Here is a 144179-nt window from a genome sequence, read left to right on the forward strand (position 1 = left end):
TGCATTGTGTGCCCCTCCAACCCCTCTATTATGCTGCTGCTACTCTCTGTTCATCATATATGCATAGTCACTTTAACTATACATTCATGTACATACTCCCTCAATCAGCCTGTCTAACTGGTGTCTGTATATAGCCTCGCTACTTTTATAGCCTCCCTACTGTATATAGCCTGTCTTTTTACTGTTGTTTTATTTCTTTACTTACCTATTGTTCACCTAATACCTTTTTGCACTATTGGTTAGAGCCTGTAAGTAAGCATTTCACTATATTTGGCACATGTGACAAATAAACGTTGATTTGATCTGTGATTGAAATTCACTGTATACCACAAACAAAAAAACAGTTTTTTTGTGTGCCTGTCACGAATTTCCTATAATTTCACAGTAATCTGTGATACTGGGTTGATAGTGTCATGTTTTGTCATTTATTATCTTGTCTTGTCCCTGTGCTTCCCATTCTATTCGTTTCCCTCTGCTGGTCTTATTAGGTTCTTTCCCTCTTTCTATCCCTCTCTCTCCCCCTCCCTCTCTCACTCTCTCGCTCTCTCTTCTCTCTATCGTTCCGTTCCTGCTCCCAGCTGTTCCTATTCCCCTAATCAATCATTTAGTCTTCCCACACCTGTTCCCGATCCTTTCCCCTGATTAGAGTCCCTATTTCTTCCTTTGTGTTCCGTTCCTGTCCTGTCGGTTCCTTGTTTAGAATTCACCGTGCTGTGATTGTGTATCGCCCTGTCGTGTCGTGTTTTCCTCAGATGCTGCGTGGTGAGCAGGTGTCTGAGTCTGTCTGGTTCGAGTGCCTTCCCGAGGCAACCTGCTGTTCACCTGCTGTTCAAGATCGAGTCTCCAGTTAGTCCTCGTCATTTCGAGTGAAAGTTGTGTTTTTTTGTTTGTATTCACTTTACTGGATTAAAGACTCTGTTTTCGCCAAGTCGCTTTTGGGTCCTCTTTCACCTGCATGACAGAAGGAACCGACCAAGGAATGGACCCAGCGACTTCAGACGCTCGTTACACTGCCGTCGAGATCCAAGGAGCCATGCTCGGCAGACACGAGCAGGAATTGTCTGCTGCTCGCCATGCCGTGGAGAACCTGGCCGCTCAGGTTTCCGACCTCTCTGGACAGTTCCAGAGTCTACGTCTCGTGCCACCTGTTACTTCCTGGCCTGTCGAGCCTCCAGAACCTAGGGTTAATAACCCACCTTGCTACTCCGGGCAGCCCACTGAGTGCCGCTCCTTTCTCACGCAGTGTGAGATTGTGTTCTCTCTCCAACCCAACACATACTCTAGAGAGAGAGCTCGGGTTGCTTACGTCATTTCACTCCTTACTGGCCGGGCTCGAGAATGGGGCACAGCTATCTGGGAGGCAAGGGCTGATTGCTCTAACAAGTTCCAGAACTTTAAAGAGGAGATGATTCGGGTTTTTGACCGTTCAGTTTTTGGTAGGGAGGCTTCTAGGGCCCTGGCTTCCTTATGCCAAGGTGAACGGTCCACAACGGATTATTCTATTGAGTTTCGCACTCTTGCTGCCTCTAGTGAGTGGAACGAGCCGGCGCTGCTCGCTCGTTTTCTGGAGGGACTCCACGCAGTGGTTAAGGATGAGATTCTCTCCCGGGAGGTTCCTTCAGATGTGGACTCTTTGATTGCTCTCGCCATCCGCATAGAACGACGGGTAGATCTTCGTCACCGGGCTCGTGGAAGAGAGCTCGCATCAACGGTGTTTCCCTGCTCCGCATCGCAACCATCTCCCTCCTCTGGCTCAGAGTCTGAGCCCATGCAGCTGGGAGGGATTCGCATCTCGACTAAGGAGAGGGAACGGAGGATCACCAACCGCCTGTGCCTCTATTGCGGAGTTGCTGGACATTTTGTTAATTCATGTCCAGTAAAAGGCCAGAGCTCATCTGTAAGCGGAGGGCTACAGGTGAGCGCAACTACTCAAGTCTCTCCATCAAAATCCTGTACTACTTTGTCGGTCCATCTACGCTGGACCGGTTCGGGTGCTACATGTAGTGCCTTGATAGACTCTGGGGCTGAGGGTTGTTTCATGGACGAAGCATGGGTTCGGAAACATGACATTCCTTTCAGAGAGTTAGATAAGCCTACGCCCATGTTCGCCTTAGATGGTAGTCATCTTCCCAGTATCAGATTTGAGACACTACCTTTAACCCTCACAGTATCTGGTAACCACAGTGAGACTATTTCTTTTTTGATTTTTCGTTCACCGTTTACACCTGTTGTTTTGGGTCATCCCTGGCTAGTATGTCATAATCCTTCTATTAATTGGTCTAGTAATTCTATCCTATCCTGGAACGTTTCTTGTCATGTGAAGTGTTTAATGTCTGCCATCCCTCCCGTTTCTTCTGTCCCTACTTCTCAGGAGGAACCTGGCGATTTGACAGGAGTGCCGGAGGAATATCATGATCTGCGCACGGTCTTCAGTCGGTCCCGAGCCAACTCCCTTCCTCCTCACCGGTCGTATGATTGTAGTATTGATCTCCTTCCGGGGACCACTCCTTCTCGGGGTAGACTATACTCTCTGTCGGCTCCCGAACGTAAGGCTCTCGAGGATTATTTGTCTGTGTCTCTTGACGCCGGTACCATAGTGCCTTCTTCCTCTCCGGCCGGGGCGGGGTTCTTTTTGTTAAGAAGAAGGACGGTACTCTGCGCCCCTGCGTGGATTATCGAGGGCTGAATGACATAACGGTTAAGAATCGTTATCCGCTTCCCCTTATGTCATCAGCCTTCGAGATTCTGCAGGGAGCCAGGTGCTTTACTAAGTTGGACCTTCGTAACGCTTACCATCTCGTGCGCATCAGAGAGGGGGACGAGTGGAAAACGGCGTTTAACACTCCGTTAGGGCATTTTGAGTACCGGGTTCTGCCGTTTGGTCTCGCCAATGCGCCAGCTGTTTTTCAGGCATTAGTTAATGATGTTCTGAGAGACATGCTGAACATCTTTGTTTTTGTCTATCTTGACGATATCCTGATTTTTTCTCCGTCACTCGAGATTCATGTTCAGCACGTTCGACGTGTCCTACAGCGCCTTTTAGAGAATTGTCTCTACGTAAAGTCTGAGAAGTGCTCTTTTCATGTCTCCTCCGTTACTTTTCTCGGTTCCGTTATTTCCGCTGAAGGCATTCAGATGGATTCCGCTAAGGTCCAAGCTGTCAGTGATTGGCCCGTTCCAAGGTCACGTGTCGAGTTGCAGCGCTTTTTAGGTTTCGCTAATTTCTATCGGCGTTTCATTCGTAATTTCGGTCAAGTTGCTGCCCCTCTCACAGCTCTTACTTCTGTCAAGACGTGTTTTAAGTGGTCCGGTTCCGCCCAGGGAGCTTTTGATCTTCTAAAAGAACGTTTTACGTCCGCTCCTATCCTCGTTACTCCTGACGTCACTAGACAATTCATTGTCGAAGTTGACGCTTCAGAGGTAGGCGTGGGAGCCATTCTATCCCAGCGCTTCCAGTCTGACGATAAGGTTCATCCTTGCGCTTATTTTTCTCATCGCCTGTCGCCATCTGAGCGCAACTATGATGTGGGTAACCGTGAACTGCTCGCCATCCGCTTAGCCCTAGGCGAATGGCGACAGTGGTTGGAGGGGCGACCGTTCCTTTGTCGTTTGGACAGACCATAAGAACCTTGAGTACATCCGTTCTGCCAAACGACTTAATGCCCGTCAAGCTCGTTGGGCGTTGTTTTTCGCTCGTTTCGAGTTTGTGATTTCTTACCGTCCGGGTAGCAAGAACACCAAGCCTGATGCCTTATCCCGTCTGTTTAGTTCTTCTGTGGCTTCTACTGATCCCGAGGGGATTCTTCCTTATGGGCGTGTTGTCGGGTTAACAGTCTGGGGAATTGAAAGACAGGTTAAGCAAGCACTCACGCACACTGCGTCGCGCGCGCTTGTCCTAGTAACCTCCTTTTCGTTCCTGTTTCCACTCGTCTGGCTGTTCTTCAGTGGGCTCACTCTGCCAAGTTAGCTGGTCATCCCGGTGTTCGAGGCACTCTTGCGTCTATTCGCCAGCGCTTTTGGTGGCCGACTCAGGAGCGTGACACGCGCCGTTTCGTGGCTGCTTGTTCGGACTGCGCGCAGACTAAGTCGGGTAACTCTCCTCCTGCCGGTCGTCTCAGACCGCTCCCCATTCCTTCTCGACCATGGTCTCACATCGCCCTAGACTTCATTACCGGTCTGCCTTTGTCTGCGGGGAAGACTGTGATTCTTACGGTTGTCGATAGGTTCTCTAAGGCGGCACATTTCATTCCCCTCGCTAAACTTCCTTCCGCTAAGGAGACGGCACAAATCATTATCGAGAATGTATTCAGAATTCATGGCCTCCCGTTAGACGCCGTTTCAGACAGAGGCCCGCAATTCACGTCACAGTTTTGGAGGGAGTTCTGTCGTTTGATTGGTGCGTCCGTCAGTCTCTCTTCCGGGTTTCATCCCCAGTCTAACGGTCAAGCAGAGAGGGCCAATCAGACGATTGGTCGCATACTACGCAGCCTTTCTTTCAGAAACCCTGCGTCTTGGGCAGAACAGCTCCCCTGGGCAGAATACGCTCACAATTCGCTTCCTTCGTCTGCTACCGGGTTATCTCCGTTTCAGAGTAGTCTGGGTTACCAGCCTCGTAAGTTGACTCCGCGGTTCATTGGTCCGTTCCGTGTCTCCCAGGTCGTCAATCCTGTCGCTGTGCGACTGCTTCTTCCGCGACATCTTCGTCGCGTCCATCCTGTCTTCCATGTCTCCTGTGTCAAGCCCTTTCTTCGCACCCCCGTTCGTCTTCCCTCCCCCCCTCCCGTCCTTGTCGAGAGCGCACCTATTTACAAGGTACATAAGATCATGGACATGCGTTCTCGGGGACGGGGTCACCAATACTTAGTGGATTGGGAGGGTTACGGTCCTGAGGAGAGGAGTTGGGTTCCGTCTCGGGACGTGCTGGACCGTTCACTCATCGATGATTTCCTCCGTTGCCGCCAGGATTCCTCCTCGAGTGCGCCAGGAGGCGCTCGGTGAGTGGGGGTACTGTCATGTTTTGTCATTTATTATCTTGTCTTGTCCCTGTGCTTCCCATTCTATTCGTTTCCCTCTGCTGGTCTTATTAGGTTCTTTCCCTCTTTCTATCCCTCTCTCTCCCCCTCCCTCTCTCACTCTCTCGCTCTCTCTTCTCTCTATCGTTCCGTTCCTGCTCCCAGCTGTTCCTATTCCCCTAATCAATCATTTAGTCTTCCCACACCTGTTCCCGATCCTTTCCCCTGATTAGAGTCCCTATTTCTTCCTTTGTGTTCCGTTCCTGTCCTGTCGGTTCCTTGTTTAGAATTCACCGTGCTGTGATTGTGTATCGCCCTGTCGTGTCGTGTTTTCCTCAGATGCTGCGTGGTGAGCAGGTGTCTGAGTCTGTCTGGTTCGAGTGCCTTCCCGAGGCAACCTGCTGTTCACCTGCTGTTCAAGATCGAGTCTCCAGTTAGTCCTCGTCATTTCGAGTGAAAGTTGTGTTTTTTTGTTTGTATTCACTTTACTGGATTAAAGACTCTGTTTTCGCCAAGTCGCTTTTGGGTCCTCTTTCACCTGCATGACAGATAGTCTACCCACTGGGCACACACTGGTTGAATCAACATTGTTCCCACATAGAAATTATGTTGAACCAACGTGAAATAGAAGTTGATATGATGTCTTGTGCCCAGTTGATAGGCCTACTGGCTACCGCTGGTCAATGAGGAGAGTTTGCGCTGCCGGAAACACAAGGTGCACAGTGTGTCCTTATGCCCGAGCTTGCTGAGCACTGCTGTCCTGTAATAACCCACTGGGCAAAAACTGGTTCAATCAACGTTGTTTGCACGTAATTTCAACAACCCCAAAATATGTGATCACCTTGAACCAACGTGGAAAATTGAATGGATTTGAAAAAAGGGAATTTCGTCTAATTTCACCCAATTTTTGACCTACATCCAATGACATGGTGATTTTTAAAATTGGTTTTATGTTGAATTCACGTTAGTTGACAACTCAACCAAATGTAAATCAAAACTAGACATTGATATGAAGTCTGTGCCCTGTGGGTAGCTAGATAGATAATACAAAGCCAGTGTGACAGCTAAAGCACATTTGTTGCTTTTGAAGTCTTATAAAATCTACATGATTCTGAACACTCTCAAGTCCTGACTTCGGCAGACAAGTTTCAAATTCTAGGCTCAAGCATAAACTAGTATAACTACCTAGCTGTGGATGGCTCATTAGGACGTCTGACTAAACTGACTAAACCGAATCCGTTCGTCCCCACTCAACTCGTATAGACCAGGCGTGTCCGTATATGCTCCCCGGAGATAGAGAGCCTGCCTGCATCCAGATGTTTCGTGTTTCTGTGACGCGCATCGCTCGTTGACATCGGGGAAGAAGAGCTGAAGTCCGGGTGGACGCAGTTCAGATAGACCGTGTTGGAAATAAGGACATAACTTGTTGGCGCTTCTTTGTTTGTCAAATTAACGTTTCAAATGAATCGATTTGAATGTCAAATTATCGCATTTAACTAGGCTATTTAAATTCCTTGTCACTACTATGGAGTAACTTTTCATGCGGATTTGAGGCGCGCAAAGTGTGAACCGAAGGGGAACTTTCTTTCTGCGGAGGTGTTCACACACTCACAACCAGCCGTGTGGGAATGGAGGTCCGCTGGCTGAAGACCCTGCTGTGTGTGTGGTTGAGTGTGTGTTCGTCCCTTCGAGCACACCCTATAGATAAAAACCATGAGAACGGTATGTGTTTAAGATATTGACTCCCGCAAAACTGTTTTTCAGAACAATGGTTAGGTTGCACGGTGTATGTGTGTGCGTGTGTGTGCGTATGTGTGTAACATGATTTGATGATAATATTAAAAGTATGTCTGCCAGGATCTGTTAGTCATTGTATCTAATCAATCAGTGACTGTGTTGAAATGTTAGACTACATTTTGCATTAATTTAGGGTCGGTTACATCATTGGAACATTGACACTGTGTGTAGACCGCACAGTAGACCGCACAGTCTCTCTCTCTCTCTCTCTCTCTCTCTCTCTCTCTCTCTCTCTCTCTCTCTCTCTCTCTCTCTCTCTCTCTCTCTCTCTCTCTCTCTCTCTCTCTCTCTCTCTCTCTCTCATGACTTAGTGAGGTAAAACTATGGGTCCTATGAAAAACAAGTATTATTTTAGATAGCGTCCATTTTCATCTGTGCTATGACTATAGGACAGGGGGTTTTCTTGTTGGGTTCTGTGAATTGGAAACACTCCTGGCCTCAGGTGGATGAAACCCTTTCAAACTACCAGAAACCTTGTTATTATTCATTCTGAATCTGAAATCAAATGAGCCAGAGACAACCACTTCAATAGACAACAAACAGTACTCTGTAGTTTAGTGAACTACTTAGCAGGGTTGAATCTTATGCAAAGAATGGTTATAATGTCACATTAACTCTATACACTGTGCTTTTCTGCAATTATTCATTATGTAAGCTTTATGTGAGAAAGGGTTACATGTAACACTACACACAGTGGACTCTGTAACAAGGCAGGGTTACATGTAACACTTTTCACAGTGGACTCTGTAACAAGGCAGGGTTACATGTAACACTTTACACAGTGGACTCTGTAACAAGGCAGGGTTACATGTAACACTTTACACAGTGGACTCTGTAACAAGGCAGGGTTACATGTAACACGTGACACAGTGGACTCTATAACAAGGCAGGGTTACATGTAACACTTTACACAGTGGACTCTATAACAAGGCAGGGTTACATGAAACACTTTACACAGTGGACTCTGTAACAAGGCAGGGTTACATGTAACACTTTACACAGTGGACTCTATAACAAGGCAGGGTTACATGTAACACTTTACACAGTGGACTCTGTAACAAGGCAGGGTTACATGTAACACTTTACACAGTGGACTCTGTAACAAGGCAGGGTTACATGTAACACTTTACACAGTGGACTCTATAACAAGGCAGGGTTACATGTAACACTTTTCACAGTGGACTCTGTAACAAGGCAGGGTTACATGTAACACTTTTCACAGTGGACTCTGTAACAAGGCAGGGTTACATGTAACACTACACACAGTATGTGCAAGTCATAAAACCACTAACCTTGTGTTGTTGTCCTGGTCTCCATTTGGCCGCAGATTATCCATTATATTGACCAGATACTCTAGTGGCCACTCTAACAATGAAAATACATTTCTTAATAAATGAAAGGCAGTCAGGAGGAGGCTAGATCAGGTGGGACCATTTTAGCCAATGTGTCCTATTTATATTAGTATACTCGTAACAATCTAAACATTTCAAAACTTACATTCGATCAAATAAGGCACGCATAGCAATAAGGCACACATTTACAAATGCTGTTTTGAATTAAAATACAATTTTACCTAAACACTGAAGAAGGCTGTAAAGCCGTAAAGTCTGAGAATGCTATCCCTGATGCGGGGAAAATAGTTAAAAACATTGAATAATGACGTAAGCTTTATGCAACATCTTTTTGATTGCGAACCCATTAAGTGGTTAGAGTGTTGGGCCAGCAACCGATCGAATCCCTGAGCTGACAAGGTAAGTAAGTATCTGTCGTTCTGCACCTGAGCAAGGCAGTTAACCCACTGTTCCCCGGGCGCCGAAGACGTGGATGTGGATTATGGCAGCCCCCCGCACCTCTCTGCTTCAGAGGGGTTGGGTTAAATTCAGGAGACACATTTCAGTTGAAGGCATTCAGTTGTACAACTGACTAGGTATCCCCAGTTCATTACACCACTTCCTTTGTCTGAATTTGCAGTATTTACACACAGAGCGCAATGGTTCTCTTGATTACATATAGCAAATAAGCCATTCCATATTTTGTTAACCAAATTCGACACTCATTGACCATCACAAAAAAACTCCTCGCTTGGTGAAAGAAAAAAATGAATAAAATGCCAACAGCTGGAGTAGACAGATTTTGGGCCCAGTTATCTCTCTCGCTTCATCTCTTCCTCTCTGATTTGGCTCAACAGATTCCCTGGCGCTCACTGTAGGAACTGATTGCCTGTCAAATCCATATATTTAATCAGTCTGTTGTCCCCACTTCCTTCAAGATGTCCTACATGGTTCCTGTACACAAAAAAGCTAAGGTAACTGAACTAAATGACTATCACCCCGTAGGAGCTCATGTAACAGTATAACTTTAGACCGTCCCCTCGTCCATACCCGGGCATGAACCAGGGACCCTCTGCACACATCAACAACAGTCACCCACAAAGCATCGTTATCCATCGCTCCTCAAAAGCCACGGCCCTTGCAGAGCAAGGGGAACCACTACTTCAAGGTCTCAGAGCAAGTGACGTCACAGATTGAAACACAATTTCGTGCGAACCACCGCTAACTAAGCTAGCGTTTCACATCCGTTACACTCACATCTGTCATCATGATGTGCGTTGAGAGGATATTTAAGGACCATATCACCTCCACCTTAGCCAACAACCTAGACTCACTACAATTCGCATACCATCCCAACAGATCCAAGGATGAAGCAATCGTCATTGCACTGCACACTGCCCTATCCCACCTGGACAAGACAAATACCTATGTAATGTTCATCACTAAGCTCAGGTCCTAGGTCATAACCCCTCCCTGTGCAACTAGGCCCTGAACATCCTGATGGGCTGACCCCAAGTGATGAAGGTGGTCAACAACACCTGCACCACGCTGATGCTCAACGCGGCTGCCCCACAGGGGTGCGTACTCAGCCCACTCCTGTGCTCCTTGTTCATCCATAAGTGTGTGGCCACGCACGTCTCAAACTCAATCATCAAGTTTGCAGATGACACAGCAGTAGTAGGCCTGATTATCAACAATGACGAGACAGCCTACAGGGAGGAGGTGAGAGCCATGGTGGAGTGGTGCCAGGAAAATAACCTCTACCTCAACCTCAACGTCAACAAAATAAAGGAGCTGATCGTGGACATCAGGAAACAGCAGAGAGAGAGAGAGCACCCCTGCATCCACAACGACGTGCCACAGTGGAAACGGTCAAAAGCTTTATGTTCCTCCGCGTGCACATAACTGATGACCTAATGGTCCCTTCACATAGACAACTACAGGGCACTCCAGAGGGTGGTGTGGTCAGCCCACAACATCATTAGGGGCACACTGCTTGCCCTCCATGACATCTACAACACCTGGTGTCACAGGAAGGCCAAGAAGTTCAAAGACTGACACCATTATGGCTGTCTCTCTATATATGGGAAAGTTATGGTGGTGCTAGAAAATAAATGATCTCTTTCTGCATTAGCCATCAATCTGTTATAGTTGGACAAATGCGTTTATATTGTCTGTGTAGACTGCTCTGTGGCGGAAGTTTTACGTTTTTTACTTTTAAGACAGTGAAATGTGCACCACAAACATTTGTAAAAAAAAAAAAAAAAAAAAAAAAGACAAGTATTGGAAATAAAATAATATACCAACAAATATTACTGGACTAACAAACTGGCTGACTAACCTTTTCAGGAACTTCAGTATCCCTTGGCCTTGGGTAGCATCTTCTTTATCCTGGGCCAAATACATTTATTCAGTGAGTCTAAATGATTAACATTAGCAGCTGGCTGCATGATTGTTTCAATCTAGCTGCTAATGTTAGTTAGCTATCTATCTAGGCTACTCTAAAGCTAACATTAGAAGTTGTGTTAGCTAGCTATATGGGGCGGCGGGGTAGCCTAGTGGTTAGAGCGTTGGACTAGTAACCGGAAGGTTGCATGTTCAAACCCCTGAGCTGACAAGGTACAAATCTGTTGTTCTGACCCTGAACAGGCACTTAACCCACTGTCATTGAAAATAAGAATTTGTTCTTAACTGACTTGCCTAGTTAAATAAAATAGACTGGACTATTCTAGCTAGTTTTAGAGGATGATTAAAATGCTTTTATTAACTGCAATTTTCCATGAAAATTTGTGTTTGCTCTCTCATAAGGCAGGCAACCAGGCATGCAAGATAGGAGGGTTTCTTCCACTAGATAACACACAGCTGATTCCACAGACCGGAGAGGAGCGTGATCGAAGAAAGAAACCAAGTGCAGTTAAAGAGTTAAACAACGAGGTGCTGGTGCAACCAAACAGCTGTTTAAAGGCGTAGTTGATGAGGCTCTGTATAGGGTGTAGCTAGGAGACCATTGTGAATCCACCTGTCGCAACAAGCGTGGGGGTTAACTGCTTTCTTTTCTATTGCAAAACGTTTTTCTATGATGTGAACTCATTAATGTCTGATAACCACATTCGGGGATGCTGCTTTGAAATTGGTGTGGAGGTGCCCCACCAGATTGAAAAGTACAAGGGCAAAATCTGTCTCGCCACATGTTTTCTGGTGGCTCTGTCTCTTTCAGACCCAGAAATCTGTTTATCATGTCGTATCAGACATGGTCTGAAGCATGAGTGTGTATTAGCCAACCTGACAGTGTGTGTGTGTGTGTATATATGTTTGTGTATATTTTGATTGGCTTGCTTGTTGATCTTTCTGTCAATTCTCATTCATTGTCTTGTCTGTCCCTCAGTGATCAACCTACTGGAGGCTCTCAACATGTCCCGCCCCTTAAAGGGTATATCCAAAGTCCAGGGGGAGTGGGCTGGAACCCAGGCCTACAAACTCCGCCCCCGTTCACCTCACCTGACCCTTCCCGAACAATACTCCCACTACCTTGTTTCCTCACTGCAAGGCAGTCTGGGAATTCACCTGATGGCACGTCAGGGTGCAGACTCCAGTGGCACTCTGCTCTCTTTCTCCTCCTCCTCCTCTTCCTCGCCCCTCCTCCAACTCTACTCCTCTACCCGCTCCAAATCTTTGCGTCTGGACCACCAGGCTGGCTTGGAAGGCCAGGGACTTGCCAGTGTCCTGTTCCCAGGAGGAAGTCCCTTCTCTGGGGGAGGCTGGGTGCGGTTGGCCTTGGCCCTGGAGGCTGGCCGTGTGTCTCTGTTTGTGGACTGTAGAGAGGCAGTGGTTATACAGAGAGAGAAAGAGGAGAGAGTCAAACTACAGCTGCCCCCAGACCTAGTCATCACACTGGCCAGCACACAGGGTGACATGGAGAGCAAGTTCACTGTGAGTAAACACACTCGCACACATATATTCACATGTACACACATGCAAGTATGCACTCGATAACTGTTTCTCTTTCTCTCTCTCCCTATCTCTCCCCCCTTCTATTGCTCCATCACTGTCTCTCTGTAGGGTTATGTGCAGACAGCTGAGATCTCTACCAGAGCGTATCAGAGGCGTCCGTGGCAATGTGACAACATTACAGGTACAGGTTTTTTAACCTGGCTATTGGTTTTATGGCTACTTTGCCATTAAGACAAGTCCATGTCATTCTCTACGAATGAGGAACTGAGTGTACTAATCTATTACTGTAGTATTAGCCCACCTTCAGCTTCTCACACTCCCTGTCATATAATAATCCAACCATTATGATTGGCTGGAACAGGGTCATGAATTTTGACCTCTCTGACCTCACTCTGACAGGACCACCCTGAGGCCAGACCACCCAATCACAGAAAGATGTGGGTGTGTGTGTGTGTGTAGGGGGGGGCTTGTAATACTATCCTCGTGGAAATCCCCAAAAGTCAATAGTAAAACAAGGAAAATTCTCTCTCGTGGGACATTTACCAGGTTCCCACAAGGACAAAGGATATTTTAGGCTGAGGGGTTAGGTTTAGGGTTACAATTAGAGTTAGGGTTAGAATTAGCGTTAGGAGTTAGGGTTATGGAAAATAGTGTTTTGAATGGAAATAAATATTAGGTCTCCACAAGGATAGTAAAACATATGCTGTGTGTGTGTGGGCATGTGTGCTCGTGTGTGTGTCCTCTTGTACATGCTCGTGCGTGTGTGTGCACTGTGGGCTCTGGGGACTAGTGTAGATATTATCCGTGGTCCCCCGGCTACTTCCTATAGGTTGTATATTTATGAGTTCTAAGTTTAGAGTCTAACTGTTAATTCACATTTTCAGACGGATTAACTACTGTTTTTGTATTATATCAACTGATTACTGGCTTCCTCCTCTCCCTCCCTCTTTCACTCTCGCTCCCCTTTCCCCTCATCCCCCCTCACTCACTCTCTTTCTCTGTTCTTCTCCCCTCACCCTTCCCCTCTTTCTCAGATTCTCTGCGTGGCCCTCCCCATGCCCAGCTCAATAACTCTGCTCCAGTAAACAGGGTTGACAGTGGACCTGGGCTGGAACCTCAGCATGATATAGCCAACTACCAGCCACATAACCCCTCTCTCCACCCCCATCATCCCCAGGGCGACCAGCCCCAGAGGGGTGGGGTGCTTCTGGGTCCTCCAGCACCCCATGGGGTGAAACCTGTGTCTCAGTCCCAGGGCGAGGACTGGCTGAGGGGGTTGGAGGAGAGGCTAGAGGCCCTGGAGCGCATGCTGGACATGGTCAAGGCCCAGGTAGCCACAGCAAAGTCATGTATTATAATGTGATGTTTTTTTAAAGATTTCAATGGGCAATTGAGGTATACTCATCCTTATTCACGCAAGACTGACTATTGGCTATTTATTTCTGTGTGTGTGTGTCTCTGTGTGTGTGTGTAGAATGTGGACCTGCAGGCGCGTGTGCAGTATCTGGAGGGGTGTGAGTGTGTGAGGCGTGGGTGTGTGTGGGAGGGGAGACAGGTGGAGGAGGGGCATCGCTGGGAGACGCACCGGAACACATTCTGTACCTGCACCTCTGGACAGGTCACCTGCTCTGCTCCTACTGATGGTCGGTACCGTACTGCACACACACAAACACAGGCATACCAGTGTTTCCCACTAAGATTTGTTTCAGCAGCAGTGGCAAAGTAAGTGCGGGTGGTGGGGAATATACACATTTAGCCATGGGGCAGAGATACATTTTCACAGTGTTAATGCTAGTTTCTTGCAATTCCACACATTTTGCCATGGTTTCACACTGGGCACAGACATCAATTCAATGTATTTCCACATTGGTTCAATGTCATTTCATTAAAATGATGTGGAATCAACGTTGATTCAACCACCGTGAGGATTTTGCCGTGTTCTTATGTTATCTGAGTCACTCAAACACATAACAAAATCAATGGGGGCCCCATGCCAGGACATTTTTGGTTTGTTTTTATTTTGGTGATTGTTAGGTCTCAAAGATGATCCTATTTAAAATATGTAGCTCGATTATATACTTAACAGTTCCTTCAGAAAGTATTCAGACCCATTGACTTTTTCCACACTTTGTTACGTGTCAGCCTTATTCTAAAATGGATAGAAAATAAAATGGTCCTCAGCAATCTACATACAATACCCCATAATGACAAAGGCAAAAACATAAAAACTGAAATAGCTTATTTACATAAGTATTCAGACCCTTTGCTATGAGACACGAAATTGAGCGCAGGTGCATTCTGTTTCCATTGATCATTCTTGAAATGTTGATGCAGTCCACCTGTTGTAAAATTCAATTGATTAGAGATAACTTGGAAAGTGCATGTCAGAGCAAAAACCAAGCTATGAAGTCAAAGGAACGGTCCGTAGAGCTCAGAGACAGTATTGTGTCGAGGCGCAGATTTGGGGAAGTGTACCAAAAAATGTTCCAAGGTTCCCAAGAACACAGTGGCCTCCATCATTCTTAAATCGAAGAAGTTTGGAACCATCAACACTCTTCCTAAAGCTAGAGCAATCGGGGGAGAAGGGACTTGGTCAGGGAGGTGACCAAGAACCCAATGGTCACTCTGTCAGAGCTTTAGAGTTCCTCTGTGGAGATGGGAGAACATTCCAGAAGGACAAACACCAATCAGGCCTTTATGTTAGAGTGGCGAGACAGAAGCCACTCCTCAGTAAAAGGCCCAAAAGGCACATAAAGAGTTTGCCAAAAGGCACCTAAATACTCTCAAACCATAAGAAACCAAATTATCTGGTCTGATGAAACCAATATAGGACTCTGTGGCCTGAATGCCAAGCGTCATGTCTGGAGGAAACCTGGCACCATCCCTACTGGGAAGCATGGTGGTGTCAGCATCACTTTGTGGAGATGTTTTTCAGTGGCAGGGACTGGTACTAGTCAGAGGCAAACATTAAAGGAGAAAAGTACAGAGAGATCCTTGATGAAAACCTGCACCAGAGCGCTCAGAACCTCAGACTGGGGTGAAGGTTCACTTTCCAACAGGACAATGACCCTAAGCACACAGCCAAGACAACGCAGGAGTGGCTTCGGAACAAGTCTCTGAATGTCCTTGAGTATCCCAGCGAGAGCTCGGACTTGAACCCGATCAAACATCTCTGGAGAGACCTGAAAATAGCTGTGCAGCAATGCTCCCCATCCAACCTGACAGAGCTTGAGAGGATCTACAGAGAAGAATGGGAGAAACTCTCCAAATACAGGTGTGCCAAGCTTGTAAAAACATCCTATCCAAGAATACTCTAGGCTGTAATCACTGCCAAAGGTGCTTAAGCAAAGTACTGAGTAAAAGGTCTGAATACTTATGTAAATGGTGATATTTCAGTTTTATTTTTATTTATAAATTAACAAAAATGTATAAAAAAAAAACGTTTTTCTTTGTCATTATGGGGTATTGTGTTTGGATTGAAGAGGGGGAAAAATGATTTAATCAATTTTAGAATAAGGCTGTAACCTAACATAATGTGGAAAAGGTCAAGCGGTCTGAATACTTTCCTAAGGCACTGTACCGTATATCTGGTTTAAGTATCAGATTTTTTGGGAGTGGCGGCAACGATTTATGAATATGGGTAAACACTGCACACACACACAAACAACACTCACCCACACAAGCATCCAATGTGTGAAACAAACAGAGGCATACATTGCTGCCCCCCCAGAATCCCGCCCCTGTCGTAATGGGGGTGTGTGTGTCTCTTTGACCTCTGACCTTGCTGGGTTCCGCTGCCTCTGCCCCCCCTATACCACCGGGACATACTGTGAAACACAGCTAACACAGGTACTACCACATAGAATAGACATTTAAACTATTCTAGATTAGTGCATTAGACTAGACAAAACTTGACCATACTAGTGGAGTGTGTTGGTGTGATCCTTGTGGCTGCTTGGTTTATCTGACAGGTCAGCAGAACATTTGACAGGCTTGAGGTGGGTCAGAACTCTGACAGGTTTGGACACCACTTTATAGAGTTTTGTGTTTTCTAGAGTTGTGTGTGTCGTAGAGTTTTCTTGTGTCCTGCAGAGCTGTGTGTTTTCTAGAGTTGTGTGTGTCGTAGAGTTTTCTTGTGTCCTGCAGAGCTGTGTGTTTTCTAGAGATGTGTGTGAGTACTGTAGAGCAGCGATTCACAACTTTTTCCTTTCCGGGGAAAGCACTGTCAAAGGACCACCATTAACAGTCGCGATTTTTTAAAATAAAATATCTTAGCGGTCAAATTTGGAGTACATTTTTACAGCGAATGTAACAGATTAAACATGACCCCGCTAAGCCACCCTGCTTCTTGACAGACTGCTTGCTTAACCCGGAAGCCAGCCGCACCAATCTGTCGTACAGCTGGCGACCGAAGTCAGCGTGCATTCGCCCAGCCGGCCGAACCCTCCCCTAACCCAGACGATGCTGGGCCAATTGTGCGCCACCTCATGGGTCTCCCGGTCACGGCCGGCTGCGACACAGCCCGGGACACAAACCCGGATCTGTAGCGACGCCTCTAGCACTGCGAAGCAGTGCCTTAGACCGCTGTGCTACTCTGGAGGCCCCAAGATGGATGTTTGTTAAACAATTTGTGAAATTGTTTATAACATCATTATGTTATTATTTTTGGAAGAAAAACAAATTAAAACAATTGAGGCCCACCTGCAGTACCTCCGCATACCACAAGTTAAAAACCACTGCTGTAGAGTTGTGTTGTAGAGTTGTGTTGTAGAGTTGTGTGTGAGCTGCAGAGCTGTGTTTTCTAGAGTTTTGCTTTGCTGTAGAATTGCATGCTGAGTAGTTTGTTTTGTAGATTTTCCTGAGACGTAAATAGCGTGTAGTGATCTGCTGTGGGGTAGTGCTGTGTTGGTAAACAATCTGGGTTGGGTTTCCCAAAGCCTTCATAGCTAAAGTTGTACTTTTCTCTCAAGGACTGAGACCCAAATTACTCTGAAAGTCAGTTTATGGTCAATCCGAGATCTGCAGTGGCCATATAGCATTTACAGCAATGCGGCCTCTGCAGAAGTCAGAACATTCATACTTCTTGCGCTTCGGGGAGCTGTCATATGCATTCAATAAATTGGTCTGCACCACACCACTCGTAGTGATTCAGATATAATCTCTTTAGCCATCCAGCTAATTACGAGCAACTGCCTAAATGAAAAGACAAAACATGACCTCTTCTGAGATGTTGGAGTCTGTTTCCCAGCACTTGACATAGGAGCTCAGCCAAGATAGCATGAGGGTAAAAGGCTGCACAGTTTTCCCACCTGCATCTCCATCCCAAATCTCACAATTGCCCCCCAGCAAAAAATAGCATAGATTTAGGCTATTGTTTACATGTGTATTTCACACTATGTTGAGGTAACAATCAGAGTATAATGCTTGAGTGTATGTCAACCCCAACACATGTTCATGTCATCGTTATCAATCAACTGCATTACTGTTAAAACCGACTTTGACTGCCACCACCACTTTTTACAAGCCTGAAAAGGGACAACTTCTAAATGTTATGCAGTGAAAACAGCCAGATATATCCAAATGGGATTTTGGTAACCATATACTGGGCCTGTTACAATATATCAATCATGACGGATTTGACAAATATCCACTTTGTTAGATCGGATTTGTTGAATGTGTGCCAATCCAGCATCCTTCTATACCCACTATCTGCTCTCCATTGACCACTTTACCGCATCTATACCCATTATCTCCCCGATCTCTTTCCAGGCGTTCAAACTCATGTTTGTGTTTTTTAAATCCCTACACGAGGTATCATAAAGATGTATTTTATTTGTGAACTTGTTCTTAACAGTGGTGAGAGGAGGACGGCTCATAATAGTGTATGGAACAGTGTGAATGGAATGGCATTAAAGACATGGATACCATGTGTTTGATACAATTCCACTGATTCCACTCCAGCCATTACCAGGGGCCTGTTCTCCCAATTAAGGTGCCACTAACCTCTTGTGGTTCTGATAGCCTTTCATAAAAGTTCTCCATGTTTGTTGTCAAGGAAGTTGTCAAGGAAGTGAGTTTGTGTTTATACAGGATGTACCACCCCCACCAACCATCAACCGATCATTTCAATGCGGCGCTACACGGAGCTATGCAGGGCCCTCCGCATTGTTGCTACATTTGGGAGGTGCACGGTGTCACCGTATGGAGCTCGATTTGGCCTCTGTAATCCTCTGGAAGCTAAGCAATTGCAATCACACCCGCCGTACGGAAACCTCCTGACTGCATTGCTGGATCAAGTACAAATTGTCTTTTAAACAAAGTGCTTCATTCGTTGTCAAAAATACATTTCTCAATTGTTACTCTCTCAGGCCTGGTGCGGCTAGGTTGTTGAGAGAAAAACTCCACTTTATCTAGGTTTTATCGAGGTTTTCTGGAAACTTGCACTGCTTTGTAGTACTTAATGCCTAACATTAGACTAGCATTGTCCTGATGTTTGATGTAGAATGCTGCACTGAGTTAGGGAGGGTTAAAGGCCCTGTGTGTGTGTGTGTGTGTGTGTGTGTGTGTGTGTGTGTGTGTGTGTGTGTGTGTGTGTGTGTGTGTGTGTGTGTGTGTGTGTGTGTGTGTGTGTGTGTGTGTGTGTGTGTGTGTGTGTGTGTGTGTGTGTGTGTGTGTGTGTGTGTAGGCATGCTGGCAGCCCCGTCCAGAGGGCAGCTGTAAAGGTCAGAGTTTGCCTCAGCGTCGCTGGTCCTTCAGCCCCGCCCATGGCCGCTGTGACCACTTCCTGTTCTGCACAGGAAACAGCAACAACAACTTCCTCTCCCTCGAGGCCTGCCAGGAGCAGTGCATGATGGGAGCCTGCTGCTTCCGCCTGCCCAAATGGAGCCCTCTCATTGGCTACGACAGCCAGGGCAATGGTCGCCATGGATACAACACAACCTCCAACCAGGAGCAGAGTGGAAGGGGCCAAAAGGAGGAAGAGGCATGGTTTGGAGAAATAACTGACAAGAGGACATTGGAGGAGGACGGATCTGATCACTTTGGTTACCAGTGGTTCAACCTGACCAGGCCAGACCAGCAGAGAGAAAGAAAGGAGGAGAGAGGGAGAGAGAAAAATGCTAGTGGGTTTGACGGGACAGATGCTGATTTCATCTACAGCTGTGAGTACCTGTCTGTGTCAGCCTGTCAGGCCAGGGTCAGGGACCTGCAGGGAGAGGGAGAGGCTGTGAGTTTCTCCCCCGGCCAGCGCTGCTCTGAGGTGGGTTGCGTCCACGCCTGTGGCTGCCTCTACCATAGCCTGCCACGGAGCTACGGGGAGAGGTTCAGGCATGGCTGTGAAGAGTGTTTGTGTGATCAAAGCGGAGCGGTGCAGTGTGGGTGTAGTCAACTGACACAGCGGAAGGAGATACGAGACCTGACCCTGAAAGAGAGGCGCCAGTACCAACGAGCCATCAGGAGGCTCTATGCACAGCCAGGTACACCTGTGTGCAGCTAAATCCCAACTAGCTAGGTACACCTGTGTACAACTAACTCCCAACCAGCTAGGTACACCTGTGTACAACTAACTCCCAACCAGCTAGGTACACCTATATACAGCTAACTCCCAACTAGCTAGGTACACCTGTGTACAGCTAACTCCCAACTAGCTAGGTACACCTGTGTACAACTAACTCCCAACTAGCTAGGTACACCTGTGTACAGCTAACTCCCAACCAGCTAGGTACACCTGTGTACAACTAACTCCCAACTAGCTATGTACACAATTGTTGCTGTTTTGGCTCTGTACTCCATCACTTTGGATTTGAAGTGATACAATGACTGAGGTTAAAGTGCAGACTGTCAGTTTTAATTTGAGGTTATTTTCATCCATATCTGTACACCGTGTAGAAATTACTGCACTTTTTGTGTCATGATGAGTGATCATGTAACAGGGGAGGTTAGCATATTTGTGGGAGTATGATATTCGTGTGTCTAACTTCGTCACTCATCATTATCCACAATTATTGTAGGATTATTCGTAATCATGGTAGCATCCACATTAATGTAGAAGTGTTTAGAAACATGTTCTATTGTTATTTATAATAAAAGTTACTCCAAAATGACACAATACCATTTATCATTCACTTCTATAGGGCACAAAATAATCTGAAACATGACCAAAACAAAAAGCAAATGGATCCAACAAATTTGTAGAGTTACAAGCTTGATGTGGCTTTGCGTGCTATGAAAATGGGACCAAATACTTAACTTTTTACTTCATTAATACACATGTAAATGAATTTGTGCTAATACTTTTGGTCTAAAAGTAGTTTTTTCTAAACGGTTCAACCGATATGGTTGAAAATACCTTCAAACTAAAGCTGTCAGTCTGCACTTTAACCTCTTAGTCGTGGTATAATTTCAAATCCAAAGTGCCGGAGTACAGAACCAACTACAAAAATTCACTGTCCCAATACCTCAGGATTTCCGTTAACTAGTAATAGCCGGCTTTTGGCCCCCCCAAAAAGAATGAAAAGCCGATTAAACAAAACTGCCGCCAGTCAATTGGCTGGGAGAAAAAACATGTTGCGTTACTAAATAATAATTTTTAGCCTAATCATTGATGGAAATACCAGTCGATGGAAATACATTTAACTGGTCATGTGTAATGCTCCGGGTGTCGTGGGTGTGAAGTCAAATGCAGGAGACAGAGTTCAATGCTGTGCGTCTTTTAATAGCACCAACGCACCACAGGGTGTTCACAAACGTTACGTTCCCAAAACACAGGGAATCGAAAAATACACGACCAGGCACTAACACGTACCTTTACAACAGAGCCGAAGGTTACAATGAAATAATCACGCACAACAACCAGGCGGGCCGGTTGACTAATAAAGACAAACTAATTAACATAAACAGGTGCTACCACTAAACATACAAGGAGGGGGAGGAAAACCAATCAGTGGCAGCTAATAGGCCGGTGACGACGACCGCGGAGCTCCACCCGCCCGGGAAAGGGAAACACCCTCGGTCGAACTCGTGACATCATGCTTATCAGTCTATAGGTTCACTTACATAATTTAGTGGAATTAAATTGGTGCTTGTGTATTTTTGTTAGTCGTTATGTTTTTTATTTATTTTTTATTTCACCTTTATTTAACCAGGTAGGCTAGTTGAGAACAAGTTCTCATTTGCAACTGCGACCTGGCCAAAATAAAGCATAGCAGTGTGAACAGACAACACAGAGTTACACATGGAGTAAACAATTAACAAGTCAATAACACAGTAGAAAAAAATGGGCAGTCTATATACAATGTGTGCAGAAGGCATGAGGAGGTAGGCGAATAATACAAATTTTGCAGATTAACACTGGAGTGATAAATGATCAGATGGTCATGTACAGGTAGAGATATTGGTGTGCAAAAGAGCAGAAAAGTAAATAAATAAAAAACAGTATAAAAACAGTATGGGAATGAGGTAGGTGAAAATGGGTGGGCTATTTACCAATAGACTATGTACAGCTGCAGCGATCGGTTAGCTGCTCGGATAGCTGATGTTTGAAGTTGGTGAGGGAGATAAAAGTCTCCAACTTCAGCGATTTTTGCAGTTCGTTCCAGTCACAGGCAGCAGAGTACTGGAACGAAAGGCGGCCAAATGAGGTGTTGGCTTTAGGGATGATCAGTGAGATACACCTGCTGGAGCGCGTGCTACGGATGGGTGTTGCCATCGTGACCAGTGAACTGAGATAAGGCGGAGCTTTACCTAGCATGGACTTGTAGATGACCTGGAGCCAGTGGGTCTGGCGACGAATATGTAGTGAGGGCCAGCCGACTAGAGCATACAAGTCGCAGTGGTGGGTGGTATAAGGTGCTTTAGTGACAAAACGGATGGCACTGTGATAGACTGCATCCAGTTTGCTGAGTAGAGTGTTGGAAGCTATTTTGTAGATGACGTCGCCGAAGTCGAGGATCGGTAGGATAGTCAGTTTTACTAGGGTAAGCTTGGCGGCGTGAGTGAAGGAGGCTTTGTTGCGGAATAGAAAGCCGACTCTTGATTTGATTTTCGATTGGAGATGTTTGATGTGAGTCTGGAAGGAGAGTTTGCAGTCTAGCCAGACACCTAGGTACTTATAGATGTCCACATATTCAAGGTCGGAACCATCCAGGGTAGTGATGCTAGTCGGGCATGCGGGTGCAGGCAGCGATCGGTTGAAAAGCATGCATTTGGTTTTACTCGCGTTTAAGAGCAGTTGGAGGCCACGGAAGGAGTGCTGTATGGCATTGAAGCTCGTTTGGAGGTTAGATAGCACAATGTCCAATGACGGGCCAAAAGTATATAGAATGGTGTCGTCTGCGTAGAGGTGGATCAGGGAATCGCCCGCAGCAAGAGCAACATCATTAATATATACAGAGAAAAGAGTCGGCCCGAGAATTGAACCCTGTGGCACCCCCATAGAGACTGCCAGAGGACCGGACAGCATGCCCTCCGATTTGACACACTGATGTGTATCACACATGCACAGCATACAGCTACAGAGCCTATTCTGTCAGACAGTGCGAGCTGCTGCTACAGCTCCTCAAAAAGCTAATTTGTTACTGCAAGAGTGAAACATTGTTTTATAAGCCCAATCATTGCGCAACTATTATAAATTCAATCGTATGTTAAAAACTGCTTTGATGGCCACGATTAAAAAGTGCTGCTATTTAAATTTCTCAACTGATAATTGAAGCGCATTTCCAATTCGCTATTCAAGTGCATCGGCAATGGTAGGCAGGCCTCATCACGTCACACACCAACTTACAATGAGCTGGAGGCAGTATGCATTTTGAACACATATACTTCATTGTTTGAAACCTGAACATTTTAATGAATTTAATGAGGCACGTCTTGCTTTGCTTCAAAGTAAAATCTGACCTTAAAAAAATACTTCCATATGCTATTGACACCAGAGCTTATTTGTCTCATGTTCTATTGGTTTTCAAATCAACTTTCTTTCATTGTCCAGTAGCCATAGTCACGATCTTAGCCTTGCTAGTTGTTGCATCTTTAGATCTCCCCTCTTTCTAAATTTCGAACAAATTTTTTCATCTCTCTCACATAAAACCTCTCGCATGTGCAGTGAGATTTTGACGACAGTGTGTTCCCGCTAATTGCATTATGCAAAGAACTTTTGCAACTAAAAACAACAAGGTAACTAATGTAAAATATACTGTGTCTGTAAAATGTATATACTGTAGGTTCAGAACTTTTGTGAAACAACAGAGATAGATGGGAGGGGTTGAGGGTAGCTGAAGAATGAGATTCAAAACAAACAAAATATAAATATTGTAAATACTACTACTAATGTAACGGATGTGAAACGGCTAGCTTAGTTAGCCGTGCGCGCTAAATAGCGTTTCAATCGGTGACGTCACTTGCTCTGAGACCTTGAAGTAGTAGTTCCCCTTGCTCTGCAAGGGCCGCGGCTTTTGTGGAGCGATGGGTAACGATGCTTCGTGGCTGACTGTTGTTGATGTGTGCAGAGGGTCCCTGGTTCGCGCCCAGGTATGGGCGAGGGGACGGTCTAAAGTTATACTGTTACACTAAGATAAATACTGTAAAATGTATATAGTAGGTACAGTAAAAGCCTAAGTGTTGTTGTCCATTAGTTAACTCCAATTAGGGGAGGGGTATATATAATAATATATATATATACAGTTGAAGTCGGAAGTTTACATACACCTTAGCCAAACACATTTCAATTTCACAATTCCTGACATTTAGGTCAGTTAGGATCACCACTTTATTTTAAGAATGTGAAATGTCAGAATAATAGAAGAGAGAATTACTTATTTCAGATTTGATTTATTTCATCACATTCCCAGTGGTTCAGAAGTTTACATACACTCAATTAGTATTTGGTAGCTTTGCCTTTAAATTGTTTAACTTGGTCAAACGTTTCGGGTAGCCTTCCACAAGCTTCCCACAATACGTTGGGTGAATTTTGTCCCATTCCTCCTGACAGAGCTGGTGTAACTGAGTCAGGTGTGTAGGCCTCCTTGCTCGCACAGGCTTTTTCAGTTCTGCCCACAAATTTTCTATAGGATTGAGGTCAGGGCTTTGTGATGGCCACTCCAATACCTTGACTTTGTTGTCCTTACGCCATTTTGCCACAACTTTGGAAGAATGCTTGGGGTCATTATCTATTTGGAAGACCCATTTGTGACCAAGCTTTAAAACCTGTTGGGGATAGGGCTGTCTACTGCCCCCGCTGGAGTAATTGCGTGCCCATAGTAAACATAATTTTTTGCTGTCAAAAGTTGCTAATATATGCAAATAAAAAATATTATTGAATAGAAAACACTCTAAAGCTTCTAAAACCGTTTAAATTATGTCTGTATGTAAAGCAGAACTCTCAGGGCAGTCATTCTCCCAAACTCTCTCTTGTCATCAGAAAAGTTGGCCCAACTTTGACGTCATCGCTCCCACCCTTCCCAAGCACTTACAGGTCTGGGAACAGTCTCTCTGTCTTCAGCGCGATCTCAGCTTTCAATGGGGCTTCTCATTGTGAGAATTGCGTGCTCACGAGAGTTTTGGCGGGCCGAAGGTCACTTTTATGCGCGCTCTGCTCCGGTCCTGTCTTTTTTCCAAGATCGATTATACAATGCATGCGTTTCTGTTCGTCCTCACGATTGCTGTACACCTTTATAACATGTTAAAGCTTGATTATGAAGTTAGTTTGACAGGTTTAATCGACATATAATATGTAAGTTTGACGTTTTGGTGCGCATCCACTTGACTTTTGGCTGTGTTTGAGAACCGAAAGACACAGACTGCAAAACTAAACGCTGTTTTTGGTAAGTATAATTCCTTCCAGGTCTTCTGTGGTAAATTTGGGTTTATGTGGACTCCAAGATAGAGGAGCCATAATGCTACTTTTTGAGCGCCGACTCATAGTATAGCCTAGTGAATGAAACCTGTAACGTTAAAAATAAATGTAACACAGCGATTGCATTCAGAAGAAGTGTATCTAACTATATATATGTAGAACATGCATATTTAGTCAAAGTTTATGATGTGTATTCCTTGTTAGCTGACGTTATCTGCCGGAGCTATCGTCATTTCTCAGGACATTTGAGTAGCATTTTTTGAACGATGCATCATTGTAAACAGAGATTTATGGATATATATATATATATATATATAGCATATTATTGAAAAAAACATAAATGTACTGTGTAACATGTTATATTACTGTCATCTGATGAAGATTTCAAAAGGTTAGTGCATTATTTTTCTTTTAATCCTGCGTTTGTTGATTGCATATTTTTTTTCAACTTGGCTATGCAAATTAGCCGTGTCTTCGGTGGTGGTTTGACATAAATATGTGCTATGTTTTCGCCGTAAAACATTGTAGAAATCTGACTTGCTGGGTAGATAAACAAGGTGTTTATCTTTCATTTGAGCCATTGGACTTGTTAACGTGTGGAGGTTAAATATTTTTAGGAATATTTTTGCGTTCCATGCGCCACCTTCCAGCTGAACGTGTGGGGGGGGGGGGTGTTCCAAAATTGGAACCCTAGTCCCCTTCTGGTTAACTTCCTTACTGATGTCCTAAGATGTTGCTTCAATATATCCACATACTTTTCCTCCCTCGTGATCCCATCTATTTTGTGAAGTGCACCAATCCCTCCTGCAGCAAAGCACCCCCACAACATGATGCTGCCACCCCAGTGCTTCATGGTTGGGATGGTGTTCCACAGCTTGCAGGCCTCCCCTTTTTTCCTCCAAACACAACGATGGTCATTATGGCCAAACAGTTCTATTTTTGTTTCATCAGACAAGAGGACATTTCTCCAAAAAGTACGATCTTTGTCCCCATGTCCAGTTGCAAACCGTAGTCTGGCTTTTTATGGCAGTTTTGGAGCAGTGGCTTCTTCCTTGCTTTCAGGTGATGTTGATATAGGACTCGTTTTACTGTGGGTATAGATACTTTTGTACCTGTTTCCTCCAGAATCTTCACATGGTCCTTTGTTGTTTTTCTGGTATTGATTTGCACTTTTTGCACCAAAGTACGTTCATCTCTGGGAGACAGAACGTGTCTCCTTCCTGAGCAGTATGACGGCTGCGTGGTCCCATGGTGATTATACTTGTGTACTATTGTTTGTACAGATGAACGTGGTACCTTCATGCGTTTGGAAATTGCTCCCAAGGATGAACCAGACTTTGGAGGTCTACAATTTTTTTTCTGAGGTCTTGGCTGATTTCTATTTAATTTTCCCATGATGTCAAGCAAAGAGGCACTGAGTTTGAAGGTAGGCCTTGAAATACATCCACACCTCCAATTGACTCAAATTATGTCAATTAGCCTATCAGAAGCTTCTAAAGCCATGACATAATTTTCTGGAATTTTCCAAGCTGTTTAAAGGCACAGTCAATTTAGTGTATGACCCACTGGCATTGTGATACAGTGAAATAATCTGTCTGTAAACAATTGTTGGAAAATGTGCATGTGTCATGCACAAAGTAGATGTCCTAACCGACTTGCCAGAACTGTAGTTTGTTAACAAGAAATTTGTGGAGTGGTTGAAAAGTGAGTTTTAATGACTCCAACCTAAGTGAATGTAAACTTCCGACTTCAACTGTATATACAATACCAGTCAAAAGTTTGGACACACCTACTCATTCCAGGGTTTTTCTTTATTTTTACTATGTTCTACATTGTAGAATAATGCATGTAACGTACTGCTTTGTGTGCGTTGCTGCACTTAAAATATGAAGAAATAATAGTTTGTCAACATTTTAAGCTAAACGATCTGATCTGTTGCATCAGCCTCATTTCTTTTCATGTAGCCTAGGCCTACTGGTTGCATAATTTTGGGATCTATCGTCCCACAACTGTCCCAGAGTCTGTTTGGAATAGGCTAAACTTTTCTCCTATGGGGGATATTAGATTGACATAGGCTAATGATTTTGCTGATCGTTACCCATCTTGTTGGCTGAGGAAAAGTAAATGTGGCAGTTATTCTAACATCTTCAAAGTGCGCATGCGAATTCGGACACCGCCGTTGCATCTTCTAGCTGCATATTCTGTTAAGATGAATAAACATAAATGTGATTTCTGTCATTCTAAGTATTGTGGGTGGACGCCCTAATCAGGTTAATGTATCAAATGTCCGTTAAATTAAAAGACTGACGGTCAAATGTCCGGCGCCACATCGTCCTAAAGGAAACCCTGGATACCTGTACAGCTAACTCCCTAGCAAGCTAGATACACCTGTACAGCTAACTCCCTAGCTAGCTAGATACACCTGTATAGCTAACTCCCTAGCTAGCTAGATACACCTGTACAGCTAACTACCTAGCTAGCGAGATACACCTGTACAGCTAACTCCCTAGCTAGCTAGATACACCTGTACAGCTAACTACCTAGCTAGTGAGATACACCTGTACAGCTAACTCCCTAGCTAGCGAGATACACCTGTACAGCTAACTCCCTAGCTAGCTAGATACACCTGTACAGCTAACTCCCTAGCAAGCTAGATACACATGTACAGCTAACTCCCTAGCTAGCTAGATACACCTGTATAGCTAACTCCCTAGCTAGCTAGATACACCTGTACAGCTAACTCCCTAGCTAGCTAGGTACACATGTATAGCTAACTCCCTACTAGCTAGGTACACCTGTATAGCGAACTCCCTACTGGTGAGGTACACCTTATATATCTAACTCCCTACTACTCTATTATCCGTTTACAGCTTTAACTTAAAATGCTGGCAGTGAAATGTCCCTAACGGAATCCCTGGTACACCTGTATAGCTAACTCCCTACTAGCCTGGTATACCTTTACAGCTAATGCTAACTCTAAGAACCAGGTACACCTGTACAGCTTACTCTAGTAGCTAGATACACATGTATAGCTAACTCTACTAGCTAGGTACACTTGTACAGCTAACTCTACTAGCTAGGTACTCTGTACAGCTTACTCTACTAGCTAGGTACTCATGTACAGCTAACTATTTACTACCCAAGTGTATAGCTAACTGACATTTGTTCTCTATTATACCTTGGATCAGTCTTGTTTTCATGTTGGATTTTGTGTAGGTGTATGGGATGGTTTCACCAAGCTGAGAGCTGAGTTCTCCCCTCAGGCTGGTGGCCACACCTACTTCCTGCCCTGGCAGCGCTACTTCCTGCGGGTGGTGGAGCAGGAGCTCCAGACTGTGTCATCATGCCAACTGGGTATTCCGTACTTCGAGTGGACGGTCGACTCTGGTGATCTTTTGACCTCAGCTGTCTGGCAGCCCGAGATGTTTGGAGGGGACGGAGAGAGAGAGAGGAATGGCGAGAGGAAAAGGGATGAAGAGAGGGATAGAGCGAGTGAGGGGGATGGAGAGCAAGAGAGCAACTATGTCTCAGGCTGTGTCCCCCACCACTCCTTCCAGGGCTTGTCTGCACGGTTCCACTGGTCCCCCTGTCTACGACGGAGCTTCAACACCTCGGTTAGCCTCATGATTTTACAATTTTCCTCATGTTTTGAAGCTGTATACACTATGAAATGATTACTGTATGTCATTGCTAAAGGTCAATAAAGTGATCTTTATTTGTCTGTCATGTTTTCCTCTGACGTTGTCCCTTGGTCTCAGCAGGTGTCTGTGCCTGACGCGGTGAGCGTCCAGAAGCTACTGTCCCAGGGAAACTTCCTGTTGTTCTCCCAGGCTCTGCAGGGGCTGTCTGGGCTATTTAGGCTCTGGGTGGGGGGCCACATGGCTTCTCCTCTGGCCGCCTATGACCCCCTCTACCTCTCACACGCCGCTTTCATCGACAAGCTCTGGACACACTGGCAGGACAGGCACAGAGACGTGCACACTCATGAAGAAGCGCATGGGCACACTCACCTACACACCAAGTACCCTGTGAAGCAGCGTCTCGTCAAGATGAAGCCGTTCGGCATTGCTCCTGATGATGTGATGTCTTCACGGGAACAGCTGTGTGTGGTGTATGTACCCATAACCCTCGGAGCTCCCTGCAATGTGACATCATCACTCCTTGCCGAAAGAGGGAAGGGCCGCCACAGAGGAGCGAAAGACACTGCCAGCTATCACAGAAGGAGACAAGATGCACAAAACAACCATAAACACAGCACCTATGATTACAATGCACAAGGCTATGATGGCTTTGACCACAGTGGTTACAATCGCAATGGATATGACAGACAAGGTTTCAACCGCATGGGCTGGGACCTGCTTGGTTACAGTAAGGATGGTTTGGACCGTGACCACATCGACAGAGAGGGCTATGACATTTCTGGATACAACCGCTATGGGTTTAACCGCCACAATGTTACATGGTTCGGGATGCGCTGGGATGGATTGTTTATGAGGGAGGAGGAGAGAGAAGAGGAGACTCAGGGGGAGAAAGAGAAGGAGAGTGAGGTGAGAGAGGAGAGTAGAGAGGAGGAGGAGAGAGAAAGAAAGAAGGTTATGTCAGAGCTCTTTAGCGACAGTGGCTACAGTGTTTATGGTTTCGACCCCTTTGGTTTGGACCGGGGTGGTTTTGATGCATTTGGATTTCGACCAGACGGATACGATAAGGACAGCTGTAACTGGTTCTACAACGGACCGCACTACCTACGGTTCTACTACCACACCCAACAGCAGCTAATTTCAACCAATCAACACACTCTGAACCACATTACAAGAACCTGCTCTCCAATCACAGCCCTGCCTCAGCACTGGCCTTTGCAGGATTGGATGGCTCTGGATCAAGAGGAGAGCCAAGCCCTGATTGCTCAGCTGGAGCGGGAGTGGGCGGGACAGAAGCATTCTGATGACTACTACACCCACAAGGTGATGTCACAGAGGGGACGGGGCATTTGGCTGCCAATCACCCCAGACAGCAGGTAACCATCAGTCAATTAGAGAGGGGGTGTAAACAGTAGCCAGTGAGTCGTGAATATATCTCTTTAGAGTAGAAGTTGTTATTGTATCTTCTCATTGGTTTGTGTGTGTGTTGTAGGTTTTGTTTTGAACTACACTGGTTTTCCGGTTGTCCTCTTGGCTCTGCCCCCATGACATGCCCTGACCTCTGCCGTGAAGCACGTTGTCTTGGTAACCCGATGGCTGAGTGTCGTTTGCGGAACTGTGGCTCCTGCTTTACTGAGTGGCTTGACGCAACCACCGGAGCGTACGTCATCTGCCAGGGCTGGTAACCAGTGCTGACCGGCGCCCATGTCATTCAGCGTAGTGGAAGATGACTAGAAAATGCTTTTTTATCATGAAAAACGAATGCATTTCGACTTCAGAGCTTTCATTACCAACGCTGGTTACCAAGTCTGGAGATAGGACACTTTTCTCTTTCTGGAATACACTTTGATGATGGGTTGGAATGAAAGTCTGCACACCCTGTAGCACTTCCTTTGAATATTTAACTGAAGTAGGAGATATTTAGACATTATGAGGTGTAATCAATGTACCACACTGTATTAGATAAAGGGAGTGAATGTTTCTAGTGTTCTTTGTTGCTGCTTTTACTCTTCACATGATATTCACCACACACACACACACACACACACCCTGGCATTTGTAAAATGTGTCTTTGTTCTGTCATGTTCCCTATAGAAATGAAAAGGTTACTTACTTTTAAAGCAAGTTCCATCTCCACACACACATATACACACAGTAGGCCGGTATATGTCGAATGGGTCTCTGTTCTGTCATGTTCCCTATAGAAACGACCCTGTTGGAATGTACTGTAAACATGATATTAAGCATTCAATCTCTCTCTCTCTTTCTCTCTCTCTCTCTCTCTCTCTCTCTCTCTCTCTCTCTCTCTCTCTCTCTCTCTCTCTCTCTCTCTCTCTCTCTCTCTCTCTCTCTCTCTCTCCCCCTCTATCTCTCTCCCCCTCTATCTCTCTCCGTCTTCTCTTCATTTCTCTCTCCATCCCTCACACTCTCTCATTCCTACTTATCTTCTGTCTTAATCAGTTTTTCTTTCTCTTTCCCCATTCTCTCTGTCTACTGTCTTTGTCTCCTCTTGTTTTTTATGTCCATCTTTCTTTTCTGTCCGTCTTTTCTCTCTGAATTGTTTCTGATGGCATCCAGCCAACACTCACTCACTCACACACACACACACACACACACACACACACACACACACACACACACACACACACACACACACACACACACACACACACACACACACACACACACACACACACACACACACACACACACACACACACACACACACACACACACACACACACACACACACACAGTCAGTCACTCTTATGCAGACACAAACACGCACTCATACACTCTTTGATCTTTCTGCATTGGCCTGCATGCTCGGATGAGTGGCGGAAATGCTTCCTGGCATTGGTGGGCAGCCTCACACACAGACACACACACACACACACACACACACACACACACACACACACACACACACACACACACACACACACACACACACACACACACAAACAAACTGTTGCTCTGACAAGTAAATTGTGTGTTAATGTACTCACCGGGGCAGTCTCTAACTCTGTACCACCGCAGGCACCTCTGTTTATGGTTACAGCTATAAAACATCTCTCTCTGTGGGTGTGGGTGTGTGTTTGTGCGCATGTGCGCGTGCGCAAGTGTGTGCGTGTGTGTGTGTTTGTGCGCATGTGTGTATGTGTGTGTGTTATATGAGCAGCATGCTGTTGTGTCATTACTAAAGAGGAAAGCCAGATGTTCTGTAGAGAGACAGAGAGAGAGTTAGAGGGAGAGAGAGGGAGAGAGACGGAGAGAGAGAGGGAGAGTGAGTTGGAGGGAGGGAGGGATATAGCACACAGAAACACACATTCCAATTACCAGGGTATTATTTATTCTTAGGTCTGATTGTTTGTCAGATGAGTACATACTACTGACAACTAGACACTCACACCCCCCCCCCCTCCTCAGCCCACTACCCCAGTATACCTTAAACACATCCAACATATACACACACATACTTGCTAGCATGCGGACATGGACAGATACGAGTACACAAAACAAACATACACACCTCCCTAACCTCTCTCTCATCCTGTCTGTAGGGTGTAAGTTGGACGGTCGTCCCTATAATTCCTCTGTCAACACCATCGACGGCTGCCAGACCTGCACCTGCAAGGTGAATATGCCATACACTGACACATACACTACGTACCAACATACACTTCAACACTTACATACATTTACTAAATGATGATTCTTTGCTCTTTCTTTCTGTGGGTTGTGCTAGGAGGGTAGTATGGTGTGTTCCCCACCTTCCTGCCTCCCCCTCGACTGCTCTGAACAGGAGACACGTCATGGAGAGTGCTGCCCTCGCTGTAGAGGTTTGTATAATTCATACTCTGACAGAAGCAATCATGTGTTCTTATTACTGACATATGCATTTATTTGTGATGGGTGTCTGTAGGTTGTATCCATACAGACATCCATTACCACCACAGAGCTAAATGGAGACCATCAGAAAACCCCTGTAGTCTCTGTTACTGTCTGGTGAGTCTCTCTCACTTGCTTCCTTTCTTTCTCCTTTTTTCTCTCTCTCTTTTGTTCTTTCTATTTCTCATAATCCACTAGAGATGGCTTCATGTGCTGACAGGAATTTACTTTTACTGTAGATTAATTTCCTGACCTTTAACTTTTGCCAGGAGGGTGTTGTTAAATGTGAGACAGAGAGGTGTAGCCCTCCATGTCGGAACCCTTCCTCCCCACCACCCAATACCTGCTGCCCAGTCTGCCACGGTGAGACACCCTAAATCAAATCAAATCAAATTTTATTTGTCACATACACATGGTTAGCAGATGTTAATGCGAGTGTAGCAAAATACTTGTGCTTCTAGTTCCGACAATGCAGTAATAACCAACAAGTAATCTAACTAACAATTCCAAAACTACTGTCTTATACACAGTGTAAGGGGATAAAGAATATGTACATAAAGATATATGAATGAGTGATGGTACAGAGCAGCATAGGCAAGATACAGTAGATGGTATTGAGTACAGTATATACATATGAGATGAGTATGTAAACAAAGTGGCATAGTTAAAGTGGCTAGTGATACATGTATTACATAAGGATGCAGTAGATGATATGGAGTACAGTATATACGTATACATATGAGATGAATAATGTAGGGTATGTAAACATTATATTAGGTAGCATTGTTTAAAGTGGCTAGTGATATATTTTACATCATTTCCCATCAGTTCCCATTATTAAAGTGGCTGGAGTTGAGTCAGTGTGTTGGCAGCGGCCACTCAATATTAGTGGTTGCTGTTTAACAGTCTGATGGCCTTGAGATAGAAGCTGTTTTTCAGTCTCTCGGTCCCAGCTTTGATGCACCTGTACTGACCTCGCCTTCTGGATGATAGCGGGGTGAACAGGCAGTGGCTCGGGTGGTTGTTGTCCTTGATGATCTTTATGGCCTTCCTGTAACATCGGGTGGGTTAGGTGTCCTGGAGGGCAGGTAGTTTGCCCCCGGTGATGCGTTGTGCAGACCTCACTACCCTCTGGAGAGCCTTACGGTTGTGGGCGGAGCAGTTGCCGTACCAGGCGGTGATACAGCCCGCCAGGATGCTCTCGATTGTGCATCTGTAGAAGTTTGTGAGTGCTTTTGGTGACAAGCCGAATTTCTTCAGCCTCCTGAGGTTGAAGAGGCGCTGCTGCGCCTTCTTCTCGATGCTGTCTGTGTGAGTGGACCAATTCAGTTTGTCTGTGATGTGTATGCCGAGGAACTTAAAACTTGCTACCCTCTCCACTACTGTTCCATCGATGTGGATAGGGGGGTGTTCCCTCTGCTGTTTTCTGAAGTCCACAATCATCTCCTTAGTTTTGTTGACGTTGAGTGTGAGGTTATTTTCCTGACACCACACTCCGAGGGCCCTCACCTCCTCCCTGTCGGCCGTCTCGTCGTTGTTGGTAATCAAACCTACCACTGTTGTGTCGTCCGCAAACTTGATGATTGAGTTGGAGGCTTGCGTGGCCATGCAGTCGTGGGTGAACAGGGAGTACAGGAGAGGGCTCAGAACGCATCCTTGTGGGGCCCCAGGGTTGAGGATCAGCGGGGTGGAGATGTTGTTGCCTACCCTCACCACCTGGGGGCGGCCCGTCAGGAAGTCCAGTACCCATTTGCACAGGGCGGGGTCGAGACCCAGGGTCTCGAGCTTGATGACGAGCTTGGAGGGTACTATATGGTGTTAAATGCCGAGCTGTAGTCGATGAACAGCATTCTCACATAGGTATTCCTCTTGTCCAGATGGGTTAGGGCAGTGTGCAGTGTGGTTGAGATTGCATCGTCTGTGGACCTATTTGGGAGGTAAGCAAATTGGAGTGGGTCTTGGGTGTCAGTTAGGGTGGAGGTGATATGGTCCTTGACTAGTCTCTCAAAGCACTTCATGATGACGGAAGTGAGTGCTACGGGGCGGTAGTCGTTTAGCTCAGTTACCTTAGCTTTCTTGGGAACAGGAACAATGGTGGCCCTCTTGAAGCATGTGGGAACAGCAGACTGGTATAGGGATTGATTGAATATGTCCGTAAACACACCAGCCAGCTGGTCTGCGCATGCTCTGAAGGTGCGGCTGGGGATGCCGTCTGGGCCTGCAGCCTTGCGAGGGTTAACACGTTTAAATGTTTTACTCACCTCGGCTGCAGTGAAGGAGAGGCCGCATGTTTTCGTTGCAGGCCGTGTCAGTGGCACTGTATTGTCCTCAAAGCGGGCAAAAAAGTTATTTATAGTCTGCCTTGGAGCAAGACATCCTGGTCCGTGACTGGGCTGGTTTTCTTCTTGTAGTCCGTAATTGACTGTAGACCCTGCCTCTTGTGTAGACATGCCTCTTGTGTCTGAGCCGTTGAATTGAGATTCTACTTTGTCTCTATACTGACGCTTAGCTTGTTTGATAGCCTTGCGGAGGGAATAACTGCACTGTTTGTATTCGGTCATGTTACCAGTCACCTTGCCCTGATTAAAAGCAGTGGTTCGCGCTTTCAGTTTCACGCGAATGCTGCCATCAATCCACGGTTTCTGGTTAGGGAATGTTTTAATCGTTGCTATGGGAACGACATCTTCAACGCACGTTCTAATGAACTCGCACACCGAATCAGCGTATTCGTCAATGTTGCTGTCTGAAGCAATACGAAACATATCCCAGTCCACGTGATGGAAGCAGTCTTGGAGTGTGGAATCAGCTTGGTCGGACCAGCGTTGGACAGACCTCAGCGTGGGAGCCTCTTGTTTTAGTTTCTGTCTGTAGGCAGGGATCAGCAAAATGGAGTCGTGGTCAGCTTTTCCGAAAGGAGGGCGGGGCAGGGCCTTATATGCGTCGCGGAAGTTAGAGTAACAATGATCCAAGGTTTTTCCCGCCCTGGTTGCACAGTCGATATGCTGATATAATTTAGGGAGTCTTGTTTTCAGATTAGCCTTGTTAAAATCCCCAGCTACAATGAATGCAGCCTCAGGATGTATGGATTCCAGTTTGCAAAGAGTCAAATAAAGTTCATTCAGAGCCATAGATGTGTCTGCTTGGGGGGGAATATATACGGCTGTGATTATAATCGAAGAGAATTCTCTTGGTAGATAATGCGGTCTACATTTGATTGTGAGGAATTCGAAATCAGGTGAACAGAAGGATTTGAGTTCCTGTATGTTTCTGTGATCACACCACGTCTCGTTAGCCATAAGGCATACGCCCCCGCCCCTCTTCTTACCAGAAAGTTGTTTGTTTCTATCGGCGCGATGCGTGGAGAAACCCGCTGGCTGCACCGCCTCCAATAGCGTCTCTCCAGTGAGCCATGTTTCCGTGAAGCAAAGAACTTTACAGTCTCTGATGTCCCTCTGGAATGCTACCCTTGCTCGGATTTCATCAACCTTGTTGTCAAGAGACTGGACATTGGCGAGAAGAATGCTAGGGAGTGGTGCACGATGTGCCCGTCTCCACCCTGTCTGCGTGCGTGTGTCTGTCTCTGTGTGTCTGCGTGTGCGTGTCTGTGTGTGTGCGTAGAATTGAGTATACAGTGACAGTGTGTGATTATTTGTGTTTCAGGTTGCGGAATGAACGGTCAGGACTTCCTGAATGGAGCCCAGGTCCCTAGTGTAGACCGCTGTCAGGAGTGTGTGTGTATGGTAAGACTCGGAGAGAGCTCTGTGTCTCTGTATGTCAAATATTTGTGCATACAGTATGTGTCTAAAACAGACCCTGACGTGTGTGTGTGTTTCTCCTCTCTCTCCTCAGAATGGAGATGTCCTCTGCTCGCCTAGACCTTGCCCTGCGGTTTCCTGTCCCAACTCTGTCCGTCGCCCCGGAGACTGTTGCCCACGGTAACACACACATAAAACCTCCAGTATCATAGCTGTAGTAGCACATGGGGCGGCATGGTAGCCTAGTGGTTAGAGTGTTGGACTAGTAACCGAAAGGTTGCAAGTTCAAACCCCCGAGCTGACAAGGTACAAATCTGTCGTTCTGCCCCTGAACAGGCAGTTAACCCACTGTTCCTAGGCCGTCATTGAAAATAAGAATTTGTTCTTAACTGACTTGCCTAGTTAAATAAAGTTTTTAAAAATAAAATAAATGTAGTTAAATATGCATAATCTTTGGCCTGTGTGTGTGTGTGTGTGTGTCCTAGGTGTGAGCAGTGTGAGTATGACTCTCAGGTGTTGATGTTCCCCTCCAGGACAGATCCCTGTCTCCGCTGCCATTGCTCTGTGAGTACTGACTATGTGTGTGGACGTGTTCAAGTCGGGAATCAGTATTGCCACAACAAAAAAGTGACATATTGGGAAGTCTATGAATAGGCTGTTGAGGTGTCATTTGATGCGTTTCTCTCTCTCCTATAGGCTGGAAAGTTGTCATGTGATGTGTATCTCTCTTACCAATAGGATGGAGAGGTGTCATGTGAGCGTATGGATGCATCATGTCCACCTCTGCGTTGTAGCCACCCTGCGACGCCTAGAGGACAGTGCTGTCCCACCTGTGATCGTGAGTTCAGCCTGCTGCAGTCTTTACACTCTAACTTCTAACCTTCACCACTATCTATCCATCCCACCTCTGTGTGTGTGTCTGTCTCTGCAGAGTGTGAATACGAGAGGAGAGTCTACATTAATGGTAATGTTTTTAACCCAGCTGGAAGTGGACCCTGTGTCCAGTGCAGCTGCAAGGTGGGTCTGAACTCACACACATAGATAGACATACACACATTGATGCACATACTAACAAACAATACAGAAGTTCTGAGTGTGTGTGTGTGTGTGTGTGTGTGTGTGTGTGTGTGTGTGTGTGTGTGTGTGTGTGTGTGTGTGTGTGTGTGTGTGTGTGTGTGTGTGTGTGTGTGTGTGTGTGTGTGTGTGTGTGTGTGTGTGTGTGTGTGTGTGTGTGTGTGTGTGTGTGTGTGTGTGTGTGTGTGTGTGTGTGTATCAGGATGGAAATGTGAGGTGCCAAGAGGAGAGGTGTCCTCCGGTCCAATGTTCCAACCCCATCAACAACCCCCAGTTCTGCTGCCCCATCTGCAAAGGTACCACATATTATTTTGCAACAATGATAACATCCTATACATACAGTGTCACGCCTTGGTCTTAGTACTTTGTGTTTTCTTTATTTGTTTGGTCAGGCCAGGGTGTGACATGGGTTATTGTGGTGTGTTTTTGTCTTAGGAGTTTGTGGGGTGTCTACATAGTCTATGGCTGCCTGAGGCGGTTCTCAATCAGAGTGATTATCGTTGTCTCTGATTGGGAACCATATTTAGGCAGCCATATTCTGTGAGTGTTCCGTGGGTGATTGTTCCTGTCTTTGTGTTTGCACCAGATAGGGCTGTTTGGTGGGTGATTGTTCCAGTCTTTGTGTTTGCACCAGATGGGGCTGTTTCGGTTTTTCACTTTTCATTATTTTGAAGTTTCCGCTTGTATTGTTTTTTCCTTCATTAAAATTATATCATGAATCATCATCACGCTGCATTTTGGTCCGATCCTTGTTCTACCTCTTCATCAGAGGAGGAGATAGAAGAGAGCCGTTACATACAGAGATAAAGACAGGAATATATCTTTACACAATCAACCCTACACCCCCCCCTCTCTCTGTCTCTGTTTCTCTCTCTCTCTTTTTCTATAGTGTGTGTGTTGGAGGGGTTGAAGTATGAGGAGGGTTCTCAGTGGCAGATCAAGGGCTGCACCAACTGTACCTGTCTAAACGGAGAAGTGGTGTGTACACAAACACACTGTCCCCCCACTGCCTGCACACACCCCACCAAGACCACCGGTAAGACTGTGTGAGTGTGCATGTCTGTCTGAGGGTATGTATTTGAAATGGCTATCTTTAAATTCCATTCTCATTCCATTCTCTTTTTCCTTTCTCTCTAGGTTTGTGCTGTGCAGAGTGTGAGCGCTGTACCTTCGATCAGCGTATCTATAGCAACAGACAAACCTTTACACCCCCCGACCAACCCTGTCATACCTGCACCTGTCTGGTGAGAGGACACACACACAGCCAAACATACACACACACACGTAACATACTGCAACATAAAATTCCATAACATGGTCCTACCCCCCACTCCCCAGGAGGGTACGGTGCAGTGTGTGAGGAGAGCCTGTCCCCCCCTGAACTGTTCCAACACACACACACCGCACGGAGAGTGCTGCCCTAAATGCCCAGGTACTCTTCGCCTAAAACACACACACATATATTAACACACATATATATTAACCTTGCAAATGCAAAACCTGTGTGTTCTAAGTGTATTTTTGCCTGTGTGTTTGTTCCAGACTGTTCCTTTGAGAACCGTGTGTTTGTGGATGGCGAGATGTTCCCCAGCCCGGTGAGTGTGTGTGAGGAGTGTGTCTGTGTGTCAGGGAGGGTTGACTGCCACGCATCAGAATGCCCCCGGCCTCACTGCACCACCCCCCTTCCAGGGACCTGCTGCCAGAACAACTGTAACGGTACACACACACACATACACACACATGTAGGCACACACACACACACATATGTATAGTGTCAAACCATGTCTAAGTAATGAACACCTTTTTGCAGGGTGTAGCTACGCTGGGAAAGAGTACCCCAACGGACAAGAGTTCCTCCATCCCACTGACAACTGCAGGACCTGCCACTGTATCGTAAGAACACACACATGAGCGCCAATGTTGAGGGTTAGCTGTAATCCCGTGTTTTGCCCATTCTAAAATGACCATCCGACTGTAGCTCAAGGTTTGAGTGACAGTCCCATATGCCTACAACCATGAACCTGTTAGGCCCATACCTTGTGTGTGTTGTAGAATGGTAACGTCCAGTGTTTGATGAGGAGGTGTCCACCACTGGCGTGCTCCATCCCCAACCTGCTGCCTGGAGAATGCTGCCCCCGATGCCCAGGTACGCAACTACAGCCAGGGACAAAGATTGACTAATTGAAATTAAAAGTAAATGTATTATTTGGTGTCATAAATTATGTGTCTGTGCAGTCCCCCCTGCTGACTGTGTGCATGAGGGTCGGCCCTACAGACACACTGAGCATTTCTACGACCCCACTGATCCCTGTCGATCATGCCTCTGCACCAATGGGACGTCTCGATGTCAGCGCAAGCCCTGCCCCCTCGCTCACTGCTCACACCCCATACAGCAGGAGTGCTGCAGGACCTGTGACGGTACAACACTTCATACAGTTTACATAACATGACATTATACTTCATACAGCCTGCATTGCATGACATTACACTTCATACAGCCTGCATGGCATGACATTACACTTCATACAGCCTGCATGGCATGACATTATACTTCATACAGCCTGCATGGCATGACATTACACTTCATACAGCCTGCATGGCATGACATTATACTTCATACAGCCTGCATGGCATGACATTATACTTCATACAGCCTGCATGGCATGACATTACACTTCATACAGCCTACATAACATGACATTGCACTTCATACAGCCTACATGACATGACATTACATTTCATACAGCCTGCATGGCATGACATTACATTTCATACAGTCTGCATGGCATGACATTACACTTCATACAGCCTGCATGGCATGACATTACATTTCATACAGCCTGCATGGCATGACATTACATTTCATACAGCCTGCATGGCATGACATTACACTTCATACAGCCTGCATTGCATGACATTACACTTCATACAGCCTGCATGGCATGACATTACACTTCATACAGCCTGCATGGCATGACATTATACTTCATACAGCCTGCATGGCATGACACATTGCATGGCATGACTTCATACAGCCTGCATGGCATGACATTATACTTCATACAGCCTGCATGGCATGACATTACACTTCATACAGCCTGCATGGCATGACATTATACTTCATACAGCCTGCATGGCATGATATTACATTTCATACAGCCTGCATGGCATGACATTACATTTCATACAGCCTACATAACATGACATTACATTTCATACAGCCTGCATGGCATGACATTACATTTCATACAGCCTGCATGGCATGACATTACATTTCATACAGCCTGCATGGCATGACATTACATTTCATACAGCCTGCATTGCATGACATTACATTTCATACAGCCTGCATGGCATGACATTACATTTCATACAGCCTGCATGGCATGACATTACATTTCATACAGCCTGCATGGCATGACATTACATTTCATACAGCCTACATAACATGACATTACTCTTCATACAGCCTACATAACATGATATTACACATATAGCCCACATGTGTGTGTTTCAGGCTGTCTGTATGAGGGTCGGGATCGGGCCAATGGGGAGTCGTGGGGTGATGTGTCGGACCCGTGTGGAGTGTGTGTGTGTCGCGAGGGTTCTGTCCACTGTGAGAGGAAACGCTGCCCTGCTGTCAGCTGTCCCTACCCAATACAGAGAGAGTGCTGCCTAGCCTGTGATGGTGAGACACCTTGTGGGATATTGTGTGTGTGTCTAAATCAGTCCCCGATTAGAGGGGAAGGACTAAATCCTTCTCTCCCCCTTCTCTCGCTCTCTCTCTGCAGGATGTATGTATGGGGGTACGGAGTATCCTGATGGCTATGAGTTTCTCAGTGGACAGGACCCGTGTCGAGTGTGTACATGTTACGTAGGTGATGTGGTGTGTAGCCAGCTACCCTGCTACCAGGACTGCACACACCCCTACAAGCCACCCGGCCAGTGCTGCGGAGAGTGTAACCGTGCGTACACACACACACCTCATACACACACCGTATGTCATTGTTCCTCTAAGTAACAGATTTGCAATGTTTCTCCTTTAGACATGGTTTCTATCCAATTTCTTCCTGTGACAGGTTGTTCCCATGGCAATGTGGTCCTCATCAGTGGCCAGTCAATCCTTGACCCTACTGACCCCTGCTCAGAATGTAGCTGCCAGGTAACACACACACACTATTTAGTGTTTAATACACAATGGAAAGAAAGTATACCCAAACAAGCATCAGCTAAGCTTGAACAAAAACGGAATCAGGTGCTCAACTGAGGGTCTTTAAAATCCCCCCAAAATGATTACCCCAGGACACTTCGACAGGTGACTGCCCAGGAAAATAAAGAAAAAGGATCACTCTGTTTCTGCATAGATCTGATTATTTATTGACGGGACATTTCGGCGTAATCGCCTTCATCAGACACCTATTTGTACTTTGTATGTGTAACTTTATTTAAATATGTTTCTCTCTCTCCCACTCTCTCCTCTCTATATCTCTCCCCCTGTCTGTAGGGTGGATCAGTGAGGTGTGTGAAGAAGTTGTGTCCTCCAGCCTCCTGCTCTCATCCTGCCACCAGCCCCTGTGGCTGCCCCTTGTGTGACGGTACTCTACCCACTATAACATCTGTCTGTCTGTCTGTCTTTATTTCTTTCTGTCTGACACTGACGTGTGTGTGTGTGTGTGTGTGTGTGTGTGTGTGTGTGTGTGTGTGTGTGTGTGTGTGTGTGTGTGTGTGTGTGTGTGTGTGTGTGTGTGTGTGTGTGTGTGTGTGTGTGTGTGTGTGTGTGTGTGTGTGTGTGTGTGTGTGTGTAGGCTGTGTGTTCCAGGGCGGGGCTTACGTTGATGGACAGGTCTTCCCTGGAACGAGAGGAACCTGTGAAACCTGCACATGCTCAGTGAGTGGTCAAGTATTATGGTCAGAGTTCAGGGTGGGGTCAAGGTTAAGTGGCTGCGTTTGCAATCCTGTTTCTGCGCATGTGCGAGATTCTCTACTTTACAACTCCCTCCCATATCAAACACAAGCAGGACTCAGACAGGCAGTCTAAATAGCAATGTGATGCTCTTTAAAAAAAAAATCATCATTGCAAACATTGGCTAAGCAAGAAGCAGACAGGGGGTATTAGTGTTAAATTTTTTCATTTTTTAACAGTTGTATGTTATTTGTGGTTAAAACTCCGATTGTTTTTGCCCCATTCTGGCTACTCAAACATTTTTAGGAAACCGATGACCTAAAAAATGACTGGTTAAGAAGGATAAATAGCTGAAGTGAGCAGTACTACCTTCATATGAGTAATACAAATGTCGTTTTTTGATTAAGGTATACTTAAATTTAATGCCCTCACTAAGCCACGACTAATTTACCAATGTGCCTTGTCTTTTCGATTGAATTGTAGAGTTACCACCCATGACTGTATTTGTTATTGACAGAGACATGGTTGTTGAATTCGTTCATTTAGTCTGGTGGCCTTCACCAAGTGAGTTCCTAGGTGAATTATTATCAGTATAATTTAACCATTACATACAGTACTTATACAGTGGCCTGAAACTCATAGTTCACAGGGCACATCAAGCCTGCAAAATTCCACAAACTTTCCCAAAAACAATTCCAGTAATCTTCCAATCAGGATTTCTGGAAAACCTGGGAAATTTACCAGAATTTTACAACCCTAACTATAAATCACATTATGCTGGCTTGCAAATTGATGTGTAATTCCTAAGTTATATTCACCTGCAACCTGCATCCATAATGACTGCCAGGGTTAAGAACAGTGGGAAGAAACTACCTAAGCCATTTAAACTAGATCAACCATTTCATTAATGGGTGCAAAAATGTAATGATTGGATTCATTTAGGAAAAAAATATTTATCTTAACATTTAATTAATCAATCACTCAATGTACATGCAAAAACAAAGATGTAAAAATGATTCAAAAAGAATCTACCTCCAGCAGAGCATGCTCGGGAAAAAGTTCATTTTTTATCATATCTTTAAAAAATGTAGTTGGTGTGACTTCTCATTTAGTTTTGAGTCAGTACAACATAAACATTTGAAGTAATAATGACTTTTCATTGACTTTTGAGTACAACTTACTAGAAGTATTTGAGTTTAAAATTCCTTGGGGTTTACACAGTGTGCGTCCCGATTGTGCTACTGCAGTATCCTTAGTTACAACAGAAAGAGAAGGTTGCCTACAGAATATATATATATATATATCGCTGCAGGTTTTTATGTCGGCCGTTCATAAATATGAGTCAGAGATGTAGGCTACATCAAGGTTTTCCAATCTCGGTCCTTGGCCCCCCCTGGGTGCATGTTTTGTTTTTTGCCCTAGCACTACACAGCTGATTCAATTAACCCCCTCATCATCAAGCTTTGATTATTTGAATCAGCTCTGTATTGCTAGGGCAAAAACAAAAACGTGCACCCAGGGGGGGGGGTCCTAGGACGAGTTTGGGAAACCCTGGGCTGCATCATCATATCCAACAAATTGGTTTATAGGAAGGATCCAGATGAGGGTGAGAAATGTGAGAAACGTGAAGGGAGGGTGATGCGTAAAGTAACATATGCGCAGCCTTCGTCAACAAGTTACCGTGTGAAAAAAAGACAAATAATTGCTCCATGTCAGTTAGACATCTGATCCAATTAAGTATTTGTGTGTTCATGTTTGCATTTATATGTTATGTGTGACGGAAGTCGGTGTGTTTTCTTGTGTTTGTGTGCGTTTACATTTGTGTGGATGTGTGTGTGTGTAGAGAGGAGAGGTAGTGTGTGTGAAGCGGAGTTGTCCTGCTGTGTCCTGTCCACACCCTGCGCTGGACGGTTGTGCGTGCGGTGTGTGTGACGGCTGTCGCTTCAACGGACGAGACTGTTCCAATGGAGAGCGCTTCCCACACCCCTCAGACCACTGTCAACGCTGCACATGCGTGGTACACACATACACACTTCATACACACATACACTGTATCTGTATGTGACCAACCTTCGATACTCCACTGAGATAAAACTTAAGGCTTTAGACAGGCTAACACAAATCTTCAGGTCCCTGGCGAGACACAATGTTATTACTATATTTGCTCTAGTTTTGGTCAATTTTTCCATGTGACTGTGTAGAACGGTGGTGTGGTGTGTGTGTCTGGGTCGTGCCCGCCCGTGGTGTGTGCGCGTCCTGTGGTCCCTCCAGGGGAGTGCTGCCCCATCTGCAGAGGGGTGTGCTTTTACCAGGGGGAGGAGTTTCAGTCTGGGGCCTCCTTCACCCCGCCCATTGACCCCTGCTCCACCTGCAGCTGTCTGGTGAGAAGACAGCTTTATCTCATCCCCTATCCCTCCCTCTATCTCTGTGAAGTCTGTCTATCCTCTTATATCACTGTTTCCCTGTTCCATATTTGTTCTATCCCACATCCCTGTCCCATCTTTTTCTCTCCCTCCGTCTTTCTTGCTCCCCCCTCTCTCTAGAACGAGGTGGTGACGTGTCATAAAAAGCTGTGTCCTGTTCAATGTTCCCACCCCCTCCCCTTTGAATCATCCAATGGCTGCTGTCCACTCTGTGAGGCCTGCCTCTACGGGGGTGTGGTCTACTCTAACAGGTAGGTCTAATTCCACACACACACACACACACACACACACACACACACACACACACACACACACACACACACACACACACACACACACACACACACACACACACACACACACACACACACACACACACCTTCACTGTTATGTCTAGGCCCTGTGACAAGCTGGATGTCTGTAAACACTCTCCTCACTCCCCTAACAGACAAACCTTCACCCCAGCAGCCACACCCCTCACCCCAGGGCTAGCCAATCCCTGTCAGCGCTGTACCTGTGTGAAGGGGAGTGTCTCTTGCATGCCTCTCTTCTGCCCCCCCACCTCCTGCCCCCAACCAATCACACTGCCAGGAGACTGCTGCCCCCAGTGTGCAGGTAAACCCACAAACTGAATGAAAACATGGAATATTTCATGTTTTCCAAAAATGAAATGAAATGAAATTTTATTGTTCACATACACATGGTTAGCAGATGTTATTGCGAGTGTAGCGAAATGCTTGTGCTTCTAGTTCCGACAGTGCAGCAATATCTAACATGTAATCTAACAATTCCACAGCAACTACCTAGTACCCACAAATCTAAGTAATGGAATTGAATATATACATATAAATATATGGATGAGCAATGACAGAGTGGCATAGGCAAGATGCAATAGATGGTATAAAATACAGTATATACATATGAGATGAGTAATTCAATATATGTAAACATGATTAAAGTGGCATTATTAAAGTGACTAGTGATCCATTTATTAAAGTGGCCAATAATTTCAAGTATATATGTAGGCAGCAGCCTCTTTGTCTTAGCGATGGCTGTTTAACAGTCTGATGGCCTTGAGATAGAATCTGTTTTTCAGTTTCTCGGTCCCAGCTTTGATGCACCTGTACTGACCTCACCTTCTGGATGGTAGCAGGGTGAACAGGCAGTGGCTCGGGTGGTTGTTGTCCTTGATGATCTTTTTGGCCTTCCTGTGACATCGGGTGCTGTGGGTGTCCTGGAGGGCAGGTAGTTTGCCCCCGGTGATGCATTGTGCAGACTGCACCACCCTCTGGAGAGCCTTGCGGTTGTGGGCGGTGTAGTTGCCGTACCAGGCCGTGATGCAGCCCGACAGGATACTCTGTTGTGCATCTGTAAAAGTTTGTGAGGGTTTTAGGTGACAAGCCAAATTTCTTCAGCCTCCTGAGGTTGAAGAGGCACTGTTGCTGTTGCTCTTTCTTTACCATACTGTCTGTGTGGATGGGCCATTTCAGTTTCAGTGATGTGGATAGGGTGGTGCTCCCTCTGCTGTTTCCTGAAGTCCACAATCATCTCCATTGTTTTGTTGATGTTGAGTGAGAGGTTGTTTCCTGACACCACACTCCGAGTGCCCTCACATCCTCACTGTAGGCTATCTCGTCGTTGTTGGTAATCAAGCCTACTACTGTTGTGTCGTCTGCAAGCTTGATGATTGAGCTGGAGGAGTGCATGGCCACACAGTCATGGGGAACAGGAAGTACTGGAGGGGGCTGAGCACGCAACCTTGTGGGGCCACAGTGATGAGGATCAGTGAAGTGGAGATGTTGTTTCCTACCTTCACCACCTGGGGGCGGCCCTTCAGGAAGGCCAGGACCCAATTGCACAGGGCGGGGTTGAGACCCAGGGCCTCAAGCTTAATGATGAGCTTGGAGGGTACCATGGTGTTGAATGATGAGTGCTGTCAATCTACAGCATTCTTACATAGGTATTCCTCTTGTCCAGATGGGATAGGGCAGTGTGCAGTGTTATGGCAATTGCATCATCTGTGGACCTATTGGGCGGTAAACAAATTGAAGTGGGCCTAGGGTGACAGGTAAGGTGGAGGTGATATGATCCTTGACTAGCCTCTCAAAGCACTTCATGATGGCAGATGTGAGTGCTACTGGGTGAAAGTTATTTAGTTCAGTTACATTTGCCTTCTTGGATACAGGAACAATGGTGGCCATCTAGTAGCATGTGGGGACAGCAGTCTAAGATAGAGAGGGATTGAATATGTCCATAAACACACCATCCAACTGGTCTGCGCATGCTCTGAAGACATGGCTAGGGATGCTGTCTGGGCCAGCTGCCTTGCGAGGGTTAACACGTTTAAATGTGTTACTCACGTTGGCCACGGAGAAGGAGAGGGGGGACAGCAGTCCTTGGTAGCTGGCCGTGTCGGTGGCACTATTATCCTCAAAGCAGGCAAAGAAGGAGTTTAGTTTGTCTGGAAGCAAGACGTCAGTGTCCGTGAAGTGGCTGGTTTTCTTTTTGTAGTCTGTGATTTCCTGTAGACCATGCCACATACATCTTGTGTCAGAGCCGTGGAATTGCGACTCCACTTGGTCTCTAGACTGACATTTCGCTTGTTTGATTGCCTTGAAGAGGGAATAACTACACTGTTTGTATTCGGCCATATTCCCAGTCACCTTAACATGGTTAAATGCGGTGGTTTGCGCTATCAGTTTTGTGCAAATGCCGCCATCTATCCACGGTTTCTGGTTAGGGTAGGTTTTAATATTCATGGTGGGTACAACATCTCCTATGCACTTCCTTATAAACTCACTCACTGAATCAGCGTATTCGTCGATATTATTCTCAGATGCTACCCGGAACATGTCCCAGTCCACGTGACCAAAACTATCTTGAAGCGTGGATTCTGATTGGTCAGACCAGTGTTGAATAGTTCTTAACACGGGTACATCCTGTTTGAGTTTCTGCCTATAGGAAGGAGGATCAAATTGGAGTCATGGTCAGATTTGCCAAAAGGAGGGCGGGGAGGGCCTTATATGCATCGCGGAAGTTAGAGTAGCAGTGATCCAGAGTTTTGCCAGCACGAGTACTACAGTCAATTTGCTGATATAAATTAGGTAGCCTTGTTCTCAAATATGCTTTGTTGAAATCCCCAGCTACAATAAATGCAGCCTCAGGATATACGGTTTCCAGTTTGCATTAAGTCCAGTGAAGTTCCTTGAGGTCCGTCGTGGTATCGGCTTGAGGGGGGATATACACGCTGGTTCAATAACAGAGGATAATTCTCTTGGGTGATAATACGGTCGGCATTTGATTCTGAGGAATTCTAGGTCAGGTCAACAAAAGGACTTGAGTTCCTGTATGATGCTACAATTACACCATGTAACTATTTTGCAGGTTACGGTGCATTAGAAAACTTTCCTGTTAAACTCCCTGTGTGTTTGTTTCTCTCAGTGTGTGTATACCAGGGTGAGGAGTACAGTGACAGACAGCAGTGGAATCCCAACTCCAACCTCTGCACAGCATGTACTTGTCAGGTTAGGCTATATCTCCTCTCTCTTTCTTGCGTGTGTGTGCAGGTGTCTGCGGCGTATGTGTGTGTATAATGTGTGTTTGTTCCAGGCAGGGAAGGTGCAGTGTGTGGGTCCAGATTGTCCTAAGTTGACCTGTATGCACCAGCTGACAGAACCAGGAACGTGCTGTCCTCGCTGCAGAGGTAAAACACCAGCTTGGGCTTTGTATTTGCCTCCCATATATTTAACAAGTTATTGGTCAGGTTTACACAATTTAGCTCACTCTGTGGATGTAAAATGTTGTGGGTGCGCGTATCTCAGGGTGTGTGTATGACGGAGAGGAGCATGCCGAGGGCAGTAGCTGGTTTGCAGACTCTACTCCCTGTATGAGCTGTATGTGTGTGGACGGAGTGACCACCTGCTCGGAGGTCCGCTGTCTGTCCCCCTGCATCAACACCATCACTGTACCTGGGGAGTGCTGCCCTGTGTGTGCAGGTAACTATAATAGACACCCTGTTTACCTTCTCTGTGCCTCTGTTTAGTTCAATATCTCTGTGTGTGTTTGGTCAGACTGTGATCAGTGTCTCTCTTTGTGCTTGGTCAGACTGTGTGTTTGAGGGCAGAGTGTACGGTCCAGGAGACAGCTTCCACCCTGCAGATGACCCCTGTCACATCTGCACCTGCGAGGTACTACACACACACACACACACACACACACACACACACACACACACACACACACACACACACACACACACACACACACACACACACACACACACACACACACACACACACACACACACACACACACACACACACAGCATGTTTAGATACAGTATTGTAGCAGGTGATGTCATTGTTTCCTGTGTCCAGGTGATGCCAGATGGAGAGCAGCACCTGAGGTGTTACCGTAAGCAGTGTCCCAGCCTGGTGGACTGTGTTAAAAGCAACATCCTGTTCTCTGGACCAGACTCCTGCTGCCCTGTCTGCGCACGTCAGTACACATACACACCAGTTTAACACACGCACACAAACACACTCTTTTTCTCTCTCTCTCCCCCACTCTAAAACTTCCAGTAACCTGTGTTAATGAGGCGGGGGTTGACTTATAACGGATTTAGGATCATGAAATATTGTGTGGATGAAGGGTGGATGGCGGGCTGGTTGAATAAACAGAAACAATTCTTTTAAAAAATCAAAACATTTATCAAATGTATATACATTATATGCTTCTACACCTGCATTGCTTGCTGTTTGGGGTTTTAGGCTGGGTTTCTGTACAGCACTTTGAGATATCAGCTGATGCACGAAGGGCTTTATAAATAAATTTGATTGGATTTTAAATTTGATTTGATATACTGTATAGACTACATTGAGGTTTTTCTTTCATTATTTTAGGCTTCTGGCATTAGGACGTAAGCCTAAGCTTTAGGCCTAACTGTACGAGCGCCAAAGGACAATGTTCAATAAGAGAAAAGCTGTGAAATGAAGAGATTAAAATAAAGAGAAGGAAGGGCCAGAAAAGTATTGTTTGAGAAAGATTTGGTGAAATGCTAAAAAAGGGTGATGGCAGTGTCGGGCTACAGTATGTTATATGTGATGATTGTGAGGCGATATACAAATTTGACAGTTTCAAGAAGGGGACTTTAAATGGGTCTATGGCACATCAAGGGAACTGCCTACTGATGGGTTAAATGGAAACTGAAATCTGGACACTGATTGTGGGTCTATAACCTCTCACATAGCCTTAATATTAACTTCTGCAGAATTAAGCATTTCTTGCTGTAAAATTATACACTATCAAGACAACTTTTACTCAGGAACAGGAGTGGAGAATTCTGATTTATTTATTTCAGCGTCGAGAGAATGTGAATGCACAGTTAGATACCGTCTGTAGAGATGATATTTTTATCAGCATCATAAAAGCTAATAGTATTTCAACCACAGAAAATATGCATCCAAGCCAAACTGAAATCTTATCCAAAACATGTTGGGTTGTTTTCACAGCTTTCTATTTCCTGACAACCGGTCAAACTGATGTCATTTGGAAATTTTCCACTTAATGATTTTTTTGTTATTGCATGTTCTCCCTGGTCCCTAAACGTTTTTCCTCCACTTAAGAAGCAGAGATGATAGAGAACTTTATCGATGTCAACTAGATTGAGGCATTCATTCTATCAATTCATGACATTATTCTGGTGAGCAAAGGTTTATTTAGTCTACAAGGGCAACATACTTATATAATGACAGAAGAGAAGCTGCATGTATCTAATTAAGTTGACTAACAAATAGCCTACCAATATGTTGTAAATTATAAGCAGACATAGATCTAAATCAGCCCAAAAAAATCATCCACTCTCTGTCAAAATATTGTTCTGCCGTCTCTGACTGTAGCCTGCAGGACATGTTTCTATCATATTAACGAGTTAGGGTTGGGTTCGGGCCTCAGAATTTCACTTTATCACATATAGTTGGGCAGTTGCGGGCCGGTGAACAAACAGATGACCCGCGCACCACTAACCTGTGTGTTTGTGCACGCATGTGTGTAGAGCCCCTCAGTAACTGCACGGCCACTCTGATCGGTAACGAGGTCCTGGCTACAGACGACCCCTGCTTCACCTGCCAGTGCAAGGTACCATGGCAACAACCCCTGACCTGTGTTTGTCTGTTTAAAGCTGTATATTGTCTGTAGGAGTAGTGATATAATAATATAAAGCTGTGTATTGTGTGTTGGACTAGTGATATATAACCTGTATCCCTGTGTGGTATTGATCAGGACCTGACGTGGACGTGTCTACACCAGAGCTGCCCCCCTCTCAGCTGCCGCCCTGAAGAACACCACACACCCCCTGATTCCTGCTGCCCCGTCTGTGACGGTACACGCTCAACCCTACCCCATATTTGTATACCCTAAACCCCATCTCTTAAACACCCAACCTTAACCTCCAAACACTGTGTGGTCAAGTGTGTGTGTGTTTCTTTCAGAGTGTGTTATGGAGGGTGAGAAGAGGCATGTGTCTAATGGTGAGAGCTGGACAGACAGTGAGGATGAGTGCGTCACATGCACCTGTAATGTAAGTTACACAAACACACATGCACACGCACGCTAACGCACTCACAGAATTGTCACGAATGGCACAAATTTCCATTGTTGTATGTGTGTGTATTCTAGCTGGGTTACATTGAGTGCAGTATAGAGGAGTGTGTTCCTGTGGAGTGTGAGCAGGGCCTGGTCAGAATGAAGACTCCTGGAAAATGCTGTTACGAGTGCCAAGGTACCACCTACAGTTCTCACTAACCACTAATATATATATAACTATGCAATGGCCTCCCGAGTGGCGCAGTGGTCTAAAGCACTGCATCGCATTGCTAGCTGTGCCGCTAGAGATTCTGGGTTTGATTCCAGGGCCTGTTGCAACTGGCTGCGCCCGGGAGACATTTGGCCTAGTGTCGTCTGGATTGGGGGAGGGTTTGGCCGGCAGGGATGTCCTTTTCCCATCACGCACTAGCGACTCCTGTGGCGGGCCGGGGCGCAGTGCACGCTGACACGGTCGCCAGGTGTACAGTGTTTTCTCCGACACATTGGTGCGGCTGGCTTCCGGGTTAAGTGGGCATTGTGTGAAGAAACAGTGCGGCTTGGTTGGGTTGTGTTTCGGAGGACGCACGGCTCCCGACATTCGCTTCTCCCAAGTCCATACGGGAGTTGCAGCGATGAGACAAGACCGTAACTACCAATTGGATACCACAAAATTGGGGAGAAAAAGGGGTAAAAAAAAAACTATGCAATATCACCACTACGCAGCTAAACTGTTAATATACCGCTACATAATGTGTGTGTGTGTGTTTCAGACTCGGCGGCGCAGTGTATCTACCAGGGCTCTGTGTACCAGTCTAATGAACAGTGGGAAGTGGATGAGTGTACCAGCTGTACCTGTGTGTTTGGAGACGTACACTGTTACAGCCAACGCTGTCCTCCACTAGGCTGCGCAGCGGTCAATATAACACACACTTGTCTCTCAGTGTTCTGTCAAGTCTCTCACTGTTCGGTCTTGTCTCTCAGTGTTGTGTCTGACTCAGTGTTCCGTATGTTCTTTCGGTGTTCCGTCTGGTCTCTTAGTGTTCTTTTTGGCTTTTAGTGTTCTGTCTGGCCTTAGTGTTCTGTCTGGCCTTAGTGTTCTGTCTGGTCTGTCAGTGTTCCGTCTGACTCTGTGTTCTGTCTAACTATGTGTTCCGTTTGACTCTTGTGTATAACAGGATGAGACTCCTGCTGTGATCCCAGGTGTGTGTTGTCCCCACTGCATACCACGGCCAGCCACCTGCGTTGCGTTTGGGGATCCCCACTACAGGACCTTCGATGGCCGCATGCTCCACTTTCAGGGGGCCTGCACTTACATACTGTCCCAGGACTGTGACGGAGGGGACTTCAGGTACAAAGCAATGCTTTTTCTGTTACCAAACCTTGCATGAATCTTGTTATTTGGTTGATTTGAACTCATTTGTCTACACCTGTGTGTGTCCAGTATCCATGCGACCAATGATGACCGTGGTCGAAAGGGAGTGTCCTGGACCAAAGAAGTGACTGTTTTCATAGGAGATGTGGTAGTGCAGCTACTCCAGGACTGGGTCGTTAGGGTGAGTGGGTTTCTGGTTCTGGATGTTCTAGCCGCGAGCCAATCAGAACATGTGTATAAGAGGTGAGAGCCAATCTGAGCGGAGGTGTGTTTTTATTCCAGGTGGACTACAAGGTTGTCACCCTGCCTTTCCTCAAAGAACCATACATCTACCTGGAGCGCCAGACAAATACCATCTTACTCAACACAAATATAGGACTAAAGGTACTAAAACTACTATCTATTTACTCTAAGTTGTCTAAACCCTTACCTGTGTTAACTCTTACATGTCTGAACTCCTTAGGTGTTGTGGAGTGGGCGGTCACACCTGGAAGTGAGTATTCCGGGGTCGTATAAAGGTCACACTTGTGGTCTCTGTGGCAACTTCAACAACTACCCCCAGGACGACCTACGAACCCCTGCAGGAAAAGTCAGTCAATCAGAGGCCGACTTTGGAAACAGCTGGAAGGTGAGTGTGCGTCTGTCTACTTTGTAGGTAGAGTGTTAACCAAAACTCCTGTAGTTGTTTAAAATGACGCCGGAGAAGAAGGCAGACGTTTTACGTGTCCCCAACCGATTGTGTTTTTTTGTTTGTAACTTATTTTTTTACAACCGAAAAGAACTTCTAGACATCAGGACTGTGAATATTCACCACGGACTAGCAGAATCCTTTTTTTCCTTTCACGAGTCTGAAGAGCCCAACGAGAAGGATATACTGCTTTTTCAGGAACAGGCCCCAATCCCTGTGATCTGCGTGAAGAGGTAGAGAAAAAGGGGCCAAGGGGCGGGCTGCCTTCTGATTGGTAGGCGATCGAATAAACCCCCACTTCCTTACATTCTGCTAGCAAACGTGCAATCTTTCAAGGATAAAATTGATGACCTACGAGGAAGATTAAACTACCAACGGGACATTAAACTGTAATATATTATGCTTCACGGAGTCGTGGCTGAACGACAACACTATCAACATACAGCTGGCTGGTTATACGCTGTACCAGCAGGATAGAACAGCGGTGTCTGGTAAGACAAGGGGCTGGTACACGATATCTAAGGAAGTCTCAAGCTATTGCTCGCCTGAGGTAGAGTATCTCATGAAAAGCTGTAGACCACACTACCTACCTAGAGAGTTGTCATCTGTATTTTTCGTAGCTGTTTATACATACCACCTCAGTCAGAGACTGGCACTAAGACAGCATTTAATGAGCTGTATTCCGCCATAAGCAAACAATAAATCCTAGTAGCCGGGGACTTTAAGACAGGGAAACTTAAATCTGTTTTGCCAAATTTCTATCTGCATGTTAAATGTGCAACCAGAGGGGAAACAATTCTGGACCACCTCTACTCCTCACACAGAGATGCATACAAAGCTCTCCCTCCATTTGGAAAATCTGACCATAATTCTATCTTTCTGATTCCTGCTTACAAATTAAAAGCAAGAAGCACCAGTGACTAGATCAGTAAAAAAGTGGTGAAGCAGATGCTAAGCTACAGGACTGTTTTGCTAGCACAGACTGGAATATGTTCCGGGATTCCTCCGATGGCATTGAGGAGTACACCACATCATTCATTGGCTTCATCAATAAGTGCATCAATGATGTCATCCCCACAGTGACCGTACGTACATACCCCAACCAGAAGCCATGGATTACAGGCAGCATCGGCACTGAGCTAAAGGCTAGAGCTGCCGCTTTCAAGGAGCGGGACTCTAACCTGGAAGCTTATAAGAATTCCCGCTATGCCCTCCGACAAACCATCAAACAAACAAGGCGTCAATACAGGATAAAGATTGAATCATACTACACCGGCTCTGACATTCATCGGATGTGGCAGAGCTTGCAAACCATTACAGACTACAAAGGGAAGCACAGCCAAGAGCTGCCCAGTGACACAAGCCTACCAGATGAGCTAAACTACTTTGATGATCGCTTCGAGGCAAATAACACTGAAACATGCATGGGAGCACCATCTGTTCCGGGAGACTGTGTGATCACGCTCTCCGCAGCCGATGTGAGTAAGACCTTTTAAACAGGTCAACATTCACAAGGCCGCGGGGCCAGATGGATTACCAGGACGTGTACTGTGAGCATGCGCTGACCAACTGACATGTGTCTTCACTGACATTTTCAACCTCTCCCTGTTTGAGTCTGTAATACCAATGTTTTAAGCAGACCACCATAGTGCCTGTGCACACGAACACTAAGGTAACCTGCCTAAATGACTACAGACCCGTAGCACTCATGTCTGTAGCCATGAAGGTCTTTGAAAGGCTGGTCATGGCTCACATCAACACAATCATACCAGATACCCTAGACCCACTCCAATTCGCATACCGCCCAAACAGATCCACAGATGATTTAATCTCTATTGCACTCCACACTATCCTTTCCCACCTGGACAAAAGGAACACCTATGTGAGAATGCTGTTCATAGACTACAGCTCAGCGTTCAACACCATAGTGACCTCAAAGCTCATCAATAAGCTAAGGACCCTGGGAATAAAACACTTCCTTCTGCAACTGGATCCTGGACCTCCTGACAGGCCGCCCCCAGGTGGTAAGGGTTGGTAACAACACATCCGCCACTCTGATCCTCAACACAGGCCCCTTAGGGGTGCGTGCTCAGTCCCCTCCTGTACTCCCTGTTCACGGTGAGGCACGACTCCAACACCATCATTCATTTTGCCGATGACACAACAGTGGTAGGCCTGATCACCGACAACAACGAGACAGCCTATAGGGAGGAGGTCAGAGACCTGGCCGTGTGGTGCCAGGACAACAATCTCTCCCTCAACTTGATCAAGACAATGAGATGGTTGTGGCCTACAGGAAAAAGAGGACCGAGCATGCCCCCATTCTCATCGACAGGGCTGCAGTGGAGCAGGTTGGGAGCTTCAAGTTCCTTGGTGTCCACATCACCAACAAACTAACATGGTCCAAGCACACCAAGGCAGTCGTGAAGAGGACACGACAAAACCTATTGCCCCTCAAGAGACAAAGGATTTGGCATGGGTCCTCAGATCCTGAAAAAGTTCTACAGCTGCACCATCGAGAGCATCCTGACTGGTTGCATCACTGCCTGGTATGGCAACTGCTCAGCCTCCGACCGCAAGGCACTACAGAGGGTCGTGCAAACGGCCCAGTACATCACTGGGGCCAAGCTTCCTGCCATCCAGGACCTCTATTCCAGGCGGTGTCAGAGGAAGGCCCTAAAAATTGTCAGACTCCAACCACCCTAGTCATAGACTGTTTTGTCTGCTACCGCAGAGGCAAGCGGTACTGGAGCGCCAAGTCTAGGTTAGAAAGGCTTCTTAATAGCTTCTAACTTTAAGCCAGAAGACTCCTGAACATCTACTCAAATGGCTACCCAGACTATTTGCATTGCCACCCCCTTTTTTCAATGCTGCTACTCTGTTATCATCATCTATGTAGTCACTTTGATAACTCTACCTACATGTGCATACTACCTCAACTAACCGGTGCCCCCGCACCGGTACCCTCCTGTATATAGTCTCACTATTGTTATTTTACTGCTGTTCTTAATTACTTGTTCGTTTTATTTCTTATTCTTATCTGTATTTTTTAAACTGCATTGTTGGTTAGGGGCTCTTAGGTAAGCATTTCACTGTAAGGTATGTTGTATTCGGCACATGTGACTTATAAAATTTGATTTGTCAGAGCAGCCATACACAGACCCTAGTATCGCTATCTCCCCCTGTAGGTGGGTAGTGGTAACGGCAGCCTGTCATGTCAGCCTGGGGAGGATATTGACCCCTGTAAAGCAGCAGGCTACCAGGCCAGGAAGTCGGCTAATGCACGCTGCAGGTAACCCACACACCAGACTTTTCAAAAACATTAGCTGCGCTTGAGCTTGCTAGATTGATTGATTGACCTTTGTTCCTCAGGGTTCTGAAGTCTGCAGTGTTCCATACCTGCCACCACTTGGTGGCTCCAGAGCCCTGGTATGCAGCATGTGTCTATGACCTGTGTGCCTGCGGAGCCAACGCTGACGAGTGTCTGTGTGATGCCCTGGAGGCCTATGCAGCGCAGTGCAGAGAGGCTGGGGCTAGACTGTCCTGGAGGAGCTCCTCACTGTGTGGTAAATACAAACACAAAACCACAGTATAAAACATTATTTTACCACAGTAAAAGGCCCCATCTCTCTGTGTTGACATAATCTCTCCCTCTCTCCCTGCCCATTTCTCTCTCTTGATCTAGCGGTGGGCTGTCCAGTGGAGCGTGGTTTCGTGTTTGATGAATGTGGTCCCCCATGTCCAGTGACCTGTGTTAACCGTGACGTGCCACTAGGGGTGATAGAGAGTCACTGTTTTAAACCCTGTGTGCCCGGCTGCCAGTGTCCTGCTGGACTGGTATTACACAACAACCACTGTGTACCACCAGAGACATGCCCCAAGATCATACATGGCAAGTCCTAACGCACACCCACACACATTCCTAAGGACTGCATGGACCTCTCCCAACTCTGACAGTGTGAATGAACTGTCTGAGGTGTCTCACTCACCTGTGGACTTTGTTGTTTTATATGAACATTCTGTGAAGTTGAATTCATTTTTATCAACATTGTATTGAATGCTCTCTACTGTTAAGTGTTTGTGATGTGACCACTCTGTGCCTCTAACGCTCAGGATAGGGCTGCTGATACACTATTGTGCTCTGCAGGGATGTAGTGGGAAAACACTGTTGAGAAAATAAAAAGGTGGGTTAACAGTGTTAGCATGTTGTTACACTCCACTACATCCCAGGTGCTTTTACTGTATAAACCTCATTCTCGGTTGTATCCACAGGGAATTATTACTGTATAAACCTCATTCTCGGGTTGTATCCACAGGGAATTATTACTGTATAAACCTCATTCTCGGTTGTATCCACAGGGAATTATTACTGTATAAACCTCATTCGCAGTTGTATCCACAGGGAATTATTTGAATATATTATGTTTCTTTGTCCCTTAATGTAGGTATGTGTTATGCCAGATTACACAGACTTACAATATTGGACACATTCCCTCTGCCATTTCACAACAAATAAATATAACTATCCAACGTGTGGTTTTTGGGTGTGTTTTACGACATTGTAAAGGCCAGAGGAACTAATTGCTGCTAGGTGAGACCAGTAACATGGTCAGGTGTCACCTGTCTGAGGCTGACAGACAACTTTCACTGTTGTTTCCTGATAAACAAATCCATCTGTTGTCGGGGCGACTAATGTAACCATGCCAAGAGTGTGTATAATTCATCAGTCAATGGCGTAAACATGGAACAGCTAAGACACTGGCTGAGAATGTTTATTTTCCTCAGTACTGTCTTATTCGTGTTGTGTGTGTGTGTGTGTATCCATGTGTGCAATGCTTGATGTGTAAGCCAGTGTGTTCTCTCCAGGGTGTGATGGAGCAGTGTGTAGGTAGGCTTCACCAGTTTTTAGGTTGTTCTCTGGGAGGACAGCTTTCTCAGGATGTGTGTGTTCTGTTCCACAAGCTGTTGAATGAACACACTGGCATGGAGGACACACACAGCTATACAGAATTTGACACAAACACAAAAAGGTATAAAGTTAGGTTGCGTTTGTGTATAGTCCACTCTTGTTTCAATTCAATAGGTCTGACAGGCAAATCTGTTATTATTGCCAAGCTGTATTGTAAAAACCTCCCCTCCCTCTTTTTTTGTTGATAAGCTATATGAGCAAAAAAAAAATTGTAATGGATGTTATCCTTTCCTGGGGGCAGAAACATAAAAGGCTACGCTAAACTGAACTAGCTGACTAAGCAGAACACTACCTCTTAATAATGCTTAATCATAAAATAGAGTTAGCTAGCTAGGTCTTACATAGGCCAGTAAATAAGAAAAGTATAACTGTCAATCCCGTTTTCTTAAGTTCATATAGCTTATTCAACTTAAAATTTCAATAAAGCACATGTTAGCTCACTCACTTGTATATTTGACACCTATCTAGCTCTAGTCATTCAACATTCGTAGCTAAGAGGTTAATAAATGCTTAGCTAGCATGCTCTGATTAGCTCAGCATGTTGCTGCCATCTTGCTACATTTAACTCTTTGCTTCAAGTCAGCAGACCAGGCCAAATCAAACTTTATTTGGTCACATGCACCGAATACATGTGTAGACCGTGAAATGCTTACTTACAAGCCCTTATTAACAAAGCAGTTCAAGAAAGAGTTAAATATTTTATCAAATAAATTAAATTATAATTAAAAAATAACAATAACGAGGCTATATACAGGGGGTACCGGTACTGAGTCAATGTACGGTGGTACAGGTCAGTCGAGGTAATTTGTACATGCAGGTAGGGGTGAAGTGACTATGCATAGATAATAAACAGCGAGTAGTAGATGTGTAAAAAACAAATGGGGGTGGGGGGCGTCAATGTAAATAGTCCGGTGGCCATTTGATTAATTGTTCAGCAGTCTTATGGCTTGAGGTTAGAAGCTGTTAAGCCATTTGGTCCTAGACTTGGTGCTCTGGTACCACTTGCCGTGCGGTAGCAGAGAGTCTATGACTTGGGTGACTGAAGTCTGACAGTTTGAGCTTTCCTCTGACACCGCCTATTATATGGGTCCTGGATGGCAGGAAGCTTGGCCCCAGGGATGTACTGGGCCGTATCTTAAGCGATATTGACACATGTCTGACTACTGTAACACAGATTTTTTTTTTTTAAATACAACTTGTAACTCAATTTATTCACAAGGTTCTCAGTTCAAACCTCTGCCATGTTTTCAAAAGTTCTGCATATATTTCAGACATTTTAGAGTAAAAAAAGCTTGACTGGGATGTGTTTCTGAACCTTGATTCTACGATCTACAAGGACCTACAGTTGCTGAACACATGAAAACTGTACCCCACAGACACATCGCATACCTCAACCAAGCCCTATACTGCACCGCCGGTCATGCTCAGTACGACAGAGATGCACAGAACATACCAACAGAGAAAGAAAAGAGAGATGGAGACAGGAGAGCAGCTAGACAGCGCTGGTCCATTTAAGCTGTTAGCTTGTATTACAAATCCCTTTTGGCCCGACAGTCTAGGTGGGGTGGTAACGAGACCCGTAACGCAACTCATGCAAATTATAATAGTGAAAAAGTAGGAGTGAGATGAAATAACCACAGACAACTAAATTATTCAAACACTCATGGTTTATTTGAAAACACACGGTAATGGGGGGGAGCAGGAAAAGGGGCTGAGCTGGACCCAAGGAAAGAAATAAGTATCCAAAACACCCCTAAGCTAGACTAGCCTACTTCACCAACAGCTAACTAACCAAAAATACAGCGGGTGGTCCGCCCAGTTCTAACTAGTGTTTTTATACAAACTATTCCTACGGGTAATGTATGCCCATGGGTGACTTATCTTGGTACCCCCTTTTCCCACCGTCAAACAAACACCGTAACAAAACCAATACTCACCGGTGGGGACAAAGTGACATGTAGTTGCAAAAACCAAACAAGAGATCTACAGACAGATGGCATTGACAGAGAGATTGAGCTCTAGAGCAAACAGACAGGGTTTTTACACCAAGGGAAAGGGAATGTGATAGGGTAATGGAAACAGGAGGAGATGTGTCTTCTGATTAGCGACTGATTGATGACTGATGGGGGAATGATGATTACCATCTGTGAGGGGAGAAGGAGAGAAAAGAAATACACACACACACACAAAATATCTGTATCCATAACAGTTTGTAAGACTGTCTCACTCTCTCTCTATCCCGCTCTCACCCATAATCACACTATGTGTGTTGTGTGTGTGTGTGTCTGTCTGTCCTCAGGCTGGTGCAGGAGGGTGTGTGCGGAGCCCTGCCATCTATGAGCTATGGTCAGACGTGGGTGAGAGGTCAGGTGTTGGGGTGTGTTGCTCTTTCAGAGCGCCTCCTACTGGTGGGAGTAAAGTATGACGCTGTCACACACTCTACACCAGTGGTTCTTAACCTTGTTGGAGGTACTGAACCCCACCAGTTTCATATGCGCATTCACCGAACCCTTCTTAATTGGAAAAATAAAATATTATTTTATTAACTCAAAACATAGGTATATATTTGGCTGGTGCACAAAATGAACCGTGCATCAACATCACTGTGTTCAAAGAACAAAATCATCAAAACATGATTTTCACACAAAAACAAAAACATAATAATGAATATTTACTGCAAATCAGTGTGACTTCTGCTGTTGCCTTTCAGAGACCAGTTCAGAAATGTACGGCTTCAGCTTGGCAAGTGCCATTCTCATGTCATTTTCGCAACAAAGTCTGTTCCTTTTCTTCGTTTTTATGTCCAGCATCCTCAAAGGATTGCTCGCAAAGATATGTTGTAACAAACGGTATGAAAATCTCCAGAGCTTTCTTAGCAATAACAGGGTATATTACCATTTGTTGACACCAAAACGTTGAATGCGTTGTTGTTCTGAAGAGTTGCTGTTGAACCTGGCTCTGCTGAATTTAAATGATTTCATCGAGGTATTCATCATTGACATCTGTCTCAACACGTGAACGGCTGTCTCACCCATGCTGGATATGACTCTCTTGTAGGGAAGTATCCATCGAGAGACTTTGCAAGTTCATCTAAGTGCGTGTCAATTGCTTGCTTCAGTTCAGCGGGTACAGAAATGTCTCCGATTCCAGATACATCTTTGATCTTACTTACACAGTCGTCCAGCAGGGGAAAGTTTGCGAAGTTATTGTTCTCTGTTAGTCGTTTCCATAACGGTAGCTTTTTTTGAAAAGCCTTCAGGTTTTCCTCCGCTTCGATGATGTTGACTCCACCACCCTGCAAATACACTCACTGCCCTGGCCAAGAGGTACACACAACGAAACACGCACACCTCAAATCCACAACAACTGCCCTTACCAAGAGGCAAACACATTTTGCCAATCACAACCTTGACTGTGAGAATGTGTCCCTCTGCCCCTGCAGGCTGGACAGGGAGACCCTGCGGCTGATGGGTCTGTACACCAGCCTGGCCACCATCAGTGCTCAGAGGGAGAAACTGTCCCATGGTGCACTGCTTGCTGGCAGCCAGACAGGACTGGGAGACATGGCGAGGCCTTCATGGCAACCACAATGGGAATAAGTCTCTGACGTTACTGTGTCAATTTTGTATATCTGCCTTGTTTCCAGGCCAAATGCTCTCCAGCAAACTTCAGACGGGCCTGGACATGTACTGGCTTAAGCAGGGGGACACGTCTGGCCCTGCAGGATTTGAGTCCCTGGCGGCGTAGTGTGTTACTGATGGTAGGCTTTGCTACTTTGGTCCCAGCTCTCTGCAGGTCATTCACTAGGTCTTTCTTGTTTGTAGTTGACCAAATACTTATTTTCCACCGTAATTTGAAAATAAATTGATTAGAAATCCTACAATGTGATTTTCTGGATTTTTTTCTCATTTTGTCCATCATAGTTGAAGTGTACCTATGATGAAAATTACAGTCCTCTCTCATCTTTTTAAGTGGGAAACTTGCACAATTGGTGGCTGACTAAATACTTTTAGATCTAGGCTCCGAAACACCAAAATCACACAGATCTGAACTGTGTATTGCCTGTGTGTGTTGTGGTTCTGTCCGTCATGTCTACTGCAGCAAAGGAACAGGAAGTCAGTGTGCAGGATGAGAGTGGTCACTGTGACACACACACTGCAACGACACAGCTGGAGACAGACAGTGTGAGGACACAGTCAGAGAGAGACCAGGTGGAGGTTTTGGACTCGTCTCTGTTCCAGTCCAGCTCGGAGGTTGACCAGCGCCCCACCACTGGCCAAGGCGTCTACTATGTCTAGCTCTCTTAATGTTTTGTCTGATAATACTGTAACTGTGTAATAACTCTGGCTGCATTCCAAACACTTAAAAGACACCCTCTCCCCTCAGCCCTCAAATTAAGTGGACACTTCTGACGAGTTTACACTTTCAGGGCAAGGGGCGAGGGAGGAAGTAATTTTAAATGGACCGCACTTGCCCGGAAATTCTTCCCTCCTTCATCCCACGACGATTGTTTTCAGCCACCGGTAGCTTGTGGGTGCTTTATATGCGCTATAGTCAGTCATTATGATTGCATGTCTACTAGTATTAACAATACAATTATTATATACATCTACCATATAATAGCTAGCAAATTAATTATCTAACTAACAGCCTGTCTAGCTGGAACTTCTGAAGGACATTTTTTTATTTATACAATTTCCAAAAGCTCACCAAACAAAAACATCCATACTTTTACGAGACGTGTTTGTGCCACCATGTGGATTAGCAGCACCATTTCTCATTTATTTACATTTGCTTTTACTTACACGTTGTGCATGTTCACTTATCCATATTGACGTTGAGGTTTTAAGTTTTGGCTGACTTTCCTTAGCGGATGTACAATCATCGCGAATTGAATTATAGGGCGTTTCAGGCTGACGTCACTTGACGTGAACATAATTGTACAATCTCGATCAAAAACAAGAGCTGGGGGCTTACGTTGCGAACTTCCTTTGCTTGGCTAATCGTTTGGACGATTCCCCAAGGGCATAAGGTTAGGGTGTGTCTTTTATGATTTGAAATGCAGCCTCTGTGTGTTGCAGAAGGAGCTAGTGATGGAGCAATCGGAGCGTTGGACTAGTAACCGGAAGGTTGCAAGTTCAAATCCCAGAGCTGACAAGGTACAAATCTGTCGTTCTGCCCCTGAACAGGCAGTTAACCCACTGTTCCTAGGCCGTCATTGAAAATAAGAATATGTTCTTAACTGACTTGCCTAGTTAAATAAAGGTATATATATATATATTTTTAAAAGACACCTGTCACACACACTGAGGAGACTCCAACATGGAGCATAGCCCAGCAGGAGGCTGAGGGGGCAGGGCAGTCCTCCTTTCAATGAGGAACACACTGATGACTTCACTGCTGTGGGAGCCAATGAGTGCTTACCTGGGCTCTGTGGGAGCCAATGAGAGCGCTTACCAGGGATTTGTGGAAGGGGGAGGGAGGAAGTGAGAGACAGAGCACTGGGCCATGAGTGGACTTGCTCCTCCTACATCAGACCAGGAGACCCACAAAACCCCACATGCTACTCTAGAGGGAGACAGAACGATGTGGAGTGTGATGGAGAGGACATTGGAGTCGTTCTCTGCAATGGAGAGAGAATGATGCGCAGCCTGTTGGACCTGTAGAGGAAACAAAAGAGAGACAGAGAGACTACTTGGGCGGCCGGTAGCCTAGCTGTTAAGAGTATGGGACAGTACCTGAAAGGTCACTAGTTCGAATCCCCAATCCGACAGGGTGAAAAGTCTGTGCCCTTTTCCAATTCACACATATAAATACTTGTACATGTATAAAATAGAACACAATTTACATTACTGAGAGTGAGACAAAGGGGGAGTGGGGGGTACTGAGAGTGAGACAGAGGGGGGGTGAGAGACAACCACTGAGGGTGGGAGAGAGACATACTCGTGTTTTTTTAGGAAGAGAGGCACAAGGGGGGGGAAAAAAAGAGAGCAGCTTAGTTATAAAGAGATACTTCCTGTGTCAGGTCCAGGAGCGGCTGTCAATAATTCAGAACAGGAATTCCCATGAGGACCTAATGGGCCTGAGACTGAGACACCGCACACACAACCTGCCCCATGTAACATACACGCACACACATAACCTACCACATCTAATATACCCTTTTGTTAGGCATTGGAGGTTGGTGTATAATTCTGGGCTGTATGTGTCTCTCTCAGGAAGATAAGAAGATCAGAGAAACTGGAACAGATGAAGAGGGAACACTCTTATGTCATGCAGTCTAAATGAGACAGTTAACACACACAAGTAATATGTAAGAGAGACAGGTAACAAGACAGGTGTCAATTTCCACCTCTTGCTCATTCTTTATTCTCCCTCCTCCCAGGAATACAGCAGGCTATAAGGAGCTGCTGGGTCCAGTGGAACTCCACAGCGCAGACAATTGACATTGCTGACTCACTCAGGCTAGCCACCAACACTAACTAATATACTAATATAATATACTATCACTACCCATATAGCGATGCCATTACTACACATCCAGGTCACTAGAATTCTGATCGGTAAGTCCTGCTCTGGCGGTTCCCCCTCAATCTGTCAATTGCTATACTACTACCCACCCAGTTCACTTGCCTGGCTGCAGTTCAGTAATTATTTTAGTGTATGCATAAGATTCAGCTTTCCTTTAATTAAATACAGTGGACTTCAAAGAGCTATACTTTTTTTTATTAAACTGTGTGTCATCGGCTTAAATACTATAGCATGCTGGTAAGTGGATGAACAGAGGCAGAGAGCTGATGGTGACATGGTTTATTATACAGTTCAATTGTCATTCTGACAAATATGAGCATCAACAATAATATCACTTACTAAATAAAGCCTGTCTGTTGGTCTGAAGCGTGTCCCTCCAGTGGCCCATTTCATATTTACAGCGACAGTCACATGACTACATCTCTACAGTCTAAAGCAGCCTCCTATCCTCTCCATCTGCACTGATCTCACAGAACTGGACAGGAAAAGGAAATAGGGCAGACTGTAGCTAAATATTTTGAAACTGGAAATTAAAGTGTTTTTTTTTAGGTTGTGATCAAAACATTTTCTAATTTGTGCCAAATAAACATGACCCTGCTGTTTTGTCCCATTAGTGCAGATGAAGGACAGGAATTTGGATTGGAAGGTAGGAGGCAGCTGAAGAGTACTGAGATGCAGCTGTGCACAGGGGATGGGGTTGTGGCTGGTATTTACAGAGCTGGAGATGGCATGTGACAGTTCTACTGGCATGGAGAGTTGTGTATAATACAGAGGTTTGGGGTCGAGGGTTAAAAGGTGACATGGTCAAGGTGGGACAAGTTCAACGAATTCAGATGTTTTTATCTTAAATTGAGCATAAACATGAGGTCATCACTCACACTGCCACTACACACAATACATACTGCTATGAGTAGAGAAGCCAGCATCACACACACACACGCACGCACGCACACACACACACGCACGCCTTGCCTGAGTTTAGAAAGAGGAATAGAGTATGCTACTCAGACAAAAGCTCTGTGGTCACATACACAGATGCGCAAAAGCACACAATCCTCACGCAGAAGAAACATTTTTTACTGACTGAAAGGTAAATAAGCCTAAAGATTCAAGCTATGTAATTGGTGGAGATAAATCTGAGCCAGGAAGTCCTCAGGTAACTCAGTGATGAGAGGAGTTTGAGCTTATAGAATGTGATGTAATCACTTCCTGTGTGGCTCAGCAGGCTGCCGTGTAGGCCAGGGGCTATGGTAAGGCCTGTGTTAAATGTCTTTTCAGCATGCGCTGATGTGACAGACTAGACTACGACACTGAAGAAGATAAATGAATGTATTTTTAAAGACAATATTTTCATTTTATACACAAGGTTCGCATATGATGTTTCCAAAGACAGCTGTAGAGCCTAGAATCCTAGGATGTCAAATGGCCACCACACATCCAGCATAGCCTGCTGACCACACCCACACTCTGATTGTGGAATGAAGAGGATGGAGGGTCCTGATGGGACCTGGGGCAGGGTGCAGTAGGGAGGTGCCCTTCCCTCACAACAGATGGGCACACAGACTGGAGAGAGAGGGTAGTCGGGGTGTGTATTCAGTCTACTGGTGGGCACACTGTACCCCTGGGCCGTGCGGCCCCCCCTCCTCATCAGAGCTATCATTGTAGGCCTCCCTTCTGGCCCCCGCTGACCCCTGACCTCTGACCTCACAGTCCTGGAGGTCAACCTCCTCTGCCTCCGACGAGATGACTGGTCCATCTGCACGCGCAGGCAGCAGGTCCTCCAACTCCTAAACACACACATGTAAAACACACATTCTGTAAATGACATACACAAAGTAAAGGTTAAGACAATGTGTGATGCACCAGACACCTTAGGCGGGCTATTTGGTTCTCAGGGGTACTCACGGTGAGTTTCTCAGGGCTGATCCAGTTGTTGTCAGGGAACAGGACATCAAACTTGATGAACAGATCGCCTTTCTCAAATGGGTTCCTGTACTGAGGCATACCCTCTCCCTTCACCACCCGGATACAACCTGACACACACGTAATGATACAAGGCAAGCAAAATAGATCAAGTTAAAGAGCGACTGCCCCTACAAAGCAACTTCTCGTTTTGAAAACGTCCTATTTGGCATCGATAGGAGTCAGAATTATCATGTCAAAATGTACTACAAAGTAGTATGATCATAAAGTCATTCTCCCAAAAATGGTACGTCACGGAATGAAGGGAATACAGTAAGTGTTCCTTTGGTTGGGTTTATTTCAATCCTGCCCACAGCTGGCAGCACACAAGTAATCATGAATTCGGACTGCAGCTGCATGCGACCCGATCGTAATGACCAAGGTCAATTTCTATTTGACATCCCTATGGGGCAAGTTAGGGACTATAAGTAAATTGCAGTGTACATGGGACAATATTTTAAAATGTCAATAGCTCCCAATTTCAATTATTTAAACACCTCAAACCATCTATAAATTGTAGAAATATCGAAAGCATTTAAAAAAGGTGTGCACCATGACAATATTGTCCCATTTTGCTATTTATTGACGGTCATTAACTAGCCCTAGAGTTAGGCTATCCGATGTCAAACCAACTTTGTCACGGTGGAATACCAGCCAGCTGAAACTAATTGGCGAAAGAAGTTGGTGAGCACTAGCAAGCCTAAACGACTTCAAGACACAAGACCTGGTTAGACTGTTTCAAGTTATAAGCGTGAGTGAATACTGTGTGCTGTACAAACGCTTGCCACATCCGAACATACAGAGACAACCACATTAAACCACACCCACAAAACATCTCTCGTTTGGCTTCAGTCATGGCTGATGCATTTCTTAATGACCAAGCCAAAAAACTAGGCCAAATGAGGAAGTTCAGGCCACCTTTAAACTTGAAGCAGTGTGTGTGTGTGTGTGTGTGTGTGTGTGTGTGTGTGTGTGTGTGTGTGTGGAGTGGTGAGTGTTTACCTGGGTCTATGACCTTGCCAGGGGGATATTTGACAGCGAGCTGGCGTCCGTCGAGGTGTGTGACCGCCAACTGAAAGCCACACAGAGCTTCCACCAGGCCGATACGCTGGGTCATGTGGAGGTCATGGCCATCACGGCGGAACTCCTACAGAACACACTCAATAATTAACATTTTATCAGTACTTTGACTCAACCTCTCTGGTCGGCAAGAGCGTTTAAGGATTGTCTCAAACTCAGGAGATGGGAATTGAGGGCCACCTTCAGAGAGGAAGCTAAAACATTTTGTCACTGGCCGGCTACCACCCAGACTCTGCCCTCCAACTTAGACTGCTGTCCGATGTACATAGTTTACATTTACATTACATTTAAGTCATTTAGCAGACGCTCTTATCCAGAGCGACTTACAAATTACATAGTCATTGATTCTCTGGCAGTAAGCATGCCAGTTGCACACTCAACTTGAGACATCTGTGGCATTGTGTTGGGTGATATCACGGCACATTTTAGAGTGCCTTCTATTGTTCCCAGCACAAGGTGCACAGGTGTTACGACCATGATGTTTAATCAGCTTCTTGATATGCCACACCTGTCAGGTCGATAGGCTATCCTGGCAAAGGAGAAATGCTCACTAACAGGGACGTAAACACATTTGGGCACCACATTTGAGGAAAAATATTGTGTGAATATGGACAATTTCTGGGATCTTTTATTTCAGTACTTTTCATGAAACCAACCTTTTACATGTTGCATTTATATTTTTGTACAAACACACACCAAAAGTTTGGGCACACCTACTCATTACAAAGGTTTTCTTTATTTGTACTATTTTCTACATTGTAGAATCATAGTGAATACAAACTATGAAATGACACGTGGAACATTGTGGTAACCCACAAATTGTTAAACAAATCCAAATATATTTTATATTTGAGATTCTTCAAAGTAGCCATCCTTTGCCTTGATGACAGCTTAGCACACTCTTGGCATTCTCTCAACCAGCATCAAGAGTATCAACCTGGAATGCATTTCAATTAACAGGTGTGCCTTGTTAAAAGTTAATGTGGAATTTCTTTCTGCGTTTGAGACACTTGTGTTGTGACAAGGTAGGGTTGGTATACAGAAGATAGCCCTATTTGGTAAAAGACCAAGTCCATATTATGGCAAGAACAACTCAAATAAGTAAAGAGAAACAACAGTCCATCATTACTTTAAGACATAAAGGTCAGTCAATATGGAAAATTAAGAACTTTGAAAGTTTATTCAAGTGCAGTCACAAAAGCCATAAAGCGCTATGATGAAACTGGCTCCCTCATGAGGATCGCAGCAGTTACCTCTGCTGCAGAGGATAAGTTCAGTAGAATTACCAACTTCAGAAATTGCAGCCAAAATAAATGTTTCAGAGTTCAAGTATCAACTGTTCAGAGGAGACTGTGTGAGACTTGCTTGAGTCAAGAAACATTAGATTGGTGGAAATCTGTCCTTTGGTCTGATTAGAGATTTTTGGAGCCAACGGCCATGTCTTTGTGAGATGCAGAGTAGGTGAACGGATGATCTCTGCATGTGTGGTTCCCACCGTGAAGCATGGAAGAGGTGGTGTGGGGGTGCTTTGCTGGTGACACTATCAGGGATTTATTTAGAATTCAAGGCACACTTATCGAGCATGGCTACAACAGCATTCTGCAGCGATATGCCATTCCATCTGGTTTTTGCTTAAATGGGACTATCATTTGTTTTAACTGGACAAATGACCCAACACACCTCCAGGCTATGTAAGTGCTATTCGACCTCAACCCAACAGATGGTTTGGGATGAGTTGGACCGCAAAGTGAAGTAAAAGCAGCCACGAGTGCTCAGCATATGTGGTTGAGATAATGCCAAGTGTGTACAAAGCTGTCAAGGCAAAGGGTGGCTACTTTGAACAATCGCAAATATATTTGGATTTGTTTCACAGTTTTTGGGTTACAACATGACTCCATATGTGTTATTTCAGAGTTTGTCTTCACTATTAATTCAACAATGTAGAAAATAGTACAAAATAAAGAATGAGTAAGTGTGTCCAAACTTGAGGGATCTCCTCCCAGACCTGGACTAAAGCATCCGCCAACTCCTGGACAGTCTGTGGTGCAACGTGGCGTTGGTGGATGGAGCGAGACATGATGTCCCAGATGTGCTCAATTGGATTCAGGTCTGGGGAACGGGCGGGCCAGTCCATAGCATCAATGCCTTCCTCTTGCAGGAACTGCGGACACTCCAGCCACATTAAGTCTAGCATTGTCGTCTTGCATTAGGAGGAACCCAGGGCCAACCGCACCAGCATATGGTCTCACAAGGGGTCTGAGGATCTCATCTCGGTACCTAATGGCAGTCAGGCTACCTCTAGCGAGCATATGGAGAGCTGTGCGCCCCCCCCCAAAGAAATGCCACCCCACACCATGACTGACCCACCGCCAAATCAGTCATGCTAGAGGATGTTGCAGGCAGCAGAACGTCCTCCACGGAGTCTCCAGACTTTGTCACGTGCTCAGTGTGAACCTGCTTTAATCTGTGAAGAGCACAGGGCACCAGTGGCGAATTTGCCAATCTTGGTGTTCTCTGGCAAATGCCAAACGTCCTGCACGGTGTTGGGCTGTAAGCACAACCCCCACCTGTGGACGTCGGGCCCTCATACCACCCTCACGGAGTCTGTTTCTGACCGTTTGAGCAGACACATGCACATTTGTGGCCTGCTGGAGGTAATTTTGCGGGGCTCTGGCAGTGCTCCTCCTGCTCCTCCTTGCACAAAGGCGGAGGTAGCGGTCCTGCTGCTGGGTTGTTGCCCTCCTACGGCCTCCTCCACATCTCTTGATGTACTGGCCTGTCTCCTGGTAGCGCCTCCATGCTCTGGACACTACGCTGACAGACACAGCAAACCTTCTTGCCACAGCTCACATTGATGTGCCATCCTAGATCAGCTGCACTACCGGAGCCACTTGTGTGGGTTGTATAATTTTTTATATATATAATTTTGGGGGGGGGTGTGTGTATTGTTTCGTATTGTTACTGCACTGTTGGAACTAGAAACATAAGTATTTAGCTGAAACTGCAATATCTGCTAAATGTGTTTGCAACCAACAAAATTAGATTGAGAATTTCTGAACACTGGGTGGTTTCCTGAGCAGTTTATTTAAATTTTTGAGTACTCTCTGCTACAGTGTGTGTGCATTTTACCTCATGCTCCTTCTCCTGTAAGACCAGTAGGATGTCTCCGGGCTCAGTGCCTGGGGCTTGGTCAGCCTCTCCAGTGAAGCTTATTTTCTGGCCATGCCTCATGCCTTTATCAACATGGACCTCCAACAGCTTGGTCTCCTTGTTCACCTTACGACCCTCACACTTCTTACAGCGGTCCTTCTCACTGATCACCTCCCCTATACAAAACACAAACAGATTAGTTTCCTAACAAAAAATATATTTTTATAGTGTATTCATTATTGCAGACCACGTGTGTGTGCGTGTGTGGTCCTACCCTCTCCGTTGCAGTCTGTGCAGACTGACTGCATCTGTTGGACCATGCCAGGAGCCAGCTGTCTGATCATGATCCTCATGCCTCTCCCTCTGCAGGCCACGCACTTCTGCACCGCCCCCGCCTTACCCCCGGCACTGGAGACAGACCGGAGAGAGGAGAGTCAAGTATCACATTAAACAATATATATATATCTCATGTTAAAGGGGCAATCAGCAATCACACCTACATTCATTTTTGGACTTGTACCCATTGATTCTAAAATATTATAACTTATAAATTAACTTTGTTCAATTGTCATATCCCATCACAACCCAAAATATAACCTTGTTTTACAAACAAAGTAAACAAACGGTATACAGCTTCAAAATATGGTAAAAACTATACATTTTTATATCATGAATGTTTAGTCCTGCATCCATATCTCTGTCCACTAAAGATATTTATACAGAACAAAAATAAAACGGAACGTGTTGGTCCCATGTTTCAAAACCTTTCCAGGTGCATAAAAAGCTTACTTCTCTCAATTTTTTTGAAGAAATGTGTCCTTACATCCTTGTTAGTGAGCATTTCTCCTTTTACAAGATAATCCATCCTGACAGGTGTGGCATATCAAGAAGCTGATTAAACAGCCTGATCATTACACAGGTGCACCTTGTGCTGGGTCCAATAAAATACCACAAAAAAATTGCATTTGTCACACAACACAATGCCACAGATGTCTCAAGTTGATGGAGCTTGCAATTGGCATGCTACTGCAGGAATATCCACCATAGCTGTTGCCAGATAAATGAACATTAAATTATCTACCATAAGCTACCAACGTCATTTTAGATCATTTGACAGTACATCCAACTAGCCTCACAACCGCAGACCACATGTAACCACGCCAGCCCAGGACGTCCACAACAGGCTTCTTCACCTGCGTGATTGTCTGAGACCAGCCAACCAGACATCTGATGAAACAGGGTTTGAACAATAATTTCTGCACAAATTGTCAGAAACCGTCTCAAGGAAGCTCATCGTCCTCACCAGGGTCTTGACCCGATTGCAGTTCGGCGTCGTAACCAACATCTATGGGTAAATGCTCATCTTTGATAGCCACTGGAGAAGTCTGCTCTTCACAGATCAATCCCGGTTTCAACTGGTACCATGCAAATGGCACAGAGCGTGTACGATGTCATGTGGGCGAGCGGTTTGCTGATGTCAGCGTCGTGAACAGAGTGCCTCATGTTGATGGTGGGTTTATGGTATGGGCAAGCATAAGCTGCGGACAACGAACACAATTGCCTTTTTTATTGATGACATTTTGAATGCACAGAGATATCGTGACAAAATCCTAAGGCCCATTGTCATGTCATTCACCCCCACCATCACCTCATGTTTCAGCATGATAATGCACGGCCCCATGTCGCAAGTATCTGCACACAATTCCTGGAAGCTGGAAATGTCCCAGTTCTTCTATGGCCTGCATACACACCCATTGAGCATGTTTGGGATGCTCTAGATTGACGTGTATGACAGCGTATCCAGTTCCCGCCAATGTCCATCAAATCCGCACAACCATTGAAGAGGAGTGGGACAACGTTCCACAGGCCACAAACAACAGCCTGATCAACTCTATGCGACAGAGATGTGTCGCGCTGAATGAGGCAAATGGTGGTCACACCAGATACAGACTGGTTTTCTGATCCACGCCCCTACCAACCCACTTGGTATCTGTGACCAACAGATACATATGTCAGAGTATGTGAGCAGAATTGAAAATGGAAATCCCACTCATGTGGGGGGCGCACCACATCCTTTCCAACTGCTCTGACAAAAACCCCTCCGAGCTCCAAAAAATAAAAATAAATTGCACATTATGATGAATTGTGTACAGATGAAGCAGATGCTAAGCTACATGACTGTTTTGCTAGCACAGACTGGAATATGTTCCGGGATCCTTCCGATGGCATTGAGGAGTACACCACATCACTCATTGGCTCCATCAATAAGTGCATCAATGATGTCGTCCCCACAGTGACCAGTACGTACATACCACCAACCAGAAGCCATGGATTATAGGCAACATCTGCACTGAGTTAAAGGGTAGAGTTGCTGCTTTCAAAGAGCGGGACACTAACCCGGAAGCTTAGAAGAAATTCCTCTATGCCCTCCGACGAACCATCAAACAGGCAAAGCGTCAATACAGGACTAAGGTCGGATCATACTACACCGGTTCTGACGCTCGTTGGATGTGGCAGGGCTTGCAAACCATTAGACTACAAAGGGAAGCACAGCCGAGAGCTGCCAAGTGACACGAGCCTACCAGATGAGCTAAAATACTTCTATGCTCGCTTCGAGGCAAATAACACTGAAACATGCATTAGAGCACCAGCTGTTCCGGGAGACTGTGTGATCACACTGTTCCGGAGCCGATGCGAGTAAGATCTTTAAACAGGTCAACATTCACAAGGCCGCAGGGCCAGAAGGATTACCAGGACGTATACTGCAAGTATGCTCTGGTCAACTGCAAAGTGTGTTCACTGACATTTTCAACCGATCCCTGACTGAGTCTGTAATACCAACATGTTACAAGCAGACCACCATAGTCCCTGTGCCAAAGAACACGAAGGTAACCTGCCTAAATGACTACCAACCCGTAGCACTCACGTCTATAGCCATGAAGTGCATTGAAAGGCTGGTCATGGCTCACAACACCATTATCCCAGAAATGCTAGAAACACTCCCAATTTGCATACCGCCTCAACAGATCCACAGGTGATGCAATCTCTATTGCACTCCACACTGCCCTTTCCCACCTGGACAAAAGGAACACCTACGTGAGAATGCTATTCATTGACTACAGCTCAGCGTTAAAAACCATAGTGTCCTCAAAGCTTATCACTAAGCTAAGGACCCTGGGAATAAACACCTCCCTCTGCAACTGGATCCTGGACTTCCTGACAGGCCGCAACCAGGTGGTAAGGGTAGGTAACAACACATCCGCCACACTGATCCTCAACACAGGGGCCCCTCAGGGGTGCGTGCTCAGTCCCCTCCTGTACTCCCTGTTCACTCATGACTGCACAGCCAGGCAGGACTCCAACACAATCATTAAGTTTGCCGATGACAACAGTGGTAGGCCTGATCACCGACAACAACGAGACAGCCTATAGGGAGGAGGTCAGAGACCTGGCAGTATAGTGCCAGGACAACAACCTCTCACTCAATGTGATGATTGTGGACTACAGGGAAAGGAGGACCGAGCACACCCCTATTCTCATCGATGGGACTGTAATGGAGCAAGCGGAGAGCTTCAAGTTCCTTGGTGTCCACATCACCAACAAGCCAACATGGTCCAAGCACACCAAACAGTCGTGAGGAGGGCACAACAAAACCTAGTCTCCCCTCAGGAAACTGAAAAGATTTGGCATGGGTCCTCAGATCCTCAAAAGGTTCTACAGCTGCACCATCGAGAGCATCCTGACTGGTTGCATCACTGCCTGGTATGGTAACTGCTCGACCTCCGACCGCAAAGGCTCTACAGAGTGTAGTGCGAACGGCCCAGTACATCACTGGGGCAAAGCTTCCTGCCACACAGGACCTCTATAACAGGCAGTGTCAGGGTAAGGCCCTAAAAATTGTTATGGACTCCAGCCACCCTAGTCATAGACTGTTCTCTCGGCTACTGCACGGCAAGCAGTACCGGAGTGCCAAATCTAGGTCCAAGAGGCTTCTAAACAGCTCCTACCCCCAAGCCATAAGTCTCCTGATCATCTAATCAAATGGCTACTCAGACCATTTGCATTGCTCCACTCTACCCAACTGTACATATTACCCCAACTAACCAGTGCCCCCGCACATTGACTCTGTACCGGTTCCCACGTGTAGTGTCACGCCATTGTTATTTTACAGCTGCTCTTTAATTACTTGTTACTTTTATTCCTTATTCTTACTAATTTTTTTCAACTGCATTCGTTTTGTTATACATTTTTATTTAATACATTTTGTTGTATTAAATCATCACTTGTCCACTTGTGTACATATACAGTGCATTTGGAAAGTATTCAGACTCCTTGACCTTTTCAACAATTGGTTAAATTACAACCTTATTCTAAAAACTGATTAAATATTTTTTTTCTCCCCTCAATCTTCACACACTACCCCATAATGACAAAGCCAACAGTTCATACATTTTTTGCAAATGTATAAAAAAAAAAACCATTTTAAATACCTTGTTCATTTAAAAGTATTCAGACCCTTTGGTATGAGACTTGAAATTGAGCTCAGGTGAATCCGGTTTCCATTGGTCATCTTTGAGATATTTCTACAACTTGATTGGAGTCCACCTGAGGTAAATTCAATTGACTGGACATGATTTGGAAAAGCACACACCTGTCTATATAAAAAGGTCCCACAGTTGACAGTGCATGTCAGAGCAAAAACCAAGTCATGAGGTCAAAGGAATTGTCCGTAGAGTGCCGAGACAGGATTGTGTCGAGGCACAGATTTGGGAAGTGTACCTAAAAATGTCTGCAGCATTGAAGGTCCCCGAGAACACAGTGGCCTCCATCCTTCTGAAATAGAAGTTTGGAACCACCAAGACTCTTCCTAGAGCTGGCCACCTGGCCAAACTGAGCAATCAGGGGAGGAAGGCCTTGATTAGGGAGGCAACCAAGAACCCGATGGTCACTGACAGTGCTCCAGAGTTCCTCTGTGGAGATGGTTGTCCTCCTGGAAGGTTATCCCATCTCTGCAGCACACCACCAATCAAGCTTTTATGGTAGAGTGACCAAACAGAAGCCCCTCCCCAGTAAAAAAGGCACATGACAGCCAACTTAGATTTTCCAAAAGGCACCTAAAGGACTCTCAGACCATGAGAAACAAGATTCTCTGGTCTGATGAAACCAAGATTGAACTCCTTGGCATGAATGTCAACGGTCACTTCTGGAGGAAACCAGTCACCATCCCTTCGGTGAAGCATGGTAGTGGCAGCATCATGCTGTGGGGAAGTTTTTCAGCAGCAGAGACTGGGAGACTAGTCAGGATCAAGGGAAAGATGATCGTAGCAAAGTACAGAGAGATCCTAGATGAAAACCTGCTCCAGAGCACCCAGGACCTCAGACTGGGGTGAATGTTCACCTTCCAACAGGACAACAACCCTAAGGACACAGCCAAGACTATGCAGGTGTGGCTTCGGGACAAGCGTCTGAATGTCCCAGCCAGAGCCCGGACATCTCTGGCGAGACCTGAAAATAGGTGACCAGCGACGCCACCCAACCTGACAGAGCTTGAGAGGATCTGCAGAGAATGGGAGAAACTCCCCAAATACAGGTGTGCCAAGCTTGTAACGTCATACCCAAGAAGGCTTGAGGCTGTACTCATTGCCAGAGTGCTTCAACAAAGTACTGAGTGTCAAATACTTCATGGAAATGTGAAATTCCATTTTTTATTTGTGATGTTTGCCAACATCTCTAAAACCCAGTTTTTGCTTCATTATGGGGTATTATGTGTAGATTGAGGGGGGGGGGGGGGGGGTCGACAACTATAATCCATTTTAGAATAAGGCTGTAACGTAACAAAGTGGAAAAGGTCAAGGGGTCTGAATACACAATAGGCTGTGACATATAATTAAATACAAATTAAACAAAAAATGCCTTATTAGTGCCTTTGAATTAATATTTAGAAAGAAGAGTTTAGCCAGTCTGACTTCAGGCTCATGCGATGGTGCCTAGAGAGCAGGCCAGCAGCGATGCATGTCTTTTCAAATGATTCTTTAGTTGTGGACACTACATCACCGCACTCGCTCTCTTGGTCCTAATCTTTGTAAATCACCTTCAATAAAAAAAAATATTTAAAAAAACCTTCATTTTGCAAGTGTGTGTTTTTATCCGTTTCTTTAGCAAACTCAATGACAGTAGTTAAAGAAAGAGGCTATAGCAGCACTTTTATTTATTTATTTCACCTTTATTTAACCAGGTAGGCTAGTTGAGAACAAGTTCTCATTTGCAACTGTGACCTGGCCAAGATTAAGCATAGCAGTGTGAACAGACAACAACACAGAGTTACACAAGGAGTAAACAATAAACAAGTCAATAACATAGTAGAAAAATAAATAATCTATATACATTGTGTGCAAAAGGCATGAGGAGTTAGGCAATAAATAGGCCATAGGAGTGAATAATTACAATTTAGCAGATTAACACTGGAGTGATAAATGATCAGATGAACATGTGCAGGTAGAGATACTGGTATGCAAAAGAGCAGAAAAGTAAATAAAATAAAAACAGTATGGGGATGAGGTAGGTAAATTGGGTGGGCTATATACCGATGTTGGCTTGTTGGCTGACCCTCATTACATATTCGTCACCAAACCCACTGGCTCCAGGTCATCTGAAAGTCTTTGCTAGGTAAAGCCCCATATTATCTCAGCTCACTGGTCACCATAGCAACCCCACCCATAGCACATGCTCCAGCAGGTATACTTCACTGGTCACCTCCAAAAGCCAACACTTCCTTCGGCCACCTTTCCTTCCAGTTCTCTGTTGCCAATGACTGGAACAAATTGCACAAAAAAAAGTTTTTTTGTTTATATCACTGAAGCTGGATGGAGTCTTATATCTCACTCTCTAACTTTTAGCATCAGCTGTCAGAGCAGCTTACCGATCATTGCACTTGTACACAGCCCATCTGTAAATAGCCCACTCAACTACCTCATTATCTGCACATATATCACTCCAGTGTTAATGCTAAATTGTAATTATTTCACCTCTATGGCCTATTTATTGCCTACCTCCCTGCATTTGAACACACTGTACATTGATTTTTCTATTGTGTTATTGACAGCACGTTTGTTTATTGACAGCACGTTTGTCGCACTGCTTTGCTTTATCTTGGCCAGGTCGCAGTTGTAAATGAGAACTTGTTCTCAACTAGCCTACCTGGTTAAATAAACATGAAAAAAACCCACAAAAAAACAAGTAGACGACAACTGCATGGTGAGCCAGGCATGCCCTGACCTCGTGAAGTGAGCACTACTGGAGCCAAATTGGTGCGAGTGAAAAGGTTGACGCTCCAGCTCGGCTCACATACTCTGGGCGGCAGGGTAGCCTTGTGGTTAGAGCGTTGGACTAGTAACCGAAGATTGCAAGTTCATATCCCCCAGCTGACAAGGTACAAATCTGTCATTTGAAAATCTGGACGTCATTGAAAATAAGAATTTGTTCTTAACCGACTTGCCTGGTAAAATAAAAAAATACTCTATCTGTATTCCAAGACATGTAAACTCCATAGATAGGTCCTAATGAATTAAATTGACTGATTGTCCTTTTATGAACTGTAAAACAGTAAAATATTTGAAATTGTTGCATTTATATTTTTGTTCAGTGCATTTCAAAAAGTGTAGCAGCTCAGCAACTACCAACATTGATCTCCATGCGAATTATATTATTTTAAAGTGTGTGTGTGTGTAGACTCACCCATTGCAGGAAGCACACAGGACATTCTTGCTGAGTTGTAGTTTGGTTGTTTTACCATTGTAGAGGTCTTCCAGTGAAACTCTGTTAGACAGGTAGGCAGGGTAAGGAATAACTAAAATAATATGTCTGGATTAGGACCATAGATGTGAAGGGAGAATAACTGTCACTCACTTGAGGGGATGCACCATGTCCTCGCCTCTCCTGCGCCCTCCATTGCGTCCTCCCCCTCCGCGTCCCTGCCCCCCCATGAAGCCAAACAGCCCCCCTCCAAAGATGTGGGAGAAGATGTCATCCATGCCAGCCCCTCCACCACCTCCCTCCCGCAGCCCTTGCTCTCCATAGCGGTCATAAAGCTCCTTCTTTTCTGGATTGGTCAACACCTCATACGCAAAACTTATCTCTTTAAACTGGGAGAGATGGGGGGGGGGGATCATTAGGGAGGAACCTGACATTGTCCATCATAACTACCTCCAACAGACAGTCTACATAATCAGGCAACATTTTTCATACTGTTAACTTTAAATCCACATGAACAATCATCACGTTGTTGTCTCACAGATCCTCTCATCTCAATAGTCTAGGTTTCCTCTCCTTCATCTGCACTGATGTTACACAGGTCAGATGATAGTGATGATGAAGAAGATGCTGGTTGGGGCAGTGCTGCAGATGAACCAAAGGAGACCAGGAAAGAGGGTGCCTCAACAGACTAGCTGGTGCATTCTTGCTATGGAGAGGAGGCCATTTGAGTAATACCAAAAGTGATTGATTTACCAGCCTCTGTTACTGCACAATACAGATAGGCCCATGTGATGGTACTACCATGACTAGTGGTCATGATGTGGCTTGATCAGTATTATGTGCTGCTGTGAATCGTTTTGTGTGTACTGTGTCATGTTTTGATTGTGTTATTTGTGTAACTTCCCGTCTCTTACCTTGTCCCCTGCATCTGGGTTCTTATCAGGGTGAAACTCTTTGGCCAATTTGCGGTATGCCTGAACACAAGAGAGACAGACCTACATTATCAGTCACTGTCTGGGAGTGGGCTGTTGTCGGGCCAACATGTTCTAACTGCGTAGCTTTACCCTGCTGCTGCGGCAAGAGAAACACTTGGTGAATCTGAAAACATTCTAACGTTAGCTAGCTAGCATGCTTAACATAATCATCCTCATGACAATCCCTAGTAAAATAGCAATCTGTAGTACATGTCAAAAACATGACGACAGAGTAACTAACTTTAGACCATATTAGCTAACAATAATATATGTAGTTAGCTAACATTACCAGACAAATGAGATACATCCCGAGCTCATTATGTACTAACTGGCTATAACTAGCAAATAACATACATAGTACCTCTATATGGTTTTACTCTGTCAGCTTTGTTTTACTCACGCCAGCTAGCGCAGCATCTTACGCTAATGTTAGCTAGCTCCTGCAGCTAACTTCGCGCAGCAGTCTGCACTGCCAAGCAACGATCGGCCGCTGCCTGTGCTACGTTTCTATGCGTAAGGACGGTAGCCCTAGTTTCTAATGTATAAAATACATATAACCAAATTTCCAACAGGTAGTTAACTAACTACTTAACTAGCTGTCTTAAATCGCGCTTTTCAAATTAGAGAAATACTTACTTTTCATTAGATATTTGCCCCAGAATATGCACTGACTAGCTCGCATGATTAGCTAGCTAACGTTAACTAGCGACAGTTTAACTAGCTTGGTTAGCTTAGCATCAGAATAGTGTTGGTAAGGCCACATCAGCCCTGTTTTGCGGTCATATAATTTCCTGTAGGCGCTGATTGTGTATTATTTATTTACATAACACCAGTCACTTACCTTCTTTAGGTCGTTTTCTGAGGCGGAGGGTGAAACTCCGAGGATGTCGTATAGCTTGGTATCCACAACGTTGGCCATAATGCTAGCTAACGTTAATCAACTACAGACAGAAATACCTTCTGCCGAGGAAAGGAAACGAGAGAAGATAAACAAGCCGGGTGGGAACGTCATAAGCAATGCGTCAATATGGGTCAGTGCTGACAGTCAGCTGATAGGCTACAGAGAGCAGCATAGATTATGGAGGCATGTAGCTACAAATATTCATATTTATTTGTATAAACCTATCTCTAGGCTAGTTGCAGTTTTGAATAACGCCGGCTCGTCAATGTTGGAAGTACCCTTCTGACTGGGCCACCTAGTTAGCATTTTAATAATCTCCTGTTATTTTTTTACTAGGGGCATGCAGTCTGTGCTATGTTTTAAGGGTGCTACACATTTTGGAGGGACTTGTCAAGAATATTCAAGAAGCGCAGTATCTTTGGCACACCAATAAACCACACATGCTCGGCGTAGATTTGATTGCTCGTTCCCGCAATAGTGTCCGCCATTTTGATTTAAAATATGTGAGAATCCTTTTCTGTCTTGCTCCAATCTCCAGGATAAAAGCGACAACTAATTTACTGAACCTGGGATTGTCCTATACACAGTTGGAAGGGTCAGGCAGCTGCTGGTGAGTTGACAAGGAAACACTCGACAGATTACTGATATATTTGGTTAAATAACCTGGACGTGCATCACCAGTTGACTGGTTCGGAACATAAACAAAATGCTCAGCTAGCAGGTTAACAACACTGACGCACTGAAGCTAAAGTCAAGGTAGGTGCTTGTCGTAGCTGAGCTGAGAATTCTCAACCCCACGATATCGCGGAGATGATAGTTCCCAGAGTCGTAGCTGTGACATGGCAAGATTGCAATAATCAGCCTGGCTAGATACGCAGTCTAACGTTAATTAGCAGCCCGTAAACCAGCAACAACATCCGGATTCTACTAGCTAGCTAATATATGCTCAGACATTTGACAGTCATGGATAGCTAGCCACCTTGCTACGCACCACTGCATCCTAAAGATGAGGAGAGTCAGCTGTGTGTGCTGGAACACACTAATTACTGTTCTCTCTCTGTCACTTTCAGGTTGCAGAGGTAGTGATGGCTTGTGTGTGAGGGAGTGTGTGTGTGTAATCATCCATACAGATTCATGACCGTTCCTACCTGCATATTTGATATAAATGACTGAAGAGGTCTGACCTAGGACACACATTTTACTAAGGTAAGAAGAAAACACACTCACACCTGACACATTATGCTCACTTAAAGATATAATCTAGACTATCTGTTCACTTCAGGTTTAAAGTGCTTCCCCTGTAAACTGAGAGTGTGTGTCTGACTGTCACCCCCCCAATCATACCCCCTCCTTGCATCTTTCTTTAACAAGACAATGGGAAACCTCATAAAACACAAGACCAAACAGAACAATTAAAGTTGCAAAATCTATGATTCACAGTGAAGTTGGTGTTTTCTATTCACTGTGTCTCTCCTCCCAGCAGCAGCAGCCATGTTCTGGAAGTTTGACCTGCACACGTCGTCCCAGCTGGAGGCCCTGCTTGAGAAAGACGATGTCACGCTCACTGAGCTCATGGAGGAGGAGGACGTACTGCAGGAGTGCAAGGCCCAGAACCGCAGGTTAGCCTTTAACATTAGCCCCTGCACACTTTTTATTAGCATTAGCTTTAGCATTTCCAATGCTAACAAGTGTCTGTTGGCTCCTCTCTGGGCCCCAGGCTGCTGGTCTTCCTGTCCCAGGACACCTGCATGCAAGAGCTGCTGCACCTCATCACCACAGAGCCACCTGCTGGTCTGGAAGAGATCAAACGCTTCAAGTGAGTTGATACACACACACACACATGCACGTACGTCCAGTCAGTCACTGGGATGCTTCAATGAGCGTGTGTGTGTGTTCCAGGCATCCTAACATAGCATGTGAGCTGCTGACGAGTGATGTAGGCGTGATAAATGATAAGCTGGGGGGAGAGAAGCCCCTTCTGGACATCCTCTACTCCTTCCTGGAGCAGCCCCCTCCCCTCAACCCCCTCCTTGCATCCTTCTTCAGCAAGACCATTGGAAACCTCATCACACGCAAGACCGAACAGGTACAGTAACAAACACATCTTACACACAGTTAAAGGGATACTTTGGGGTTTAGGCAATTAAGCCTTATTTCCTACTTACCCAGAGTCAGATGAACTCATGAATACCATTTTTATGTCTGTGTGTGCATTTTGAAGGTAGTATATTGTTAGCTTAGTGCTTTTGTTGGAAGTCTCCACAAACTACTAGCCAGCTCCTCTCAAAAGCAGAGAAATGGACCTAACTACTCCAAAGCTTGGTGGTTGGTCATTTATATTCTTGCAAAGCTATACATAGTAATCAATATTTTATAAATTTGTACATTTTTCTGATAATCACAAGAAACAAGGATCTATCCACTTCCTCATTCTGTCCCCTTGTCACATAGAGATTGCAAGTTTGAATCTCTGTGTCACTACCCATGCGCTCACAGGCGCAATAATGGGACAAATAGTTGTAAGTACCTTAGTTGTAAGTCGCTCTGGATAAGAGCGTCTGCTAAATGACTTAAATGTAAATGTAAATACAGCATTGCGATCTCTGTGACAACGGAGCAGGATGAGGAATTGGATATAATCTTGTTTCTTATGATAATCAGTCAAATGAACACATAAAACATAAAAATGGTATCCGTGAGTTTGTCTGACTCTCGGCAAGTAGGAGGAAAAAGGCTTAATTGCCTAAACCCTGAAGCATCCCTTTAATGGTTCTAATCTGGTTGTTGTGTTCCATTTCCTGCAGAGCAAGGAGATTTCGTCTCTCCAATGTAGATTAATAAAATTGGTTATAATAATCTATATTGTTGAAATATAGGTTTTCAGTTGTTCTGGGTGACCGGTGATTGTGTTGTGGTCTCTGTAGGTGATCTCCTTCTTGCGGGGAAAGGAGGGTTTCCTGGGTCTGGTTCTTAAACACATCAACACATCGGCCATGATGGACCTCCTGCTACGCCTCATCAGCTGTGTAGATCCTGCTCCTCTCCGACAAGACACACTCAATGTATGTCACACACACACACACACACACACACACACACACACACACACACACACACACACACACACACACACACACACACACACACACACACACACACACACACACACACCCTCAGTGTGACTTAAAATATGTAATGGTGTGTTTTGTGTTCTCTCTGCAGTGGTTGAATGAAGAGCGGCTGGCTCAGAGGCTCATAGAACTCATTCACCCTGGGAAAGACACGGAGGTGAGACACACACACACACACACACACACACACACACACACACACACACACACACACACACACACACACTACTGATGACTAGAGTGCTGTCAAAAGAGTAATGTAGCCAAATGTGTTTCAGAGACAGTCAAATGCGTCCCAGACTGTGTGTGACATCATCCGTTTGAGCAGAGACCAGACCAATCAGCTCCAAGAGAACTCTGAGGCCGACCCTCTGCTTGCCGTGCTGGAGTCGTAAGTCACTCTCTCACACTCTCTCGCTCTCTCACACACACACACACCTACCTATAATTCCCTCTGTCCTGTGTGTTCCTGCAGGCAGGAGTGTGTGAGTCAGCTGCTGGACAACATGTTTGTGGGAGAGAGCACAGAGAGCTGCATCGTCTACGGAACTCAAGTCCTTCTCACCTTACTGGAGATCAGGAGGCCGGGGTTTGTGTTCCATTCTCACATTCCTATAAAGCCTACCGAATAGGATGTATACGAATTTGGTCATAGGCTAGCCCCTCTGACTCACAGATTTTCACAAATCCTAACTGTGTCTTTGGTGTGTGTGTGTTCCAGAGTGGAAGGTGTGCTGGATGTGTGTGTTCTGGGATATGAGAGGTGCGTCGTCAGCAGCATCCTGCAGGCTGTCCAACCCCACCTCAAACACTACCACCAACTACTGCTGGATCCTCCCAGGGTAAACTCGTAGACACACACACAGGGTTGGGCGGTATCCAGATTTTCATATTGTCCTTTTCTCATCCTGGGATTTACGGTATTAGTGCACAAGATGGCACCAAAAAACTTTAAAAAGCCCATCGGGTGTCTATTACCAGAATGCTACCAAAATTATTTGCTACCAAAATTGCAAAGACCACAATCCAGCTCATAAAGTTATAGATGTGTGTGTAGGTGCTAGCGAATGTCCTTTTTGGTGAGTTTGGACATTACAAAGCGAATGTGAACAGGAGACATTGTGCAAAGGAACAAAGTTTTAATGCGTGCTTGTCTGAAGGAAGGACAGTACTGGCTCTAGAGCAGCATGTGAACATGCTGTGTTTGTGTGGTATCTGGAGTCGCTAGGGCAACTGGGCCTGCCTGCTCTGCCCGGTGAACAGGGGGGGAGCAGACAGGCCTAGAATGGAGAGGAGAAAAAAATGCAAGGACATTAAGATGGCACTGGCAGCTGTACAGATAACCCATCCAAAGGGCTTTGACTTCTCAAACATGGCAGAAAGCTAACACAATATGATGCCCCAATACCTTATTAATTCAGCCACTTACTTACATAACTAGCCAGTTAGACTTAGGGGTTGCTATCAAATCAAAGTTTATTTGTCATGTGTGCTGAATACAACAGGTATTACAGTGAAATGCTTGCTTACAAGCCCTAACCAACAGTGCAATTTCTAAGTAAAAAATAGGTACTGGGTAAATAATAGACCAGTGGAGAAAAAAAGGAAATAGCCAGTGAAAATAACAGTAGCGAATCTTTATACAGGTGGTACCGGTACAAAGTCGATGTGCACGGCACCGGTTAGTCGGGCTAATTGAGGTAATATGTGGGTGTATAGTTAAAGTGACAATGCATAGATGATAAACAGAGTAGCAGCAGTGTAAAATAGGGTGTTTTTCGTGCAGGAAAAAAAGATACAACGCAGAAATATCCTGCTGCGTTTTTTCGACGCAGATCTAAAATTCTTCTTATTGTAATTTCTGCTCAGGATCGAACACATTTTGTGCTTCAGTTGTACTTCTCCACTCGGGTGAGAGTTCACGAATGAACTGGCATTCTATCACCAGACTGCGCTCTGACTGATGTGTAGCTACATTTACCGGTACCTTTCTCTGTGTAGCCAGCTTAATTTTCTCAGGTAAAATGCTAGATTAACTTAAAACAAAACATTAGGAAATGTAGCTGGCTACATTCTTTCTATAAATAAACTTTAGAAATATGGCAGCCATGCAAAATAAATACCATGCTTTTTCATTGTAAGCTCATTTATTACTTATGTGGCTGCCAGCCAAATAGAGTAGCACTTCTGTTGTCATCTGATGAAAATTAAGCTATTTTATGCCGAATGTGTTGCACTAATGTATTTTCTGTGATGGATAACTTTAGTTGCATGTCCCTGATCACTCTATTGAAGCAAAAAACCACAACTTTCAATATAAAACGCAACCCCTGTCAATACACAGCTGGACTCGACCTGCTCCCGCTTTCTCCCATTGTGCTATTTACAAACAAACAGGATATGGCTCAACTGTTCTGTGGAACTATGGTAAGCTTCATAATGTAATGTGACCGGTGAAATGAAGAACGAGATCTGCTTTATCTCTTAACATATTGCACAAGTTGACTGCAGGTATTTACTTAAGTATATATAAAAATGTATTGGAAAAACTTCCAATATATAGTTATAATGTTGACGCTATTGAAAAACCATTCTGTGGCTATTCCCAAGTACCTCAGTATACCGTGCAAGCCTACACACACATACACACATCCTGTATTCTCTGTCACCCTTCCAGTCTTGCGGTGTTATGCGTTATACATTCTTGGAGCTGTAATGTCAGCTATTCATCACACCATAAAACTAAATTACACCTGTGTCTATGTGCGTGTGTTTCTAGCGGACCCCCATGCTGACCAGTCTAGGTGTGTTGGAGGTGCCACTGGGTAACTGTCGTCTCCATGTGGCCAGACTAATGGCCTCCCTACTACAGACTACTAACATGAGTTATTACACCTGTTTTGACGACACTATTTATAACAACACCGTCACACTGGAGCTCTGCAGACTCCAGACCATAAGCCTCCTACTGGTGAGTATACTCGCACACAGCATGTCCTGGTTTGTATACATATTTGTATCTGTTAACCTGTTTGTGTTGTCTGTTGCAGGACCTGTTCTTTAAGTACACCTGGAACAACTTCCTGCACTTCCAAGTGGAACTGTGTGTGGCAGCCATTCTCAGCCACTCTGCTCAGGAGGAGAGGCCCCAGGTTAGCCTGATTATCCAGGAAAGGCCCTTGGTTCCCCTGGAGGACATTCCCCAGGCCAGCTTTGTGGCCCAGGAAAAACCCATGTTTCCCCAGAAGGAGAATCCTCAGGGCAGCCTCCCGACCCAGGAAAAGCCCAGGCTTCAGCAGGAGCCCCAGGAAAACCATGCCTTGCCTGGCCCCAAACCAACACTGCCCTCTGTTCCTCCTGACATCTCCACACATAACCCACTGGTGACCCATGTACGTGTCTCTGTCTGCCTGTGTTTCTCTGTAACATTCTCTCTCAAGGTCTCCCTCCCTCACTCTCTTTCTTTCTCTCTCTCTCCATCTGTAGTTGTTTCAGGACTGTCGTCTGATTCAGAGGATATTGGAGGCCTGGGAGGAGAATGATAAGACTCAGTAAGACACTCCGTGCCGGAGAAAATAGAGCCCTAAGGAGGCGCAAGTGTCAAACGCACATTAGTTTGCCATTTTGTAATCTAAATACTGGTGCGGTGGCATTTTCCAGCCCTAACGCCAGGTTTGGCAATTTACCTGTCTAACATTAGAGCGAGGAGGGGTGGCAATATTTGAGGTGTGTCATTAAAAACGAGCACAAAAGTGAAAACTTCATGCAGCGCTAATTGGAAGTTTTAAGACTCACAAAAAGCATGTCTTAATTGTAACGGTGTTCTTCGTTTGTAGAAAGAGAGTCGGACCGAAATGCAGCGTGGTGGTTACTCATGTCTTTAATGAACGAAATGACGATACATTAAATAACTTTAAATAATACAAAAACAACAAACGGAACGTGAAACCTAATACAGCCTATCTGGTGAACACTACACAGAGACGGGAACAATGACCCACGAAATACAAAGCGAAACCAGGCTACCTAAATATGGTTCCCAATCAGAGAGGCAGCCAAGCCCATACAACACCCCTACTCAGCCACGATCCCAATAATACAAAAACCCCAATACGAAATGCAACAACATAAACCCATGTCACACCCTGGCCTGACCAAATAATAAAGAAAACACAAAATACTAAGACCAAGGCGTGACATTAACGATAATGCAATTAATAATGACATGAATGCTGAGAGTGGAAGTGCAGCCTTACCAGCCATAATGCACAGTGCCCATGGAAGAGGGATGTGCCCGTGAATCTCGTATTTACAAACATAACAAAACGATTGTTTTCCCTTCATTTGATTTAAAAACCAAGCATAGCCTACCCTCCCCTCAATCAAAGTTGGTTTAACAGCATCGCATAAGGTGCATCTTTTTATCTTGGCCCTTAGCCAAGTAGCCTATGAATGAAGGCTTCTAAATGGTTTACTGAGAGTGCTTTGAAATATTTTAGGTTTTTGCCCTCATGCTATCCATCTCCATTTTCAAAGAGCGCCCTTCATCCGCTTACCAAAGCCATGCTCCTCCAAACTATTCAGTCCTCCTATAATGCCATATCAATGATACAATTGTATTTTGTGTAGTCATGTGAATGTTTTGAGTAAAGACATTTAGGCCTACGTGTTTACACGGTGCCATGGAACGAGAGAAGCGATTTTATGATATAACGCTTCTGACCCTGTCCAATTTAGAAATATTGTTGGTGTTTTAATAAACAGATTGCTTTTTTTTGTTTGATATCAAGCCCTCAATAGGCTGCCTTTACCCGAGGCTACTAAGGCTGGTTCAACAGCAGTTTTTTTTATCCTGGCATTGCAAAGTAGCTCTCCATGAAAGGTGTTTAAATGGTCTATTCGTCTGAGTTAATTTGCTTGTTCGAGTATCCATCTCCAAAGAGTGCCTCATCTGGTTACCAAAGACGCACTCCTCTAGACTTAATTAAATTATTCTGTCCTATAATGCAATATCAACAGTATGCCTAGGCTATATTGAGAACGTGCCTCACACATACAATTTATGGCAGCCTAGTATTTTTTTTATTTTAGAAGTGCAATGAGTAAGGACATGTAGTGGTGGTTAGGCTCGTGGAAGAGAATTGCAACGTTGACCAGCAACACTCCAAACAGGCTATTGAGCAAACACTGGATTTAAAAAATAAAATAAAAATAAAAACATTTCTGTTGCTAATTGATACTGTAGCCTATGCTAATTAAAAACTGTAGGATCAATCCACAATGGACCAGAATGAGAATATTCTGTACTCCAAGACGAATTGGTGCTTATGACAATGCAAATACTGTCAATAACCTACAGAACTTGAAACAAAACTCATTCAGTATTAAGCCATGGAACATGTTGATTGGCCCGTGAGTGGCCAAGCCCTCATCACATCGACAGCTTATTTATTCATCAAAACCCAGCCATTTCATGCCACTGCCAGCTATTGCGCTCATATTTCCCTCTGTGTAAATATAACAAATATTTCTGGCACACCCTGAACCTATTAAGCTCTGCCAGCGCTTAGATTTACCACTGCGTTAGGTTTGTTAATAGAGCCCTCAAACTGTTGAAGGTAAACAGATTCAACAGTTCAGCTGTTTTTGCTCTTGTTTTGTCATCTGTGATTGGTGTGTAATAGTGTGTCACGAGTGTAGGTTGTTAACATTTCTAAATGTAATTGCATGTTACATTTTCTCATGAATGCGTGTGTTTTCAGGGCAGAGGGGGGTATGAGGAGAGGCTACATGGGTCACCTGACAAGAATCGCTAATACTGTAGTCTGTAACATGGAGAAAGGACCAGTCCGCATCCAGATCAGCAGCCTTATTACAGGTAGGGCTGTGTGTGTTACTTAGGCCTACGGACATAGCAAGCTTATTGTAGAGTAAATGTATGTGTGAAGCTCTCTACTGTCTGTGTTGCAGAGCTGCCTAAGGATTGCAGGGGGCGCTGGGAGAGCTTTGTAGACCAGGCCCTGACAGAGACCAACAGGAAGAACACTGTAGACCTGGTACACATACCTGCTCACACAAATGCACACCAGTGTTTCCCATAGCATTTTCTTCAGGAGTGGTGGCAAGGGTAGCCGGGGGGTGTGCATTGGTACAAGCAGGGGACTTTGCCAATAAGCCACCGACTATCCATTTAAGTGCGCGTCTCGTCATTAAAATATATATATATATATATGTGTGTAGATGTTACAGCCTTATTCTAAAATATATTAAATAGTTTTGCAATCGACGCACAATACTCCATAATGACAAAGCTAACACAGGTTTTTTTTTTTTTATGTTTGCAAAAATGTTTTTTTTTTAAATACTGAAATATGATATTTACATTAGCATTCAGACCCTTTACTCAGTACTTTGTTGAAGCACCTTTGGCAGTGATTACAGCCTTGAGTCTTCTTGGGTATAAGCTTGGCACATCTGTATTTGGGGAGTTTATCCCTTTGCAGATTCTGTCAAGCGCTGTCGGGTTGCATGGGGAGCATCGCTGCACAGTTATTTTCAGGGCTCTTGATCGGGTTCAAGTTTGGGCTCTGGCTGGGCCACTCAAAGACATTCAGAGACTTGTCCTAAAGCCACTCCTGTGTTGTCTTGGCTGTGTGCATAGTGTCATTGTCCTGTTGGAAGATGAACCCAGTCTGAGGTCCTGAGCTTTCTGGAGCATATTTTCATCAAGGATCTCTGTACTTTGCTCCATTCATCTTTCCTTCGATCCTGACTCGTTTCCCCAGTCTCTGCTAATGAAAAACACCCCCTGAGCTTGATGCTTGGAGTGGCTTCCGTCTGGCCACTCTACCATAAAGGCCTGAGTGGTGGAGTGCTGCAGAGATAGTTGTCCTTCTGGAATGTTCTACCATCTCCACAGAGGAACTCTGGAGCTCTGTCAGTGACCATTGGGTTCTTGTTCACCTCCCTGACCAAGGCCTTCCTCCCCTGATTGCTCTGTTTGGCTGGGTGTCCAGCTCTAGGAAGAGTCTTGGTGGTTCCAAACTTCTTCCATTTAAGGATGGAGGCCACTGTCTTCTTGGGGACCTTCAATGCTGCTGAAATGTTTTGCTACTGTTCGCCAGATCTTTGTCTCGACACAATCCTGTCTCGGAGCTCTACGGTCTATTCCGTCGACCTCGTGGCTTGGTTTTTGCTCTGACATGCACTGTCAACTGTGGGACCTTTTTATATAGACAGGTGTGTGCTTTTCCAAATCATGTCCAATCAATTGAATTTACCAGAGGTGGACTCAAAGTTGTAGAAACATCTCAAGGATGATCAATGGAAACAGAATGCACCTGAGCTCAATTTCTAGCCTCATAGTAAAGGTTCTGAATACTTATGTAAATAAGGTATTTTTATCAATTTACAAAAACATTTAACCTGTTTTTGATTTGTCATTATGGGGTATTGTGTGTAGATTGTTTTTAAAAACATTTAATTAATTTTAGAATAAGGCTGTAACGTAACAACATTTAGGAAAAAGTCAAGGGGTCGGAATACTTTCCGAACACTGTTTATTTTTTATTTGATATATAATATTTTATTTTGCAACAGTTTAGCAGCTAAATCAATATAGGGGGAACTCTGCATACCACAAATGTAAACGCAACAATTTCCAAGATATGACTGAGTTTCAGTTCATATAAGGAAATCAGTCAATTTAAATAAATACATTTGGTCCTAATCGATGGATTTCACATGACTGGGCAGGAGCGCAGCCATTGGTGGGCCTGGGAAGGCATACACCCACCCACTGGGGAGCCAGGCCCAAGCAATCCAAATGAGTTTTTCCCCACAAAACGGCTTTAATAGATACAGAAATACTCCTCAGTTTCATCAGCTGTCCGGGTGGCTGGTCTGAGAGGATCCAGCTGGTGAAGAATCCAGATGTGGAGGTCCTGGGCTGGCGTGGTTACACGTGGTCTGCGGTTGTGAGGCCGGTTCACCAGATTTTCTAAGATGACGTTAAAGCGGCTTATGGTAGAGAAATTATCATTCAATTCTCTGGAAACAGCTCTGGTGGACATTCCTGAAGTAAGCGTGCCAATTGCACGCTCCCACCAAACTTGAGACATCTGTGGCGTTGTGACAAAACTGCACATTTTAGTGGCTTTTATTGTCCCCAGCACAAGATGTACCTGTGTAATGATCATGCTGTTTAATCAGCTTCTTGATATGCCACACCTGTCAGGTGGATAGATTATCTTGGTAAAGGAGAAATGTTCACTTGCAGGGATGTAAACACATTTTTGCACCAAATTTGAGAAATAAGAAATAATTTTAAAAATTCTAGGATCTTTTCAGCTCATCAAACATAGGACCAACACTTTACAACTTACGTTTTGTTTTTTGTTCAGTGTATATATACACGTGTAAAACCCCTTGCTTCTGTATGTTCCAGGTGTCTCACAACCTGCGCTCCTCCAGTGAAGACGATGACCGACAGAGTCCCTTCCCCAAAGAGTTGTCACTGCAACAGGTACACAAATTTAGAGTCATCTACTGCTCCTACTCTGTCCTGGTAGCTACCATGATCTAGGTCTGTTTTATATGACTGATATCTTACAGACATTCTCAGACTACCAAATCCAGCAGATGACTGCTAACTTTGTGGATCAGTTTGGCTTCAATGACGACGAGTTCTCAGAACACGGCGACAACATCAGGTAAGACGCACAAACGTGACATCAAGTAAGTTCAATCAAACAAATGTATTTGTCACATACACATGGTTAGCAGGTGTTAATGCAAGTGTTGCGAAATGCTTGTGCTTCTAGTTCCGACCATGCAGTAATATAACCTAACAATTCCACAACAACTACCTTATACACACAAGTGTAAAGGAATGAATATGTACATAAAAATATATAAATGAGTGATGACCAAATGGCATAGGCAAGATGCAGTAGATGGTATAGTGTACAGTATATACATATGAGATGAGTAATGTAGGGAAAGTAAACATTATATAATATAAAGTGGCTAGTGATAAATTGATTACATACATTTTTCCATTATTAAAGTTGCTGGAGATGAGTCAGTATGTTGGCAGCTGCCACTGAATGTTAGTGGTGGCTGTTTAACAGTCTGATGGCCTTGAGATAGAAGCTGTTTTTCAGTCTCTCGGTCCCAGCTTTGATGCACCTGTACTGACCTTGCCTTCTGGATGATAGCGGGGTGAACAGGCAGTGGCTCGGGTGGTTGTTGTCCTTGATGATCTTTATGGCCTTCCTGTGACATCAGGTGGTATGTATAGGTGTCCTGGAGGGCAGGTAGTTTGCACCCGGTGATGCGTTGTGCAGACCTCACTACCCTCTGGAGAGCCTTCCGGTTATGGGCGGAGCAGTTACCGTACCAGGCAGTGATACAGCCCGACGGGATGCTCTCGATTGTGCATCTGTAGAAGTTTTATTTTTTTTGGTGATGAGCCAAATTTCTTCAACCTCCTGCTGCTGCACCTTCTTCACCACGCTGTCTGTGTGGGTGGACCATTTCAGATTGTCCGTGATGTGTACGCCGAGGAACTTAAAACTTAACTTCCTTAAGTGGTTCTGACTTGATTATGACTGTATGTTCTGTGCTGCAGCGCCACCTTTGACCGGATCAAAGAGATCAACTTCAACGTGGACACAGAGGACACTGTGAGTGACTGAGTCAATAGTATCTACCTCATACGCGCTTCCAGTTTTGAAATTGACTGTCTGTCATTACCTAAAATACTCTTGGAGTACAGTCATGCAGGGAATCTATACGTATACATTGTTGTGTTTGCGTTCGCTCACAGGCTAAGACTGCAGCATTTGAGGCCTGCACTAAAGAGAAGATACAGTTGTTTGATGACAGCGAGGAAGAAGACATCTGGGAGGAGAGAGAGATCAACTATACTATGCACACTAAGTCTAGGACCAGGTACACAGAAACCCATTAATAATACATCACACTGGGACTTTGTACACACACACACAGGCCTACATATATGCTATCTTAATTTGAGCCTGCTTCTCACGGCAGGAAAATAATCCTTCAACAGGAAATGTGGATTATAGTTAATGGAAATGTTTGTGGGTTAATGCATCTTTTTTGTTAGGGAAAATCAAATCTGATATTTTAAAGTTACAAACTTTAGGAGCCTTTTAAACCTTGAATATACTCGAATTTACTTTTCCTGATGCTCAGGAAAATTATTTGAAAACAGTGATCCAATTTAGACCGGAGATCTACACACACACACACACACACACGTCACACACACATAAGTAATGCTCTCTCTTGGTTTCTCAGGTTTGGGGGGCCACAGACGTCTGTTGGATCGGCTCAGAGTGATGGGATGAGCGATACTCCTGATAAGTCAACAGGTTCTGACACAGAGGGGGAGGTGCCTAATGAGGTCACAGGTCAGACTGAACACAGCAAGAACATCAGCCAGACGGAGACTGCACAGAGTAAGGATGACTATTTGACCCCAGTTCTGCTTGTGTGGGTGGGGGTATTTCATGGGTTTGCTGTGGAGGGTTTTTGTGGTTGTGTGTGGTTCTAGTTTTCTTTGGTTGTGTGTTGCTGTGGTAGTACAAGTTTTTGTGTGTCTGGTGCTTTTTCTGAATTGTCGTTTCTCTCAGGCCCTGGCTGGGCGGCTAGTTTCGGGGAGGTGAACTTTAACTCCCCCTCATCTGGAGTGGACCCATGGGGTAGCCCCGCCCCCAAGCCTGGAGTGGGCGTAGACCCATGGGGTAGCCCCGCCCCCAAGCCTGAAGTGGGTGTAGACCCATGGGGTAGCCCTGCCCCCAAGCCTGAAGTGGGTGTAGACCCATGGGGTAGCCCCGCCCCCAAGCCTGGAGTGGGCGTAGACCCATGGGACAGCCCTGCCCCCAAGCACGGAGTGGCCGTAGATGCATGGGGAAGTCCCGCCCCACAGCCTGTAACTACAGAGGCTGAGAAGGGCTGGGCCAAGTTCACTGACTTTCAGCCCTTTTGCTGGTGAGTGCAGCCATGTTTCAGCCCATCTTTTTTAACCTTCTGCTGCTTATATATAGGATTATATTCTGACACGTGTGTTTGTGTGTGTTCAGTTCAGAGACAGGTTTGAGATGCACTTCTCCAGTGGACTCTGAGATCTGTGGGTCAGACAAAACTAAACCCAGCCAGGGAATGAACCGTAAGTCTGTGTACTCTCCCTGCATTGTGAGTTGTGTTTGTGTACACTGAGTGTACAAAACATGAGGAACACCTTCCTAATATTGAGTTGCACCCCCTTTTGTCCTCAGAACCGCCTCAATTCGTCGGGGCGTGGACTCTACAAGGTGTCGAAAGTGTTCCACAGGGATGCTGGCCCATGTTGACTCCAATGCTACACACAGTTGTCAAGTTTACTGGATGTCCTTTGGGTGGTGGATCATTCTTGATACACACAGGAATTGTTGAAAAACCCAGCAGTGTTGCAGTTCTTAACACACTCAAACCGGTGTGCTTGGCACCTACCACCATACCCAGTTCAAAGGCACTTCAATCTTTTGTCTTGCCCATTCACACTCTGAATGGCACACGTACACAATCCATGTCTCAGTTGTCTCAAGACGTAAAAATCCTTCTTTAACCTGTCTCCTCCCCTTCATTTACACTGATTGAAGTGAATTTAACAAGTGACATCAATGATGGATCATAGCTGGTCAGTCTGTCATGGAAAGAGAAGGTGTTTCTAATGCAAAGTGTGTTCACTTTGCAGAGCATGTGTGTATAATTGTGTGTTTTCTCTGCAGCATGTGTGTGGAGTGTGTGTGTGGCGAGGAAGGCTCCCCTGGTAGCATCAGACACCTCTTCATCAGGAGGCTCAGACAGCGAGGAAGAGGAAGAAAAGACTGAATCTGTTACTATGGAGATAGTATCCAAGGAAATGGTCACTACAGAGACCATCGTCACAACCGCCGGACTGGAGACCATCAGACTTAACATGAATGTCAAGAACGAGAGAGCTGGCTTCAACAGGTATATACAGTGTATTTGGAAAGAATTCAGACCCCTTCACCTTTTCCGCATTTTGTTACGTGACGGTCCCTCGTTAATCTACACACAATACACCATAATGACAACGCAAAAACAAGTTTTAGACATTTTTGCAAATAGATATTTATTTTAACTGATCACAATTACTTAAGTATTCAGACCTTTTACTCAGTACTTTGTTGAATCACCTTTTGGCAGCGATTACAGCTTTGTCTTCTTGGGTATGATGCTACAAACTTGGCACACCTGTATTTGGGGAGTTTCTCCCTTCTCTGCTGATCCTCTCAAACTCTTGTCAGGTTGGAGGCTGCCACCACCATGCTTCACCGTAGGGATGGTGCCAGGTTTCGTCCAGACATGACGCTTGGCATTCAGGCCGAAGAGTTCAGACCAGAGATTCTTGTTTCTCATAGTCCGAGTCCTTAAGGTGCCTTTTAGCAAACTACAAGTGGGCTGTTTAGTCAATTCAATTGTATTTGTCACATGCCGAATATAACCGTACAGTGAAATGCTTACTTACAAGCCCTTAACCAACAATGCATTTTTAAGAACCCCCCCCCCCCAAAAAAAAGTAAGAATAACAAATAATTAAAGAGCAGCAGTAAATAACAGTAGCGGTGCTATAAACAGGGGGTACCGGTGCGGAAGCAGGTAGGTAGAGTTATTAAAGTGAGGGGTGGCTTCTGTCTGGCCACGCTACAATGTATGCCTGATTGGTGGAGTGCTGCAGAGATGATTGTCCTTCTGGAAGGTTCTTCCATCTCCACAGAGGAGCTCTCTCAGAGTGACCATTGGCTTCTAGGTCACCTCCCTGACCAAGGCCCTTCTCCCCCGATTGCTCAGTTTGGCCAGGCTTCCAGCTCTAGGAAGAGTCTTGGTGGTTCCAAATGGAGGTCTACCGGAAGGGCTGATTTCAAGTTTTCATAACAATCGGAAATCTGTATTTTTGAACGCCGATTTCAAGTTTTTTTAAATAATATATATATATTACACTTTTACTTAACTAGGCATGTCAGTTAACCTCTCTGAACCACCCATCTGGGATAATTGGCATCAGCAACACTGAATAGCATAGCGCAACAGTCAAATAATATTACTAGAAAATATTCATGAAATCACAAGTGCAATATTTTGAAACACAGCTTAGCCTTTTGTTAATCACCCTGTCGTCTCAGATTTTGAAGTTATGCTTTACAGCGAAAGCAATCCAAGCGTTTGTAAGTTTATCGATAGCCAAGCATAGCATTATGTACACTTAGCATCAGGAAGCTTGGTCACGAAAATCAGAAATCAATCAAATGAACCATTTACCTTTGATCTTTGGATGTTTTCACTCACGAGACTCCCAGTTACACAGCAACTGTTCCTTTTGTTCCATAAAGATTATTTTTATACCCAAAATACCGACGTTTGTTTGTCGCGTTATGTTCAGAAATCCACAGGAAAGAGCAGTCACGACAACGCAGACGGAAATTCCAAATAGTCTTCATAATGTCCACAGAAACATGTCAAACATATTTTATAATCATTCCTCAGGTAGTTTTTAAAATATATATTCGATAATATATCAACCGAGTGTGTAGCTTTTTCCATAACAGCGGGAGGAACAATGGCCGTTTTACTCAATTGAGCACCAACTCACTCCGAGAGTGAGTTGTGATCCTTCACGCTCATTTTTTTCAAAATAAAAGCCTGAAACTATGTGTTAAATGAAGGACAGGCACGCATAGGAACAGAATTTTCAAAATAAGAGGATTGGATTATCCTCAGGCTTTCGCCTGCAATATCAGTTCTGTTATACTCACAGACGATATGTTTACAGTTTTGGAAACTTTAGTGTTTTCTATCCTAATCTTGTCAATTATATGCATATTCTAGCATCTGGTCATGAGAAATAGGCTGTTTACTTTGGGAACGTTATTTTTCCAAATGTAAAAATAGTGCCCCCTAGCTTCAAGAGGTTAAGAACATATTTTTATTTTCAATGACGGCCTAGGAACAGTGGGTTAACTGCCTTGTTCAGGGGCAGAACGACAAAATTTTACCTTGTCAGCTCGGGGATTTGTTTTTGCAACCTTCCGGTTACTAGTCCAATGCTCCGACCACCTGCCTTACATTGCACTCCACGAGGAGCCTGCATGGCAGGCTGACTACCTGCTACGCGAGGGCAGCAAGAAGCCAAGGTAAGTGGCTAGCTAGCATTAAACTTATCATATAAAAAAAACACAATCTAAACATTTACATTTAAGTCATTTAGCAGACGCTCTTATCCAGAGCGACTTACAAACATAATCACTAGTTAACTACACATGGTTGATGATATTACTAGTTTATCTAGCGTGTCCTGCGTTGCATATAATCGATCCGGTGCCCGTTAGTTTCTCATCAAAATCACAGCCTACTTTGCCAAACGGGCGATTTAGCACTGTCATTGCATCAAACCTAACCATAAACATCAATGCCTTTCTTTAAAATCAATACACAAGTATATATTTCTAAACCTGCATATTTAGTTAATATTTCCTGCTAACATGAATTTCTTAGAATTAGGGAAATTGTGTCAATTCTCTTGCGTTCCGTGCAAGCATTCAGGGTATATGCAGCAGTTTGGCCCACCTGACTCGTTGCGAACTGTGTAAAGTCCATTTTATTCCTAACAAAGACCGTAATTAATTTGCCAGAATTGTACCTAATTATGACGTTGAAGGTTGTACAATATAACAGCAATATTTAGACTGTTAGATAAAATACGGAACGATTACGTATTTCACTGAAAGAATAAACGTTTTGTTTTCGAAATGATAGTTTCTGTATTTGACCATATTAAATCAAATCAAATTTTATTTGTCACATACACATGGTTAGCAGATGTTAATGCGAGTGTAGCGAAATGCTTGTGCTTCTAGTTCCGACAATGCAGTGATAACCAACGAGTAATCTATCCTAACAATTTCACAACTACCTTATACACACAAGTGTAAAGGGATGAAGAATATGTACATAAAAATGTATAAATGAGTGATGGTACAGAACGGCATAGGCAAGATGCAGTAGATGGTATCGAGTACAGTATACACATATGAGATGAGCAATGTAGGGTATGAAAACATATGAAGTGGCATTGTTTAAAGTGGCTAGTGATACATTTTTTACATCAATTTTTCCATGATTAAAGTGGCTGGAGTTGAGTCAGTATGTTGGCAGCAGCCACTCAATGTTAGTGGTGGCTGTTTAACAGTCTGATGGCCTTGAGATGGAAGCTGTTTTTCAGTCTCTTGGTCCCTGCTTTGGTGCACCTGTACTGACCTCGCCTTCTGGATGATAGCGGGGTGAACAGGCAGTGGCTCGGGTGGTTGTTGTCCTTGATGATCTTTATGGCCTTCCTGTGACATCGGGTGGTGTAGGTGTCTTGGAGGGCAGGTAGTTTGGCCCCGGTGGACTGGGGCCAGGTGGACTGGGGACAGCAAGGAGTCATCATGTCAGGTAGTCCTGAGGCATGGTCCTAGGGCTCAGGTCCTCCGAGAGAGAGAGAGAGAAAGAAAGAGCGAAAGAGAGAATTAGAGAGAGCACACTTAAATTCACACAGGACACCGAATAGGACAGGAGAAGTACTCCAGATATAACAAACTGACCCTAGCCCCCCCAGACACAGAAACTACTGCAGCATAAATACTGGAGGCTGAGACAGGAGGGGTCAGGAGACACTGTGGCCCCATCCGAGGACACCCCGGACAGGGCCAAACAGGAAGGATATAACCCCACCCACTTTGCCAAAGCACAGCCCCCACACCACTAGAGGGATATCTTCAACCACCAACTTACCATCCTGAGACAAGGCTGAGTATAGCCCACAAAGATCTCCGCCACAACCCTCCCAGGGACTGTATGAAAGAGCCCTAGTAAGCCAGTGACTCAGCCCCTGTAATAGGGTTAGAGGCAGAGAATCCCCTTGGAAAGAGGGGAACCGGCCAGGCAGAGACAGCAAGGGCGTTTCGTTGCTCCAGAGCCTTTCCGTTCACCTTCCCACTCCGGGGCCAGACTACACTCAATCATATGACCTACTGAAGAGATGAGTCTTCAGTAAAGACTTAAAGGTTGAGACCGAGTTTGCGTCTCTTACATGGGTAGGCAGACCATTCCATAAAAATGGAGCTCTATAGGAGAAAGCCCTGCCTCCAGCTGTTTGCTTAGAAATTCTAGGGACAATTAGGAGGCCTGCGTCTTGTGACCGTAGCATACGTGTAGGTATGTACGGCAGGACCAAATCAGAGAGATGGGTAGGAGCAAGCCCATGTAATGCTTTGTAGGTTAGCAGTAAAACCTTGAAATCAGCCCTTGCCTTGACAAGAAGCCAGTGTAGGGAGGCTAGCACTGGAGTAATATGATCAATTTTTTTGGTTCTAGTCAGCATTCTAGCAGCCATATTTAGCACTAACTGAAGTTTATTTAGTGCTTTATCCAGGTAGCCGGAAAGTAGAGCATTGCAGTAGTCTAACCTAGAAGTGACAACAGCATGGATTAATTTTTCTATAACACATTAGATTTGGTAAAAGATGATACAAACAAAAAAACATGCGTTTTCAAAATGGTTTTTGTTCCATCGAGAAAGGCCATAATATAATATTGCAGTTTAGGTGAAATTTAGGTTTTGGCCACTAGATGCCAGCAGTGTGTGCAAAGTTTCAAATTGATCCAGTGAAGCATTGCAATACTGGACAATATTTTGTATCAAGTTTGCCCAAATGTGCTGAATTTTTATTTAATCTTTTTTATTTTGGTCAGTTGATACAATTGATACATTTTGGTCAATTGATACATATTTTCAAGTACATAACTATAGAGAATATACAAAAATGATAAGGTAATACAACATATTTAAGTGTACACACTCCCAGTAATGTTCTTTGTGATGGATCATTAGCTCATACACAAACTTTCACACATCTAGATGGCCGGGCGGGGTGGGTGCGGAGCCAGAGACAGTAGGGGTTCAAACTGTAGAACCCAGTTACTACATTTTAATATAAAAATGTATTTTATCAAACAAAACTATGCTACATTTATCTCTGGGACCCTCCGGATGAAAATTCATAGCAAGATTACTGAATTGAAGTAATCTTCAATTCAGAGGTGAATGTTTCAAACCAGTTGGCATGATCATTTTTGTTGCTGTGCACTCCTCAAACAAGGGCATGGTATTTTTTCACTGTAATAGCTACTGTGAATTGGACAGTGCAGTTCGATTAACAAGAATTTAAGCTTTCTGCCCATATAAGACATGTCTGTCCTGGAAAGTTTGCTGTTACTTACAATTGTCATGCTAATCACATTAGCGCATGTTAGCTCAACCCGTTTAAAAGTTAAATTGTGGAATTTCTTTCCTCAATGCATTTGAGACAATCACTTGTTGTAACAAGGTAGGGTTCGTATATACAGAAGGTAGCCCTATTTGGTAAAATACCCAGTCTATATTATGGCAAGAACAGCTCAAATAAGCAAAGAGAAATGACAGTCCATTACTTTAAGACATGAAGGTCAGTCAATCCAGAAAATGTCAAGAACTTCGAAAGTTTTTTTCAAGTGAAGTCACAAAAACCATCAAGCGCTATGATGAAACTGGCTCTCATGAGGACCGCCACAGTAAAGGGAGACCCAGAGTTACCTCTGCTGCAGAGGATAAGTTCATTAGAATTACCAGCCTCAGAAATTGCAGCATAAATAAATGTTCAGGTAACAGACATCTCAACATCAACTGTTCAGAGGAGACTGCATGACTGCACACTTAACCAGCATGGCTGCAACAGCATTCTGCAGCTATACGCCATCCCATCTGGTTTGCGCGTAGTGGGACAATCATTTGGTTTCAACAGGACAATGACCCAACATGCCTCCAGGCTGTCTAAGGGCTATTTGACCAAGAAGAAGAGTGATGGAGTGCTGCATCAGATGACCTGGTCTCCACAATCACCCGACCTCAACCCAATTGAGATGGTTTGGAATGAGTTGGACCGCAGAGTGAAGGAAAAGCAGCCAACAGGTGCTCAGCACATGTGGGAACTCCTTCAAGACAGTTGGAAAAGCATTCCAGGTGAAGCAGGTTGAGAGAATGCCAAGCGTGTGCAAAGCTGTCACGGCAAAGGGTGACTACTTTGAAGAATCTCAAATGTATTTTGATTTAACACCTTATTTGGTTACTACATGATTCCATGTGTTATTTCAAAGTTTTGATGTCTTCACTATTATTCTACAATGTATAAAATAGTACAATTTAAAGAAAAACCCTTGAATGAGTAGGTGTATCCAAACTTGACTTGTACTATATAGACAGGAGTGTGCCTTTCCAAACCATGCCCAATCAATTGAATTTACCACATCTCAAGGATGATCAATGGAAACGGGATGCACCTGAGCTCAATTTAGTCTAATTGCAAAGGTTCTGTTTTTGTTTTTTAAAGAAATTTGCAAACATTTCTAATCTGTTTTCGCTTTGTCATTTATGGGCTGTGTGTAGATTGATGGAGGGGAAAAATAATTGAATCCAATTTAGAATAAGGCTGTAACGTAACACATTTTGTTAAGTCAAGGGGTCTGAATACTTTCCAAATGCACTGTATGTATGAAAGTACTCATTTGGCACGGTCTTATTTCTGATTATCTTGACTCACCTTGCGCACCACTTATTTATTTTTCTTCACCTCACACAAGTCAAGCAAGTTTGTTTTTTAGCATCCATTGCGAATGATAGTTCCTCAGTATTTGAAATATCTTTCAAACACTCCTTGCCTCGCTTATCACCAAGCCGCGTGAAAGAGCTAAATATCACGATCTGATGATCCCAGTGGAAACATCATAAACAGCTTACTGTCCCGAGCTCACACAACTCTGCAGTGAGGGATAAGTGCCTTGCTCAATTGGCAGATTTGTCACCTAGTCAGCTCGGGATTTGAACCAGCAACATTTCGGTACCTAGAATGTTCCACTTCACTAGCAATAGTTCAAGACAGACAGAAAGGGAGGCAGAACAAAGATGAATTTGATTTGACAACCAGAATTTTATCAGGATATTTTCTGCTGTTTTTATTTGTCGGTCAATGTATTTGACTTGCCGATGGAACTTATAGGCCTACTGCTACATCTGCGTTATGCTCTCATTTCTTTAGCTGCAAGTGGATCACAGTATCAATGTGTCCATATGGCAGAGGCTTGTGCTCTCCCAATAGTGTAATTTACATGTTTTAAAAAAAAATCATTTTATTATTAACCACGTGACAATGATTTTGAGATACAAACATTTTTTAAATTAAACTGTTCCATGAAAAATGCGCATGTAAAAATAATCCATAACTGGTTCGCAGATTGGTAGAAATGGTAGGATAAATTGTAAGCTTCCCCAGACATGAAACTCACCGGCTGCCTATGGTCTTTACTATTACATCTATTCAAAAAATTGTGAATGCACGTGCACAGATGGGAGGTCCCAAACGTGCCCTCCCTTGGAAATCAAAGGCCCCTCCCAACTGATTCGTTCTGGTGCCTGGTCTAAGTATGTTCCCCTCCCTGCCTTACTGTCTACACCACTCATCTCATCTCACCTTCTCTCCTTCCCACCGTTCCAATACTCATCCCTCCCACCTCTTTTCCTTTCCTTCTCTTCCTCTCCTCTACTCTCTAATTTTGTCTCCTCTCTCGTCCAATCCCCCATTTCCTCCCCTCTCCTCCTTATGTAGTGTATGAGGTCTCCAACCACTGAGTGTGTTGCCTGTGTTTGTTGCATTGGGAATGTGTTAGTGTACAACACTTTGCAGACCAAAAACCAATGGTATGTGTTGGCCACATGTTAATTCTGTTAATAAGGCATTGAACTTTGTGTGCAGCTGCATGATAACTAACTGTTTGTATGTGTGACCTTTGGCTGGACATCCCTCCGTTCCTCTCTGACCCTATCACTATGCCTCTCTACTCTAGGTCTATAAGGAGAACATCTGAAAAGGCTAGAAAGTCCTATATAGTGCACTACTTTTGGCCAGAACCACATAGGCCTGCCGCATAGGGCTCTGTCTAATAATCGTGCCCTCTACAAGAAATTGGCTGCTATTTGAGACACAAACAAGATGTTCTTAGTTGTGCCTTTCTACTTTTACAGTGAGGTTGACATGAAAGAGAAGGAAAAGGAGAAAAAGAGGGTGATGGGTGAAGACCTGCTTAATGCCACAGCTGCTCCTCTCACAGATCGCCCTGCCACCGTCACAAAGTAAGTGTGTTTCTGTCTGTCTGTGTTGTGTACCTGCTTCTTCACTGACACCACCCCCACCCTCCACTCTCCCCACAGAGAGACACCCTCCTCAGCAAATGGACCGGCCTAGTACTGCGCTACCACAACACTTACACACTCCATTCCCTAGCTAACACAACCACACTCCACTTCCCAACAACACTCTATGACATGCAACATCCTGTATTTGTGAGCAGTGCTGTCCTGTCATTGGTCCATGTCAAGGACATCTATGGTGGTTGAGCAGGAGAAAAGCAGAAGAGAAAAGCCAGTTCAGAATCCAGACCACAGCTCTTAAACACCAACAACCAATAAACAGATTAATGTGATGTTTGTCCCTGCCCTTCTGCTGAAGCCTCTCCTACACACCTATCACCACCCTACACACTGGGACGTGTGTGTGTGTGTGTGTGTGTGTGTGTGTGTGTGTGTGTGTGTGTGTGTGTGTGTGTGTGTGTGTGTGTGTGTGTGTGTGTGTGTGTGTGTGTGTGTGTGTGTGTGTGTGTGTGTGTGTGTGTGTGTGTGTGTTTGCTGCACAATGAATCAAATTCACATCGACATCGCAATATTGACATGTGCAATGTCCTTGTCTCAACATCCAAAGTTGCAACAATAGTTTTAAAACGCCACTAAGCCGCGTGAGGAAAGTTTTTATAGTTTACTCTGTCTTCCCTCTTGCGGCATACTCACACCAAGAATCTACCCCTGTCAATCAAGCAGCGCATTTCCTTCTCCTCCTCGGTCAATGCAGTCAACAGATTGTTCTAAACAAGAACGATGCTTCTTTCCACTTTGCTTCCTAATATACAGTACCAGTCCAAATTTTGGACATACCTATTACTTTTCTTTATTTTTACTATTTTCTACACTGGAAAGCTCCAACAGGTGCTTTGCATATGTGGGTACTCCTTCAAGATTATTGGAAAGGTATTCCAGGTGACTACCTCCATAAAGCTGGTTGAGAGGATGCCAAGATTGTGCAACGCTGTCATCAAGGCAAAGGGTGGCTACTTTGAAGAATCTAAAATATATTCTGATTTAACACTTCTTTGGTTACTACATGATTCCATATGTGTTATTTCATAGTTTTGACGTCTTCAATGTTATTCTACAATGTAGAAAATAAAGGAAACCCTTGAATGAGTAGGTGTATCCAAACTTTTTACTGGTACTGTGTTTCTATGTTTCCAACAGTTCACCCAAGTGTTTTGATCTTCATCACGAGTCAAATTGCTATTCATTTTTGTGGGCTATATCATGCAGCTCTAGCACACGCACATGATCCAGCTTTATGTCGTCTTGTTAGTTCTTATCTCTCCAGCTGTGTTTATTTATTTATTTTGCACTTAACTTAAGCTCTTTGTTGAGTAGAGAGACGAGATACTCTACTCCCGCTGTAGTCATCCTCAGCCCAGAGCAAAGTCTGAGGCCTGGGGAGGAGGGGAGTGGGTAGTCAAGTACTGACTGTAAGATCCTCAAAGCCAAAATGTATTCCTAGTTTAATTTATTTGACTCAATCATTTTATTATAGAAAATCCAGAATGATTATGAAAATCAACCACTTTCTTTCTCTCTCTTTGGGTGGACTATTATAAGTAGTGAAGATATTGGTTGTCTGTGCGGTCTCTTCGCTTGTGTGTTGGTGTGTGGAAGATTTGGGATATATATACTCAAGTTAAAAGAGCATTCCTGTGGATGTGATGAAAGCACACCTGTGTGACTTCACACAAACACACAGCATGATTACACACACATACTCAGTGTGAGTATTCGCACACATAGAAAAGACTCATATATATATATATATATATATATATATATATACACACAAACACAGCGTGAGGCATACACACACACACACACACCACTACCTGAGTGTGCGCACACGCACACAAAGCGTCAGACATACACCACTACCTGAGCGCACACAAACAGTCACACCCTCCCATATCACCCCTCCACAGAGCTGTGTAAATGTAATATTGTGACATTTGAACCTGTATTAGGTTGTGGTATAATGTAAACGTATTATGTAAACAGTATATAAATAAACACTTATCTATTTCTGGTATAATTTCAGATGTATCGGAAAGCGGTTTGCTGTGTGTTGAAATGAGGCAATAATGACGTCTGTGTTTTGGTTTTTACCCCAGCATCAGACGCTGTAACCCTGCTACATGCTTTCACGTGGAGGTGGGGTGGGGGTGGTGCGCATGTTTGATATATTGGAAATGTCTTCCATATACATACAGTTTTGGTAAAGGAGGAAATGGAATGCATATGTTCCATTGACCAGATTGGCGCACATTCAACAAACCTGATCTAACGAAGTGAATATTCGTCAGTTACAAATATCAGGATTTTTTTTGTATTGTAACAGGCCCACAATGTCGGTGCTTAAGTCCGATTTTTGTGTTATTTCGCTGCATGGAATGCAGATGATTGCTAAATGCTAACTCACATTCGTATATAAGCTGGTTAGCAGAGCTAGCATACAGAAAACGGAGGTAGTCAAATTTGTTTTTAACTGTAATGCAGTTGATTGGTAACGATGACATGAACATGTGTTGGGGTTGACGTCCATACCAGCATTATACTCTGGTTTTTAGAGACTTGTGATCTTTTCCCCCACACATTCCCATGGCAATTCCATTATTTTGGTCAAGTTCGATTGATCTCTTTACTTTATCTATGCTATAATCATGCTCTATCATCCCATCAATATAAAAAGAGATCTCTCTCCCACCTTTCTCTCAAAGCATCGCATGTCCTTAATGTTATGTGGTTTTATGTTTTTAAAGCACTTTGTGATGGTGTCACAACCACCAAGGTTTTTCCTCGCAGCTGAGGAGATGTTTGACTAAAAGGAATCAGTTTGAAATATTAAGATTTTTAAATAACTATGTTATATGATGGGTTTTTATCCACAGATCGTGATGCCAAAGTGTCTTCCAGAGTGGGCTTGGTCTCAATCCTATAAGAGATAGTCTTCTTCCTCAGAAGTGTCCAGGGGATTAAAAAGGGGTTGTGTAAGTGGTAAAGGTTCAGGAGAAGCGTATAGGGTAGAGACAAATGAAATAGGCTAGATTTGGGACTGGGAGAAGGATCCAGGGTCTGAAAAAGCTAACTAGTTGTACAGGGTTACATCATACCTTCACCCCAACACCACACTGCATCTGACCCATACGTGTGTATGTGCTTTCTGAGGTCAGAAACCTTTTGTAAAGGGCGCGGCTGCTCGTGGTTCATTTCTGTATAAGTAATAGGTATGTTACTGTTGTCAAACCCTAGCCTGTATGTTAAGATATCAAACTAATAAATGTCAATCATCAATACTGGCTTCTGAATGTCATTGCTTAATGTGCTGAAATTATTTAGCAGCACCCAGCACAAATACAGTACGTTTATCTTTAGTTCAGGTGAGTAGTGTGGTTGGGTTCCACTTGCAGTCCAAAACACAAAAACATTATACACACGGTTATTTAGGTTAGAAAGAGTCAATAACCCCTCGACTTCCACACACAGCTACTCGCAGACAGGAAACACCTGCATTCTTTCTGATAGATCTCCCTCCCTCAGTCTCTGTGATATGAGACCCACAGTACAGACACTGCTGCTCTCAAATCAGATTCCTGATGAGTTTGAGGCCAAACACCATACAGTCTCTCACACACGGTCTAAAACAGACATTTTGTCTTTCTGTTACTCTTCCTCTCTGTATTTCACACTCCGTGCTGCTCTGCTGTCGAGAAGCACCGCCACAATGCGTAGGCTACATTAAGTCACTAGGAAGCTGTGATGCGCTGGGGAAGCTGTGGAGCCAGCTGTAGACTTGCAGGATTGTATTTGTCTTTTATTAAATGTGTATGGTTACTGCTTTTCATTAAATCATGTATGGCTACAAATATTGTCGCCCAGGCCTGTATAGATTTGTTCATATGAGCAGAATATTGTATATTTGTTAATGTGGTTATAGAAGGGGCCGAAGGCTAAAAACAGCCAATATCTAGTTTCTACAATGTATTTTTGTTTTATCTTTTTCTTACACTGTCCATTTTAATATCAATTCACTATAAAACCTTTAATCAACAAAAAAGCTGACCAAAATACAAAAACAATATGGGGAGAAAAGAAATGGGCCTAAAACATTTTATTTAAAATAACCAAAAAATACAAGGTTACATGGCAATGAATCGCCATTAAAAACTAGTTCAGGTCCAAATCTTTTAAGAATGTGCTTTATTAACATTCTGGTCTCATACGGATTGTCATTGAGACCAACATCCATTTTGTTGAAATGGATGTGTCATAAAGAAGTGTCCAAGTAGGCTAGGTGCTCATTTTTCTCAGATTCATTTTGCAGTGTCTTGTCATTTTGGTCATTTGTGTGGTATAAAAAATATTATTAGAATGTATCCAGTCATGTAGAATTTCAGGAAATTATTTTAGAAAGGGCTATGTTTTTCTCACTATATGTCCCCGTCAGTCCCTGGTCTTCAGGGCTGCGTTCCTGGTTATGAAACTCTGGTGAAGTCCCTGTTGCTTGTTCTGACCTAAGAATAATGAATGCTGAGGGTAGCAATGCAGATTAGCATATGAACGACTTGCAATTCGATTGCTGGACTATCAAAGCAATCCAACTAACCCATTTATTCAGATCTGGTAGTTCAAAGAGGATCGGTTCAAAGGTAATCGATTGGGCCTAGTTATTGTTCATTAGCGGCATACATTTGCATTCATTCTCTCTTAAATCTCTTAAAATAGCCTATACTCGTCTTGTGCAATGTATAGCCTTCTGCACTGTTGGTGAGAATCTTAAGTTAATAATTATTTAGACATGAGGTGAATATAAAAAGTTTTTTTTAAAGATGCTGGGTAGATCTTTTAGTATAATAGCCTATAGAGTTGACTCAAATATGGTAAAATATGAAATAGCCTACATTTTCCATATCATAATGAGACTAAATGAAATGACATAGACCAAATCGATTTGGTCATGTTTTCCTATATTACATGGACTTATTAGACTGTTTAAAATGTAGGGGGGAAAGCATTGTATATAAACATTGGATTTCTGTGTCTGAAATGTCATCATTTTAGTTTTCAGACGTTTTCTTTTGGTAGGCCTACCCATGTCTCTCCTCACCCAGATAGCCTGCTCACTGAAAGCTGATAATTGTGACCTCATTAAATTGGAATGATGTGAATAATAATTGTGATGATGGTGAGTGCCCAGTATAGCCTAACACTTTGATAATAGGCTATTGTTACTTTGTCTCTCAAATCACAATGTTTCAAATTCTAGTCGTGATCGATTATCGTAGATTTATCGGTGGTGAGTGTTTCCTAGCCTCAGTGCATCTGGGTGTCCCAGAAGTGTCCCAGCAGTTTTGGGAGTTTGAGCTACAGGGTGCAAATTTCTGTTTGAAAAAGCTAGCCTTTGCTTTCCTAACTTTCTGTGTATGTTGGTTTCTAACTTCCCTGAAAAGTTGCATATCGCGGGGGCTATAATGCAGTACGCCACAGAATGTTTTTTTACTGGTCAAGGAGTGAACCAAGGGCTATATCTGTTCTTAGTTTCATTTTTTTTTATGTGGCATGCTTATTTAATATAATAATAATAATATATGCCATTTAGCAGACGCTTTTATCCAAAGCGACTTACAGTCATGTGTGCATACATTCTACATATGGGTGGTCCTGGGGAATGAACCCACTACCCTGGCGTTACAAGCGCCATGCTCTACCAACTGAGCTACAGAACCCAAGATGGTGAGGAAAGCACTTTAAAAATAACCAGGCATCCTCTGCTGACAGAATGAGATCAATATCCTTCCAGGATACCCGGGCCAGGTCTATTAGAAAGGCCTGGTCAGTGATGAGGGGTGGTCGTTTAGATCCTGGTTCATCGCAGGCAGTGATCGCTGAGATCCTGGTTGAAGACAGCAGAGCTGGTCAGGATGATATTTATGAGGGTGTCCATATTTATGGATTTAGGGTTGTACCTGGTGGGTTCCTTGATAATTTGTGTGAGATTGAGGGCATCTAGTTTAGAGTGTAGGAAGGCCGGGGTGTTAAGCATATCCCAGTTTAGGTCACCTAGCAGAACGAACTCTGAAGATAGATGGGCGGCAATCAATTCACATATGGTGTACAGGGGGTCTATAACAGGTGGCAACAGTGAGAGACTTATTTCTGGAGAGATTCATTTTTAAAATTAGAAGCTTGAACTGTTTGGGCATAGACCTGGAAAGTATGACAGAACTCTGCAGGCTGTCTCTGCAGTAGATTGCCTCCCCCTTTGTCATTTCTATCTTGATGGAATATATTGTAGTTGGGGATGAAATTCTCTGAATTTTTGGTGGCCTTCATAAGCCAGGATTCAGACATAGCAAGAACATCAGGGTTGGCGGAGTGTGCTAAAGCAGTGAGTAAAATAAACTTAGGAATGAGGCTTCTGATGTTAGGCATCAGCTGTGTAGCCAAGTGTTTTTAGGGTCCACTGAGCAGGCCGGGATGTGGGCCTGGCTAAAGGCAAGCTTTGGGGCTGGGCCACTCGGGAGCAGCTAGCTAGCTGTGATGATCTGAAGTAATGGTCCAGAGCTTACGGCAGGAATCTGGTGATGTAGTGGAGAAGAGCAGTCTGGTATGCTCAGGGTTGATATCGTGCTGTGCAGAATGGCGAGTATTATCCAAGCTAAAAGTGGCTAGTGTCTGAGCTAAAGGTAAAGGCCACTAGCAGTGGCTAACAATTACTAAATAGCGAGTAGCTAATTAGCTGTTTTTTTATTTTTTTATTTCACCTTTATTTAACCAGGTAGGCTAGTTGAGAACAGGTTCTCATTTGCAACTGCGACCTGGCCAAGATAATGGTTAGCATCTGGCTAGCTCCTGATGGAGGTTCTAGCTATAAGGTATAAAAATAGCAGATCCGTATCACATTGGGTGAGGCGGGTTGCCGGAAGGTAAATTTAATTTTAAAAAAGAAAGATTTAAATATATAATTTTCCCCCCTGTCTTTTATTGTATATATCAGTTTACCACCACCTGTATACCACAGATATGACAAAAGTATAATTTTACTGTTTTAATTATGTTGGTTGCCAGTTTATAATAGCAACAAGGAACCTCGGGTTTGTGGTATATGGCCAGTATACCACGGCTAATGGCTGTATCCAGGCACTCGGCATTCCGTTGATCATAAGATTAGCCGTGGTATATTGGCCATATACCACACCTCCTCGGGCCTTATTGCTTAAATATAACCCATCTCTCACTGTATCAGCCCCTCAGCTAATTTGTTATGCTGTAGAAGCATTTCCGTAATGACCAGACGCACAGGTCATTCAATCACATAACACAGACACATAATTAATTAACTGAATTACCCATGCGCGAAGAAGAAGGTGACTAAATAATATGTATGAAATGCTTGATAGTGTATGTGACGTAAACAGAGAGGTCTACTTTCTTGAGGACCTGAATATTGACTGGTTTTCATCAAGCTGTCTGCACAAGAGGAAACTTCTCACTGTAACCAGTGCCTGTAATCTGGTTCAGGTTACTAATCAACCTACCAGGGTGTTTACAGACACTACAAGAACCAGAAAATCCACATGTATTGATCACATTTTTAGTAATACTGTAGAACTTTGTTCTAAAGCTGTATCCGTACCCATTGGATACAGTGATCACAATATAGTGGCTATATCGAGGAAAGCCAACATTCCAAAAGCTGGACCTAAAATTTGTGTTTAAGAGATCATACAAAATCTTTGGCTCTGACTCTTACGTAGATTAAAATATTTGTTGGTGTGATTAATAAAATCATGTAGATGCTGCACTTGATGAATTTATGAAATTGCTTCTTCCAATTAATGATAAACATGCACCTGTTAAGGAACTGATTGTTAGAACTTTTAAGGCGCCGTGGATTGATGAGGAATTTAAAAACTGTATGGTTGGAAGAGATGGGGCAAAAGGAGTGGCTAATAAATCTGTCTGCATATCTGACTGGCTGATTTACAGCAAATTGAGAAATGATGTGACTAAACTCAGCAAAAAGAAGAAACTATTATGAAGCCAAGATCTATTATACACTGCTCAAAAAATAAAGGGAACACTAAAATAACACATCCTAGATCTGAATGAATGAAATATTCTTATTAAATACTTTCTTCTTTACATATTTGAATGTGCTGACAACAAAATCACACAAAAATGATCAATGAAAATCAAATTTATCAACCCATGGAGGTCAGGCTGATCCAACTTTGATGTAATGTCCTTAAAATAAGTCAAAATGAGGCTCAGTAGTGTGTGTGGCTTCCACGTGCCTGTATGTCCTCCCTACAACACCTGGGCATGCTCCTGATGAGGTGGCGGATGGTCACCTGAGGGATCTCCTCCCAGACCTGGACTAAAGCATCCGCCAACTCCTGAACAGTCTGGTGCAACGTGGCGTTGCTGGATGGAGCGAGACATGATGTCCCAGATGTGCTCAATTGGATTCAGGTCTGGGGAACGGGCGGGCCAGTCCATAGCATCAATGCCTTCCTCTTGCAGGAACTGCTGACACACTCCAGCCACATGAGGTCTAGCATTAGGAGGAACCCAGGGCCAACCGCACCAGCATATGGTCTCACAAGGGGTCTGAGGATCTCATCTCGGTACCTAATGGCAGTCAGGCTACCTCTGGCGAGCACATGGAGGGCTGTGTGGCCCCCCAAAGAAATGCCACCCCACACCATGACTGACCCATGCTGGAGGATGTTGCAGGCAGCAGAACGTTCTCCACGGCGTCTCCAGACTGTCACGTCTGTCACGTGCTCAGTGTGAACCTGCTTTCATCTGTGAAAAGCACAGGGCGCCAGTGGCGAATTTGCCAATCTTGGTGTTCTCTGGCAAATGCCAAACGTCCTGCACGGTGTTAGGCTGTAAGCACAACCCCCACCTGTGGACGTCGGGCCCTCATACCACCCTCATGGAGTCTGTTTCTGACCGTTTGAGCAGACACATGCACATTTGTGGTCTGCTGGAGGTCATTTTGCAGGGCTCTGGCAGTGCTCCTCCTGCTCCTCCTTGCACAAAGGCGGAGGTAGCGGTCCTGCTGCTGGGTTGTTGCTCTGGACACTACACTGACAGACACAGCAAACCTTCTTGCCACAGCTCGCATTGATGTGCCATCCTGGATGAGCTGCACTACCTGAGCCACTTGTGTGGGTTGTAGACTCCGTCTCATGCTAGCACTAGAGTGAAAGCACCGCCAGCATTCAAAAGTGACCAAAACAACAGCCAGGAAGAATAGGAACTGAGAAGTGGTCTGTGGTTATCACCTGCAGAACCACTCCTTTATTGGGGGTGTCTTGCTAATTGCCTATAATTTCCACCTGTTTTCTATTCCATTTGCACAACAGCACAACAGCATGTGGAATTTATTGTCAATCAGTGTTGCTTCCTAAGTGGACAGTTTGATTTCACAGAAGTGTGATTGACTTGGAGTTACATTGTGGTGTTTAAGTGTTCCCTTTTTTTGAGCAGTGTATAAAGAATGATGAAAAATAAAACACTTTGGAGTACTTTAACCACTTGCTCCTACCTGGCACGCAGGCGTCCCATCTAGAGCTCTGGAAATGCAAATGCGCTACGCTAAATGCTAATAGTATTAGTTAAAACTCAAACGATCATTAAAATACACATGCAGGGTATTGAATTAAAGCTACACTCGTTGTGAATCCAGGCAACAAGTCAGATTTTTAAAATGCTTTTCGGCGAAAGCATGAGAAGCTATTATCTGATAGCATGTAACACCACAAAAGACCCGCAGGGGACGTAAACAAAATAATTAGCATATTCGGCGCTACACAAACCGCACAATAAAATATAAAACATTCATTACCTTTGACCATCTTCTTTGTTGGCACTCCTAGATGTCCCATAATCACTATTGGGTATTTTTTTCGATTAAATCGGTCCATATATAGCCTAGATATCGTTCTATGTAGACTGTATGATAAACGGAAAAAAAGAGTGTTTCATAACGTAACGTCATTTTTTTAAAATTCAAAAAGTCAACGATAAACTTTCACAAAACACTTCGAAATACTTTTGTAATGCAACTTTAGGTATTACGACACGTTAATAAGAGATAAAATTAATCAGGAGGCGATGTAACTTCTATAGTGTCGTCTGGAAAAAAACATGGCCGAGAGAGCTCGACCAAAACATCCGGTCGGAGAACGGAGGGAAGGAGTTCCCTTGAACCGGTTAGACCAAGAATCAATTGCGAATCAAATGACAAGACTCTAGACAACGTGTGGTAGCTGTAGGCGCTGAAACCTCGGTCTCATGTAATTCGGTTCACTTTGAACAATCCCTGGAAGTAAGCGCAAGGATATTTATTTCCATTTTCAGTGATCAGGTTTTCCTGCGCTATTCGATGAAACTCACGCTCTGTTAAAGTCACAGCCGTGATTTAACCAGTTTTAGAAACGTCAGAGTGTTTGCTATCCACACATACTAATAATATGCATATACTATATTCCTGGCATGAGTAGCAGGGCGCTGAAATGTTGCGCGATTTTTAACAGAATGTTCGAAAAAGTAGAGGGTCGACTTAAGAGGTTAAATGAAATAATGGGAAGAAAGACATTCAACTCCATCTTTCATCGAATCAGATGGCTTAATCATCACAAAACCATTTGATGTTGGCAATTATTTGTATGATTACTTCAGTGACAAAGTGCACAAACTTGGGCAGTAAATGCCAACAACGAACAGTGAACCATTGTACTCATGCATTAAAAAAACAATAATGAAAGAAATGCATTGTCATTTTGTAAAGTGTGGGAGAGGTGGAAAAATTGTTCAAAAATGACAAACCTCCTGCCGTTTGACAACTTAGATGGAAAGCTACTGAGGATGGTAGCTGAGTATATAACCACTCCTATCTGTCATATTTGTAATCTGTGTCTAGACTAAAGTCTTTGTCCTCAGGCCTGGAGAAAAGCTAAAGTCATTCCGCTAAACAAGAGCGGTAAAACAGCCTTTACTGGTTCTAACAGAAGACCTATCAGGTTGCTGCCAGCTCTTAGCAAATTGTTGGAAAAAATGGTGTTTGACCAAATACAATGCTACTTCTCTGTGAACAAATTAACAACACGTTCAGCATGCTTATAGTGAAGGACACACAACATGTACTCCACTGACACAAATGATGATTGGTTGAAAGAAATGGATAATAAGAAGGTTGTGGGAGCTGTACTGTTAGAAATCAGTGCAGCATTTGATATTATTGACCGAAACCTGTTGTTGAGAAAACATATGTGTTAAGGCTTTTCAACCCCTGCCATGTCATGGATTCAGAGCTATCTATTTAATAGAACTCAGAGGGTTTTCTTTAATGGAAGCTTCTCTAATGTCAAACATGTAAAGTGTGGTGTATTGCAGGGCAGCTCTCTAGGCCCTCTACTCTTTTCTATTTTTACCAATGACCTGTCACTGCCATTAAACAAAGCATGTGTGTCCATGTATGCTGATGATTATTGACCATAACCTGTTGTTGAGAAAACATATATGTTATGTCTTTTCAACCTCTGCCATATATTATACAATGGCGTCGGATCAATTGTGCTATTTTGATTTCTTTCATGTTATTTTTTACTTATTTTATACATAATGTTTCTGCCACCATCTCTTATGACCGAAAAGAGCTTCTGGATATCAGGACAGCGATTACTCACCTCGTACTGGACAAAGATTTTTTCTTTAACGAGTTGGATGCCAAGGATTTACTTCAGACACCGGACAAGGCCCAAATCCCCATCATTTGCATGAAGAAGAGACAGAGATATCGGGGATGTAAACTCAGAAAAAAAATTAACGTACTCTTACTGTCAAGTGCGTTTTATTTTAAGAAAACATAACGTGTAATTATTTGTATGAACATAAGATTCAACAACTGAGACATAAACTGAACAAGTTCCACAGACATGTGACTAACAGAAATGGAATAATGTGTCCCTGAACAAAGGGGGGGGTAAATATCTAAAGTAACAGTCAGTATCTGGTGTGGCCACCAGCTGCATTAAGTACTGCAATTCATCTCCTCCTCATGGATGGCACCAAATTTGCCAGTTCTTGCTGGGAGATGTTACCCCACTCTTCCACCAAGGAACCTGCAAGTTCCCGGACATTTCTGGGGGGAATGGCCCTAGTCCTCACCTTCCAATCCAATCCCAGACATGCTCAATGAGTTTGAGTTCTGGGCTCTTTGCTGGCCATGGTAGAACACTGACATTCCTGTCTTTCAGGACATCACGCACAGAAAGAGCAGTATGGCTGGTGGCATTGTCATGCTGGAGGATCATGTCAGGATGAGCCTGCAGGAAGGGTATGACATGAGGGAGGAGGATGTCTTCCCTGTAATGCACAGCGCTGAGATTGCCTGCAATGACAACAAGCTCAGTCTGATGATGCTGTGACACACCACCCCAGACTATGATGGACCCTACACCTCCAAATCGATCCTGCGTCAGAGTACAGGCCTCGGTGTAATGCTCATTCCTTCGACGACAAACAGTTGCCTCCGGTAAGACAAGGGGTAGTGGTCTGTGTATATTTGTCAATAACAGCTGGTGCATGAAATCTAATATTAAGGAAGTCTCTAGATGTTGCTCCCCTGAGGTAGAGTATCTCATGATAAGCTGTAGACCACACTATTTACCAAGACAGTAGTCATCTATATTTTTCATATCTGTCTATTTACCAGCTGTATAAGTCCATAAGCAAACAAGAAAATGCTCATCCAGAGGCGACACTCATAGTGGCCAGGGACATTAATGTAGGGAAACTTAAATCGGTTTTACCTCAATTCTACCAGCACGTTACATTTTTATTTTATTTTATTTATTTTACCTTCAGGCAAGTCAGTTAAGAACACATTCTTATTTTCAATGACGACCTGGGAACAGTGGGTTAACTGCCTGTTCAGGGGCAGAACGACAGATTTGTACCTTGTCAGCTCGGGGGTTTGAACTCGCAACCTTCCGGTTACTAGTCCAACGCTCTAACCACTAGGCTACATGTGCAACCAAAGGGGATAAAAACTCTAGACCATCTTTACTCCACACACAGAGATGTGTACAAAGCTCTCCCTCGCCCTCCATTTGGAAAATCTGACCATAACTCTATCCTCCTGATTCCCAATTACAAGCAAAAACTAAATCAGGAAGTACCAGGGACTCACTCAATACGGAAGTGGTCAGATGACGCAGATGCTAAGCTACGGGACTGTTTTGCTAACACAGACTGGAATATGTTCCGAGATTCTTCCGATGGTGTTGAGGAGTACACCACATCAGTCACTGGCTTCATCAATAAGTGCATTGATGACATCGTCCCCACAGTGACCGTACGTACCCCAACCAAAAGCCAATCCATGGCAACACAGGCAACATCCGCACTGAGCTAAAGGGTAGAGCTGCCGCTTTCATGGAGCGGGACTCTAACCCGGACACTTATAAGAATTCCCGTTACATAAAACAATGCAGGATTCAAGACTTCATGCTTTTCAGCTAAAATTATTATATAGAATTATTGCCACCAACAAAATGCTGAATATTTGGGGCATAAAATCATCGAAGCTCTGCAGATTTTGTTGTGAGGATAAAGAATCAGTAGACCATTTATTTTAGTATTGCCCTCAGGTAGCCTGTTTCTGGTCTCAGGTTCAGGAGTGGCTGAAAATGCATAGCATTGATCTAAAATTTACCCTAGAAATAGTACTGTTAGGAGATCTGGAGAGACCGGGTCAGACAATTACTAATATACTAATACTTTTCGTAAAAGTATTTATCTTCAACACACAATCTGTAGATTCTATTCGATTGATTGAAATTGTACGTTAAAAGATATGTGTTGCATAGAAACACGAAGTGGGTGGCCAGCAGAGATAGATGGGATGGGCTGAGAGAAGCTGAGGGTTGGTATGTGGAATTGGAGACAAGTGGGAGTGGAGTTGCTGTGTGAGAGAGAGAATGATGGTCAAAAGATAAAGGGGAAAAAAGTCCAAATAAAACATAATAAAAGTACACTAAGTGGCAGTGTTTTTACAACTAAAGCCGGTTTGCCTGAGGCTGATGCCGTGCAGGTGTTTGTACACATGCATATACACACACTCATAAACTCATAAACACATACAAGAACGCACACAAACATGTATCCAATTTGTAAGTCGCTCTGGATAAGAGCGTCTGCTAAATGACTTAAATGTAAATGTAAATGTAATAGTGCCAGACATGCACACAAACATATAAAGTAGGCATTGCTGTTATGATTTCAGTTGACCTTGATGTCCTTTGTTTTAAATGTATTATTATTATTATTTATTTTTTTGCATTGCTGTTTGCTGTTTTCTTCTGTCTTTCATTTTTTCTCTTTAGTTCATTCTCTTAGTTGTTGGTGCATTGGGGGGTTCTTGGGGGTGGGGAATGGAATTATTATTATTTATATTTTTTCTTCTGGGGGGCTGTGGGAGGGGTCTCGAATAGTTGAGGATCAGCTTTTGGGGAACTGTGGGGGGGATCTTGGAGGGTTCGTGCTTCACAAGATTGTGACCATGAAAAAGGAGACTATGACATATATTTTATATCACTATCTGTCAGGATTTGGCCAGGGTTGTTGTGGTCCTTCTGTAGCTCAGTTGGTAGAGCATGGTGCTTGTAACGCCAGGGTAGTGGGTTCGATCCCTGGGACCACCCATACGTAGAATGTATGCACACATGACTGTAAGTCGCTTTGGATAAAAGCGAATGGCATATATTATTAAATGGCATATATTATTATTATTATATTATTGTTCTAGTTTTTGGTCACTAGATGCCCCCATTGTGCCTTTTGACCTTTTGTTTTCCCTTGATCCCCATTATTATTTGCACCTGTGCCTCGTTTCCCCTGATTGTATTTAAACCCTTTGTTTTCCTCTGTTCTTTGCTCTGTGTTTGTATGTTAGCACCCAGCCCTAGTACTCTGAGAACTCTTGTTGATCCCGGTGGACTCTCTTGTGGAATTCTATTTTTTGTTCTTGTTTGTTTGTTTTTTGAGTATCTTTTGAGGCTTTTTGTGCTTTACCTTCCACCTTGTGGATTTACCTTTTTTGTCTTGGAGGATTACCTTTGTTCTTGTAGGATTCCTTTTGAGGTTGTGGAGTTACATGTTTTCCTGAAGAACTTCACTTTTTACTTCATTAAATACACCGTCTCAAGTACTGCTGTGTCTGCCTCATCTTCTGGGTTCTGCCGACTATTCGTGGCTCAGTTGGTTAAGTAACTGTTTCTCACTCCGGCGACCCGGGTTCACAACCGGGTCCTGACACTATCATGCACACGCACCCTCACACATAAGGATGGCTCTGTTGCAGAAAGACTGATATATGTTTGATAGTGTCTTGATGCTGTATTATTTGTCCTTCATGTTCCAATAATTTAATGTTATCCCTTCCTTGTGTTTTTTGTAATACATAATTATAAAAAAGAAGAAAAAAAAGAAATCCCGTTATGCCTTCTGATGAGCCAACGAACAGGCAAAGCGTCAATACAGGACTATAATCTAATCGTACTACACTGAATCCGATGCTCGTTGGATGTGGCAGGGCTTGCAAACTATTAATCAAATGTAGACCGCATTATCTTCCAAGAGAATTCTCTTCGATTATAATCACAGCCGTATATATCCCCCCCCCAAGCAGACACATCGATGGCTCTGAACGAACTTTATTTAACTCTTTGCAAACTGGAAAACATTTATCCGGAGGCTGCATTCATTGTAGCTGGGGATTTTAACAAAGCCAATCTGAAAACAAGACTCCCTAAATTTTATCAGCATATCGATTGCGCAACCAGGGGTGGTAAAACCTTGGATCATTGTTACTCTAACTTCCGCGACGCATATAAGGCCCTGCCCCGCCCCCCTTTCGGGAAAGCTGACCACGACTCCATTTTGCTGATCCCTGCCTACAGGCAGAAATTAAAACAAGAGGCTCCCACGCTGAGGTCTGTCCAACGCTGGTCAGACCAAGCTGACTCTACACTCCAAGACTGCTTCCATCACGTGGACTGGGACATGTTTCGTATTGCGTCAGATGGGAATATTGACGAATACGCTGATTCGGTGTGCGAGTTCATTAGAACGTGCGTCGAAGATGTCGTTCCCATAGCAACGATAAAAACATTCCCTAACCAGAAACCGTGGATTGATGGCAGCATTCGCGTGAAACTGAAAGCGCGAACCACTGCTTTTAATCAGGGCAAGGTGTCTGGCAACATGACTGAATACAAACAGTGCAGCTATTCCCTCCGTAAGGCTATTAAACAAGCTAAGCGTCAGTACAGAGACAAAGTGGAATCTCAATTCAATGGCTCAGACACAAGAGGCATGTGGCAGGGTCTACAGTCAATCACGGACTACAAGATGAAATCCAGCCCAGTCACGGACCAGGATGTCTTGCTCCCAGGCAGATTAAATAACTTTTTTGCCCGCTTTGAGGACAATACAGTGCCACTGACACGGCCTGCAACGGAAACATGCGGTCTCTCCTTCACTGCAGCTGAGGTGAGTAAGACATTTAAACGTGTTAACCCTCGCAAGGCTGCAGGCCCAGACGGCATCCCCAGCCGCGCCCTCAGAGCATGCGCAGACCAGCTGGCCGGTGTGTTTACGGACATATTCAATCAATCCCTATACCAGTCTGCTGTTCCCACATGCTTCAAGAGGGCCACCATTGTTCCTGTTCCCAAGGAAGCTAAGGTAACTGAGCTAAACGACTACCGCCCCGTAGCACTCACTTCCGTCATCATGAAGTGCTTTGAGAGACTAGTCAAGGACCATATCACCTCCACCCTACCTGACACCCTAGACCCACTCCAATTTGCTTACCGCCCAAATAGGTCCACAGACGATGCAATCTCAACCACACTGCACACTGCCCTAACCCACCTGGACAAGAGGAATACCTATGTGAGAATGCTGTTCATCGACTACAGCTCGGCATTCAACACCATAGTACCCTCCAAGCTCGTCATCAAGCTCGAGACCCTGGGGCTCGACCCCGCCCTGTGCAACTGGGTACTGGACTTCCTGACGGGCCGCCCCCAGGTGGTGAGGGTAGGCAACAACATCTCCTCCCCGCTGATCCTCAACACGGGGGCCCCACAAGGGTGCGTTCTGAGCCCTCTCCTGTACTCCCTGTTCACCCACGACTGCGTGGCCACGCACGCCTCCAACTCAATCATCAAGTTTGCGGACGACACAACAGTGGTAGGCTTGATTACCAACAACGACGAGACGGCCTACAGGGAGGAGGTGAGGGCCCTCGGAGTGTGGTGTCAGGAAAATAACCTCACACTCAACGTCAACAAAACTAAGGAGATGATTGTGGACTTCAGGAAACAGCAGAGGGAACACCCCCTATCCACATCGATGGAACAGTAGTGGAGAGGGTAGCTAGTTTTAAGTTCCTCGGCATACACATCACAGACAAACTGAATTGGTCCACTCACACTGACAGCGTCGTGAAGAAGGCGCAGCAGCGCCTATTCAACCTCAGGAGGCTGAAGAAATTTGGCTTGTCACCAAAAGCACTCACAAACTTCTACAGATGCACAATCGAGAGCATCCTGCCGGGCTGTATCACCGCCTGGTACGGCAACTGCTCCGCCCTCAACCGTAAGGCTCTCCAGAGGGTAGTGAGGACTGCACAACGCATCACCGGGGGCAAACTACCTGCCCTCCAGGACACCTACACCACCCGTTGTTACAGGAAGGCCATAAAGATCATCAAGGACATCAACCACCCGAACCACTGCCTGTTCACCCCGCTATCATCCAGAAGGCGAGGTCAGTACAGGTGCATCAAAGCTGGGACCGAGAGACTGAAAAACAGCTTCTATCTCAAGGCCATCAGACTGTTAAACAGCCACCACTAACACTGAGTGGCTGCTGCCAACACACTGTCATTGACACTGACCCAACTCCAGCCATTTTAATAATGGGAATTGATGGGAAATGATGTAAATATATCACTAGCCACTTTAAACAATGCTACCTTATATAATGTTACTTACCCTACATTATTCATCTCATATGCATATGTATATACTGTACTCTACATCATCGACTGCATCCTTATGTAACACATGTATCATTAGCCACTTTAACTATGCCACTTTGTTTACTTTGTCTACACACTCATCTCATATGTATATACTGTACTCGATACCATCTACTGTATGCTGCTCTGTACCATCACTCATTCATATATCCTTATGTACATGTTCCTTATCCCCTTACACTGTGTATAAGACAGTAGTTTTGGAATTGTTAGTTAGATTACTTGTTGGTTATCACTGCATTGTCGGAACTAGAAGCACAAGCATTTCGCTACACTCGCATTAACATCTGCTAACCATGTGTATGTGACAAATAAAATTTGATTTGATTTGATTTGATTATGGACTACAAAAGAAAGCCGCAAGCTGCCAAGTGATACGAGCCTACCAGACGAGCTAAATTACCTCAATGCGAGCTTTGAGGCAAGCAACACTGAAGCGGGCATGAGAGCACCAGCTGTTCCGGATAACTGTGTGATCACGCTCTCCGTATCCGATGTGAGTAAGACATTAAACAGGTCAACATTCTGGCTGCAGGGCCAGACGGATTACCAGGACGTGTGCTCAGAGTATGTGCTGACCAACTGGCAAGTGACTTCACTGACATTTTCAGACTGAGTCTGTAATACCAACATGTTTCAAGCAGACCACCATAGTCCCTGTTCCCAAGAAGACCAAGGCAACCTGCCTAAATGACTACAGACCCGTAGCACTCACGTCTGTAGCCATGAAGTGCTTTGAAAGGCTGGTCATGGCTAACATCAACACTATTATCCTAGAAACCCTAGACCCATTCCAATTTACATACCGCCCCAACAGATCCACAGATCTCTATTGCACTCTACACTGCCCTTTCCCACCTGGACAAAAATAACACCTGCCTGAGAATGCTATTCATTGACTACAGCTCAGCGTTCAACACCATAGTGCCCTCAAACTCATCACTAAGCTCAGGAAACTGGGAAAAAACACCTCCCTCTGCAACTGGATCCTGGACTTCCTGACGAGCCGCTCCCAGGTGGAAAGGGTAGGTAACAACACGTTTTCCACACTGATTCTCAACACAGGGGCCCCTCAGGGGTGTGTGCTCAGTCCCCTCCTGTATTCCCTCTTCACCCATGACTGCATGGCAAAGCACGACTCCAACACCATCATAAAATATGCCGACGACACACTAGTGGTATGTATGCCTGATCACCGACAACGATGAGACAGCCTATAGGGAGAAGGTCAGAGACCTGGCAGTGTTGTGCCAGGATAACAACCTCTCCCTCAACGTGATGAAGACAAAGGAGATGATCGTGGACTAAAATCAAATCAATTCAAATTTATTTATATAGCCCTTCGTACATGAGCTGATATCTCAAAGTGCTGTACAGAAACCCAGCCTAAAACCCCAAACAGCAAGCAATGCAGGTGTAGAAGCACGGTGGCTAGGTCAAAACCTAGGAAGAAACCTAGAGAGGAACCAGGCTATGTGGGGTGGCCAGTCCTCTTCTGGCTGTGCCGGGTGGAGATTATAACAGAACATGGCCAAGATGTTCAAATGTTCATAAATGACCAGCATGGTCGAATAATAATAAGGCAGAACAGTTGAAACTGGAGCAGCAGCACAGTCAGGTGGACTGGGGACAGCAAGGAGTCATCATGTCAGGTCGTCCTGGGGCACGGTCCTTGGGTTCAGGTCCTCCGAGAGAGAGAAATAAAGAGAGAATTAGAGAGAGCATATGTGGGGTGGCCAGTCCTCTTCTGGCTGTGCCGGGTGGAGATTATAACAGAACATGGCCAAGATGTTCAAATGTTCATAAATGACCAGCATGGTCAAATAATAGTAAGGCAGAACAGTTGAAACTGGAGCAGCAGCATGGCCAGGTGGACTGCAGGAAAAGGAGGGCCAAGCACACCCTCATTCTCATCGACAGGGGTGTAGTGGAGCAGGTTGAGGGCTTCAAGGTCCTTGGTGTCCACATCACGGTGGTCCAAACACACCAAGACAGTCATGAAGAGGGAATGACAACACCTACCCCCCCCCCTCCCCATAATTTCTGTGTTCTATTCACGTGCTGTTTTAATAAGCAATTTCTTTGTTCAAGCAAGTGACTGATTGAACGAATCCTCACTTATCAGTATCTGCAATTTGGCAATACGCCCTGACCTCGTTTCGAGAATTAAATATATTTCAGTTTCAAGGTCTCAGCTTCGAGAAAAGAAGCCTCGTGAGGTATTGGTCTGTCTACATGTGATTAATGTTCTTCTGACAGACGTTCACTATGGTGCATTATGTTTGTTGGAACCTATCCAGCGCGCTGGCAATTAACAATGATTAATTTAAGATTGACTTTGAGTGTCCCTGTGTAAATATTTCCAAAACATGGTGGTGAATTTTCACAACACGTGATATGTTTAATATATATACTATATACCATGTCATGTTGATGATGTTCTTGTTGTTGTATGTTTATTGAAAATCTGAGGTCAAATTTCCCAAAGGTCATGTATTCTGTAGGTCAGGCCTGGGCAAGTCCAGTCCTCTGGGGCCTGATTGGTGTCACACAACTAATCATGATCTTCAGTTAAAAATGCAATTAGTTTAAATCAGCTGTGTTTGCTAGGGATGGGGGGGAAAGTGTGACACCAATCAGGCCCCGAGGCCTGCTCTAGGTTATCTATGTTCTCCATAAAGATTTTAGGTCGTTCCATGAGTAGACTGACTTTTGCATCCCTTAGACATTTTAAGTAGAAATTGTGCACCAATATTGCATTTTAAAAGCCCGATGTATTAAATGAAGTGCCCTTTAATAGAGACCTCATGGGAAATTCAATACATCTTATTTTGAATAAATCAAATGTTACTTGTCACATGCGCCTAGTACAACAGTGAAATACTTACTTACAAGCCCTTAACCAACAATGCAGTTAAAGAAAAAAATACCTAGAAAATAAAAATAAATACATTTGATTTGAGCGTTGGGCCAGTAACCGAAAGGTTGCTGGATCGAGTCCTTGAGCTGACATGGTAAAAATGTTGTTCTGCCCCTGAACAAGACAGTTAACCCACTGTTCCCAGGTAGGCGTCATTGTACATAAGAATTTGTTCTTAACTGACTTGCCTAGTTTAAAAAAAGTTACATTTAAAAATCATGTACTGCATTGTGTGCATGCCATTCCAAAACCACCCACAGGGTGGTGGCAGTTTCCTACTGTAGTACAAAGGCACCAATCCTATTGTAGCTATCACACTAATCCAGTGTCAAATGTATACACCATTTCAGATCTACGCACCGAGTGAGTGAGTATAAATGTATAAAGGTTTTAATGGATATGTTACTTCTGTTCTTTCAGTGGAACTGCCACTGTTGATCTTATAAATGTGAACTGCTACAGGCTTAGCCAGTCACAGCCTTGTTATAAACGTCTGATAAAAGTTTTACTGTTGTTCTTTGGTCGGTCCAGAAGCGTGTGTGCATGCTTGTGTGTGCATCTGAGCCAGACAGACAGACGGATGGATGGAGACCTCAGCCAGACAGAACACTCATTGAGTCTGAGCTCAGCCTGAGGTGGTAAACTAAGATACATTCTATTTGACTTCATTACTGAAATGCAACTCCTCCATGGTGTACTGAAATGTAGGAGATCAGAGAGATGGGATAGATACACAGACTCAAACACTTACTTGCACACACACACACACCCACACACAGTGGTCTGTGCTAAAAGCAGACTGAAGGTGTGCTAATGCACATATTGGACTGTGATGGGGCTCCCTGAGTTAAGAGCAGAGCTAAGAAGGTATTACTGTAGACTGCTGAGTCACACACATGCATGCACGCACGCGCACACACACACACACAAAGCATTCTTTTAATCAGGGCCAGACACTGATCCTCTAATCTCTTCACACCGTATCACTCCATCTTTCCTCCATCCAACCATATCTTATCCCAACATATCTCTCATATCTCTCCTCTCCATCTCTCAACTTCTCCTGACTTCATACCGGTCTTTTTTTTCTTTCGGTTCTTGAGTGAAAGAAGCCAAGCTTTCTCTTTCATTTGCTCTCCATCCCTCAACACAGAGAACCCGGTCCTGAGCTGTGTCCACATCCCTCCACCCTGACATGATGCCAAAGACAGCCTGGCCTACAAATCCAGGGCTACAATCCAGGCCAAGAGGTTGCCTTTTATTCCTGGTAGTCTATTCAAATCAAATCAAATTTATTTATATAGCCCTTCGTACATCAGCTGATATCTCAAAGTGCTGTACAGAAACCCAGCCTAAAACCCCAAACAGCAAGCAATGCAGATGTAGAAGCACGGTGGCTAGGAAAAACTCCCTAGAAAGGTCAAAACCTAGGAAGAAACCTAGAGAGGAACCAGGCTATGTGGGGTGGCAAGTCCTCTTCTGGCTGTGCCGGGTGGAGATTATAACAGAACATTGCCAAGATGTTCAAATGTTCATAAATGACCAGCATGGTCGAATAATAACAAGGCAGAACAGTTGAAACTGGAGCAGCAGCACAGTCAGGTGAACTGGGGACAGCAAGGAGTCATCATGTCAGGTCGTCCTGGGGCACGGTCCTTGGGCTCAGGTCCTCCGAGAGAGAGAAAGAAAGAGAGAATTAGAGAGAGCATATGTGGGGTGGCCAGTCCTCTTCTGGCAGTGCCGGGTGGAGATTGATTGATTAATGTCATTGTTTGACCAGACAGTCCAGTCACCTATTGTCTCAGATCTGAATCTGTCTGAATAGAGGGAAAATTGGAAAAATGTTGCTAAATGTTGCGAAGAACTGTGATAAATCACGGTGTGGGAAATCAGACCCAGTTGATGATGGTAAGGCCGTTGACATACTGTAGTTTACATGTCAACTATTGTTGTGGTTTGGCTATGGTTTACCGCCACTATCTCTGTGGTCTGCTCAGCTCTTCTGGATCACCATCAGGATTTTCCCAGAACTGTTGTTCCAAATGTTCCCACTTTCGCTCTGACTGGATTGGGAATGCCCTGGCACTGGCCGACACTGTCAACTAACAGCTGCACATAGTTTTAGGGTGGATTGCACCAACATGGTTTAAATAATAATGACGAATACCAAAATGAGTTTTGAACAATACACAAACATTATTACATTACATTTATATTCAGTAAATTCATAATGTTTTTTTCATATATTATTAACACTTAGCAAGTGCAAGCAAACAACCTGCGACGAGGTAGGCCTATTCATTCAGCGTTTTCAAAATGGACACAGACAGAAATTCAGATAGATGATAGTTCAGATAAATCCATCAACATGATGAGGCCTTAACTTGACTCTTCTTCAAGTCACCACAGACAGAGAGACAGACACTCTACAGACAACCTACCATTTGAAGTATTTTATTAGGCCTATGTGGTCTAAAAAGGAAGGACAATACAATCATGAGGATCCACTTTTTTAGATGCACAGACAGGGCATTGCGCAAACCAGACCCTGGCAATATCAACTGGAATTACATGTCTCTATTACTGCACTTCTTTTGAAAAAAAATATTGGAATGTTTTTGACTGTCACTGGCAAACATGGTTAAAGACCCAACAACATTATATAGTATCTCATCCTTGTCAAGAAAAGCACATTTATAATACACAAAGTAAGCAAAACAATGAAATCATTCCAACATTGGCAAAAATTATTAATAAGATACTAATGACAATTGAGATGTACAAACTATGGCATAAGGGAATGATCAGCGTATAAGAAGCAATCCTTAATTTCAATTAAGACGTTACAATAATGAGTGAGCTAAGTAGGACGTAGTCAAAATAACTGTTAGTACTTTGAAATGTACAGAGACATAATTCAGAACATGGGCCATTCTTACAGTATCTTACAGTATTCTCCCTGTACACCATCTCAAAAACATATAATAAATAAAGGGGGAATATAAGCAGATAATGACATTTCTCTAAAACAGGCTATAGGCTACATGTGCACCACCTAGTCAGAACAGTAGGCTAAGTTGAGGGGGAAAGGGACCAAGTAATAAGGGTGAGGCACATGAGCTACTAATTTACAACACAACATACACTTAGTATTACTTTCTTAGCTTCAGTGTACATATCCCTGGCATAGTACATCATTTATGTAATATCTAAGTCCATGGGGATGTAGATGCGGTCCAGAGGGTAGGTGGCAGGAGTGGGTTTGCTCTCCAGAGCCTGCTGGATGTCCACATCTACATCCCAAAACACAGGGCCAACAATACAGGAGGACCGATTGATGAGCTGGTGGACACTCACAGGGCCCTCCACCGATATGGAACCACAGGGTGCGGGAAAGCAGGTCCTCCAACATCCTGGTCCCCAGGTGGTAAACCTCCTCTCTGAACAGGAGATGGTGGAAATATGGCGTTGGAGCCATGTGAGGACAAGGATGACTTTGTGTACCTGTGCAGAGGATGAGAAGGAAAGACTTTCCTGGTGCTTGGGTCCCACAGTGAGGGTGAGTGGACCTGTGACGTGCGTAATAGTGCCGGATCCCAATGGTCGCATAGCCAACACTTGGACTAGAAACGGAGAGGAGAATGGGTATGAAGTGATGTGCAGGGAGGAAGCAAGGGCCTGATCAATAAAATTCCCTGCGGCACCGAAATCCACTAGAGCTGTCCCTCTGCTCTTGTGGATTCCGGGTTGGGACGTACCGGACACCCTCCTAGCCACAATAGGGACAGAGCCCTAACTGTCTCCGACAGCGTCGCTCAGCTGGGGAGGGGTATTTGGCCCCTAAGTTCATGGGTTCAGACTTTGACTCAGAACGGTCAACGTAAGCGGTAGAGAAGCAATTGCGGTGCCTATGCTCCCGAAGGAGGATTGTCTCCTTGGCACGCCAACTCCATCTGGACCTCTTAGCTTAATCCTCTTCTGAATAGGGCGCAGAGCGCGGCTCATGCCATCCACTGGATGCTGCCACTGTCCAAAAGGTGAGCTCATACTCCGGCGTGGTCTGACCCTATTGGCGTAGTTGAAGTAGGCGCTCACCCCCCCTCTGCCCTCTGGTGGATGGTCAAAGACTGCCCTGAAAAGAGCCATGAACCCCTCATAGGAACCCAGCTCCTCCTCTCCTCTCTCCCACAAGGCTGTAGCCCACTCCAACGTCCGTCCGGTCAGAAGGGAAATAACCGTGGCCACCTTGGACCTCTCGGCGGTAGGTGCTCCCATCTGATGAGTGAAATAGAAGGAGCACTGGAGTAGGAAGCCACAACATTTGGATAGAGACCTGTCATATTTGGGCATCACTGTCACATTGGGCGTCGCTGACCTGGGTGGACTGTTGGCAGGGCTGGGGTGCTGACTCGCTGGGTTAACTTGTATTAGAGAATCCTCCGCTTGTTGGAGGTGACACTCCTCTGGAAACTTTGAACGTGGAGGACCTCATCCATATGTTAAGATAATGGGAATAATGCCAACCCAGAGATGGCGCTAGTGGGGCACCCATCTAGGATATATAAACAGGTGCATTATCAGTGTCTGATTAGGATGTTGTGACATGTTATACCTGAGTAAAGGACCATGTTTGATCTTTACCTAACTCAAAGACATGAGTTATTCGCATACAAATAAAAACACATTGCCATCCCCAGTTATTCCAGCTGGTTTCGGGGTTGGCGAAGTAGGTGTCCCTGTTTGCTGACCATCTGGGAGATGTCCTGATTAACTGCTGCTTCCATTTGTTGAGGTAGTATTCTGTAATGTTGACATGGGGAGTCAGGAAGTAGGTGCAGTTAGTGAGGTTAATAATAACGAACATAAAACGATACAGAACAACAGAAATGTAAGACAAGGAAACTGAACTGATAACAAAAGAGTGCTATATAAAGTGTAAGTAATCAGGGAGTAATGAAGTCCAGGTGTAACTGATAATGAGACGCAGGTGTGCGTAAAGATGGGTTGCCAGGACCAATGGTTAGTAGACCGGCAAGGTCGAGCACCAGAGAGGGGGAGCAGGAGTAGACATAACAGCAGTGCCTGGATATTGTACCAGCCATGGCACCAGCAGCAAAAACACCAGAGAGGCCAAGCAAACACCCCAGAACTGACGTGAACCAAGCTCATATTGGTGTTTTGGAGAGAGCTGGAGTGAGAAAAACATTTTAGGTCCTGAATTTATAAAAATAGCTACTGCAATTTCAGGAACAGAAACTTCTTCAGGGAAACAAATGCCCTCTGTGTAAAGAATGCTGATCTTTTTAGTTGTTTAATCAATTATTTATTAAAACAATGCTTTCCAATCAATTTGGTGTCCCCCACTCTTGTGTTTTGGTGCTTCCAGTTCCACCCTGTATTTTATTGAGAATAACAATGTCGTAATAATACATTTTAATACAGATAGCCTAATTAGGAATTGTACTTGTCTATTAAAATATACACCTTAGGCTGCAAAATGGTTCTCAATCAAGGTTCTCCTTACAGCATTCCAGTTGCATTGGCAGCATGTTGCCATCTTCTCCATTCTCTTCAGGTAGGTCCTCCTCAGCCTACTCGGTCGGGTAACTCGTCTCCTTGTCTCTTGCAAAAGTTATACAAAACTGACACTGCAATAATGATTGTTAGTGTAGTGCCCATCTTCTTTGCGGAGCCCCTCCTGTAGGCACAGGAATCTTTTTTTCCACACTCCAAAAACTCTCTATGATACATACCTCTTGCCAAGAGTGTGCAAAGCTGTCATCAAGGCAAAGGGTGGCTACTTTGAAGATTCTCAAATATAAAATATATTTTGATTTGTTGAACACTTTTTTGGTTAATACTTTATTCCATATGTGTTATTTCATAGTTTTGATGTCTCACTATTATTCTACAATGTAGAGAATAGTAGAATGAAGAAAAACCCTTGAATGAGTAGGTGTGTCCAAACGTTTGACTAGTACTGTATAAATAAATATTGAAAAATTGAGCAACGGGCTTAAAATTAATCTAGGTTTAAAGTGTAGACTAAATTTAGATTAGAGAAAGGATTTACTTTAACTAGGATTAATTTAAAACTAGGTTTAAAGTTTGGTGCAACAAATTCCTGTTTCCACTGACACTTAAAACTTTGCCAAATTAGGGTTAAATTCAAGGTGGCTCGAATGTATTTCCAAATTCGAACCTGGGTTGACTTCAAAGTACCTGTCATGCAGGTGATAGAGGACCCAAAAGCGACTTAACAGAAACAGAGTTTATTCAAATCCAAACAGGGAGTAACAGAAATCCTCTAGTCTGTAGAGGGGAATAACAAGAGAAGCGGCCACAGTCGGGTAGGCGCAGGCCGTAGTAGACAGAGACACCTGCTCACACGCAGCATCTGATGAAGGCAAAAAACACGACAGGACAGGGCGAAACACAATCACAGCATGGTGAATACAAAACAAGGAACCGACGGGACAGGAACGGAACACAAAGGAATAAATAGGGACTCTAATCAGGGGAAAGGATCGGGAACAGGTGTGGGAAGACTAAATGATGATTAGGGGAATAGGAACAGCTGGGAGCAGGAACGGAACGATAGAGAGAGGAGAGAGAGGGAGGGGGAGAGAGAGGGATAGAAAAAGGGAACGAACCTAATAAGACCAGCAGGGGGAAACGAACAGAAGGAAAAGCAAAATGACAAGATGATATAAGACAAAACATGACAGTACCCCCCACTCACCGAGCGCCTCCTGGCGCTCTCGAGGGAGGAACACTGGCGGCAACGGAGGAAATCATAGATCAAACGGTCCAGCACGTCCCGAGAAAGAACCCAACTCCTCTCCTCAGGACCGTAACGAAAAACGATAAAAGGGAAACTAGGGTACTACTCTAAAAAAAAAATGAGAACTAGGGACAGACTGAGACACAGCAAGGGCAGGAACAAGAACAGGAGAGATGCGATGGCAGGGAACAGACTGAGACCCAGCAAGACCAGGAGCAGAAGCAGAAAAAAATTACCAGACTTCTTCTGCGCGCAGTCTGAACACGCAGCCACGAAACGGCGCGTGTCACGCTCCTGAGTCGGCCACCAAAAGCGCTGGCGAATAGACGCAAGAGTGCCTCGAACACCGGGATGACCAGCTAACTTGGCAGAGTGAGCCCACTGAAGAACAGCCAGACGAGTGGAAACAGGAACGAAAAGGAGGTTACTAGGACAAGCGCGGCGACGCAGTGTGCGTGAGTGCTTGCTTAACCTGTCTTTCAATTCCCCAGACTGTCAACCCGACAACACGCCCATAAGGAAGAATCCCCTCGAGATCAGTAGAAGCCACAGAAGAACTAAACAGACGGGATAAGGCATCAGGCGTGGTGTTCTTGCTACCCGGACGGTAAGAAATCACAAACTCGAAACGAGCGAAAAACAACGCCCAACGAGCTTGACGGGCATTAAGTCGTTTGGCAGAACGGATGTACTCAAGGTTCTTATGGTCTGTCCAAACGACAAAAGGAACGGTCGCCCCTCCAACCACTGTCGCCATTCGCCTAGGGCTAAGCGGATGGCGAGCAGTTCACGGTTACCCACATCATAGTTGCGCTCAGATGGCGACAGGCGATGAGAAAAATAAGCGCAAGGATGAACCTTATCGTCAGACTGGAAGCGCTGGGATAGAATGGCTCCCACGCCTACCTCTGAAGCGTCAACCTCGACAATGAATTGTCTAGTGACGTCAGGAGTAACGAGGATAGGAGCGGACGTAAAACGTTCTTTTAGAAGATCAAAAGCTCCCTGGGCGGAACCGGACCACTTAAAACACGTCTTGACAGAAGTAAGAGCTGTGAGAGGGGCAGCAACTTGACCGAAATTACGAATGAAACGCCGATAGAAATTAGCGAAACCTAAAAAGCGCTGCAACTCGACACGTGACCTTGGAACGGGCCAATCACTGACAGCTTGGACCTTAGCGGAATCCATCTGAATGCCTTCAGCGGAAATAACGGAACCGAGAAAAGTAACGGAGGAGACATGAAAAGAGCACTTCTCAGCCTTTACGTAGAGACAATTCTCTAAAAGGCGCTGTAGAACACGTCGAACGTGCTGAACATGAATCTCGAGTGACGGAGAAAAAATCAGGATATCGTCAAGATAGACAAAAACAAAAATGTTCAGCATGTCTCTCAGAACATCATTAACTAATGCCTGAAAAACAGCTGGCGCATTGGCGAGACCGAACGGCAGAACCCGGTACTCAAAATGCCCTAACGGAGTGTTAAACGCCGTTTTCCACTCGTCCCCCTCTCTGATGCGCACGAGATGGTAAGCGTTACGAAGGTCCAACTTAGTAAAGCACCTGGCTCCCTGCAGAATCTCGAAGGCTGATGACATAAGGGGAAGCGGATAACGATTCTTAACCGTTATGTCATTCAGCCCTCGATAATCCACGCAGGGGCGCAGAGTACCGTCCTTCTTCTTAACAAAAAGAACCCCGCCCCGGCCGGAGAAGAAGAAGGCACTATGGTACCGGCGTCAAGAGACACAGACAAATAATCCTCGAGAGCCTTACGTTCGGGAGCCGACAGAGAGTATAGTCTACCTCGAGGAGGAGTGGTCCCCGGAAGGAGATCAATACTACAATCATACGACCGGTGAGGAGGAAGGGAGTTGGCTCGGGACCGACTGAAGACCGTGCGCAGATCATGATATTCCTCCGGCACTCCTGTCAAATCGCCAGGTTCCTCCTGGGAAGTAGGGACAGAAGAAACGGGAGGGATGGCAGACATTAAACACTTCACATGACAAGAAACGTTCCAGGATAGGATAGAATTACTAGACCAATTAATAGAAGGATTATGACATACTAGCCAGGGATGACCCAAAACAACAGGTGTAAACGGTGAACGGAAAATCAAAAAAGAAATAGTCTCACTGTGGTTACCAGATACTGTGAGGGTTAAAGGTAGTGTCTCAAATCTGATACTGGGAAGATGACTACCATCTAAGGCAAACATGGGCGTAGGCTTGTCTAACGGTCTGAAAGGAATGTTATGTTCCGAACCCATGCTTCGTCCATGAAACAACCCTCAGCCCCAGAGTCAATCAAGGCACTGCATGTAGCACCCGAACCGGTCCAGCGTAGATGGACCGACATAGTAGTACAAGATCTAGATGAAGAGACCAGAGTAGTAGCGCTCACCAGTAGCCCTCCGCTTACTGATGGGCTCTGGCCTCTTACTGGACATGAATTAACAAAATGTCCAGCAACTCCGCAATAGAGGCACAGGCGGTTGGTGATCCTCCGTTCCCTCTCCTTAGTCGAGATGCGAATCCCTCCCAGCTGCATGGGCTCAGTCTCAAAGCCAGAGGAGGGAGATGGTTGCGATGCGGAGCAGGGAAACACCGTTGATGCGAGCTCTCTTCCACGAGCCCGGTGACGAAGATCTACCCGTCGTTCTATGCGGATGGCGAGAGCAATCAAAGAGTCCACATCTGAAGGAACCTCCCGGGAGAGAATCTCATCCTTAACCACTGCGTGGAGTCCCTCCAGAAAACGAGCGAGCAGCGCCGGCTCGTTCCACTCACTAGAGGCAGCAAGAGTGCGAAACTCAATAGAATAATCCGTTATGGACCGTTCACCTTGGCATAAGGAAGCCAGGGCCCTAGAAGCCTCCCTACCAAAAACTGAACGGTCAAAAACCCGAATCATCTCCTCTTTAAAGTTCTGGAACTTGTTAGAGCAATCAGCCCTTGCCTCCCAGATAGCTGTGCCCCATTCTCGAGCCCGGCCAGTAAGGAGTGAAATGACGTAAGCAACCCGAGCTCTCTCTCTAGAGTATGTGTTGGGTTGGAGAGAGAACACAATCTCACACTGCGTGAGAAAGGAGCGGCACTCAGTGGGCTGCCCGGAGTAGCAAGGTGGGTTATTAACCCTAGGTTCTGGAGGCTCGGCAGGCCAGGAAGTAACAGGTGGCACGAGACGTAGACTCTGGAACTGTCCAGAGAGGTCGGAAACCTGAGCGGCCAGGTTCTCCACGGCATGGCGAGCAGCAGACAATTCCTGCTCGTGTCTGCCGAGCATGGCTCCTTGGATCTCGACGGCAGTGTAACGAGCGTCTGAAGTCGCTGGGTCCATTACTTGGTCGGTTCCTTCTGTCATGCAGGTGATAGAGGACCCAAAAGCGACTTAACAGAAACAGAGTTTATTCAAATCCAAACAGGGAGTAACAGAAATCCTCTAGTCTGTAGAGGGGAATAACAAGAGAAGCGGCCACAGACTGCAGGTTACCGGGTAGGCGCAGGCCGTAGTAGACAGAGACACCTGCTCACACGCAGCATCTGATGAAGGCAAAAACACGACAGGACAGGGCGAAACACAATCACAGCATGGTGAATACAAAACAAGGAACCGACGGGACAGGAACGGAACACAAAGGAATAAATAGGGACTCTAATCAGGGGAAAGGATCGGGAACAGGTGTGGGAAGACTAAATGATGATTAGGGGAATAGGAACAGCTGGGAGCAGGAACGGAACGATAGAGAGAGGAGAGAGAGGGAGGGGGAGAGAGAGGGATAGAAAAAGGGAACGAACCTAATAAGACCAGCAGGGGGAAACGAACAGAAGGAAAAGCAAAATGACAAGATGATATAAGACAAAACATGACAGTACCAATGGAAACAGGGCTCAAGATTAATAGATAAAGCTTGATTTAACCCAGTTTAACAGTTAATCCATGTTGATGCTACCCATCCACAGTCTTTAGTCAGACTGTGTGACTGGGGTATCTTACCATTATGTGATATCATACTGAAGTCATATATCACTGTAGGCTCTAACACTAATGGGTGTGACTGCCTGGGTTTGAACTTGGGTCAACTGTGTGTTTCAGGCAAGATTACTCATCATGTAAGTGTAGTTCACTAAATCAACTCCATAACAGAGGTTTTGTTACTAAAGCTTTAAATGGGCATGGTGACACTGGACTAGGAGCCACTTTTCTTCTGTACCTCACAATAAACATTTTTTAATAAATGTCACATCTTGCAGCTTGTTTTACTGAATGTCACCAGGCCAGGTTCTGGTTTAAAAAGGCCAGAGAGGTGATTGGAGGAACAGAATACGCTGAGAGTCCCGCTGACCAATAGAGACAGCCCAGAGTGACCACTGAGACAGGCCAGTAAAACAATACTTTTTACTGTCTGTGGGGTGACCCATCTCACATCCAGTATATCTCTAATCTCTCTAATATCAATCTCTATATCATCATAGAGAATTAACACATTAGTCATTTACAACACTTCAAAAATGATGCTGTACACTCTGGATCTCTAACCATTTATAGCGGCTCATTGCTCCTTTACAACGGCCTTTATACAGTGGGTATGAGTTAATTCCAAATGCATATGGGCCTATAAAGACATTTATAGATAGAAATGTATAGGCAATTTCCTATTGACTCAGCCAACGTTTTCATAGTTTAACGTGAATACAGTTTCCACCAACACAGGAACTTTGCCTTTAAAGCCCCCATACAGTCTTTGTAGTTATTTTTTTAATCATCACTCTATGTCTAAAAAATCACTGTGTGTGTTTATTTTTTACTCAATAATATATTTTTTACCATTTATTTCCCTGAGCTTCCTTTGGTACTTGAAATGCTCAGAACTGAATGTGTGGGCATTAGAAAACATGTTTGAAGATATTTTCATACACAGTCCTGGTTGGCTGATAAGATGGTCTAGAGCCCACCCCCTTACCCAGATGAACAGACATTGGTCTAGTATAATCAGATCACATTGTGACATCATGACGTGTGCCAATAATGTTTTAGAACAGCTCTTACACAAAAAGGCCGATATTGTATTTTTCACGATTCCAGAGCTCTAATTCGACCTCATAGTGTGGAATAGCCAATGGTGAAAAAAGTACTATATTGTCATACTTGAGTAAAAGTAAATAAAAAATGACTCAAGTAAAAGTGAAAGGTCACCCAGTAAAGTACTACTTGAGTAAAAGTCTAAAAGTATTTGGTTTTAAATATATTTAAGTATAAAAAGTAAATGTAGTTGCTAAATTATACTTAAGTATCAAAAGTAAAAGTATGAATAATAAAAACAATCCTTATATTAAGCAAACCAGATGGCACAATTTTCACACGCCAACACTCAGACATAATTTAAAAACAAAGCACTTATGTTTATTGAGTCCGCCGGATCAAAGGCAGTAGGGATGACCAGGGATGTTGTCTTGATAAGTGTGCAAATTGGACCATTTTCTGTCCTGCTAAGTATTCAAAATGTAACGAGTACTTTTGGGTGTCAGGGAAAATGTATGAAGTAAAAAGAACATTATTTTCTTTAGGAATGTAGTGAAGTAAAAATAAAAAGTTGTCAAAAATATAAATAGTGAAGTACATATACCCCCAAAAACTACTTAAGTAGTACTTTAAAGTATTTTTACTTAAGTCATTTGGAGTAACTGGAAATAGCCTATAAAATATCTGGAAAATCAAGTTTTAACTCCATTGCTCCTTTAAGGTCTAGCCTGGCGATAACTAACACCCTGATGTTTTGGCGATGTTGGAGGTGTAAATGTGTTGGTGCTGTCAAAAATGGGAAAAGCTGACCATGTGTTCATTGTGTAGGTTATATAGAAGAAAAAAAATGTATAATCATTAAATGAAATAATGAGGATTTCTATCAGCCTAATCGAGGTGTAGATTACATCTCACTTCCCAGTGTTCGAACTTGTAAACAAGGCTGCATGTAATTTGTCTTAATGCAAATCTGTGCAGCTAATGTCTATGTTGGCTTTAAGCATTGGTGTAAAGTACTTAAGTAAAAATACTTTTTAAGTACCAGTAAGTCTTTTTTTTTGTGGGTCGGGGGTATCTGTACTTTACCACAGTGGCTTGTGAAAGTATTCACCCCCTTGGCATTTTTCCTATTTTGTTGCCTTACAACGTGGAATTAAAATAGATTTTGGGGAGATTTGTATTATTAGATTTACACAACATGCCTACCACTTTGAAGATGCTAAATATTTTTTATTGTGAAACAAACAAGAAATAAGACAACAAAAACTGATAACTTGAGTGAGCATAACTATTCACCGCCAAGCTGCAAGTCTCTTGGGGTATGTCTCTATAAGCTTGACACATCTAGCCACTGGGATTTTTGCCCATTCTTCAAGGCATAACTGCTCCAGCTCCTTCAAGTTTGATGGGTTCTGCTGGTGTACAGCAATCTTTAAGTCATACCACAGACTCTCAATTGGATTGAGGTATGGGCTTTGAATAGGCCATTCCAAGACATTTAAATGTTTCCCCTTACACCACTCGAACCACTCGAGTGTTGCTTCAGCAGAATGCTGGAAGGTGAACCTCTGTCCCAGTCTCAAATCTCTGGAACACTGAAACAGGTTTCCCTCAAGAATTTCCCTGTATTTAGCACTTTCCATCATTCCTTCAATTCTGACCAGTTTCCCAGTCCAATGCCTGAAGAAAAACATCCCACAGCATGATGCCACTACCGTGCTTCACTGTGGGGATGGTGTTCTTGGGTGATGAGAGGTGTTGGGTTTGCGCCAGACATAGCGTTTTCCTTAATGGCCAAGAAGCTCAATTTTAGTCTCATCTGACCAGAGTACCTTCTTCCATATGTTTGGGGAGTCTCCCACATGCCTTTTGGCAAACACCAAACCTGTTTGCTAAGACAGGAGGGGTCAGGAGACACTGTGGCCCCATCTGATGATACCCCCGGACAGGGCCAAACAGGAAGGATATAACCCCACCCACTTTGCCAAAGCACAGCCCCCACACCACTAGAGGGATATCTTCAACCACCAACTTACCATCCTGAGGCCGAGTATAGCCCACAAAGATCTCCGCCATGGCACAACCCAAGGGGGAGGCGCCAAGCTAGACAGGAAGATCACATCAGTGACTCAACCCACTCAAGTGACGTACCCCTCCTAGGGACGGCATGAAAGAGCACCAGTAAGCCAGTGACTGAGCCCCTGTAATAGGGTTAGAGGCATAGAATCCCAGTGGAAAGAGGGGAACCGGGCCAGGCAGAGACAGTAAAGGCGGTTCGTTGCTCCAGAACCTTTCCGTTCACCTTCACACTCCTGGGCCAGACTACACTCAATCATATGACCCACTGAAGAGATGAGTCTTCAGTAAAGACTTTAAGATTGAGAACGAGTTTGCGTCTCTCACATGGGTAGGCAGACCATTCCATAAAAATAGAGCTCTATAGGAGAAAGCCCTGCCTCCAGCTGTTTGCTTAGAAATTGAAATTGGAGTAATATGATCAAATTTTGGGGGTCTAGTCAGGATTCTAGCAGCCGTATTTAGCACTAACTGAAGTTTATCTATTGCTTTATCCGGGTAGCCAGAAAGTAGAGCATTGCAGTAGAATAACCTAGAAGTAACAAAAGCATGGATGAATTTTTCTGATTTTTTCAATGTTACGTAAATGGAAAAAAGCTGTCCTTGAAACAGTCTTGATATGTTTGTCAAAAGAGAGATCCGGGTCCAGAGTAACGCCAAGGTCTTCACAGTTTTATTTGTCAGATTCAACAGAAGATCTCTTTGTTTCTTGGGACCTAGAACAAGCATCTCTGTTTTGTCCTAGTTTAAAAGTAGAACGTTTGCAGCCATCAACTTCCTTATGTCTGAAACACAGGCTTCTAGCGAGGGCAATTTTGGGGCTTCACCATGTTTCATTGAAATGTACAGCTGTGTGTCATCCGCATAGCAGTGAAAGTTAACATTATGTTTTCGAATGACATCCCCAAGAGGTAACATATATTGTGAAAATAATAGTGGTCCTAAAACAGAACCTTGAGGAACACCAAAATGTACAGTTGATTTGTCAGAGGACAAGCCATTCACAGAGACAAACTGATAACTGACAAACTGATAAGATCTAAACCAGGCCAGAACTTGTCCGTGTAGACCAATTTGGGTTTCCAATCTCTCCAAAAGAATGTGGTGATTGATGGTATCAAAAGCAGCACTAAAGTCTAGGAGCACGAGGACAGATGCAGAGCCTCGGTCTGATGCCATTAAAAGGTAATGTACCACCTTTACAAGTGCAGTCTCAGTCCTATGATGGTGTCTAAAACCAGACTGAAGCATTTCGTATACATTGTTTGTCTTCAGGAAGGCAGTGAGTTGCTGCGCAACAGCCTTTTCTAAAAATGTTGAGAGGAATGGAAGATTCGATATAGGCCGATAGTTTTTTACATTTTCTGGGTCAAGGTTTGGCTTTTTCAAGAGAGGCTTTATTACTGCCACTTTTAGTGAGTTTGGTACACATCCGGTGGATAGAGAGACGTTTATTATGTTCAACATAGGAGGGCCAAGCACAGGAAGCAGCTCTTTCAGTAGTTTAGTTGGAATAGGGTCCAGTATACAGAGTCCTTAATTTGCTTTCCAATAATCATGATCTTTTCCTCAAAGAAGTTCATGAATTTATTACTGCTGAAGAATTTATTACTGCCATCCTCACTTGGCAAATGCTGCTTTTTAGTTAGCTTTGCGACAGTATCAAAAATACATTTAGGATTGTTCTTATTTTCCTCAATTAAGTTGGAAAAAATAGGATGATCGAGCAGCAGTAAGGGCTCTTCGATACTGCACGGTACCAAGCTAGTCGGAAGACTTCCAGTTTGGTGTGGCGCCATTTCCGTTCCAATTTTCTGGAAGCTTGCTTCAGAGCTCGGGTATTTTCTGTATACCAGGGAGCTAGTTTCTTATGAGAAATGTTTTTAGTTTTTAGGGGTGCAACTGCATCTAGGGTATTGTGCAAGGTTAAGTTGAGTTTCTCAGTTAGGTGGTTTGTTATGCAGGTGAATGAGGACCCAAAAGCGACTTGGCGAAAACAGAGTCTTTATTCCAGTAAAGGAAATATGCAATACTCCTAGACAAATCGGAGCGGTAAACAAAGCATAAAAAACAATTCCACTCGTAGTGACGAGGACAGACTGGAGACTCGACCATAAACTGTAGGTTGCCTCGGGAAGGCACTGACCGTAGCAGACTCAGACACCTGCTCACCACGCAGCATCTGAGGGAAACACGACACGACAGGGCGAGACAAAGACACAGCACGGTGAACAATATACAAGGATCCGACAGGACAGAAACGGAAGACAAGGGGAGAAATAGGGACTCTAATCAGAGGGCAAGATAGGGAACAGGTGTGGAAAGACTAAATGAGTGAGTAGGAGAATGAGGAACAGCTGGGAGCAGGAACGGAACGATAGAGAGAGGAGAGAGAGGGAGGGAGAGAGAGAGGGATAGAAAAAGGGAACGAACCTAATAAGACCAGCAGGGGGGAAACGAACAGAAGGGAAAGCATAATGACAAGACAATATAAGACAAAACATGGCAGTACCCCCCCCACTCACCGAGCGCCTCCTGGCGCTCTCGAGGAGGAACACTGGCGGCAACGGAGGAAATCATAGATCACAAACGGTCCAGCACGTCCCGAGAAAGAACCCAACTCCTCTCCTCAGGACCGTAACGGAAAACGAAAAAAAGGGAAACTAGGGTACTACTCAAAAAAAAAAATGAGACACGGGTAGAGAACTGAAAGCTTTAGAGCAAACAGGACCAAACAGGCCAGGAGAGTAACAACTAGGGACAGACTGAGACACAGCAAGGGCAGGAACAAGAACAGGAGAGATGCGGTGGCAGGGAACAGACTGAGACCCAGCAAGACCAGGAGCAGAAGCAGAAAAAAATTACCAGACTTATTCTGCGCGCAGTCCGAACACGCAGCCACGAAACGGCGCGTGTCACGCTCCTGAGTAGGCCACCAAAAGCGCTGGCGAATAGAAGCAAGAGTACCTCGAACGCCGGGATGGCCAGCTAACTTGGCAGAGTGAGCCCACTGAAGAACAGCCAGACGAGTAGAAACAGGAACGAAAAGAAGGTTACTAGGACAAGCGCGGCGACGCAGTGTGCGTGAGTGCTTGCTTAACCTGTCTCTCAATTCCCCAGACAGTCAACCCGACAACACGCCCAACAGGAAGGATCCCCTCGGGAACAGTAGAAGCCACAGAAGAACTAAAGAGACGGGATAAAGCATGAGGCTTGGTGTTCTTAGTACCCGGGCAATAAGAAATAACGAACTCGAAACGAGCGAAAAACAACGCCCAACGAACATGACGCGCATTCAGTCGTTTGGCAGAACGGATGTACTCAAGGTTCCTTTGGTCAGTCCAAACGACAAAAGGAACGGTCACCCCCTCCAACCACTGTCGCCATTTGCCTAGGGCTAAACGGATGGCGAGCAGTTCACGGTTAGCCACATCATAGTTACGTTCCGACGGTGACAGGCGATGAGAAAAATACGCGCAAGGGTGGACCCCATCGTCAGTATCGGAGCGCTGGGACAGAATGGCTCCCACGCCCACCCCCGACGCGTCAACCTCGACAATAAACTGTTTAGTGACGTCAGGTGCAACAAGGATAGGAGCGGATGCAAAACGCTTCTTGAGGAGATCAGAACAACAATCATACGACCGGTGAGGAGGAAGGGAGTTGGTTCAGGACCGACTGAAGACCGTGCGCAGACCATGATATTCCTCCGGCACTCCTGTCAAATCACCAGGTTCCTCCTGTGAAGAGGGAGCAGAACAAACAGGAGAAATAGCAGACATTAAACACTTCACATGACAAGAAACGTTCCAGGAAAGGATAGAATTACTAGACCAATCAAAAGAAGGATTATGACACACAAGCCAGGGATGACCCAAAACAACAGGTGTAAAAGGTGAACAAAAAATCAAAAAAGAAATGGTCTCACTATGGTTACCAGATACAGTGAGGGTTAAAGGTAGTGTTTCACATAATATACTGGGGAGAGGACTACCATCCAAGGCAAACATGACCGTGGGCTCCCCTAACTGTCTGAGAGGAATGTCATGTTCCCGAGCCCAGGCTTCGTCCATAAAACAGCCCTCCGCCCCAGAGTCTATTAATGCACTGCAGGAAGCTGCCGATCCGGTCCAGCGTAAGGTAGTACAGGTACTTGACGGAGAGGACCGTCTAGTAGCGCTTATCAGTCGCCCTCCGCTTACTGATGAGCTCTGGCCTTTAACTGGACATGAAATGACAAAATGACCAGCGGAACCGCAATAGAGACAGAGGCGGTTGGTGATTCTCCGTTCCCTCTCCTTAGTCGAAATGCGAATACCCCCCAGCTGCATGGGCTCAACACCTGAGTCAGTGGGGAAAGATGGTAGTGTCGGAGAGAGGGGAGACACAGTTAACGCGAGCTCTCTTCTATGAGCTCGGTGACGAAGATCTACCCGTCGTTCAATGCGAATAGCGAGTTCAATCAAAGAATCCACGCTGGATGGAACCTCCCGAGAGAGAATCTCATCCTTAACCTTAGCGTGGAGTCCCTCCAGAAAACGAGCGAGCAACGCCTGCTCGTTCCAGTTACTGGAGGCAGCAAGAGTGCGAAACTCTATAGAGTAATCCGTTATGGATCGATTACCTTGACATAGGGAAGACAGGGACCAGGAAGCTTCTTTCCCAAAAACTGAACGATCAAAAACCCTTATCATCTCCTCTTTAAAGTTCAGATAATTGTTAGTACACTCAGCGCTTGCCTCCCAGATAGCTGTGCCCCACTGCCGAGCCCGACCAGTAAGGAGTGATATGACGTAGGCAATCCGAGCTCTCTCTCTCTTGAGTATGTGTTGGGTTGGAGAGAGAACACTATATCACACTGGGTGAGAAAGGAGCGGCACTCAGTGGGCTGCCCAGAATAACATGGTGGGTTATTAACCCTAGGTTCCGGAGGCTCGGAAGACCCGGAAGTAGCTGGTGGCACGAGACGAAGACTCTGATACTGTCCTGAGAGGTCGGAGACCTGAGCGGCCAGGGTCTCAACGGCATGCCGAGCAGCAGACAATTCCTGCTCGTGTCTGCCGAGCATCGCTCCCTGGAACTCGAGAGTAGAGTAGAGAGAATCCATAGTCGCTGGGTCCATTCTTGGTCGGATCCTTCTGTTATGCAGGTGAATGAGGACCCAAAAGCGACTTGG

At 44.6% G+C, this 144179-nt stretch overlaps 4 protein-coding genes across 9 annotated transcripts; 3 read left to right on the plus strand and 1 right to left on the minus strand.

Annotated features, from left to right (window-relative positions):
- The first annotated feature begins 6272 nt into the window (after nucleotides 1-6272).
- On the plus strand, nucleotides 6273-57813 carry LOC124035948 (kielin cysteine rich BMP regulator). Of its 2 annotated transcripts, XM_046349932.1 has the most exons (48): nucleotides 6273-6734; nucleotides 11526-12070; nucleotides 12200-12272; nucleotides 13126-13421; nucleotides 13566-13734; nucleotides 32140-32213; nucleotides 32325-32418; nucleotides 32502-32584; nucleotides 32737-32830; nucleotides 36128-36207; nucleotides 36317-36402; nucleotides 36708-36786; nucleotides 36961-37060; nucleotides 37154-37239; nucleotides 37499-37592; nucleotides 38186-38332; nucleotides 38434-38540; nucleotides 38635-38728; nucleotides 38839-39012; nucleotides 39107-39189; nucleotides 39349-39442; nucleotides 39532-39714; nucleotides 40814-40984; nucleotides 41088-41261; nucleotides 41376-41458; nucleotides 41801-41891; nucleotides 42102-42184; nucleotides 44043-44216; nucleotides 44401-44580; nucleotides 44743-44873; nucleotides 45071-45237; nucleotides 48064-48146; nucleotides 48232-48325; nucleotides 48444-48617; nucleotides 48727-48809; nucleotides 48999-49119; nucleotides 50675-50757; nucleotides 50902-51001; nucleotides 51111-51199; nucleotides 51298-51400; nucleotides 51975-52117; nucleotides 52380-52552; nucleotides 52646-52757; nucleotides 52859-52960; nucleotides 53040-53204; nucleotides 56453-56556; nucleotides 56637-56830; nucleotides 56950-57813. In XM_046349932.1, exons 1-48 carry the CDS (start codon nucleotides 6641-6643, stop codon nucleotides 57165-57167), a joined length of 6324 nt encoding a protein of 2107 aa, XP_046205888.1. In that variant the 5' UTR covers nucleotides 6273-6640; the 3' UTR covers nucleotides 57168-57813. The 2 variants fall into 2 exon arrangements, with proteins under 2 accessions (XP_046205888.1, XP_046205895.1); XM_046349939.1 differs by lacking the exons at nucleotides 32502-32584; nucleotides 32737-32830 and having other exon boundaries at nucleotides 6274-6734.
- LOC124035959 lies at nucleotides 16712-30902 on the plus strand. Its single transcript, XM_046349951.1, has 4 exons — nucleotides 16712-19566; nucleotides 28155-28552; nucleotides 28697-29952; nucleotides 30069-30902. The coding sequence occupies exons 1-4, from the start codon at nucleotides 18939-18941 to the stop codon at nucleotides 30259-30261; spliced, it is 2475 nt and encodes an 824-aa protein (XP_046205907.1). The 5' UTR covers nucleotides 16712-18938; the 3' UTR covers nucleotides 30262-30902.
- A 7215-nt stretch (nucleotides 57814-65028) lies between the features above and the next one.
- On the minus strand, nucleotides 65029-80673 carry dnaja2b (DnaJ heat shock protein family (Hsp40) member A2b). The gene is made up of 9 exons (XM_046350011.1): nucleotides 80524-80673; nucleotides 79623-79682; nucleotides 78862-79097; nucleotides 78691-78771; nucleotides 71231-71364; nucleotides 70936-71132; nucleotides 67729-67873; nucleotides 66670-66797; nucleotides 65029-66551 (listed from the first exon to the last, which is right to left on the minus strand). The coding sequence occupies exons 1-9, from the start codon at nucleotides 80599-80601 to the stop codon at nucleotides 66363-66365; spliced, it is 1248 nt and encodes a 415-aa protein (XP_046205967.1). The 5' UTR covers nucleotides 80602-80673; the 3' UTR covers nucleotides 65029-66362.
- A 47-nt stretch (nucleotides 80674-80720) lies between these two features.
- Nucleotides 80721-107363, plus strand: LOC124035965 (serine/threonine-protein phosphatase 6 regulatory subunit 2-like). 5 transcript variants are annotated; one of them, XM_046350000.1, is made up of 26 exons: nucleotides 80721-81193; nucleotides 81654-81789; nucleotides 82064-82202; nucleotides 82301-82399; nucleotides 82483-82669; nucleotides 83508-83645; nucleotides 83806-83871; nucleotides 83993-84105; nucleotides 84190-84303; nucleotides 84436-84556; nucleotides 86494-86685; nucleotides 86765-87106; nucleotides 87201-87265; nucleotides 89477-89592; nucleotides 89685-89770; nucleotides 92161-92238; nucleotides 92328-92425; nucleotides 93346-93400; nucleotides 93544-93668; nucleotides 94041-94201; nucleotides 94376-94444; nucleotides 94487-94733; nucleotides 94826-94911; nucleotides 95513-95738; nucleotides 103900-104007; nucleotides 104086-104531. In XM_046350000.1, the coding sequence occupies exons 3-26, from the start codon at nucleotides 82075-82077 to the stop codon at nucleotides 104117-104119; spliced, it is 3054 nt and encodes a 1017-aa protein (XP_046205956.1). In that variant the 5' UTR covers nucleotides 80721-81193; nucleotides 81654-81789; nucleotides 82064-82074; the 3' UTR covers nucleotides 104120-104531. The 5 variants fall into 5 exon arrangements, with proteins under 5 accessions (XP_046205956.1, XP_046205937.1, XP_046205946.1 ...); XM_046349990.1 differs by lacking the exon at nucleotides 104086-104531 and adding an exon at nucleotides 106959-107363 and having other exon boundaries at nucleotides 80722-81193; nucleotides 94376-94733; XM_046349964.1 differs by having other exon boundaries at nucleotides 80722-81193; nucleotides 94376-94733.
- The last annotated feature ends 36816 nt before the right edge of the window (nucleotides 107364-144179 follow it).

This window comes from Oncorhynchus gorbuscha, linkage group LG01, assembly GCF_021184085.1.
Source record: "Oncorhynchus gorbuscha isolate QuinsamMale2020 ecotype Even-year linkage group LG01, OgorEven_v1.0, whole genome shotgun sequence".
Classification (NCBI taxonomy): Eukaryota; Metazoa; Chordata; class Actinopteri; order Salmoniformes; family Salmonidae; genus Oncorhynchus; species Oncorhynchus gorbuscha.

Coding starts and splice junctions, on each gene's coding strand:
- LOC124035959 (XM_046349951.1), top strand. CDS start 18,939: ATGATGGGAGCCTGCTGCTTCCGCCTGCCCAAATGGAGCCCTCTCATT. Junction 19,567..28,154: donor GAGGCTCTATGCACAGCCAG/GTACACCTGTGT, acceptor GATTTTGTGTAG/GTGTATGGGATGGTTTCACC. Junction 28,553..28,696: donor GACGGAGCTTCAACACCTCG/GTTAGCCTCATG, acceptor CCTTGGTCTCAG/CAGGTGTCTGTGCCTGACGC.
- LOC124035965 (XM_046349964.1), top strand. CDS start 82,075: ATGTTCTGGAAGTTTGACCTGCACACGTCGTCCCAGCTGGAGGCCCTG. Junction 82,203..82,300: donor TGCAAGGCCCAGAACCGCAG/GTTAGCCTTTAA, acceptor TCTGGGCCCCAG/GCTGCTGGTCTTCCTGTCCC. Junction 84,106..84,189: donor CTGCTTGCCGTGCTGGAGTC/GTAAGTCACTCT, acceptor GTGTTCCTGCAG/GCAGGAGTGTGTGAGTCAGC.
- dnaja2b (XM_046350011.1), bottom strand. CDS start 80,601: ATGGCCAACGTTGTGGATACCAAGCTATACGACATCCTCGGAGTTTCA. Junction 79,683..80,523: donor CAGAAAACGACCTAAAGAAG/GTAAGTGACTGG, acceptor TCTTGTGTTCAG/GCATACCGCAAATTGGCCAA. Junction 66,798..67,728: donor TGGCAAGGTCATAGACCCAG/GTAAACACTCAC, acceptor CGTGTGTGTCAG/GTTGTATCCGGGTGGTGAAG.
- LOC124035948 (XM_046349932.1), top strand. CDS start 6,641: ATGGAGGTCCGCTGGCTGAAGACCCTGCTGTGTGTGTGGTTGAGTGTG. Junction 44,217..44,400: donor GTCAACGCTGCACATGCGTG/GTACACACATAC, acceptor GTGACTGTGTAG/AACGGTGGTGTGGTGTGTGT. Junction 52,758..52,858: donor TCCAGGACTGGGTCGTTAGG/GTGAGTGGGTTT, acceptor TTTTTATTCCAG/GTGGACTACAAGGTTGTCAC.